This window comes from Argentina silus (genome assembly GCF_951799395.1).
Source record: "Argentina silus genome assembly, chromosome: 20".
In the NCBI taxonomy this organism is placed as follows: domain Eukaryota; kingdom Metazoa; phylum Chordata; class Actinopteri; order Argentiniformes; family Argentinidae; genus Argentina; species Argentina silus.
Window position 1 is genome coordinate 9,320,794 of NC_139674.1, and position 130,993 is coordinate 9,451,786.

Below are 130,993 nucleotides of genomic sequence, written 5' to 3' on the forward strand. Positions count from 1 at the left end.
CCTGTAATGATACTCATTGACCATAGACAGAGAAAATTAACATAGAGGGGAGCTGGGTAATAAGGGGTCAACTGTTTGTTCTGCTGCCGACAACAGCGGATCTGTTTCTGCTGTTAGCAGTGGAGAACGTTACCTTTGGGATGAGAGAGAGAGAGACAGAGTGTGTTTCCTGATGATAATGGCCCTGAAATGCATTAGTGCTTTACAGGGACGACAGTTCACATCCGGAGCGTCAGCTGAAGTGCGTGTGTGGAGTGAGATATCCAGTGTGTGTGTGTGTGTGTGTGTGTGTGTGTGTGTGTGTGAGAGAGAGAGAGAGAGAGAGAGAAGGAGGATAAAAGGAGGAGAGACAGAAGAATGCATCCAATACTTTAATTTGGCCATTCATCACTTCACTCACACTTCATCATCTCGCAGATGCTGTCAGGTTTGGGCTTCCCTCACCTGTGTAATGGAGCTTGTCCATTGCCACCAAGCCCCTGAGCTTTCCATGTATCTCCTTTTATCTTGTCCCCATTGATTCAGGTTAAAAGCTCATTTCAAACCTGAAGAGACATTTTCCTGAATATCCTATGAACGGGAAGAGCCATTATTGTACCATGAACTGTCAAGGGTACAAGCTGACCATAAAGCTTCATTTACAGATACCATCAACCCCACCTGGCAAAGCATCAAGACCTTCCGACCAAGGGCCCTTTGAGGTTTGAATACGGGTAAATAATTAACATGAGCTCTAAGTGTTTGCGTCTCTCTTTCCTTCTTGAATCCCGGTAAAATCATGCAATATTCAGTTGTGGTGTATCTGTATTTCACAGAATTCCTTACAGTATTTTGTCTTCATGATTATTGGAACTTATCAGGTTAGAACAGCCAGTGATTTTTTCTGTTATGTATTCCTTTGTCTGAGGTTCCTGAATTCTGATTTAATGGACCAGAATGGTCATGCTCACCATCCATTTGGGTCATAAAAAAAAAATATTACTATTTATATCACATGCCACCAATATGTTGGGGGCTCTTCCATTAGCTCTCCCACTTCCACCCTATCTCTCCCTTCACTCTTCACTCACCCTCTCCCCCTATCTCTTACCTCTCTCCTCACTCTCCCCCCTCTCTCCCCCACCAGCGGCGTGACAGCTCTGACCTTGAGAAGTATCAGTATTCATCTCTGGTCGAGACCCATCAAAATGCAAATGACAACAATGGGGAAAGACAAAAGACAGGAGAGAATGGGACTGGGCGACCAATGAGCCGTTTTGTAGGTGGAAGACATTAATATCCCTCAGAAAGCGATGGTTTCCCAGGGCGGGCAGGAGGGCAGGCGGTCTGGTCATGGCACGGCAGGCACACTTATTCCTCCAAGGGCTGGGTAGGCTGGTGAGGGGCAGCGGGCAGGGAGACAAAAGAGCTCTGTTGGTAAAGATGCCATCCTTATCCACCATTCCACCATTTAGATGTCGCCATCAAAAAAACGTTGATTGACTTCCACAATGCTTCTCATTCCGGTTTATTTTAGTCTCCCATATCTCCTGCACATTCTATTATCCCAAAGACCCAGATGGCACTTGCACCAAATTGCCCCTCAAAGTACTGCACCGACCCATTCCACTCCTCTAAGGGGCAGCCAATTCATGTTGAAAGAGCACAATTCCTCACATCCCCCATGACATATGCTCCAGTCATTACAGGCTGATGGCGGGGTAATGCTGGGCGGTAGGGGGCTTATAGGTAGTTTACTCACAGCGCCACACTTATCACTCCGGCTCTTTCCTGTGCCCTAACAATGTGCCTGCCTCTGTGGCTCAGCTCTTCTCCTACTCTGTCTTAACCGGTCTGGTCCACAGCCATCAGGACATGATTTGTCATGGCTGCAATTGAGCTAGCCGCTATTCCTCAAAGGGAAAGCCTGGCCTCACACAATCTCCCCACCCCACCATCATCTATCCTCCAAACACACCTATAAACAATCATAGGCATACACACACGCGCGCGCACACACACACACACACACACACACACACACACACACACACACACACACACACACCACCACCACCACCACAACCAAGTCTTAGTTTTATTATTCAATCTACTTTCATTATGACATGCCTTCCCTGTACAAGGAGTCATCTGAAGGTCTTCTTTAAATCTCCTTGCTTCATTACCCGGAGGCTCTGTGTGAGCGTACAGTATACACCGATAGATCATTATTACCCTTAATAGCTCGCCTCACAACATTTATTTGGCACTTTGTTCCGGTGGCTACGTTTCGTTATTCTCCTGCCCTACCACCATACATGGCAATGTAGTTCATTAAAATAATACATATATTACATTAAAAAACAGCATAGTTTTGAGACTTTCAATCAATGGCTCTGTTGTTCAGGATGACCAGGCAAAGACTGAGAGGGCAGGTTTTGAGGTGTACATTTTCATTCAAATGCTATATAGACATTGATTATTGAAGAATATAACTTATAAATGCCTAATGAGCACCAAAATATAAGCCTGTTTTATGCAAAAATGCAATTGTAAACAAACACTGTATAGCTTCAAAACATGGTTAAAACTATAATTTTGATCTCATGGATGGTCAGTCCATGCATCCATACCTCTGTCTATGAAATTGAGAGAGGTTATATTTCTAACATTTCCTTAGCTGTTTACCAAAAAAGCTTTGTTGTTGTTTGAATTCCAGATTGCACCTTTAATTGGATTTAAAAGCTTGTTAGAGGTGCACTGATTTTTTCATCATCTTTGCATGATGGCTCTCTTACAAATTGTGCTCTTGTGTTACAACCAATAGTGAATATACAGTACAGCACCTCATTCCAACATTCCAAAGGTGTGGGAGAATATTTCATACCTTGGAGTTATTTCATTTGCTTGTCTAGGACCCCACTCAATCCTAAGCAGGTGGCAGCATCCTGCCTCTCTGTTATCTCCAGTATCATGTAGGTAGTGGTTATATCGTGACGTATGGTTGTGTGAATTGATGAGGTACTACTGCAACGGAAAATAGTTTGGGAAGCAGTTCCTTATCTCGATCTCTTCTCCAGCCTTTACCTACAATAGGCATTAACGTTCATTTATATTTGGCAAAGCAGGCATATACCGTACCTCCTCATCAGCCCCTGTAGAGAGAGAGAGAGAGAGAGAGAGAGTGTGTGTGTGTGTGTGTGTGTGTGTGTGTCCTAATGTGAAATCATGGAATCATGTGTGTAAAATGATTTTTCCTTATCATATTGCCAACGCTGCAATGTAACCACTACCTACAGTCTCTCATAATGTAATCAAACAGTGTCTGCCATTCATCTAACACCTCTCCACATTTTCAGGAGGTGAAATATGAAACTGGACAAAAATGTTGTTTACCGTACCGAAGGCACGTTGCTATTGAATTAAGCTATTCCAAATGTTATTTATGTCATTCATTCTAATTCAAAAGGTAAATGATATTGATATTCTGCTCACATCTTCCACATGGCATTTCCTGATGACATGCTGCTTACACCTCCCACACCTTGAAAGTATATCGCGCCTATAAATTGTTATCAAGACAGACAGAATTGACATATTGCAGAAAACGTAGCTCGTTACACAAAATGCCTTTGGCTAATGTAATAATTAGCATTATGTTTTAGTCAGCAAGCTGATCATGAATATTCCAAGGAGGGTTTAGCAATATGCAAATGAGAGGATAACTTCCAGCGAAGTCAAAATACTGAAAAGGTTTGCAAGAGACAAAAGAGGCCTTTACCGGTAGAGGTCAGGATCACATGTTTATACCATTCCTCATTCCATTCCATGCATTACAATGAGCCCGTCCTCCAATTTCTACCTCCACCAGCCTCTCCTAAAGCACATAGAATCCACTGTGCGCTGCAGGGGAGGCATGTTTGATAGCATTCCTCATTCCATTCCATGCATTACATTGAGCCTGTCCTCCGACTTCCACCTCCACCAGCCTCCACTGGTATGCTGTTATACTGTGACCCCCCTGCGGAATCTGCGAATGCCTCACGTTTAATAACCATTATGGCTGGGGACCACTGAGCCACTACCAGAGGCAGAGTCAAAGCATCGTCTCAGAAAGGCCATAAACTACTAAACAAGCTTTATGAAAAAGAAAAACATAGTCTGAAGAAATCTGCCCAGGGAGGCAGACGCATCTCACAGTATGCTGATGAGTGTATAACTGGATTGAACATATAAAAACAACACTGAAGAGGTTTATATGTGCCTGAGGCTGTCGGACATAGATTACAGATTTAATTACACTGTCGGACATAGATTACAGATTAATACACAGAGGGGACACGGAGAGGCTTGTCAACAGTGTACAATACTGCTTTTGATGTCTCCCATATGAATACCAGCGAGCATGTTGACTGTGGCAGCCCTGTCTTCCCTAACCTCAAAATGACTTAAGCTATTCAGAGCACTACCAAACAAACGTCAACAACTGCTGCAATATGAATTTATTTAATCTCTCTGTTTCGGGACATTTGCTGTACAGTCATAATATATTCATCTTCGGAAGCATTGCTAACATTCATTACAAGTGCATGAAGTCGTCACAGTTCCACCACCATATGTAGAACCTGTGAACAAATATGATTTGGAGCTGGTAAACATGGGAGGGAAATCACTACGGTATAACAAGATATTTTGAGTCTTGTAAAAAATACCGACTTCACATCCATATACTGACACTTGCGTGGCCATGAGACACCACAGGATTACCACATGTATGAGAACAGAAAATCACCATGGGTTGGGATGGGTTTTAGAATTCTGTTATGTGACATAACTTTGATGTCATTTGTTATATGCTTCATGTTAACCAATCAAATCGTATAAAAATCCTCATGACTGTTCATTCAGTGTGTGGGTGAATCAGAAGGTCTCGTCTTTCCCTCATGTGTTTAATCCAGGTCAGAGCCGCCCTGTCCATGGTCCTGTGTGCCAGGGACATTTGATGGACCGAGGGCCTCGGCATGAGGATCAGTAACACGCTGTTCATGGGAGCGTCGAGAGTGTGTCGCCAGAGGGCAGGGGACCGCTGCCGCCGCCTGTCAGAGCGGCCTACTATTCAGGCATGGGAGGTTTTCACGCAGAGTAACAACTGTCACCCTCTGACTAGCAGGCCAAATGCTATGCCTTCACAATCCTACACGATATCACTCTCAGCAGCACAGTGCCATTGATATTGATATAGTGTCCTTGTAGGACGGGACAGACTGAGACGATCACAGCTTTGGTCAGGAGCATGCGTGCGTGCAATGCTGCGTGTAGCGGATAGCTATGGTTAGCATCGCACAGGTCTTAAGTAGTGTCGTCCTCAGTCAACAAAACGCCTAGGTTTTGGAAGGGAAATAGTTTGTACACTTGCCTCAATCAGTTTGTTGTGATCATGTGACGTGGTATTGAATCCAGCCTCAGGCAGACGGATTATAGAGTACATGTTCCATGTGCGTGTGAATTCCCCCTTCCCTCCTCCCCCCTACCCACTCCTTTACCACAACAAGAGACTGAATGTATGGACAGATGCCTTACTTTACATCATCAGAAGACAGGGCCAATTATGGAGGTTGGTTTCCATGCCGACTGGAGTCACTTGCTATAAAAAGCTTGCGGTGCGTTACTTTACATAATCCCAGTCACTTCGGATTTTCCACTCTGCTCCTTGGGATGAGGAACCTGCATTATTGAAGGCTTTTTAAGACTTTTCTAATGTTGGATACTCAAATAGTAAGGGACTGACGTCAACCATAGTTGGTTTCCAAATATAGGGTACATTACTAGTTCAGTAATCATATGTGACATATCCCATTCAATTTGCAATGTTTTATTGCAATAATTCAAGATGTGTTCCATGGTATGGCACATTATTTTACATCTTTACTATTATACGCCATTTAGCTGACACTTTCATCCAAAGCAACTTACATTGCAGTGAGTGCATACATTTTTCAGTATATATGGTTCCAGTGGGAATCAAACCCCTAACCTAAGCTTTGTTAGCACCATGCTCTACCAACTGAGCCACAGAGGACATCTAACGTGGGCTGCCAGGGCTGCCAACTCTCACATGTGAGTGTGAGACACGCAATTAAACCAACTCACACACCCTCATGCCACACCTCGTATTTCTAACCCTTAGAAACATTATTTGCAGGAATTGTGTCATTCAGTTCAGTCTAGGCGCTAACAGACAAGGGGCGGCAGCAATATTAGCTTGACCAATGAAGAGGTTAGTCTGTGTCTTTGCCACTTTATGCTGTGATAAGCACTGTTGTTGACTTTGAATGACACTCTCTTATTTGATCTTAGAGAATGTGCAATATTAGGACCATAATAACCAAACAGCTCTACACCACATACATACAGTATCCTATCATGATCAAACCCTAACCCAGAGATAAAGTGACATTGCTTTGGACCTCCATACAGGAAGTCTGTGTTCAACATTGATATTTGCACAAGATTGAATGTATTTTCCAAGGTTTGATAAGGTTTGGAAATTCACAAGAAGATATTGCCAAGATGACTGTGCATAATATTGAACATAATATTTTCATTATTTGGAGTCACAGTCCAATGTTTAACCGCTTGTCTTTGCACTTCACTTGGATCGAGGACAACTGAAGCCAATTTCCCTCCAGGGATAGCCCCGGTTCATTGGGTCAATGCAATGGCTGTGTAGCAGTCTAGTCTAATAGCATATTTAAAGTAACCCCAGAAGGCTTTTGTCATGTCCATGCATTTTGTTTTAATTTGTTACTATCCATTGAGGATTAAAACAATCTCTCAAGAGTTGCAAAAGCACAGGGAACAGTTACAGCCCTACTTCATGCAGATTTCATCTATTTTGTTTACCTCCTGTCTCAGACTGATGTAAAATCTATTGCATTAGCATTGCATTTTATTGAATATCTCATTATTACCTTGATAATTGTAACCCTAACCCTAACTTTAACCCTAACCCTAACCCTAACTTTAACCTTAACCCTAACCCTAACCCTAACCCTAACCCTAACCCTAACCTAACCTAACCTTAACCCTAACCCTAACCCTAACCCTAACCTAACCTTAACCCTAACCCTAACCTTAACCCTAACCCTAACCCTAACCCTAACCCTAACCCTAACCCAAGCAGCATAAGTATGGATGGATGGTTTTCTTTACTAACGTTAATTAACCACCACACTAGAGATAAGGCTGTAACACTTATGCACCACCAGTTTGTTTCCTTATAGAGCGAGTGTTATTGTCGTTCTTATTTACTCCTTCCCCTCACAACATAATGGCTTTCCATCTGTTTCTTAATACCCCATTTGCCCATTTGAGTTGTTTGATACAGCATCATGGGGGGGTGGTGGTGTTTACAAAGGCAGAGAGAGGGCTAGAAACAGGTCTTCTTTCTCTCCAGCAGGTGTTTTTCAGCCCCATAATTATGGAAATATGCTAATGTAATCACAGCTTGCTCGGTGCACTGAGAAGTTAGAAGCCGCTCTGCATGGTAATAATTATGTGATCATTCTGTCAATGTGATTCCATTAAAATTGTACAGTAACATTTAAAGTCTGGGTAAATTACATGATTTTTTTTGTTGGGGGGGCATATTGACACACAAACAACAAGATCCAAGGAAGCTAGGCATCATCAACTGTCTGGCTTGACAGTGTGGTATCTTATGCTGCCTAACTGAAAACTTAATTACAATAACCATATTTGTGGGTAGATTACTTGACTGATATCTGGTATCCCTTGCATCAATGACAAATTATATCATACACATTCTCAGAATTTGACTGAGAGCATTTTCCAATGCTGATGAGATCTCATTCAAAAGCATTCTCTATTGAAATGGCCCAACTGCGTGTTATTCCTCTTTTAGCTGCCCTGTGCCCTAAATCTTTATTGAGCTGTTCTGGAGAGGGCGATGTCACACTCATTTCCCCACTGTTAGTCTGAGCACAGTGAAGTGTCATGGCACCCTTAATTACAGGGACTGAGGCAGACAAAGGGCAGAGCATCTGCTTTCCTACAACAGGGAAAAGACACACTAAGACCATGACTGCTATCAGCTCTCCATCTCTGAAAGACCACAGTGTATCTAAAGCCCCAATTCAATCAATTACAGATAGCATGTTTCCAGGATAACTCAAGGTTCTGAATATTCTTGTGCAGCAAAAAAAGCATGTTAAAATGGAAATAATACAGTTCACATTGCTCGAGTTATACACTGTAAACATTGCTTTGTTGAGGATATCAGTCCACACGTTCATGATTGCCCCACAAGAAGAATCTTGTTTTTGCATTATGATTAAATTCTGAATTAGGGAGCACTGAATGTTCAACCTGAGGCAAAAGGACCATATCAACTCTGATGTCAGATGTCAAGCTGCAGTCATCTAACCCTTTGGAATACATAAAAATTAATTCTCTCCATTCATGATATTCCACTTCATTATTGTGTTGAGTAAATATGCCTGTCAAAGATAGCCAAGCAGCAATGATATTTCGCGAAAATAAAAACTAAAATGTATCTTGAGATGTATGGAAAAATGTTTAGTTAAAAACTAGGGTGAATTTAAGTAGGGTACAGTGTTGGCTTTGGCAGTCCATAGTCAAGTGAAGGTCAACAGCCAATTGTATATACCCAGGTCTTTAACTGAATTTCCTGTTCATAGTTTGGTTTGTCTAGGTTATTTAATCGTCAACATCCATTTATAGTAGGGGAAACCTGCTAGGCAATCAATGGTATTTTCCATAAACAGACAGTAGTAACGGCTATGACTAATGCAGTACTTAATCAGAGTTCCTCAGAGACCATGGCGTGCGTTTGCGTCTATTGTGACTATTTTTAGCACGGCCTCATGATTCACATTGAGGAAAACAATATTGACCTTGCGCAACACTTGAACTTTAGAATAATTTAATATGAGTAGGTGAGGAAAGTTTGTTTTATTCAGGGGTGTGTTCACATGTATTTATCATAGAAGTTATGATCTTTCTAACACTGGGGTAATGCATCCTAGAATGGAACAGTTTGCTCCAATAGATTAGAGGTTGAACAAATCATATGGATGGAGAATATTAATCATACATTGGTGTCAGCCCTGCTAGCAGTGATTTAATGAACCAATTACTGTTGAACAGAGGAGCCACACAGATTAGGAGCAATTCATATGAAAAATGAGTGGATAATTCTGTTAATACACACACATTGTGCGCGCACACACACACACACACACACACACACACACACACACACAGGAGAGGGGGATGATTTGCATTGCATGGGTAAAGGAGGACTGTGTCCTTTGTCTTTTGATTTCCTATTACAGCCCACTGTATGTATCCATGGCTTCTGAGTAGTATTAATGTTTGAGACCACCCCCAAACTGCCCCAGCATCCAAGTAAATGTAGCCCCCCAGCCCTGTGTCAGCCCCACACCACTCCTGTCTCATCTTAGAGCATTGATGGGGGTCAGGTAGACATGAGTGTGATGTCAGTCAACCTTTGACCTTGGCCTGTCATCACCTCAATTACAAGTAGTGGAGGTGCTCATCTCTGTCAAGTGAGTGTGTTTGATAGCAATAAAATGGAGTGCCCGCTAACCTCACATGATTGAGCTTCTCATAATTACATGACACATCTGGCCTAAGGAGTTTCAGAAAGACATCCATGGCATGGGGTGTCTTGGCTAATGGGCTTTATGGAACAGATGCCTCTTGTATTTTAAAGTGAAGTCTGTTTGTTATGTCTGATTGTCGTGTATTTCACAGAATCTTTGCATTTTGATTAAGATGTACTATACAGCTGTCATGTAAGCTTTGGTGCATTGAATTCTAAAGCATCTCACTATTTTCCTCTTGGTTGTTAATTAAGCTGTCACTCTCTCTCTTTTCCACTTAGTCCCTCTCCCTCACTCTCTCTCTCTCTCTCTCTCTCTCTCTCTCTCTCTCTCTCTCTCTCTCTCTCTCTCTCTCTCTCTCTCTCTCTCTCCCTCTCTCTCTCCATACCAAACATGTGTTGTCATTGAAGCATGGCTCACACGTCGTTTGCATACATGTTGCCATAGAAACCACATGTCCATTCTCAAGTTGTCCTATACATTCTGCAGCAGTGGCAGGGAGCTGTGACACATATGCCACCTCACGGACAAGGATACGTCACAATTAGTGTAATGAATTCTTCATCTTCTATCCATCACCCATCTATATCCTGTCCCCAACACATTACAACTGAAAACCAATAGTTGAGCGTGCTAAAGTAGATTTTCCTTCAATAATCATCTCTCCTTGCAGGAGACGGCTTTCTTCTACAATATCTCCCAGTCCACCCACTCAGTTTGTAAGGGACACATTGTCTACAGCCCCATTACAAAAAAACTCAGTGGCCATATGGGAAACTTCAGGCAATATTGGTGATTATAACTTGGGATAAGAACTCTAAAGAGAGTGCCTCGGAGCCATGGGAAGCTCTGTGATGTCAGCGTTGTGAGGATCCCATCGAGGCCAGAACTCATGTATGGCTGCTCAGGATTGATAAGCAAATCCTGGGAACCCCATGTAAGCTGAGCTCAGCCTTAAAATAGCACGCTATTTCAAGAGAGGAGGCAGCCAGGGGATTTTTTTTTCTTTTTCCAGAAACTAGCGAAACTAGCGAGGGACATTCAATGACAAGCCTCAAAAAGGCAATGCAATTCAAGTCAAGAAGAGTCAAGAGTTTTAGAGAAACGCAAGGCAAGGGAGACGCGCCATTTGGGGACCAAAAACAATCACAACATGCACTTGTTAAAACTCTAATGTTGCTAATGTGATTAAGTTGTCTCATTTCTATTGGCCATCTCCTCCTGACTTTGTTAGCATTTAATCGCGGCCCCAGAGGGATTCTGCCCATACTTTAGGCGTGACGAATCGTCTGAACAAATTGCTGTTTTTAGAACTGTCCAACTAGGTTACATCCTCATTATCTGTTCTCTGAAAGATAAGAGCAATTTAATCTCTGCAAATGAAAGCCTTGATCAATCTGGACTGTCTCAAGGGGATGAAATATCTTGAAACCATGCCTTACCTTGTTGTTATATGGCCATATCTTTTCTAAATGGAGATAGTGCTCTGGAACAAACCATTTAACCCTATGATTTATACCTGGTTCCCTTGAAACTACCTGACGTTCTTGTGCTCCATTACGAAACCAGAATGTATGTCCGTAATGGTCACAAAGACCTATTATGTGGTTGATACGTTCGACAAAACGCTTGGCAGTGCATACATATGACTAAATTGAGTTTACAGTACGTGCTCACTTGGGTATTCAAATTCAGTGTGGCTGTCTGTGTGTTGTTCATGTGTAATGGTGTAATCTCACGTCCAGTCAAGAGTGTTGGCTACAGCCACAGCAGTCAATTTCACATTCAATTAATCGGTATGGGTCGTCGTCTCGGTATCTCGTAAACCGCCCTGTCAGAGTTTGAGTTGGGGGCGGCCATTGGCCACCCATGGTTGAAGGGGCACATATTACTCCCACAGACTCCATCTGTACTTCAGTGATTAGTTAAAGCAGACACTCCACAAAAAACCTCAGCAAATCAATAGGCACTTCATTAAGTTCCCATCACACTTAAAGGTTAAATGAGATTTCATGTAATTTCAACAAGACTCCAATCCCCCCTGCTGTCTACGATTAAGCTCAACCTGGTATGGTATTATACAAAGCAATGATTATTCACAAATGAATTAATAAATAATTTAAATACAAGTGTCCAATGGTCATTACTGAAACTCATGAGAATTTGAAATAAGTGTGGTTCAAAAGCTGTTCTAAAGAGTTAGATTCCCAAATCATGTATCCCTTACAACTGCCAACACGCAGAGGAGATAAGATAGACAGCAAATAAGCAGTTTTAGCTTTTGTGTCACGAAAACGTCCAGTGGATGTTTCTATCAGACAATCCTAGCTGACAAGATGACAGAAACTACTCTGAACTGTTTTAAGGACAGTGACCCAATCTGAGCATTTGTGTTCCCTCTAGGGTCCAGTCAGCAACACATCTCTGTGTATCCCTGCCTCAGTTGAAAACCAAAGGGAGAACCCAGTTCAGTTTGGATCAACATCAATGAAGAAATGCTGATCAGCATTTTCGAAATGTTGAACATCCTGTTTTTACGAAAGCTATATATTGTCTGGAAAAATAATAGTAAGACTTATATTGCACCATTCACCTTAACACCTTATCTACCTTAAAATGACCTAATCAGTATGGTCCTCAGGTTAAAGGCACTTAAAGGTTACTGGAGATTGCAGACAGTACATTCTCTAATCTCTGATCTCTAGTGCTTTTTCCTACACTGGCCAACAACATCTCTTAACACTAGTCTCAAATACACTATGGAAAGCCTGAGAACATTGGAAAATGGAATGAATTAGAATTGAGAGTCATAAATTCAAGGCCTGGTGCACTGCGCTTTAAGGTTAGGGCGAAAGAGGAACGTTTTAATAAAATGTCTGTGGGGTGATTTTGCCAGATATCTTATACCAGAGGGTTTACCTACTTGTACTCAGCCGGGGTCGTTAGTTCACACCTGGTTGTGTTAGGCTGACAAATCCTGTCGACATGACGACCATACAAACGTTGTGGCCCTTTAAGTGCCCAACATGCACTATTTCTCTCACAGACACAATCCGTATTCGTATTTCAGAGAGTTACCACAGCACTGTGCCCGGATCAGCTCTCTCCCACTCATGCCACTACTGTACTGCAAATGCGTCACAGGATATCTGTGCCACAAGATCCAGAGCAAGCTGTGGATTTGAGTTATGTCATATGCTGTTATACCCTTGTGAGGAATAGTCGTAAATAACATTGACATGGTTGACTACATAGCTGTGACCAAAAAAGGCCACTTACATAACGCTTGAAGCATCAAGGAACATAACTGAAAAGAACAGGCTCAAAAGATGCGTGTAATAGTTTGTGAATGGTAAGTGCAAAATATAAAAAGAAACCGTTGGCAAACTGAGGCTTATCTGTGTTGAGCTATTCTACCCACTCACAGTTGAACTTTATTCTTAGGTCTAACCACAACAATAAATAGGGGTGTCGTCAGCTATATGTCGTCAGCGGTCCTATATGTTCTCTATTACCCTATTACCTTCTCTCATTCACATTACACACACTCTCATACACACAGTCACATAGATAGACAACAAACACACACACACACACACACATTTCTGTGATTGACGTCAAAGAAAATGTGTTCTATATTTCTTATTTGGGGAACACTTTACACAAAGTTGCCTTTAAATGTATGCAACTACATAGTAATAACTGTGGTATGAACATTGTACTTATATACTAACTACTATGTAACTGCTATGTATTTATAGTATTAGTTATTACACAAGAGGTTGTACGATTGGCTAGAGTTTGCTCGATCAATGTCAAAACTCTCTCTCCCTGGCAATAGATAACAGTGTATCTCCATTCAACATGTTTTAAATGGTCGAAGGTGACGCCAAATATCCCAGTGCATTCCACTTGTGTAATAACCAATACACAGAAAGGGGCAACGCTTGGGCAGCCATAGCACAGAGAAGTTCTCCAGGGAGGAGGAAACCTTGAGAGGAACCAGACCCTGGGGCCCATCCTCCTCTGCCATGTTCAGAGTTAGCCTGATGACCATCAAGAATCCAATTCTTCTCTATCAAGTTTGTCGTTGTCCTCTTTTTCTTCTCCATTGGGTCACCTCTGTTTCTGAGAAGGTGATGAGTCAGCGCCTCTTCTCAAGGGAGAGGGGGACGTCATTGGTGATGCTATCAGGAACACCCGTCTCCTCTATCTCTCCGCTCCTCACCTTTATTGTCTTCCTCCTGGCCGTCCGCTATAGCCAGGGACATACCAATGATAATCCTTTGGGGAGAAGCTTTCAAAATGCACAGTATGTCCTCTGTTCTACTCACACAGCCCTCCTCCCTCCCAATTTCACCGAGTTCTGTTCTGTCCTTCAACATCACCCAGATTAGCCCTACTCAGCTAATGATAGGGCCTGGGAGGCTTTACCGATAAACTTAGACTCCTGTTCACTTACACATGACCGAGCTGATAGAGCAAGGCTTTTTAGAAACGCCAGTGATAGATTACTCTATACTCATGACATGAAATTTAATGTCTAGTGATGATCTTGTGGTACTAGGGGTGGGACATTAAGGGGGGATGGAAGGCTGCTTGCCAGGGATGGCTCCTGAGCTACTGATTGATGCCAATAGCATGGGTTAATAGAGGCAGGTAGAGAAAATATGGGGAAATGGTTTCATTTAGGCTTTGGAGGCAAGCTAGAGCGTATAGCTCTCTTACAAACAAACATGGAACGGTAGCCATTTTGACGGTGACATTGTTCTCTGTGGGCTCTGTGAGGGCTGGGGACTGTTTGACAACCTCTAAACATTCACATCATATGCAGCTCAGCCTCCTGTATCAAAATATACAAGTCTTTCAACTCCAGCCTATTTGATCCCATGGAAATAAGGAACAGCATGTTGTATCCAAGCAACAAGATCGTTGCCAGGTGACAGACACCAAGGTCCTGAGACCAGAGAGTATGCATATGACAATTCCAACTGAATGAGACCAACACAAACAGACCTCCCATGTCCCTCTAAAGGTGACCTCCACATTACATATTATCATTGATACCAGGTGATGATTGATGACATAGTCAAGCATGCATCAGTGTTGATTTGAAAAACACTGAAATAACTCAAGGTTTCAACATGGTGTGCTGTACAATTAAAACCAAATAAGTCCAAGTCCAAGATTGCAGTTGATAACAATAGCATGGATGTATTGAGGTGGCGTTGTTGAGGACAGGCAGACTGATCATGTTCCTTTTTTAACCTAGATCTGTCTAATTGGTACAGCAAACATTTATGGAAGCAGAGGCAGCTCATCATAAGAGAAACATCCTACAGCAAATATGAAAACAGCCGTTAGTGCTGGGGATATCAAAAGTGTTGCCTGGCAGAATGCTGTCACTTTCATGTGGAAGACATGTATCGCGATAATGATCATTTCCAAGGCGATTCAATTGACAAATCCACCCAGTTTTTTGTTTTTTTAAAAGCTTTTTATTCTAGCCTGAAGCAGGCAAAGGCGACAACAGACTTTTACCTTAATTAGATGCAATCTTTGAGCTGGGTATGTTTGTTTACAAAGAATCTTTTCTTCAGTTTTGCATTACTAAAAACCCTCATTTGTAAGGCAAATTTGATGAAATTGTGGTTTCATATTTGATATCTGAACATAGCCTCCTCATAAGCTACACTATTATAATTTTTTTTCACTTTGATGCTGAGATCAGTATTTGCCCAACTTTCAAAACTACACAAAACTCACAATTGCTAACACTTGGAAACATAGCATGTTCAACACCCTCCACGGTGTACTCATTTTCATTGAAACCTCTGTCAAATTGGCATCATGAATCCAAAATAAATATTTATTGTGAAATGCCTTAAGAACATTTGCTTTAATCATTAACACAAAAGGTAATCATAGATTCACTGTTAATTGTTTTAACAAAAATACATTATACCTATTTTGCACTGGTCTGGTGCAGAGACTTTTTTTCTAGCTTGGTTCAGGAACAATGTAATAACATGTTTTGAGTCAAAATTAAAATGTTCAGTTTATAGATCAAATATTGAAATTATGTATAGACATTTTAGTGGTCTGAGTGAGATGTTGCTAATCAGATACTGACTTTCTAAATGAATGAACAAAATGGACAAAATTATAGTAACAAGACAAACAGACAACTGACAAAAGCAAATATTTTCTGATTGGAATATGGGCATAAGGGTTACCTTGTAATAATGTTAGTATTTCAATGTAATGCTTTGCTGCCCCAGCTCCCATAGGGAGTCAGTGAATATGCTCCCTGTGGTAGATAAGGCTCACTCTCCTATTCAGCAATGTCAATGTTTTTTAATGTAGCTGTGGTCAACAGTGTATGTTCCAGCATTACATTGGCATTGGTATGGTTGAGCATTTACATTACTCATCAAGTCTGGGTTGCAATGATTATAATTATTACTATAACAATAATAATATAATAACAATAACAATAATAATAATAATAATAATTATTATTATTATTATTATTATTATTAGAAATTGCTTCATTTAATTTCTCCCAAAGTGTGAACATTGGATCTCTACGTTTTTCACCGTCTGTACTAAAAAAAAAGATGAATTAAAAAAAGATGCATAGACCTAAGAGCCAATGGTTTTAACATGAAACATTTAGAGCAATGAACTCCTAAAATAAGGATAACCAGCTAACCTACTTCTCACATCTCTTCTCCTGCCAAGACACACAGCTGTAAGGCTACACGGTCTCTTTGCTGTGTCTTTGCTGTCCTCTTGTGGAACTGGGGAAAGTTTCAAGTTACGTGATCAACCCTCTTCCAAGTCGGCCTTCACACCACAACAAAGCATCAGCCACTATTACCGGCCTCAGGGAGAGAAAGTGCTCGTGTCGGATATTTGTTACATTTCAGTACAATATGTAACAAAAATGTAGCAAGATGTATTTTCTCCGGATGTATCAGGAAGGTAGGCGGGTTGCCTGTCCGTTACATCAGCATATTGCACTTGCGCAACAGACATGTGACATATAAACAACATGGCGACGTCCTTACAGCGTCTTACCTCCGTTGGGAGATATCTCGTAAAACGAAGTTTATTGACGACTAATGCCTTATCCAGGGTAAGACTCGATAACCAGAATTGTGTCAGAGTCAACCTAAGAACCTTGCTATAATGATCGAGAAGCACATTTTACAAATAAGATGTCAGCCGGGCTACGCAGCATGGCGTGTTTGCATGGACTGAAGGATGGCGATCAAAACTGCCTCTCTTGATGGATACTGCGAATTATGTGCACACTTCTTACCTTGACAACGATGTATTAGTTACGTAGTATAGGTTTAGGCTATTTGAGTCGATGAGATGTGACATAATTATGATGACAAGCCCCAGATAACAACATTTTGTTAACAATTGATTACATCACTATTGGGTCCCCAGCTGTCAGGCTGCATTATAACCTCTTGTTTTATTCATTGCAGCCCGTCGTTGGATCACACAGACTCCTGGCTACACAAGCCGCTCACCAAGTGGTTTTAAATGTCCCTGAAACCAAGGTTACCACCTTAGAAAATGGACTACGTGTTGCATCCGAGGATTCGGGGTTGTCAACCTGCACTGTAAGTAACACACACCATCCGTGTTCCTACTCAAGCTAAAAGCTGCATTCATTTTGATATGAAACACTGACCTTGATGACAACCAATGTGAACAAGTGCCGTCTTTGCAGGTTGGTCTTTGGATAGATGCAGGTAGTCGATACGAAAATGAGAGGAATAATGGCACTGCACACTTCTTGGAACACATGGCATTTAAAGTAAGACATTCAATTTTACATTTATGGCATTTAGCAGACGCCTTTGCAAGACATCATTGCAATTGCAATCATTGTTCCATCGCAATGTTTGATACTGGTCCAGTGTGTCAATCGTGCGTGCGTGTGTGTGACAGGGTACAAGGAAGCGCTCACAACTAGATTTGGAGCTGGAGATTGAGAATATGGGAGCCCATCTGAATGCCTACACCTCAAGGGAGCAGACGGTATACTATGCCAAGGCATTTACAAAGGACCTTCCCAGAGGTATGGCAACAGTGAATGTGTGATCAACTGTCATATGTTGACATGGTGAAACAGTTTATAATGCCCCCCCCCCCCCGCCTTTGTCTCCAGCTGTGGAGATCCTCGCTGACATCATCCAGAACAGCACATTGGGGGAAGCAGAGATTGAGCGAGAGCGAGGGGTCATCCTGAGAGAGATGCAGGAAGTGGAGACCAACCTGCAGGAAGTGGTCTTTGATTACCTCCACGCCACTGCTTACCAAACGACGGCGCTGGGCAGAACCATCCTGGGCCCCACTGAGAACATCAAGTATGTCTGAACTTTGTCTATCTCACACACCTAGACTAGAGTCAGTCTTGTCAGCTCTCTGAACTGTATGCTGTACTATACTACTGCTGTGTGTTGTTTTATAGTAAATATAGGGGCTATATTATAAGGTCTACTATAGTTTTCCGTGTGTTTGATGCAGAACCATCAACAGAGGAGACCTTGTTGAATACATCACCACCCACTACAAAGGACCGAGGATTGTGTTGGCTGCAGCTGGAGGTAAGATCCACCATGGTTGTGCTCACTTGGTGCTTGTCAGTTGATATGTGGAGCTCATGGAAGGTCATCATTTGGTAGAGCATGTTTTGTACTATTTGTTTCATCAGGGGTTTCACACAATGAGCTGATTGATTTGGCCAAGTACCACTTTGGGAAGCTGCCTGCCCGATACAAGGGAGAGGCCCCAGCATTTCCTCTTTGCGACTTTACAGGAAGTGAGGTAAGGTGGAAGTGCCCTATCTATTACTGCATTCAAGTGCTCCTCAGAAATAAGAAACTTTGATGTGCCCCACGCTTTGCTATTTCAGATTTAACTAATACAGAGCTCTATACTAAGTCTTGGTGGGTAGCTCCACGTTTCTGAGGAAACTTGCACCATATCAGCTACCTTAAAAAACACCATACTGTCATTCTCTGAGGTACATTGGCCATTTGAATTCATTGTTATTGGTCAGATCCGTGTCCGTGACGACAAGATGCCCCTAGCACATATTGCCATCGCTGTGGAGGCTGTGGGCTGGTCGCACCCTGACACCATTCCCCTCATGGTGGCAAACACACTCATCGGCAACTGGGACCGCTCCTTCGGTGGGGGTGTGGTGAGTTAATGTCTGTCATCCATCTTTCCCCTCTTTATCCAACTCTTTCCAGGTGTCTCCCTTCTTACAGTCTATTCCTTGTTTATCTCCTCTAGAATCTCTCCAGCAAGCTGGCACAGATGGCGTGCCAGGGCAACCTGTGCCACAGCTTCCAGTCCTTCAACACGTGTTACACAGACACAGGTCTCTGGGGACTCTACATGGTGTGTGAGCCTGGCACCATCGACGAGATGATGCACTTCACCCAGTTGGAATGGTGAGTTATAGGCAGTGGGCATGCACTTACACATATCACTCAAGAGCTCGCACTGACTTTAAACTTAAGTGGTTGATGGGTAGATTTTACTGTTTACTTTGTTGTTTACCTCAGGATGTCGCTCTGCACTAGCGTGACTGAGAGTGAAGTAGCGAGAGCCAAGAACCTCCTCAAGACTAACATGCTCCTCCATCTTGATGGTATGCTCATGTTACACCACGATGGTCAAAGAAAATGTTGAGTCTTTGTTATCCCTCAAGTAAAATGATAATGCACTTGCAATAGGTTCCACCCCAATCTGTGAGGATATTGGTAGACAGATGCTGTGTTACAGCCGCAGGATCCCTCTGCACGAACTGGAGGCCAGAATTGATGTGAGTACCATGCAATGATGTAGCATTGTTAGAAGGAGAGAAAACATAGCAAAAACACTTGTGGAAATGTATTTGGAAATTATTGGTGTCTTTATTTTAAATGTTTTTGTTTCCCCCCCCCCTCTCAAAAGGCCATAGATGCAAAGACCATCAAGGACGTGTGTACAAAATACATCTATGACAAATCTCCCGCCATTGCAGCAGTCGGTATGTTTTTGTTTCTCCTCTTATTGACATCCATTCAAATCAATTCTGTTTTACTGGCAAGTTTTCGGTCTTCAAATCATAAGGCCATTTAGGGTTGTCAAACAAAAAGTAATTCAATGTCAGCTATAAATACAGTATACACATTTTTTTTTTCAGTTTGACAGTTGCAGAAACAACAGTACATACAGTATTGCACTAACTTTAAGACCTGATGCTCAAAACAATTCAATTCACCTCTCAAGGTTTTGAGTACTTCAGAGACTGTACACACTGTGGTATGAAGAAAAGCAAATACTATTTCTCCCTTGTTTTGTTTCAGGGCCAATCGAACAGCTCCCAGACTACAACCGGATTCGCAGTGGGATGTACTGGATGAAACCCTGAGCGTTGACGTTCTCGGGAGAATTACCAACGTTCATCGAAAGCAACTGTACAGTATTATACAGCCAACTGTACAGTATTATAAAGAAACCAACTTTACAAACAGAGTGTATTTAAGTTTTCTGTAATTTTTTTTTCCTTTAATTTTTATTATAAAATAAAGACCAACACAGTAACTTTAAAATAACAAGGGGGATATTAGTTTGTTTTCATTGTCGTTTCCGCTTGAGGCATGTCATTTTTTACTTTTCCCAGCCACTTGATCCAGGGCGGCCTTCTTGGCTTTGACCATCTCCACCAGTTCCTATATTGGAGAGGAAACAGTAGATATTAATATCTAGTTGTATTTGACAATCTAAAAAATTGTCACATTTCCATGCTTTCAATATATGCTCCCTCTAGATCACTCAGGTCCTTTGGCACTGGCCTTTTAGTTGTTCCCTGGGTGAGGACAAAGAACTAGGGTTAGGCAGCATTTAGTGTCTATTGTCCTCGCCTCTGGAACAGCCTGCCAGAGGAGCTGAGGGCGTCACAATCTGTAAACACCTTTAAAAGAAATCTTAAGACATACCTTTTTATCTTAGCATTCTCTTAATCCATCTTATTTTAATCGACCCTCTTCTACTGTGCTGCACTGGTCTCTGTTCTACCATGTCTCGTATTTCCTATACTATCATTTCTTTATATTACTGTTTATATTCACTGTAAGTTAAGCACCTTGTAATGCAATTTTGCACGAAAGGTGCTATATAAATAAAGTCAGATTTGATATCCTGAGGTCTGTTTGGGTGGGTTCAACATTACTGAATGTTCAGGTAAAACATTGGCATCAGTCTCGTGAGACCATGGATTTCTTGTACCATGGTCAGGTTTTGGAGGTAAGGTCATGTTGAAAAGGGAATCATGTCAGCTCTACACATTACATTTCTTTCTGCAACAGTGAACATTTTTGCCCCATTGAGTACACACACTTTTTCAGTTTCACATACCAAATAGGGAGGACATTTCACTTAAAGGAAGGCACACACACGAGCATCAACTGTCAAGAATGGCCTCTGTCAGCTTACCTTATACCTCTTCATACAGTCTTTTTTGGTGCGTCCGGGGATGGCTGCGGCTATCTTCTCCCACCTCTCGGCGGTGCTGACTGGGTAGGTCTTCAGGGCCTGCTCCAAGAGCTTCTGCTCATCCGTGGTCCAGGATGCAGCGTTGGCATCAGCACCTGAGGCCGAGAAATAAGAAAAGGCCATTAGTCTCTTACACAAGAAAACAGTCAGATATACAGAATTGGGAGTGAAAATAAGCCAGTCAACTCTACTGTTCGCCCACTCACCGTCAAATCTCTCTGAGGGAACTGCATTGTCGACTGTAGGGGGCACAGCAGCATGCTCCTTCTTGAACTTCTCAAAGGCCTTCTTGTTAATCTCATCTTTCTGGTGGGGGTCTGAAAACAAAACAAGGGTTAAATAATCTCAGGAGCGTGTTGGATAAAGTTAGTCTCAACATCGGCTTAGAGGTGTAAGACCCCAGAACCTGGTTACGTGGTAGAGGTGCCCACCCAGCTTTTGTAAATTCTTGGCTTTGTTGATGACATCTTTGGCTGTCCTCTTGATGCCACTGGTGGAGTGCAGGTTCATGTAGTTGGCAATGACTTCCCATCTACAAGACAAGAAAAACTTTTCATGAAAACAACAATAATCTCTCATTTACTGTGAACTCAGACATTTCTTTTTTTGCCACTAAAACAAGACACCGTGCACATACACCTGAAGGCAGAACAGGGTCACCAGCAAAGCAGAGGTTTTGATTGCTCTAACCTCAACTTGACATAAAACAAAGATAAGAGGAAAACCTGAATACCAACAGACCAGTAGTCTGAGACAGACAGCATGTCATAATAAGCAGAGCAGTTGAGTACCTGGCATTGGTTCCCGCAGGGAACAGGTTGACTGCTTTGATGAGCAGCTGGAGCTCCTCCTCGTTCCAGCCCTTGCCTCCAGCCCCGGAGCCTCCACTGGCCTGTTCCGAGCTGCGGGTAGCTTGTCTGGCCTGGACCTCTGCCTCCTTCTCCTTTTGCAGCTGGGCGTTCACCTCCTGCACCTGCGTACACATGCACACTCACAGTCAGAAGGTGCAAGTTGGCCACAGCAATGCCAGATCTTTGTGCTGTGTCAGATGTCAATGTGAGGCGTGTGTTCCCTCTTTACCTGCTTCTCCACAGCTGCCTTGCCCTCTTCCTTCGAACTCGATGCCAGCACCTCATTCAGGGACTGCAGACTGGAGAAACAGAGTGCAATGTAAACTGTGTGTTGTTTGATTTATTTGATTTTTTTAAAGAACCATCTTTTTACATTGTTTTCTATTAATCATTTACCTCATTAGCTCCAGACGGTCACAAAGCTTCTCCACATCTTCCATCATTTTCACACTGTCGGTGTCAGCTTCATTGTCACCAAAGTAATTCCAGTTCTATGGGCAGAGAAAGAAATACAATAGATATGTAGACAGTGGCCAGGTAATGCAAAGATATCTATAAAAAAAAAACAATGAAGACGACATATCTAGCCACCACATCATACGGTCAACTTCAGTAACACCCTATGTTGGCACCTTGCAGGTTGTCCTGAGTTTCGACCTCTCTTTCTTGATGGCCTTCTTCTGGATCTCCTTCTCTTTCTTCGCCAGCTGGGCGGCCTGTTTGGCCTCCTCTTCCTCCTTCTCCTTGGCTAGCCGCGCCGCCTCCAGCTCTGCCTGCCGAGCCTAGGGAAACACAGACACGTTGCCGATCTAGAAGATACAACACTATGCAGATGCACAGGTCCGGCTCCAAGGAAACACACCTAAGGAAAGGAACTACAATGTGCTGTCAGGTAGATCAATCAATGTTAGCATGTGTCTGACTGACCCGCTCCTTGTCCTCCTGCTCTTTCCTCTTGGCGTCAGCTTTGGCCTTCTTCTCAGACTCCTTCCTGGCCTTCTCGTCGTCTTTGAACTTCTTTATCCTGGGGTCAAAGCTATAGGCAGTGTCTGTAACAGAGGCATTGAAACAAAGTCAATGCAGGGATCATTGCTAGCTCAGAATAAGATTTCAAATAAAGTGTAGAAGTGTGAGCAAATTGGCCTTACCAATAAGTGTCCTTATTCTATTCATCTCCTCTTTCTTCCTCTGACCTCTGGAAGCACGATTTTGCTTTTCAATCCATCTCCTCTCATCACGACTGAATTGAAGAGAAGAATTTACAAGTCAGACAACTGAAGAAAGGGAACTAGCGTTGCTCATTTCTATGCTAGCACTCAACGAGGAGTCTGAACACCAGGCTGTGATGTTGCTCACCATTCTGCCTTCTCCTTTTCCTCTTCATCAAGATATGAAAATTCCCTCCACGAATCCAAGTTGTACCTTCATTAAGAAAGAGTGAACCATCAATATCATTGAATGACATTGTAATCATCATAACAACTGAGAGGTTGATCATACTACTAGTATATCTATTTTAAGTTCCCAATTCTGAATATTTTGCTTGCATGACAGAGTTTGACTGTCCACACACACACCACATAATAAGGACACTCACCAAAAAGAGTAAAAATGATCGACTTCCTCAAAAGTGGAATCCATAGAGCCAAGTTTGGGCACATGTTTTTTGGTAGACCACCTGCCATTCCTTTCAAAAACTGGAGCAAACGCCTCAAAGAAGTTGTCTTTGCCCTCGCCCTTTGACGGCACAGTGTTGTCAAAGGTTGGGTCCACGCTGTCAAACGCTCTTCGCTTCACAGGGTCAGACAGTATTTCTATAGCTGATACAAGAGAACCACAAAAGAGAAGACAAATCATAAACAACAGCTTGGATTCATAAGACATCATTACTTAATTGGTTTAGTGTACTGTGAGCCACACAATGACCCCATGACCTTACCTTTAGTTATACAAGTGAAGTAGTCATTGTCTCCGTCAACAATCTTCTCTCCTGCAGCTTTCCTTTTGTCAGGGTGGTGCTTCAACACTATTGCTTTATCTGTTGTGAAATACAGCAAATTTGGTTGGAATACTGCATGAAATAGCTTCTTATGTACTCAGAAACTTGACCATCTACCAATACACTGTGTTTCAGAATAGGGTATAATGATACTCACGGGCAGCTTTGATTTGTTTCTGTGTTGCCTTATACCTCATATGAGCCAATCCAAGGACAGCATAGTGGTCTTGATTCTATAATAGGGAAAGACATCCATTATCAATTGTCATAATCAAGACAGTATATCGCAATATTCAAGATAGTTCTGATGTGCAGTCCTGTGACCACTGAGATCTGACTGGGGTACCTTCCAGTCTTTGGGGTCTAGTGTTCTAAGCATGGGGTACTCCTCCAACTGCAGCTCTTCATCCTCAGACTCCTCAGACAGCTCCTCCTCTTCCTCCAGCTCCTGGAAGGAGGCAGATACATTCCTGTTTCTCCTCTTCAGGAAGGCCTCAAACCACCTACCAACTGGCTCCACCTGGATCTGCACCGAGGCTGAAGGAGGAGGGGATGGAGGGGGATATCAGTTATCACTTAAATCTAGCTACAAATCTATTAACAGCCAGCAACCACCACACTGAACTGACAAGTTAATGAGAGCCCCTGCTGCAGTTACTTCAACCATAAGTATTCAAAAGTGTCAGTTTACGACATATAACTGCCCTAAAAAAACTAATGTTGTCTTAAACGTAGTTTGGATTAATAAAGTACAGCAAGTCGTCTGCATTAATAAATGTACAGCAAGTGCAGTCATTCAGAGATATAGCTGGTTAGCAAACGCAACAGCTACCCTATACACGGTTGGTTTCCCCAAGTTATTTCCAAAGTAGTATTTCCAAAGATGAATTACAATACCTGGGACATTGAATAACACTTCAGTATTAGCTGGCTAGCAATGTACCTAGCTGGCTGTAGTAGCAATGTTAAATGATTGCTAGCTATGCTAACGAATAGTGTCAGTATCAGCAGTATTTTACTGTCATTCAACGCTTACCAGTAATGGCATTACAGACGACAGTAACATCCCCATCCAATGCTTCTATTAGCATCTTGGAAATTTCAGCTACACAAACATTCAGCTATGAAATTTATTCAGGTAAATGTATTTCTAAAGTGCTATGTCGCCGGTTCTAAGTGCACCACATGGGCCCGCTGCTTTCACAAATGCAGTACTGAGTAGCACTGGCCTTTACATCATTATACGTCCGTAAGAACACATATGACGCCTCATCTTAGTTCCTAAAAATAATGTGCGATTCTGCGGTAATTTTACCATTTTAATAATATTGGATTGCTTTAATACTATTAACTGTGACTCTAAAGAAGGGTAAGGAATGTTAAGAAACCCCAGAAGAGAACATTATTTAAGACTTTGGGGAAGTTATGTAATTAGTGGTTCGTCTTAAAGAACATTCCGAACTCTATTTCCGGTCAACTGTGCACAGCGGAAGATACCAAACCTGCTGTGTAATCCTTGTTGTGCTGAAGCACAAAAATCTAACTATTAACTAGAAGTAATACCTTGATCCACAATGCCTGATTATTTAGGAGGCGATCAAAGGAAAATCAAAGAAGAGGAAAAGGAGGACAAACCTATCAGAGGTATTTGATGAGATCTCTTATAAGAAATCCACTTTGTTCACTTGCTAGCTACATTAGCTTGCTAGATTGTTAGCGTAGCTTTTAGCTAGGTAGACAAGCGTCATTGTCATTCTAAATCTGAAGACACATTTATAAATAATCTTTTGAGGTTTTGTTTCAAATATGAAGTTTAGTGTCTATCATTGATTAGGAAATATTTATTCAGGTAGCCAGGCTTAAACCTGCTAGCCAGCTGGCTATATAGCTAGCATGAAGGGGATGTTTGTATGCAAGTTGGTAACTAATGTTTATTTTATTGTTGTTCTCCTCAGCTTTGGATGAGGGGGACATTGCCTTATTGAAAACCTATGTAAGTATTATGTCTCTAGCCAATATTTGGCAATTTTCTGTTTAAATCTACCTGTATCATGGCCAACTAGTGTATACATTGTAATTGTCTGGATTGAGTTATTGATTATTACTTTAATTTAAGCAAACATAAATACCTAGACTATGGCTTTGTGAAGACCATGTGAATTGAACCTGCTGTCTTGTATTCCTGGGTGTGTTCAGGGCCAGAGCACCTACTCCAGACAGATTAAGCAAGTGGAAGATGACATTCAAAACCTGCTCAAGAAGATCAATGAGCTGACTGGTATGTATTGTAGTTTCAGCCTACCTGACAAGTGACAACGGTGCTGTGTCATTTAGGCAAACATTCAAATTGAATGAAGTACATTTGTGTAGCATTATAGCCACAGAAGAACTGATCGTAGCCACCATTAATGTCACTTTGATATCAAATACATCTTCCAGTATGATGTGTTTGGTAAGGGCACTAAAGTTAAGTGTTGTCTTACTGTACAGGCATCAAGGAATCTGACACTGGCCTGGCTCCCCCTGCACTATGGGATCTGGCTGCAGACAAACAGACTCTACAGAGCGAGCAGCCATTGCAGGTGGCAAGGTATGACAAGCTTATCCATGAACAACCAAGTAAACATTAGACATTAATTAAAATAACAATGGATTATCAATGGATTTCAGGGTGCTTGACAACAAAGGACTTAACTCTCAGATGAAAGAAATCGTGAACAACTAGCACTATAAACACTTGTCTGTTTTGACAGATGCACCAAGATCATCAACGCTGACTCTGAAGACCCAAAGTACATCATCAACGTGAAGCAGTTTGCCAAGTTTGTGGTGGACCTGAGTGATCAGGTGGCCCCAACTGACATAGAGGAGGGCATGAGAGTCGGGTAAGGAGGGGAGAGAAGAAATGTGATTGAAATAGCTTCATAATGTCAAATAAGAAAACTATCTCTTGGGTTTAGATGTCCCGCACTGTCACCGATACAGTGTTATTATAAGATATTAAACTACTTCTCCTCTGTGTGTGAATCCTCCAGTGTGGACAGAAACAAGTACCAGATCCACATTCCTCTGCCTCCTAAGATTGACCCCACAGTCACTATGATGCAGGTGAGCTGGGATACAACAACAGTGTTTTTGAGCCACATCGTACGTAGGAAGGCTGGACTGTATGTCAATGTAAAATGTGATGTAACTAAAAGTGAAAGGTGTGGTTTTCTGCCCTGTAGGTGGAGGAGAAGCCTGACGTGACCTACAGTGATGTGGGTGGATGTAAGGAGCAGATTGAGAAGCTGAGGGAAGTGGTGGAGACTCCTTTGCTCCATGTGAGTGTTTCAGGATTATCCATACTATTATTATATAAAACTAATTATATTATAGATACAATTCAAGGTTTTGATGACATTCAAATATAAATGTAGCAATAACTCCAGCGCAGTAATACCTGATGACAAAAAACTAGTGATTCCATTTATATTTCAAACAGACCTTCCAGTATTATGTAAACAAATAATTATTTGATATATTTATAATTATAATTATGAATTATTATCCCCTTCAGATCTTATACCCACAGCTAAGAGACAGAGACCTTGTGCCTCTGCTGATGACTCTTGTTGTTTCGCCCCTGTCCCCCTTTAGCCTGAGAGGTTTGTGAACCTGGGTATCGAGCCCCCAAAGGGGGTCCTGCTGTTCGGCCCCCCTGGTACAGGGAAGACCCTGTGTGCCCGAGCCGTCGCCAACCGAACCGACGCCTGCTTCATCAGAGTCATCGGCTCTGAGCTGGTCCAGAAATATGTGGGAGAGGTGAGTCTCTGCCTCTTTCTCACACACACACTTACCTACCTACCTGATGGAGAAGACCAAGTTGCAATGTGATTAACCAATGTAAATGAACCTGGCTGACCCTTCTCTCTCTCCCTGTCCAGGGTGCCAGAATGGTCCGTGAGCTTTTTGAGATGGCCAGGACTAAGAAGGCTTGCCTAATCTTCTTTGATGAAATTGATGCTATCGGAGGTTAGCATCTTTTTAGTATACCTATACTATACTTGTACTATACCAAACATGTACTGCTCAATGCAGTTGTGTAAGACAGTCCACTGTAGATATAATGGCGTCTGCCTGTTGTCTAATATATCACTCCGACTTGTAGGGGCCCGTTTTGACGACGGTGCCGGTGGGGACAACGAGGTCCAGAGGACCATGTTGGAGCTCATCAACCAGCTGGACGGCTTCGACCCCAGAGGCAACATCAAGGTCCTGATGGCCACCAACAGGCCCGACACCCTGGACCCTGCCTTAATGAGGCCCGGACGATTGGACAGGAAGATCGAGTTCAGCCTCCCTGACCTGGAGGTAGGTGCCGTAGTCTGTTTAGATTAGAATGGACTCTGAACTGGGAACCTTAAGGAGAGGTAATGGATGTCGTCATGAATTTGCTTAGCAAGGTACATCCGTTGGAAACACTCAGAACAGAACAGTGAAATGAACTTACAGAATAGCGTCACCGTTGATCCCAACATGCTCCTACATCGTTTTGTGTTCTTATTGTAATTCTGTCGGCGCTCTCTTTTCATAACTCATTACAAAGACAGTCTCAAGAATTAATTATTTGGGGCGCTTAGTGGCGTAGCACACTTATGCACTTATCACGTAATCGCAAGGTTCCTGGTTCCGATTCCGATTCGACATATCTTGCATGTCATCCCTCCTCTCTCTCTCTCCCATCCTTCCTCTCAATCTCTACTGTCTCTATCCCAATAAAGCAGAAATTCCCTAAAAACATATTTAATAAAGACAGTCTAAAGAATTAATTATTTTAACCCCATGATGGTGCAGTAGGATGGCGTGTGGTAATGGACTGTCTGTTTCAGGGTCGTACTCACATCTTCAAGATCCACGCACGCTCCATGAGTGTGGAAAGGGACATCCGCTTTGAGCTGCTGGCTCGTCTCTGCCCCAACAGCACAGGTAAGTGCTGACTGCAAAGAAATACTATGTTCTCGGACCTTGCTGTTGTAGTATTGGTGGTATTCTGGTGTGCCACAAGGGGGCACTGTTACAGCATATATTCTGTGGTTGACCTGTGATGAGATAATACCTTGATTATGGAATGTTGGAAACCAGCCCAATGATGGGCTTCCACTATAGTGTTTCCACTTGTCCAGTCTCATCAGCTCAGTGCAAATGAATGGAAAGGCAAAAGGAATTAAGTCATTTTGTGTGTGTGTGTGTGTGTCTGTTCTCTAAGGTGCTGAGATTCGCAGTGTGTGCACGGAGGCCGGCATGTTCGCCATCCGCGCCCGTAGGAAGATCGCCACAGAGAAGGACTTCCTGGAAGCCGTCAACAAGGTCATCAAGTCCTACGCCAAGTTCAGCGCCACCCCAAGATACATGACCTACAATTAAGCTGTGTTTGTGTCCCTGCTTGTGTGTGGTTCCTTTGTTTTTGTTTTCTCTTGGGGGAGGAAACCATCATTTTCTGTCGTGTCATTCTACAAGATTACCTAAAAATAAAAACTTTATTCAGATGTGAGTTTTCATTGTCTCCCACACATCAAATCTTACTATAAAGTGTCAATGTTTATTGATGTATAAAGTGTGTACACACTTTGATATTTACACCACATCTAAATAGAACATTTTATTGATGTACAAAAATATTTCAAATGCACAAATTCAACATCTTGTGCAAAGTAAAACATACAGCATTATGGATCTGACTTGAACTAGAGCAAATGCAGTACTGAATGGTTATGGAGACATTTGCTGTAATTCAAGGGCATTTATGCAACGACCACATCTGCATACAATGACTGAACGCTTGGACCTACAAATGATTGCAGGTTATTTGAATGTTGTCGTGACAACGGCTAAGTGACCATCCTGAGAGTATGGCTGATTAGTGTTTTTGTCGACTTCTTTTGTACACTGACTGATAGGCACTATAATATGATACATTTCATAAACATTCAGCAGGAAATTGACAGTATGATATGCTTTAGTAACACTGAACACAGCAACAATAGACACACACATGACAGTAAGAATAGCTGGTATTCAGGTTTGTGCTGCCTTACATCAGAGCCACAACATTCCACCTAGAATAGTCTCTTTTCACTTGGTTGCTCTGTTTCATCTCAGCAATGTAACCACTAATTGTGTTGCTCTTAAAAAGTCCTTTAGCACAAATAAAAGATGACCTGATAGAACTTTGTTTACTTTTCCACTGAGACCCAGTGTCGTGAAGTACTGTACAAACCAGAAAAGTGCAGAACAAATTTTAAAACACTAGTAAAGTAAATACCTAAAATGCTTTCTCTTGGCATGCGATGCCAAGTGTGCACAAAGCAATCGGCTTGTCGGAATGTTTGCAATAAAACCAAACTAAACCAATCTTTATTAACACATTTCTCTATTTTAAAAAAGCTAAATGGCACTTGGAAATGACCATTCAGATGGTCTCCATTGTGTCTGTCTATCTGTCTTTACTCTCCAGTATGCTGGTTGGAGGTCTAGGGGGTTGTAGACCAGCTCCTGCCCAAAAACCTCCCCCCTGTGCTGGGCCAGGTCCCTGACCTGCCACCCCTAGGCATCTCCCCTCCCCCTTGATGTCATCCTGTGTCCTGTGCTGTCATTGGATGGAGTGGTTGCCGGGAGAAGGCTTCGTCCGGCGTTGACAGTGCAGCACGGCATCATGGACAGTGGGGAAGACTAGCTCGGGGGTCGCGACCCCACTGAAGAATTGCAGGGTGCGGAGTTCAGCCAACAGCGTCCCTTTTCGGGCACAACACAGAATACATAGTGAATATATAATAATATAAGTTGTACAGTATCATACAACCATCAGTGCAGTGTTAAATGCTATTCAAAGCCTGCATCAGTGTGAAGGAATCTGAATCACAGGAATTGGTCTTATTGAACTTCCATTCATACTATTTCTTACACTTTGTTGTGACCAACTGTCTTAAAATGTATGTAACAGAAGGTTTAAACGCATATCACAGTTCTGTCCCTCATGCTCAGGAACAACTAATACTGGCTGTGTAATGTGTTATTAAGTAGAAGCACCTTGTGAGTTGGAAGCTATGTTTTGAGAATATGAGATAGGTGGGGAATTTAGACAACGATGGCCCCGGGGTGAGATACAGGTGTTACGGGACTAAGTTATCCGTCCTCTCCACGCACATGTTGTAGAAGGTCTTTTCGGTATATAACAAATGAATGTTCTAGTTTTGGTCAGAGGGAGCTGTGGCTTCCAGTAAACAGCTATTCTATTTCACCCGGGGTATGTTGTTGCTCTCTCCTTGCAAGTTTTTCTTTCTGTTGATTGTATTTTACTAGAGCTGAATTGAGTATCGAATGAACGATAATAAATTATTCATTTGATTTATCCCAATTTAAGGGGAAGACTCGTGTCAGTCTCACGTTCTTTATTTCGAGTGAAAAAGTGTTTTAAACCTCTGGCTCAGAGCTGCTCTCAAGTTCCTTCACATCAATAATGTAGCAAGGTATCTTGTATCAGACACAGGTAGCACAGATGAACAGGTACTCACTGCTGCACCCAGCGATGAACACACACACGTCCACAGCTGCATACTCCTTTATCACCTGCAGAGAGAAACCTTCATTAGGATATGACATGACAAAGTAGGACACTCAGACCGTGTGTGTTTGTGTGTACAACGTTGTAGAACGTTAAAACAGAATTACAGTGAGTAGAGCAGTAATGCTTCCCTGAGACTGAAAATAAGGAATCATGTCAGCTCTATACATGATATTTCTATCTGCAACATTGTGAGCGTTTCACCCTCCTGAATGCACCCCAGTGCTCTGGGCACTTAAGCTGAAGCTCTTACAAGTCTGATGGCCTTGGCTCCCACGGAGTCTATGAAGTTGACAGGGGTCCAGTCCAGTATGAGAGAGTGGATGGGACTGAGGGGCTCCAGGAACCTGGTCTCCTCTGAGTCTGACTCTGTGTGGGACTCAGCCACCTGCCCGTTCCCCTGCACGGCGAGATTGGTCTGGGAGCCGTCCCCAATCACCTCGTGGGTAACGCCCAACTCCACATCCTGAACCAATCACACAGGAGAATGATGGAGACTGATATGACAGTCAGCCAATCACAACTCTGCCTACACAAAGGCTACATTAAGGCCTCTCAGCAGATATATCACCTATGTCCAGAAGGACCTAGACACTAGTTTAGATTTGACTGGAGTGGATGGGTATAAGCAACATGGTAGTAGCTCCCCCGTGCGCTCTGACAGGCTGTTACACCTTTCCAGTCTTTTCAGATCTACAAGTGTCTAGAGGGCCATGGGATAAGGGTTATTTCTAGACAGGGCATCGATGCAATGATGTTCAATTCTGCCCAACCTTCAGGGGTTGTGATGACACTGTAAACATGTGGTGCGTTTCAACAAGAACCACGAGACAGAGTGAGATTGTGAGGGACAGGAGAAGCCAAATCACATCACACTTAAGTGATTATTTCTCAGCAATGGGCTCACCAGTTTGACCACGGCATTCATTTTCTGTGGAGACTTCTGATTTTGGCTTAGCCTCTCCGTGCTCTCCCTCTTCAGTTTTCTTCTGGCTTTCTGAACAGCCTGTAGCTGAGCGGGGTCCACTCCTGTCTGGAAACACAAATGCAAAGTTTGCTTGCTTGAATTGCCTTGCACATGTTTTATGTCACGTCATTGTGTCCACACTGGAAATGCATAAGAATGCTGAACTACTAAAATGTAAAAATGAATAAATAAATAAGGCTGAGAGACAATGGTTATATTTATTTGCTTTGCAGAGAAGAGATGTGCAGTTACCATGACAGAGGCATCACAGATAAAGACTCGTTCCCAGGTGCTTTACCCGGAACATAAGTTAGGCGAAAAAATTTGACTTGCACAACCCTGCATATTCCAAGTATGCGCGGGCACACACACACACACACACACACGAACAAGCACAAGCACACACAGATTACCTTCTCTTTGAGGGAATTCACATAGAGGTCACTGTTTGCAAAGTAGATTGAAGAGTTGGAGTGGAAAATCTTAATCCCTGCACACTCAGCCGCCTGAAACCAAGAAAGAATCACACATTCTCACTTGTTCACAGCCAACAGCATTTCATTGACTCTTCCCACTGGTATACAAGACAGACCACTACACTACACAGTAGAGTTCTTCTTAGTGGCATAGGCACATAATATTCATAAAAGACTGTAAAAAGACAACACATCTTACCTCTTCATATTCATCGACATCACAGTACATTCCTGTGTCTGGGACCTCGCCAAGGATAACGCTCTTTGGGCTGTGAAGCAGAAAGGGGACAGGAGAGATCACAAGTTACAGGAATTTAATTTCAAAAGTTAGGAGGCATCACATTTCAAATGATTTCTGTACCTACCCACATACTGTACTGTTTTACATTGTATAGTAAACTGATTATAAAAGAGCAATAAATGATTACTTGTGTGGCTTCTTTTTAAACTAAGAGAAAGGGCTCATCCCACTTAGATACTTGATAAGCAGGACAGTGAAGTACCTCTGTGTTCTGTAGATCACCGTCAGGATGGCGAATCCAATGGCCACCAGAAGCCCATAATCAAGACCCAACAGCACCGAGGCTACGAAGGCTACCAACCAGATAGCCTGGAGGAGACAGATCAACACAACAACGGTCACAGGTCCAAAAGATGACTTTTTCATGAAAATGAATCTGATCAGATCAGTGTGTGTCCTGTTCTCTGGGGCCATGCGGTCATGATGAGGTCAGGTGTTATCAGATGAGGTAGAGTTGCGGTCGAGACTCACCAGCTCGATCCTGCTGGTCCTCCACAGGGCAGGGATGTCCCTCAGCTGTTTGAACATTCCCAGCAGGTTCACCATAATTATGGCAGCTAATACAGTCTGAAAGGGACAGGAGGGGGAGGCGGGGGGGGGGGGGGGGGGGGGTCATAGTTAGGGTTTATTCCCTGTTAATGATTGGACATTCAATATTGAATTACAGTTGAGAATAGGATATGAGCACATGTTCGTTCAAATTCCATCTTTAAGTCAACCTCTGAATATTCTTAAAAATGTATCATTGTAACATATCTGTGAGAGATACAGCAAATGAAACTAACTGCTAACTTCACTTCCTCTTTATGCTCTACGCTGTCAGACAGATAACCAAAGAGGTTGGTGGGTTTACAGTTGAACCCACCTGTGGCAGAGGCCGGAAGACAAAACCAAAGGCTACCACCACCAGCAACACCACCAGTGAGGACAAGAGCCCCGCAATCTGTAAACACACACACACAAGATTAGATAAGTCAGCAATCATTAATCATTTGGCTTTCATTCACTGTAGATGAGAAGCGTTTTACGGCGCCAATTATGCTACTGTGATGAGGTCACACATTTGATGAAAGGGACAACTGTGTAATGTTAACAACAGTCTTGGAGACACACTAAGGACTGTGTAAACAGGAAGGGTGTGTGTGTGTGTGTTACCTGTGTCTTGCCCCCTGTGCTCTCCTGCACCAGGCTGCGGGACATGGAGCAGGTGATGGCGAAGGTGTGGAAGAAGGAGCTGATAAAGTTACACAGGCCCAGGGCAATCAACTCCTATGGAGAGCAGAGAGAGAGTTAGATAGACTGCAGGGTGGGCTGGCAGTCTAGGTGACCAGATCACCAGTAGATCACTGTAAGACCACTAGGAGATCTAACAGTGGGGAGCAGGGAGAGGGTTATAGTCTGGTTGATCACCAGTATATCACTAGTAGTGGGTCACTACATTTGACTTGAAGTTCCAGACTAACCTGATTCCCATCCACGCTATACCCGTGCTTCAGAGCAAAGATCTTGGCCAGAGAGATCCCCATGGAGAAGCCGACAACCGCTATAGCAATAGAGTCGGTTACCAAGTTAGGCAAAAGGGAGAAGTCTGGGATGGCAGGTGGGAGCAGCCTGGCAAAATAAACACCACACCATCAATGGAAAAAGGGAACACAGACACCTTGTAATAAAACGTTTATATATATTTATATGTTATGCAATCCCGCCAACAAGCACTCTTTGTTGGACTCGTAATGGGGAACTTGACGTACCCTGTTGGGATTTTCCCAACCACTTCCACTTGGTAGTTGTCAAACAGACTGAGACCGTAGGAGATCCCGGTCGAGACGATGACCACGATGATCTCTCCAGGGATGGGCCCGGGGAGTTTCTTCTTGAAGCGCTCGTTGATGTCTTTAACTCCGTAGAGGAACACGATACACACCAGGCCCACAATGAGCGTAGTGATGTTAGTGCTGGAAATTGTACTGAACACGGCTCTTACACTCTGAGAGGGGAGGGGAAGAGACAAAGGGGTGTGTGAGAGAAGTGGGAATGTGGGTGTGTGTGTGTGTGTGTGTATCTGTGTTTGTTCACAGATCAGAGCTCTGTAAACTCAATAAGCAAACAAGTGTGTGTGTGTGTGTGTGTGTTTGAGAGAATGAGAGATCATCACATCATCACAACTGTGTGGGATTATGTAAAAAGAATGTTGTCAGGGTTGAATCCAAGGTCAGTGGTTGACATTATTTCGCAATTTGTGGATGAGCACCCATAACAAACCATGTGTTTTCCACACAATAAACCACCAGACTCAACCCAGAGAAGGCACACAGAGGAGTTAGTGCAGACCAATGGAGAAACCCTAGGGGTGAGGGGCACCTGTTTCTTTTTAAAAAAAAAATACTTTAGTATTGTCTCACTTTGTTTCTTGAATTCATATAATTTTCTATCCATATTGTGAGATCAAATAGAGATGCCTATTCCAGGGCCTGAAGACCCCCTCTAGGTCCTTATCACTCACATAGAGGGCGGACAGCGGCCCGCTGAAGCGGGCGGTCTTGATGCCCAGAAGGTATTTGAGCTGAGAAACACAGACGTGGACTGCGGCTGCCGTGGTGAAGCCACGCACCAGGGGCTCCGTGAGGTAGATGGCCACGAAACCAAACCTGAGAAGACCGAGCACCAGCTGGGAGGAGAGAGAGAGAGAAGAAAGACAACAAACAATGTTGGAAACCCGTGTAACATTAGTACAGAATGTGTTTTGTTGTACCGTATTATGTGACAGGAAGTTTAACGTGGGAAAAGAACTTGAACAAATAGAACATGGAGAGAGAAGATGACACATCAACATGCTGCTCGCATGTCAATGTAAACACAGGTCTACGTTACTGCACTAAGGGTCCCACTGTGTTGAGTAAACTATGGCCAAATCTCAAAAGCCTATCCTTGTGTCCTCTTTCTCCGCCTTCCTTTCAAAACTCATCGGAGGATAAGGTGTGGGGTTCAAGGAAAGGACCTTCCAAATACCGTTGCTATAATGGGATTCATATCTGCATCTCTGACAACATCATAGAAATGTGCTCTGTAGTTTAATGTTGGTGTGTATGGGTGGTCCTCTCTCTGGAGAGTAGAAGAAAGTCTATTCCACCTGGATGAGTCCCACCAAGGTGGTGAGCACCACGGCCAGCTGGACCCTCCTGGCGTCGCGGGCCTCCGTGTCCAACATGGACGTGTTGGTGCCGTTCTGGTTCAGGGCCATGGTGTCGAACATGGAGTCAGGAGCCTCTCTCACCACCACGCCTCCGATCATCAGACTGATCACTGCAAAGGTTCCTGCGAGGGACAGTATAGGAGCATTTCAGATCATATATTCCATACCACTGTACCTAGAGTAGTAAGCATAGTAGGAATGTGTGGCCACCCAGTACGATTAAAAGACCAGGATGTCATACTGCATTCGATGAAAAATACAATGAGGGTACATTGGTTTAGGCTTTATGAGGTTGGGGTACGGGTATAACTAATGTCTGTTAGAGACAAAGCCAAAGGTCAAACCTGGGAACTTATATCACATTGAATCAGTATCATGAATCATCATCAATAAAATGACATGTACGGAAGACTCTCTCTCTCTCCCCATCCCTACTGCCTATTCAATACCAATCAATCAGTCTCCTACTGTAGCCAAGGCGTCAGGTCCCTTTATCAGTGTTGCCACAGCAAACACCTGTAGACACAGAGGCCAACTGCCAAAGCAAGTCTATGTGTCTGGCGTAAGAGGAATGAAGCACTCTAAAAAATACTTATCAGACCTTTCTATGTACTGATATATGACTTACAGAAGGATAGGGCTGTGTGTGTGTGTGTGTGTGTGTGTGTGTGTGTGTGTGCGTGCATGCGCGTGTGCATGTGCGTGTGCATGTGCGTGCGCGCTGTGTGCGTCTGGAATGTGCAAGCCATCTGACTGTGGATACCTCCGTGCAGTAGGCCCTCTTGCCCAACACTTGAACGGGCACCCAGATATTGCTCCATAGCGAGAGAGAGAGCTGGTTATAAGTTGCTAGAGTGACCGCCCCCGTTTAAGACATTGTTTTGGGCAGCGGCCATTTTTATTATGGCATTAACTATATCCGAGGTCATTTCAGATCTGCTTTTCCACAAGTGTCTCGTGACTCAGCAAACGGTCAAGAGGAGAGTAACGTGACTGCTGAAACATGAGACTGCACTGCGTCTCTTGCTCTTTCTCCCTCTTAGAACCACCCTGCCACTCAAGTTGAGGACACGCCGATTAGTTCCCAGTGAAAACAGTGTCAGATTATATTTACCTTAAATTTGAACTTGTGAAATAAGCAATTACTTTTGTCATGTAATCTGTAGTGGTGACACCCAGAATTGCACCCGAGGAAAGTTGGCGTGATTTGTCAGTGTGTACTTGGCACAGTAAAAAGGGCACAGGTTAAAAGGGTACAGCTGTCTAGGGGAAAGACAGTGGCGAGAATAACACAGACAAAACAAGGGGTTCCTCAGGAGGGCGTTTATTGAGGCAGGGGATATGGCAGAGGCCCATGGTTGGAATAGCTCACCTATTGATATGTGTCTGGAGGTCCCAAAGAAGGTGTAGAGCAGCACAGGGTAGAAGGAGGAGTAGAGGCCATACACAGGAGGCACAGCAGCCAGCATGGCATAGGCAAGACCTGGGGAAGGGGGTAAGGGAAGGAGAGAGAGAAATAAACAAATAGACAGCATAACACCCATTCAAACAACCTTATCTCCAAACAGGTGTTGGCCTTGTTGGCTCAGCCCATGGCTACTGACCTTGAGGTAGCTGCATGACCCCTGTACTGAGGCCAGAGATCAGGTCCCCTAACAGGTACTCCTTGACCGGATAGGCTGGTAGCCATGTTAGGATGGGCAGGAAGCTCAGAGCAACAGCTTTGGCCCTCTCAGACGAGCACCTGGAGAAGGTGGGGGAAGGGAGAGAGGGAGTGTTGTCTATCAGAGAAGCTTCCTGCCAACCAGATAATAGTGGTATATGACTGCCAAACATTGTGAGTGTATTAATGCAGGAAATATCATTGAATGCATTCCAGCTCCAGTGTCATCACGTTTTATGTCAGAAGTGATAACATGGCTCTTAATGACAGCTCTTGTTTGACAGGTGACTAAATGTCTACAGAGAAATGTAGAGCTGGGGTTAGAACACACCTATCTTCATGTAATATTCCAGACACAGAAATAGAACAGTAGTGTAGTAAGGAGTGCCACCTCATTCATACTTTACAATCAGTGATGTAGCAACTAGTGTTACTAACCAACCTCTGCAACAGAAGGTATTATACCATTCTCAGTCCAGTCACACGCCTGTGAGGACTAGATTGCCAGCGGCTTTCATTCCAATCAAGCAGTAGCCTAATATACCTGATTCAACTAATCAACTTAATATAGTCATCAATCAAGATTGTTGAATCAGGTGGCACTGCTTGGCTGGAATTAAACCCTGTACCTGCCCTCTGTGGAGAAGATTGGCCACCCTCTGGTGTTGATCTAGACTTACTGGAACTGCTGGGCCAGCTTCTGTTTGATGGTCCTGGGGCTCCTCTCTCTCCGGTGCAGCAGCTGGGTGTGGAGGTAGGCCTCGTCGTATACGGGCCGCTCCACGTGGTACATCAGCGGTGCGGGCGCATCCTCCGTGGTGGGCGTTACATGTTCCATAACACAGAGAGGATGCTGGGCATGTCCAAGAGGGGGCGTGGGGGTGGTTCAGGGCTGTGGCCTGGTGGAAAGATGTCTTCAATTCACTCTCTCTGTCTCTTTCCTTCGATCCTCTCTTCTCTACTCCTGTCTCTCTCTTTTCTTGTCCCGTCTCTCTCGGCTGCCTGTCTTTGGTTCACCTATCCTTTCTACCCTTTTCCTAGTAGAGTGGAGTAGTCACAAGTAACCAAGTAACAAGGTTCCTACACATTTTCCATTACAAAGAAAATAAACAAAACTGTGTCAATTGTTTTCTTTTAGCTTTTTCAATGCGTAGTAGGTCAATAGGTCTGGAAATAGTCAATATTGTATTCCATATCGTTCCAGACTTTCCAGACCTGCATAGGAACCCAGAGAGTTATAATATTAAAACAACTATTTATGGGGATTAATGTAAATATTTATGGAGATTACTGTAGGTTAAAAAAAGAACATTTTTATGAAAACAAGAGGGAGTTTGAGTCGAATTCAGAGTACATCCACCAATTTCACACAGGTCGCAAAACAGTGATCAAATATCTGCTTTTTGTAAAAACAAACTAAATCAGTGTTAGACTTACTTACTCTTATCAGTACAGAGATTGAGGTCCATCTTTGGTCAACGGGACTATCCAAACTACATACGAGGCAGATCGTGTTTGCCTTTAAAGCTTGCCAAACCCAGAGAATTTTGACCTTTCTCTACGGCCACTTAGCTGCAAGGAATCAAGTAGCCCAACTAAGAATAGATATCCAATATTATACCTTATTTTTTATTGGCTTCAGCTTCAGCTTCAATCGCCAAATGGCGAAAGGTGAAACATTACCATATTAGACTACTCTTTATTATGTCTAGAGTGTGGCTGGCTAAAAACAACTCAAAATGTAGAACTGTAAGATATCTACCTATTTTCATTAAAAGCCTACAAACTTGAGCTACATTTAGTGGGTACCAGGCTATTGCATGGTGGTTAAGGCGGTATAGGCTTCCAGCATCACAGGTGCAGAGATTTCCGAGAACTTGCCTGTGACCCGTAAACATAATTCCTGTCATTCTAATAATCTAACATTACTGAAAGAGCAAATTATTAAACATGGGATAAGGCGGTACTTAACCGGAATTTCTTGATTTAGTGACAACCACCAAGACATGATGGAGTAGCATCATCTTATCCAACAGTGACACAATCACTAACGCACCTTCCTGTTTAATTTCCCTTTATCCAGCTAGATAGTTCCTGATCCTACACTAACCAAACACGACCACTTTCTTAGAATAAAAGGGTTTTTGAATTATAAATACCGTGATAAATACGGTAAGAAAATGTTTTTGAACCAGAATTACAGTTTAGAGGGGAATGCAAGAATGTGGCACTCGGCAATTCAGTATCATAAACACGTGAAAGATGCATCGTAATGGACAGTTTCTTACCTCTTTTAACCTCTGCTAGGATGTCACACACTGCCGCGAATTCAATTTTAAACACCGACCGCGCATCAAAGCTCTGGTTACAGTTTAACGTCGGGAATGCCCTTTAACCACCGTCGACAGCTGCTCACTCCACCAGGGAAGTTCACTTGATGAGTGTGGAGCCTCCGTAAATGTGCTACGTCACACACCCTGCGATCATGGGACTTGTATTTCTTCTCCTCACAAGGAAGTGGAAAATTCCTCTATATTTCTTAATTCGCCTTCCCTCTCAAATGATTTTTGTCCCCCAATAAAATGTTCACTGGAATTATGATCAAGGGAAACTCTCATAAACCCTACAAATGTGTCATAGCATTACAAAACCTAAAACATTCTCAAGCCTAATGTAAAGTATTGCATTGTAATTTCTACATTATGTGTAGATGGAATTTACATTGTATTTAAAGACAACTTTCAATGACAGATTGTGCTCTCTTGTGGCCTATTCGACATGTAGAAACATCTGACCACATTTACCACCATTTAATATGGGTCGACTTATTTAAAAGACGAACCCTAAAACAAATGTTACTGTGTAAATATATAAACATCATTCATCATTCAAGTACACAATAAACATGAAATATTATAGTTACAATAAAAGTCCACCAGATGGCAGAGTTGTCTGCTTTTTGACATTACCATGTCTAGCCAACATTAGATAGGCGGCCCAATATATCATTATAATAACATTTACATTTACATTTATGGCATTTAGCAGACGCCTTTATCCAAAGCGACGTACTACAAATACATTTGTTTAAGTAAGTGAATCATCTATCCAACAGTCATCATAAGACAAAGTAATCAATGCTCACACCAGGGGCCATTGGCAGTCATAATGCCAGTAGGCTATGTTTCAAACACTTATGGATATGAGATAGATTATTTTCCATTAAGAGATTCTTTTTGGCCACTTGGTTATAGACCAATTTTGTAGAGTGACTGAGATGATGTTGTCCCATCGACTGTGCTTTTTCCTCTCCACCATTCAACTTTGTAGATTTTTGTAAGTCTTCCCTAGGCCTCAGGGTCGCATTCCTGAGCAGTTTTGTTCCTCTCCATTTGCTCAGTTTGTAATGACAACCTGATCCACACAGTGTGTAATTGATTCCTTTGCAAATCAGAGACCCTATCAAAACAAAGATATTAATTCCAAAATTACATGAACATCCCTTCAGGGCCACAATTTACCCATCTTCTAATGGCTACTTCTAGCATGATAATGCACCATGTCACAAAGCAAAAGTCGTCTCAAACTGGTTTCATGAACATGACAATGAGTTCAGTGTTCTTCAGTGGCCTTCCCAGTCACCGGATCCAATAGACCACCTTTGGGATGTGGTAGAACAGGAGATTCACAGCTTGAAAGTGCACCCGAAAAATGCGTGATGCAATCATGTCATCATGGACCAGAATCTCAAAGGAATGTTGTCAACATCTTGTGGGATCAATGCCACGAAGAATTGAAGCTGTTTTAGTATAGCTGCATTAGTATAGTGTTCCTAATAAAGTGTTAAATATACCGCGTATCTTTCGCATTATAGTATATATAGTATATATTATATATAGTATATTTAGTATTTAATTATAATTATAATACATTGATTTCACTGTGATTCATTTTTTTTTCTAATTGTATTGTGAGATTATTTGAAGGTATACACTCCACAATAAGAAAGTGAGTATGTTGATTGTTACTGCTATAATACAATTGGTTATAAGAGATAAGTAGTATAAATGCATACATGGGTATAACTGTGTGTGTGTGTGTGTGTGTGTGTGTGTGTGTGTGTGTGTGTGTGTGTGTGTGTGTGCGTGCGTGCGTGCGAGCGTGCGAGCGTGCGTGTTTGGCGAGCGTGCGTGCGTGCGTGGGTATTGCGGCCCAATCATACAGAGTACAGTACATACTTTATTCGGCCCCACCAGCATCAAAGTTGCACATCCATAGACATATGTCTAGACTAGACCAAAATGCGTTCTTGCACTCTATCTAGAGCGTATACATAGAGTGCAATAACGCATTTTTTAACACAGCCAATATAAAGTTAAAATAGAGTAGCATGTTAGTAAGAAATTACATAAAGGCTGGCAAAAGCTTGTGGATGTAAAATCATGTGATAACTCACTTGTCACTGTCAACCCCACTCAGATTAGGAGGATCAAAAATGTTACAGCCTTGCATGGGGCCACCTTTACAGCAGCTATATGAACAGAGGACCCTTTCATAGTCTTATTTTCACCAATAAGGCTGCCAGACCTGACCGAGCTGATACCAGTTCTCCAGCCAGCTGGCACTAACGGGCGACTCCAGAGGCTGGAGTTGGGGCTGCCAGTTATTAAGAGTGCCCTATAGGCCTCATAAGCCCCATTTGCAGGACCTGTGTGATGCCATCCCAAATATATCTCCATTCTCTCAGTTGGTGCATCTATATCTATCAAATATATCTATATAAATAAATCTCTGCCTGACCTGTTAGGGGCTCCGTAGTATTCAACTCAGAAAATCAATCTCATAATAAAAAATTAAAAAATCGATTCTGCACTTTTGGAGTCGATCTTCGCTGACTGACTGAGACGGATATTGCACCATCTGACAGACTGACTCAAATAAGAGCGACTCAACACTTTTTTGAAAATAGGTAATGATAAAACGTGTGTAGTGGGGCTCATGTGGCTATTGGAGCAAATACATAATTAATTTTGTTATTTGTATTCTACCCGGTTTTCTACCAGCCTAATTAAATGAATGAATTAACCAAACCTCAAGCACTTCATTGTTCAAAGTGTTAGATTACAGTGATTCATTCCAGTTAGTCAAGTGTTTATTTGTGCTTTGCAATTGGATATGTGTTTAGGATTTCACCCTGTGAGCTAAATGACTCAGTTGTAACTGAATTTGGATAATCAATTAGTCTAGATAAAACAGGGGTCTGACATGTCAGGAAATGTCTTTGAACAAAAGTGAATTGTTGTCTTTGCAGCTTTAGTTTGTGAAGTAGTTTGCGACTACACTTCTGTACAGTGCTGTCACTGGACACCACTTTACTGTAATGTAATGTGTGTACACCCTTCAATCAATGTGCAATGTATTACTTTATAACAACATTACAGTTAATATAAAACATCACATAGGACAAATGCATACATTCTGTATCAAATTTCAGGACATAATGTAAGTGTTGCCTTATTCTGTAATTCTGAAAAACAATATAGTCCGCCACTAAACTGACAGTCATAGCCAACAAGTAAATCATGAATCACCTGCAATTGAGACAGGTGACCCACTCGTACAATGACGAATCACGCCCACTTCTTGACAAACCAAGGGCAGTGCTAATGCTGCATTTGTATCCCTTGTGTTCGTTCGTGGTCTTGACTGAATAAGGAAATGCGTTAGGAACGCTGCGCTGCGAGGGTGCTTTTTAAACCAGAAACCCTGTATGGACATACAGCCAACATTAAAACCGCGCAGAATGCGTTGATAAAGACCACAAGCATACATTTACGCACGGATTTACAGTATTGGCTGTTCCGATTTTTTTTTTACCATGGGGAGAAGAAGACCACATGGATATGACGAAGATTTCAGCTTTGTCAGTCCAGTTGTCAAATATTTGCTTTTCATTTTTAACTTAATATTTTGGGTAAGTAGGCTATGTTTTGTTTTTTATCGAGCAGTTATTTGGGCTTTTCTCTCTGCTATAACATCTGTCAAATAATAATGTGTTTGTAGTCAGTGCGAATTACTTTTTGATGACAATTTAGTGATATGCGTTAGAGAGCAACGTCCAATAGCCAAGTAACGCAACTCCAGTGTGTTGCTGTTGGTTAAACATTTATTTCTGGTGTTTCTTATGTGGAGTGTAGGAGAAAGTGCCTAATTCTATTTCCAAGGTATAATAAATCATATCATACACACAGTATTTATGCTGAATATACCATATGACCACCAACAACAGGGGGGTTCAGTGACATTTCAGTCACTTGAACTTTGTCTACACGTTCAACAGGATTAAAGTGTCATTTAATGTCTATGAAAACTGAAAAAACGTTATTTTCATCAACCCACCTTATCTATGGAACCTGATATTAAGGTCGATATTTATTGCCTGTTTTATATTTACAAAGGTGGAGATTGTGCAAGAATGAATTGTTAGACTACACTCCTTTCAATGTTTGATGCCAAAGGGATTCTCCTGCTTATTTGCTTATGAACATGTTTAAACAATGTTTTACCAGTGAGGAATGGAGCTTGCTAAGGAATGCCTACACATACCTGCACACCAGATGTGTTCAGCTGTCCTATTGGACAATATTCACCTTGTTTCGAAACTATAAGGTTTTTTCAATCACTAATACATTTCACAAATGTACTGTTGATGGACCTATCTATACTGAGAATCTGTCTAGATACAATAAGATTTGTAGATCAGACTCTCTCATTACAATAACAATGTGTAAACCTACAGGCTTAGTAAAAAGAAACCTCCATTGTTGTTTTTCAGGCTTTAGACACTGTACTTTATATGCCAATCCACTTTCACAACTTTTTTTTTTTAACCACCCTGTTGCTAAGCAGCACAAAGTTTCATTTATTCATATGCTGATGGTGCGACACAGGGTTCTTTGAGAAGAGGGCCCCATGCTTTCTCCTCTCTCCAAATCTGTTTAGTAGTCAAAATGAGTGCATAAATTATGCCTCTTGGATACTTCAATCAAATTCTACCAAGGTATTGAAAATGTTCTATGTGAGAAGGCTATTTGCTCTTTTTCCCCCTCAACCTTGAGAGAGGGCTTGATACATTTACAGGTTTCACTATCATGAAGTAACATTCTCTCTTTTTTCCCTGAATGAGCTTTTACTCAAAGCTTGTATCAAAGTTATGTGAGGGTCCCATCCTTTTTTCCTTGTGCCACCATCAAAGGTACTTGGTGACACTGTCAACACTGTTCTGAAGGACCTGTAATGCAGTGGGAGAGATGTGGGAAATATGTCATCTTTCAAAGTGCCATCTCATCAAATCTTCCCCACCGAACCTCCACTCACCGTTGTACCTCCCTCACATGACAATGGGTGCTTCTCTTGCACACCGTCAGAAGTGCAGAATATCTCATTTTTTAAGGCAACAAGCCGTTAAACAGTAACAATGTAGGAAGCAGAAGGTTGCCAACTATGCAAAGTTAACACTATACAGCGTGTGTCAGCCAACTGTCAGGTGCTTGGGGAGCCGTAGCCTCTACTGTAAGGGGATTTCTGACTAAAACAAACAAAGAACAAATGCAGACTGAGATTTCCAATGTGGGGTTTTAGTCTGTACTGCTGTTTAGTATTAATGGGCTTTGACGTGGATTAAAGTCCAGTTTTGCGAGCTTGTAACAACTGTTCTTTCTATAAAATGTGCAGCAGAAACATAGCATTCCATAGAGAGGCATGAACAGAGAAGTGGTTAGGTTAGAACACCTGCCAATAACAGGAAATGCCTAAAACACTTTCATTTTGGAGTTGGTTGTTGGTTTTACAGTGTTGATGTTTTTTTGTTTATCTGCACAGAGGCTGCCAGAACAGCACACTCCAGTAACACACTTGTAACAGGGTTAGTGTTAGGTTCTATCGCAATGAACTGTACTACAAGCTATGAGTGAGCAGCACATGTCAAAGTGGCCTTGTACAAACTGGATAAGATCTTGTAAAAACTTGCATCTCGGCTGTGAGGAATGCATTGTTGATGTTATTTTTCCACCCCCTCTGGCTAGCTGGAGAATATGTCAGAAGGACACACCATTTCATAAACTGTTAGAAGTATTGTTGTCATAAATATCAGATATGGAGTCATTACAAATGTGAACAATGGTGTGAGAGAGGTTTTTTATTATTATTAAGAAACCACCATGAAAGGTATTGTGTTACTGTGACAGAGAAATTCAATTTTCAGAAAATACACCTGAAAACTCAACTCAAACAAGTTGCTTTATGCTGAATCTGTATACTTAGGTTGCATGTACCCAGAGCTAACTTTTTGTACATAAACAGGGTTTGTGTAAGGTATCCTCCCCTCACTCTGTGAACAGACACTGCTTTTCCCTCCTTCAAAGTGCAAGGTACAGTCTGGTAACTGGATACAAGGGTGGGAGAGAGGGATCGCTGTGGGCTCCCTATTATGTTGGTGGAGCTGTGCTTGAGTCTCCCTGGGTGGAGTAGGAGTGAATGGGCCCTTGTAAGAAAAGGTCCTAATCGCTGCCATATTGTTTATTTAGCCAAAGGAGAACTGAGGGGGACACGTTATTCTGCAGATCGTAGTCTCTGACACATTCACGCCTACCTCCCGGAGAGTGTTCCTGATCTGTGGGACAGTTGTTGTTTTTTTCTTAATTATGGTGAGCCTTCTGCGGTCATCGACTGTAGAAGTCTTTCTTGGCCTACCAGCCTGTTTGTGATTGATAATCACACAAATGAAGGGACGAAACCCACCTGTGTGAGGAAAAAGTTTGACAATCATTTCTGTTGAATGTATTTGTTCTATTCACGTGTTCTGCACATGTTTCGATGTATTACGAGCATCCTCATTTCCAAGAGTGCAAGAGTGCTGTAGCTTCTTACTTGCAGAACAGAAACTAAACAACTTATTCTGTTTCTAGTTTTGCTGTATGGGGAAGTACCCCAGAATTGAGAATTGTATTGCTGTGCATGCTTCATGAACTGGGGAAACTTTGCTTCATCACATTGTGTACCCTTGGTGGTTAATTCTTGTGAGCGTAGCAACTCACATTATCTTTAGATAATAGTTAGTGGAATTTCCACGACACCTGACTAACCAGAAACACCTGTCAAGACAATTTTCCAATACTTTTGGTGCCCTGAAATAGGGGGACTATATACAAAAATGGTTGCACATTTTTAAATGGTGACACAATCTGAAAAAAGAAAACGTTGAATTAAATCTTGGAATCTCTACTTTAACAGTATTAATTATTGGATTGTTAAATCCAAACTGTTGGATTATAGAGCTAAAAGAAGACAAAATGCTTCCTCTTTCCAATACTTATGGAGGGCACTGTAGTTTCTCCATAAAAAATATCTAAAAGTTTATTCACATTTTTACTTATTAACTGTAAATTAGCTGTTGCCTATAGTTACTTTAGCCGGTGCGGTGAGTCGGCTAATGATGTGCTGAAGCTGAGGCTGACACTTCCTCAACGAAACAGGCAACATGTTTTACAAAATAAAAGCAGCAAAATAATCCTATTATTGAGGGGGACAATGTTTCCTACTTCTTACATTCCCCCCTCCCCCCGATTCCTACGCCCTTGCTACCTACTGGTATCTAACCTGGTAAGGTTGGAGTCTTGCAAGGGATTCTAGATTGTCTGTGTATTTTAGACTTTGTATAATTTCAATGGTAAAATTCCTCACTCTGACTCAAAATTGCCACTCCCAGGACAAGTATGAACATACTGTGGCAAGAAACACTCATATTATTTTATTGTGCAATGCAGGCCCGACACCATGGAAGGGCCATTGATTTTGTTTGGGGGGGCGGGGAAGGGGGGCAAAGGGTAGCAAGGCCGGAGGTGTCTATCGGCAGCGCTAAATAGATAGACATAGTATATGGACCTATAGTAAATACAAATATGAGATTAAACATTCAAACACGCCCCCGGAATATCAACAATTCAGAAGGGAAAAAAAAAATTCTTACCTTTGGATTGGGTGGGCAAGACACACGTTTGCCCATAGCCCATAGCCACTGCCGGCCTTGGTGCAATGCCTAAATCAGCAAAACAATAAAGTATGACAATATATATGACATTTCTCGTTTTGTTCACCCCATTTCTTCAGATGATTGCAATGGTGATGATGTCAATTGGCGTTTATGCAAGGATGACGAAACATGCAGGTAAGCGATCTTCCATTGAGGGAATCAATGCTTCCATTCAGTGTGAGATGGCCTCAGTGGGCCCAAACTGTATAGAGTTTCCACCGATGCTAGTATGTCTTTGTGGTGCTCTCCAGCTGAGTTCAATAGGCATGGTCGCAACAAAGGTAGCAATGCCCAAGGTAACAGAGGAAGTTTTTGGTCTGTGTCTTTTATTTGATTCCTTTTGTTATGAAGAATGTCAGAAATGCACCTCACAAATCCTACTCCTGAAGTTGGAGGAATCTCCCAGAATGTTTGTAATTCCTTCTCAGATTATGTATAACCAGCTCAAATGGATTTGGCAAACCGATAAAGGTCACTTGTTGGTCTTTGAAGACCAACTGGTTAAAGATTTCGCACTCTGTGTGTTTTGAAAATGATGCATTGCACAAGGGATTTGATGTACTGGTACAATCTGTTACTAAAATGTTCTCACTTTCTGTAACCTCTCCACCATGTCTGCTCCCTTTCTCTTTTGCATTCGTCTATCTCTTGCTCTCTGTCCTTTTGCTACTCTTTCTGCTTTCTCTCTCTCTCCCAAACATTATTCTGTCATTCTCTTACATCTCCCTCTCTTTCCACCTCCCTCCCTCATGCCCAGAGGCGGCCATGGCCTGTCTGGCAGTGGACCCTGCCATCCTGCTGATGGTCGTGGGGGTCCTAATGTTCCTCATCACCTTCTGTGGCTGCGTGGGCTCCCTCAGGGAGAACATCTGTCTCCTGCAGACGGTATGGTGGTCTGGCCCAGGCCTAGTTCAAACTCTTTACACAGTGCATCCTTCCTTACTTCCTTGAAGTAATCACTGATCTGCCTAGGTGTGATGGGTGAAAGCAAGGGGGTGAAGACATTGCCCTCACCTAGCCAATTGCATGCAAATCAGTGATAAGTTATGAAGGATGTATTTGAAAAATATTGCAATGCAGCCACCATCAACCACAGCCAACTTCCTGGTGTTACAGTGTCTGTGGGGTTAATGTTTATCTCTGAGAGACTACTACAACACACATGCTCTCCTAACCTCACACTGAGTGACCGACCATTACACTGATAATAAATCAATGACTAACTTCCTTTTTCTCACAGTCTCTCACTCTCTCTTCCTCTCACTTCTAGTTCTGCATCTGCCTGACTATAGTCTTCCTGCTACAGCTAGCTGCAGGCGTCCTGGGCTTTGTCTTCTCAGATAAGGTACAGTATTGGGTCACACACACCTTGACCATGTCAGTTCCCCACCAGTTGTTTGAATTCTTCGCCTTGGTTCTTATCATAAAGATTAACTGCCAACCTGGTCTCAGACCATCTCTCCTCTAAGTCTTATTTTTGGACTATAAGACATATCATCCATTATCACCGTTTGATATGGACCTGCACAAAATTAAAGTAATTAATGTAAGGTACAGTCAAAGACTTGCTAAAGCACTCTCTCTTTCTGGTGGTACTGTACTGTCTTGTGACCATTGACTTGTCTTACACAATTTACCTCAAAGGCAGTTGAATCACACTGTCCTCTTTTGTAGTAGACCTGTTTCCACATAATGAGACTTGTTAATGTTCGTTTTCAGACATCTGTGACTCTGTTTAATGCTTCATTTATTTTGGGAGGCCTTAGAAGATAGAACCCAGTCCGTGAAGTTTGTTAACAAAAAACAAAACAGGCAGCTTTATTTTTGTAATTATTAGATTAGCAAGATGAGCGTACATATTATTGAATGATTTTATGGTAATCAGTACAAGTGGCAACAGAGTGTCTTCTTCTGTATCTTCTCAAGGCCAGGAATAAAGTGAGCGAGGTCATCAACAACTCCATCGTTCATTATAGGGATGATCTTGACCTGCAAAACCTCATCGACTTTGGTCAGAAAGAGGTGAGGACCACCTGGAAATATGAAACATATATCCTCACACTGTTGTGCCAATAAACCACAGTTTTTTCAGTATTGAGGCTTTTCCCTGATTTTCTCTACCTTTTTATAAATGTGTTTGGTCCATAACACCTATCATTCTTCTTAAAACATCCCTACCTTATTCTCATGGTCTCCTCAGTTCAGCTGCTGTGGAGGAATCACCTACACAGACTGGTCTCAGAACATGTACTTCAACTGCACCCCAGACAACCCCAGCAGAGAGCGCTGCTCTGTCCCCTATTCCTGCTGTCTGATATCCAAAGACGAGGTCAGGGCCGTGCCAGTGTCTGCTATTATTTAATATTCATTAATTTGTATGATCTGACTTACCACAGTTTGGGAATCATCCACTGACTACATTTCAATGTGTGCTTGCACAGTCAAATTCAAACTTTCCTCAGGGTCAAGTTTAATCATTTAACCAACTCATATTTCAGTTACCTGTGCTTGTTTGCGTACGCGTCTGTCTTTGTGTCTGCAGGCGGTCATCAACACCATGTGTGGCCAGGGCATGCAGGAGCTGGACTACCTACAGGCTGGGGCTTTCATCCACACCAACGGCTGCATAGACAAGCTGGTCAACTGGATCCACAGCAACCTGTTCCTACTGGGAGGCATCGCCCTGGGCTTGGCCATACCACAGGTGGGTATCAGTCAGTCAGACACAGTTTATTTTATACATTTAGATTATATTGATGTATGGACTAGTTGATATAGCAATACTCTGATAATATACTGATATAACTCAAACGCAAGTTATGGCGTTACGGTGTGGTGTGAAGTCTTACCAACAACTTACGGGAAATAAGGAACCATAGAAAGCCAACCAAGGAAATAAGGAACCATAGAAAGCATCATCAGCATTATGATGGCGCTCTGTTCACCCGGTCTCTTTGGGTTCCCTGGGTTCTCTCTGGTAGCTGGTAGGGATCCTCCTGTCTCAGATCCTGATCAACCAGATCAAAGACCAGATCGAGCTTCAGAACTACAACCATCAGCACCGCTCAGACCCATGGCAGTGACCGAGACTGATCTACCCAGAACAGATCAGACTGGACCAAAGCTCTGGGTGACCAGCTCGGGAGAGAAGAGCCAGACTGCAAGCTGGTGTTTCATGAGATGTTTTGTGGGATTCTACCGCCCTCTGCTGGACGTGGACCAGGCTGGCATGTGTCAAGACAGAGTCCTCTACATTGTTTTTAAAGCCAATTGTACGCCTGTTTAAAGACTTTAAAGGTGCCTGCATGTTTCTTTTTGGATCCACCAGGTAACAGGCATCAGGACAGTTGGTCAGCTGAGCAGTCAGGTGGGGCATTTGATCCTTGCAATTGGAGAACTCCTACTGTACATTTAAACTTATTCGTCATTTGAATTCAGAACATCTCAATATATATCGTAAACTGTAAGTTAATGAAAAGGGAAAAATGGTGTATGTAACGGCAATCAGAGTCCAAACACTGTGCAAAGTAAATTAAACTTGATGTAGTTAGGGTTTTGTAAAATGTACTGTATGTTTACAACATTGATCTGGTGTTGATGATCATTCAGTTATCCCCTTCAACTCTGTTAAAAACCAAGACTATTAAACATTGCTCTTTTCATACATGGCCACCATATAATGTAAGAAGGCTTGAATTCAATTATTTCAGGGATATTTTGAGTAATATTTTTAAGTTAATGTAATATTTTGAGTAAAGTGTGACTGTTTGCTTTTGCCATCAAGCGTAATATAGCTAATATTTCAATTCACACAGCATCCTTAAATGTGTAAATTATTGTTGTTAACTATAATTATTAGTGTTAAAATGTATATTTTGAGAACATGTACAGTTACATTCCTTTAAATAAAAGGCTTTTGGATATTGAATCCTTGTGGGTATACAAACAATACAATTGTCTGTAATTGCAGTTTATTCGTGGGATGGATATTTCCTAAGATCTCGTCGAACATGGGATTTCCTAAAAATAAAGCACAACAGAAAGGGCTTATTTATAATAAACATGCCTTATTTTCCGTAACGCCTTCATGCAAGGGTTGGTGTTTAGATTGGTAAGGGCTTCAACTACAATGTTTACACTCATGTTCTCACTCTCCATAACATAACCATGTTGGGCTGTTCACACACTGTATATGATGTCACTTCCCTTTAACAAAATTTTGGTCCATTGACAACAATACCAGTCACCGTCTTTTCCTCTGTGTTTGGGCCAAGACACTGACTCCAAACAACAGCTTTGTCAAGCATTACAGTTGTATATGTCTTAAGTTGACTACTGTATTTAACAGTATCTCAAGACATTCTTTCCCAGTGCTGTGCTCTTAGCATGCATGCTGTGACCTGTCAGGGGTGGGTAAGGATATAGGGGCTGAGGTTGTGGGAAAACGAAGAGAATAACTATAATGGAACAAAACTAGGATGACGATATCTCCCGAACATCTCCAACCGGGTTTGACTCTACACCGACTCAAAGTGATTCATTCTGATTACAGGCTGCCAATGCTGAATTAGTGCATTGAACAGCAGCATGTCCTGTCTCTGTCATTACCAGAACAAATGTCTTTACTGGAGTCAACCAGCTCAACAAAGATTGTTGTTTATTTGTCACATCACTAACCAACTGCTTTCAGCGAACAACTTACTCAGTACCACTGCTTTCAACACCAATGGCTCAACACCATATCTAACACATAGTATTGTGTCCTATTCTGGCCTTTTGTCCTACAGTATGTCACTTTAGTAAAAAAAAAAAAAAAAAATGAAACAAATAGAAACAAAATCATGGGTATTAGAGTGTTTGATTCCTGTGCAATCTGTTTTCATGATCTGAATCTATAGCATTTCAGCATGCCCTGGTTCACGCAAAGGTTGTTGAAAGAATAATGTAGTATCTGTGAATAGACTTAAAACAATCAAACCTCTCATCCCCACCCCATTTGTCCCACTGGCAAATGAAAACCTGAGCCCAGACACATTCCAACCTTGAAATCTGATGCACATGGGCTTTGGAATAGTAACAGTCTTACATGTGAGACACTTCTTGAGGCAACCCCTCTGTTTGTGCACAATGCACATAGCCCTGGAGTTGTTTAACTAATTACCTCAACTACTGCATCATTATCTGTAGCCTAATACTGAACATGCCAGGTGTCCACACTTAGTGTTACAATGAATAACTAAGCTATTCACGGCTGAGAGTCCTAACGACTTTCAGACGGAAATCTTGGGTTTATTTCAAGCAATGAATTGCACAGTTGTCATGCACAGTTGTCATGTCTACGGATAAACAGGTTTTTTTCAGAGGGATTCTATTATATTGAGCATCATGAAGTGAGGAGTCATCATAATGACACCCCTCTCAGTAATTAGTGTCCTGTAGATCGGTCTTTCGCTCTCTCTCATCTGTTGTGGACGTGTGTGTGTGTGTGTGTGTGTGTGTGTGTGTGTGTGTGTGTGTGTGTGTGTGTGTGTGTGTGTGTGAGAGAGAGAGAGAGAGAGAGAGAAAGAGAGAGATTTGGCCAGGCACTCCAGTGAGGGGCCCGTGTGCTCTGTGTGTGGTCCCTGGTCTGCTTCTCTCTGCCTCATTCTCAGGCAGCCATGTTGCAGTGGATTTTAAGGAGGCCCAGTCCAGCGCTCCACACAGAGAGGGGAGGGAACATGGTGCACCCCTCATTCATACAGCACAGGGGTAAAATCCAAAAATCACACTGCCATTCAAACCAGCCATACAAATAGGCACATTATGGGTGCACTATTTGACTATTGACTATCAATTCAAGTAAAGATTGCCTTAATGTGATTTGTATCACTATAAGACACATGAAGTAAGACGCATGAAGTTAGGTATGGTATTTTATTAAAGTGAATGATGAATCATCAAATTCATAAAGCCGAGTGTGGCTATCCCAGTGACCTTCTTCACACGTCAACATTAGTGTCTCATTGAATACTGTTAGAAATTTTTGGGGTTTTAATTTGAGGTTTCATTGGAGGTGAAGTGCAAAGCCACCTTAACTGAGAGAGAGGAAGCACATTTCCATTATGAGGCTCCCTAAGGAAACTGATTTAATGTTGACTGGAGGAAAATAAACAAGACAAACATTTTTTTCCCCCAACCAAAATGCCATGAAGTTATTAATTGTTTCTTGTTCCACAAGGCCACAATTCCATTCCCCACCCCTGCGTCCACATCGACCTCACAAACTGTAGTCTATACTTTGAGCACAGAAAATAACAAAATAACAGCCATAGATTTTTATAATCAAAGTGGCCAAGGGTGGATCATTTACTTGTTTATGTCCAAAACAACATACTCTTCCTGAGTGGCCACTGTCAGATCAACTCTCTACTATGTTTGTTGTGGTAAACTGTCTTTGAAGGGGATCAACAAAGACATACTGCCTACTGTACTTGCATAATCACTATGATTTTTTTTAAATCCATGAAAACCAGGTCTGACTGAGCTTTGCCTGGCTGGTAAATACAGATATACTGTACATTTTAGTCATTTAGCAGATGCTCTTATCCAGAGCGACTTACAATAAGTACATTTGTTTCAAGTGAATCACTGACTTTCCTGTATATTGTACAGCTATGCAATAATAGACCAATGAAGCAGTGTGTCTACCCAGCTACATTCTAAATGGCTATACAGATTAACAAATCTATATGGAAATGTATCTTCAGTCTAAAAAATATATAATTTAGGATCAGTCAGTTTACAATGAATGGGTGGCTAATCGTTTTTGTGGATGTTGATGTCAGATATAGGTAGTGGAGGCTGTAGTTATAATTTACGCTGGCAGGGTAGGTAGAGATTGTTTTGGTATGCCTATAAGGCACATTCTTACCCTTGGAGAGAGGGGGGATGGGAGGAGAGGTTTTTGTTACTTTGGCTGTCCCCCACCATGTGCATACCAGAGAGAGGCTGAAAAAAATAGCACACACGGCTGCAAGACAGAAAAACAAAGGGTAAAACCCCAACAGACACTTAACTGGAATCTATGGGGATCCCTAAAATTCTCTCTTGTTGCGAAACATACTAACGTAATTTGCGTTTTGCTGCAGAAAGGCAGAAAGGGGGAGCGCCGAAGGGGGATGGAGTGAGTACACTAGAGATCATATTACAGGGTTTCAGACTTTTCATGGCAAGTTTTTTGGAAGTGGGGGAGGGTGAATCTGTTACTTTCTCGATTTGATTTCTTTTTAATATCCAACAGAAACAGCCGAAAGGAATATATTCTCTGGATTTGTATGCAATATAAAGCATACGTTTTCCCAGGATTGTTGATGTGGAGTTTGAGAAGATGATGGGAATTACAAGGACACATCAAGGATTGTACGAGAAATGCAAAATAAAAAAGTTCGGGACTGTGTGAAAACTAGGAAAAACGTTTGATTTCCTCAATTCATAATGTTACACTGGGCAACAAACCAACAGCATTACTTCAAGAGATTTGTATTAGTTATGTTTTAGGTCACTGGGATACAAATTATCCGTTTTTCGGGGATACAAAGTTGTACCGTTGAGTCTCCCAAGATGTCTTCCTACGGCTGGGGTTCCATTGTTGGATGGTTTGGGATGCTTTGCGTTTGGGCTGCCTCCTTTTTGGTTACTCATGCGGTAACGGCTCAAAGAAATGAAACTATTTTATTCAATGATTTCTGCAAGAAATCGTCAACTTGCGAGGTGCTGAAATACAACACTTGTCTTGGATCCCCCTTACCGTACACACACACATCTCTCATTCTGGCTGAGGACTCAAGCACCCAAGAAGAAGCTTTTGAGAAGTTGGCCATGTGGTCTGGTAAGCTTTTATTTGTAAACGAGTAATTGGTTGAATTAAGGTAAATGAGAGGGTCTAATTGACTGTAATTGAGATGAGAGAACATTTGTATTAATATAGGAGAAGGTATGTTTTTTTTAATTGCAGAACTCTCCCCATAGCAACAACATCAGGTGTAATTTTTTAAGAATGTTTTTGTATATTCATGTACCTAATTTATCTCTAAATTATTAATTATGTACCCAATTATTACTCTCTCAAGACTTAGAATGCATAATTAATTATCATTTAATAGGGTGATAAAGTGCTGTATTGACTATTCACATGCAAGGCTTAACGAAGTTAATTGATATAACAAGGACCTGACAGTAATTTCCATGGACATGGTAGAAGGACCTAAACAGGAAATTGTGGTTAAGAGCAAATGAAGGGGAGAAAAGAACAGACTCTTTTGAAGGTGTTAGATGTTCAGTGAAATTTCCTGCACTTACATAAGAACCCATTAACAAGCCATCAACCTGCATTTCCTTTCACTAACACTAATACTCTTCCTCTGTGGTGTCTTTGCATAGCCCCCCCCCCCCCCCCCAACCCCATCACCATTGAGGCAAAGTCTAAAATCATACAATTCATATGTGGGGCTAATAAAGGAGGTACTATTTAGCCATGGCTAGCGATCTTGCTGAGGTAACAGAGATCTGCCAAGTCAACTCCTAACCTCTATGCTACAGGCACTCCCATAGATCTGAAAGGGTAAGATAGGATAGGTTCAAGCAGTACGGTAATTGCCCACTGATGGGCTGAGTGGAACGTTAGGGTTACTCAACATGAGATGGGATATGTTAGTGGTTTTCAAGACTCCCGTTTCACCCTGTGACATGAAGGTCTGCGGAACGCCCCTCGGTGCTGGGCAGTCATCCAGCCTCTGCTGTGTGCTGTCTACATGCCCAAGTGTGACAGCGGTCGGGTTGAGCTGCCCAGCCAGCTCCTGTGCCAGGCCACCCGTGGCCCCTGCAGCATCGTGGACCAGGAGAGAGGCTGGCCCAATTTCCTCAAGTGTGAGAACAAGGACAAGTTCCCCAAGGGATGCCAGGTAGAATCCCTCACCATGCCTGTTGAAAATAGGATTCATGTTTGTGATGTTTTAATTGGTGCAGTTGAAGGAGTATAATGTCATAAGACCGGTTGAAGAGGAGTCGAGTCCAACTCATATGGAGGCTTAGTATATGCCTCAAATGGAGAAAAAAAAATGGAAAGACCTTTGCCATTTAACTTGTATAACTTAATTAGCTCACCATCCCCTACCCTCACTGTGTGACAGAACGAGGTACAGAAGCTGAAGTTCAACACATCAGGCCACTGTGAAGCCCCCCTGGTGAAGACAGACATCCAGACCAGCTGGTATAAGGATGTGGAGGGCTGTGGCATCCAGTGTGACAACCCTCTGTTCACTGACGAGGAGCACTCAGACATGCATGCCTACATTGCTGTGTTTGGCTCCATCACCCTCCTCTGCACCTTCTTCACTCTGGTGAGCCTCATACTGTAATGTGGTGAACTACAGTACCCATAATTCTATGTGTGAGATATGGTTGTTAGAGTGATCTGAACACACCAACCACAACCGCATTAATATCACACGTACCTACAGATACTGTAGTTAGTGTATTGTGTATCACAAACACCTGTTGAGATACACCATTTCTATGTTCATACCAGTTGTCACACACTTTAGTGTTTAAAGCAAAATCCTTAGTAGATAGTGAAGGCTTACTAGGGTTTGTGTTTTGGCTTTTCAGGTGTTCTACAAAACACCAAGGATGTTCAGTAATGTTTACCTTCTTGTCTTGACTGTTACCCTCACTCCTTTCTTAGGCCACATTTATTGCGGACTGGAAGAACTCCAACCGCTACCCTGCTGTCATCCTCTTCTACGTCAACACCTGTTTCTTCGTTGGCAGCATTGGCTGGCTGGCTCAGTTCATGGACGGAGCTCGCAAAGAGATTGTGTGCAAAAGTGACAACACCATGCGACTCGGAGAGCCCTCGTAAGTAGAGGGTCGAAGGGACGGGTGGGTTATGACATGGGACCACTGTCTGTACATACATTTGCTTGGCGTCTAACAGCAATGGTCTCTCCATCACCACTGTACAGATACATAGTGCCTAGTACATTTATGCATATTCAAATTGCAGCACCAGTTTCCAACAACACAGACAGTAGCAATGATGACCATTGATGGGTTTAATTTATGCTTGACCCTCAATGGATCATTTGCTTTATCTATTCTCTCTCTCTCTCTTTCTCTTTCTCCCCCTCCTTCCCTCCCTCCCTCCCTTCCTCTCCCCCTCCCTTCTCCCTCCCTCCAGGTCTACAGAGACTCTGTCGTGCGTCATCATCTTCATCATCGTCTACTACTCCCTGATGTCGGGAGTCATCTGGTTCGTCATGCTGACCTACGCCTGGCACGCGTCCTTCAAGGCCCTGGGCACCACCCACCAGCCCCTGTCAGGGAAGACTTCCTACTTCCATATGGTCACCTGGTCCATCCCCTTCATACTCACCGTGTCCATTTTAGCCATCGCTGAGGTACGGAAAGCTTACCGTTGTTCCTTGGCTATTCCAAAAAAATTCACTTCCACCGTAAAATAGTATTATTTTTGGTGCTATATAAACAATCAATATCAATATTATTTGAATGGGAAAGTGCATTCAGACCACTACAAATGCATTATATGAATTTACTCCCTTTTCATAAAGAAAATGGTAAATTAATATTCAAGCATACTATATATATATATATATATATATATATATATACATACCATACTGCATACAGCTATTCAAACCCATTGACACATTGACAAACCTGTTTCTGTTGTGTGACATGTTGTGCCCCTCAACAGGTGGACGGAGACTCAGTCAGTGGAATCTGTTTTGTCGGGTATAAGAACTACCTCTACCGTGCTGGGTTTGTGTTGGCACCCATTGGAGTAGTGCTTGTCGTCGGTGGCTACTTCCTCATACGAGGTAACCTGGGGCACATAGAATAGACACTTTAGATATTCAAGAATGGTCAGTTTACCAAGGAAAATTATACATTTCCTGAGTGTTTGCTTATGTTCGTCTTTGCAGGAGTCATGACGTTGTTCTCTATCAAGAGTAACCACCCGGGACTTCTGAGTGAAAAGGCAGCAAGCAAAATCAACGAGACCATGCTAAGACTTGGTATGACCGTTAGCTATGAGTCACGCAAAAAGTAGTTGGCATAGCTTTGTGCGCTAGGCTAGCATAAAGCTTTGATAAAGCCACTGATATTGTTCAGTTCCAGTCTCATGAAATTGTATATTACACAACCGCTTAGATATTATGTTTTCCCTATATGGTGTTTTGTGTGTGCTGGAAGTTTCTGGAATTTCCTGTGTCCCTTGTCATATTTCCTCCTTTATCAGGTATATTTGGATTCCTGGCTTTCGGCTTTGTCCTCATCACTTTTGGCTGTCACTTCTACGACTTCTTCAACCAGGCAGAGTGGGAGAGGAGCTTCAGAGAATATGTGTTGTAAGTTCCTTTTCTCCTCACAGAATGTATCAACCCTCCAAGCAATTCCACAAGATATACAAGACGTGCAGGTTCAACCCTGCATTTACACACCTGGTTCAGTTAATAAACATCCTAAATGATGAGCAGCAATGATTACCAGAATCAATGTGTTAATGCTGAGCAGGAACAAAAGCCTGCACTACATTCAGTAGCTCTCCAGTAGCCGGGTTGGCCACCCCTGGGGTAGGAGATCCCCTGCAGATGATGCTGTTGAGACTAACTGGAAACCACAGCTCTACCTGTTTGCGGTGCTGTGAATGCCGCCCTATTTCCCCACTCTGTTTACATTGGGTGGAGTGGAATTAATTTCACCTCAGAAATGTAAATGTATCATTCCTCCCTAAAAGACTGGCTTGTGTGAAACGCCAAGCCCCAGAATGTGAATACGCCTCATTTACTGTTTATTGCTTTAAAGTGGGTGTGAATATGCATGAGTTATTTTTCCTATGTAAATGAGAGAAGGCCATGGATTGATTGATGGTGTCTGCGTTGTTGTAGGTGCGAGGCCAACGTGACAATCGCTCATCAGACCAACAAACCAATCCCAGAGTGCACCATCAAAAACCGTCCCAGTCTGCTGGTGGAGAAGATCAATCTGTTCTCTATGTTTGGGACTGGCATCGCCATGAGCACCTGGGTGTGGACCAAGGCCACCATCCTCATCTGGAAACGCACCTGGTGCAAGTAAGCAGCCAAGAAATATCTGAAGCGCCACAGATATAATACATTTGCTGTACCTTAGCTAACCAAAAATATACTGTAGTCACTCAAACAACAATATTTGTATATTCATAGAAATCCGAGGCTGACGTTTTTCAAAACACATTTTGGTGTTTAATTTTTCTATAATGAATTCATGTAGCTGGTAGGTAGGTCACCATTGTCCTTTCCCAACCTCCATGTTATCCTGTCACAGGATTATCGGCCGTAGTGACGACGAGCCGAAGAGGATAAAGAAGAGCAAGATGATAGCCAAGGCCTTCTCCAAGCGTAAGGAGCTCCACAAAGACCCAGAGAAGGAGCTGTCCTTCAGTATGCACACCGTGTCTCATGACGGGCCTGTGGGTAAGTCAGCACAGCGCCTCCCTGTGGAACCAAACCCATACTACAAACACAGCCCTAGTGGCTCTGGCACATTATCGTGTAGGCTGAAAAATAAGAAATTCTCAATGAATTGTCTGTGTTGAAAATACATATTTTGTGCTACATTTTTAACCATTCGGTGATATGAAATACTGTTTCACCATTCAGTGTGTTTCAACTCAATATTGCGGCTAAATGGTAGTGTCAGTGAGAGGTTATGTAAGCAGTGAGGCTGCTGTGGTGAGGATGCTTGCTTTTGTTGGAGGGACTCTACAAACTGTCAATGGAACACTGCGGGGGAACCATATATAAATAAGCTATTCTTAGCTTTTTGTGAATGGATAGTCACATGACTGAGCTCTCTTCATTTTCATTCATAGCTGGCATAAACTTTGAGCTGAACGAGCCATCCAATGAGATGTCCTCGGCCTGGGCCCAGCACGTAACCAAGATGGTGGCCAGGAGAGGTGCCATCCTGCCCCAGGACATCTCTGTCACCCCTACAGGGACACCTGGTGAGAGTTGGAACCACAAAGGTTTTACATAAGATGCTTTCCTTCCTTCTCTCCTTCTAACCGTCTGTCTTTCCCCTTTCCTTTAATTAATTACAGATCTGACAGAGGTGGATTTGTTTAAGCAATGGGTTCTGAATCTTCCTTTCACATATCCAATCAAGTACAGATTAGCATCAAGGAAGACAGAACGGAAGGATGCATGATTTAAATATTTATATATATATTATTTTCTTTCTCTACACAGTTCCGCCCCCAGAAGAGAGGAACAAGCTGTGGATGGTGGAGGCCGAGATCTCCCCGGAGATGATGAAGAGGAAGAAGAAGAAAAAGAAGAGGAAGAAGGAGGTGCGGCCCATGGAGGATGGGGTGGACCACCAGGGCTACCGGCGGCGGGAGTTCGGCCCCAGCTCTGTGCCCCGTCTGCCTAAACTGCCCGGGCACAGGAGCCTAGTGGCCAACCTGTGGCAGCAGCAGGAGGCAGAGGATGTCCTACCAGGATCTTACCCCGAGTTTAGGCCCTCACACCCGCTGCCTTACCAGGAGAGGTACGGGGGTCTGGCCCCCTACCCCTCCAGTCAGAGAAGCAGGAACCACCCCGAACTCATCTCCAACCCCCTGACCCTCAGTGACCTGCCTGAGGACCTGGGCCTGGGGCCCCGCTGCCGCCCAGCCCCACCACAACACCCCTCCTGGCAGCCCAACGGTTCGTTCCGCTACTCTAGGGAGGTGGAGCCTATGGCTGGGGGCTCTGGGAGGATGGTTAATGTGAGGTCACAGGGTAGGAGGGCAGGGCCAATCCATTCCAGGACCAACCTGATGGAGGCGGAGCTTATGGATGCTGACTCAGACTTCTGAGAGCGAACTTGTGGTCGTGGGTTTGTTGACTGTAAGCTAGAAGTGCTGGATACTTTTAACACTTACTTGCTCCCTTTCCAATGACCAGTGCTAGTTGAGGTGAATCAGGGAAAGTTTCTGGTCAGATCTGGTCAGTCAGCTTGTCAGGTCTCTCATATGAAAAAGGGAAGGGCTAAATGAGAACTGATCAGGCAATTTAGTGCCGGAAATGAATGACTGTACATGAGTTGATGAAAGAGAATTCCAATTGTGGCATTTGTCGGAGAGCAGACGTATCCATCTGCCATGCAGCAACCAATTTCTGTTGCCAGAAACATTTCAATTTGAAAGACTCCTTGATGACGGTACAGAAGATCGGCAGCTCAAGTCTGACTTGGATTATCATACTTTGTCACTTTTACCACCATGTTTAAATAACCTTAGATTAGATATCGCCAGTTGAATCCAGACTCTTTTCTAAACGGCACCAGAAGATTCACAGGACTCTACCAGGGATTGTGTCCTTTCTTGAGGTATTGAGATCAGCATCATGAGGTGCGTCCCGATACTCTAAAGAGGCTCCCTCTCCTCGTCACTTCTCCTCCATGTTCACTGACCTTAAAGTGCATCATAGGTGAAATGCAATTCCAGATAGACGTCCTCCATATTACCTCAGACTACCCTTTGTTTTTACATCAGGTGACGAACGAGAGGAAGTAATTTTAGTCGATCGAGATGCACTCCATAGCCTTATCTGATGCAGAAACCGTCAGGCATGCCAAGTTTCACGACTTCTAACACAGTTTTGTGAACTAGTAGTTGGTACTTTTGTAGCAAAGAATATATTACCGTACTTGTTGTTTTCATGTTAAATTGCCTGGTGCAATCACACAAAAGTGAGCCTTTTTTCACCCGAGGAAAAAAGCAAATGAATAGGCTTTTATATCAGTTGGAATGAAATACACAACTGCATGGGAAGCAACCATGTCTTAAAGGTATTCTTGCAAATGTAACATCAGTTCAAGTGCAAGGTTTTCTCTGTACAATTGTATTAAAAAGGGTTATTTTTTTACAGTAGTATGTAGTATTTCCACTCTTATTTTTTACTATATTGTACATACATATAGACAACCTTGGCTTTCAATGATTTTTTTTGCGTTTAAGATAATAACAAATACTGTTGAGTGCATCACTTTTTCAATACCTAGACAGGGGTAAGATACTTTAATTTCCTTTGCTTGTAATTATTTGCTTCAATTTAAAACTACTCTTGTGCGTCTCTCTCACACAGCATTGTAGAATTCACTACTCTTCTTTGTTTTGTTGATATTACCTCTGTAACCAAAACTCATCTGGTATTAGCTTCTGTGCGTATATCACGACAGAAAGAAGATGGTGCAGAACTAGTGTCAGCAAGCTAAGGCTTATCATTTTTTTCCTTTCAAAAGCCTACTATATAATATGCTATGTGTAAGTATCACATATGTTTATTTATACATTAACTCAGTCTGCAAGCTAATTCATGCTAGCTGTACAGCAATGCAATGAAGAGAAACACTGTAGCTTGATAGCATTACCAATAGCATTATATCACAAATAGCATTACATTACAGTGCACTGTTAGTGTGCACAATTATGTAACTCCAATTGAAATATAAGATGGTTGAGATGTATAAGACAGATGACAGGAGAGATATCTACTATCTTGTATACTGATCTCCAGTCGGAACTACCCTGAGTTTCATGGTATTAATGTAAACCAATTGAAATATCACTACTCTAAAAATCAAAGCGTGTTTTACTGATGGACAACTAACCCTTCTCTACTTTTTGATGTATTGTGAACATACATCCAGAAGTGGTGATTCTGTCCTTTCGCTATCGTCCCCATGTACTGATGTTTCTCTCTTTACTCTTTTGGACACTTTTCTTGTGCAGCTGTATTTTTGTATATGTAAATAAAAGAAAACTTAAAATGTTGGTGTTTTTTGTGTGTTGAATAGAGATCAGCTGTATGTGTGTGTGTATGAAGTTTACGTAAGTTCAGGCGGGACACTTTATGGGGAAAAAACAACGTTTGATCATGTGTCCTGGCTGAAATTAATCAAATATAAGCCCCAGAGGGTCAATTTGCCATCAACAGTTGCCTCTAATTATTAGTTCTGGAGACTTGTTGGAATAATGTTTAGACTGTGGACGGAATTTTTTACAACAACCACATTTAATTTGATATGGTTATGTTTTTAAATTAGATTTGGTAAGGCCAAATAGTATGATCTTTGATAGACAACCAGTGTGCTCTCGAACTGAATTACTACACATCCCAGCATGCAGTCAATGGGGAGCTCGGGCATATGAGGATGATCCCAGAATGCTCATTGACGTGCGATGCGAATCGCCACAACATTTTTCAAGACGTGCAGGACTGGTGAGAGACGGAGATGAATTGATTAAACTGAAGTCGTACATAGACTTCACAAAAAAACAAGAATGTCCCACATCAAAGTTGCCATATCTACTGATCCAGAGAACCGTCGGCGGAGGTCTACAGCTGATAGTCCAGGTGAGACTTTGAAATCTTACAGTTTCTCTCAATTCAAGTCTCGTCAATCAACTCTGCGCTCGTGCTTACCTTCCAGCACGCGACCCACTCCGCGGCGTTTGCAACACGGTTACTTTCCCGTCGGTTTTTTGTCGTGATGAACAAACAGTTTACAAAATGTACCTACTATTGTTACTAATTCTGTTTCCTACAGTTCAGTTTTGTACTAATAAATAAGTTTATGAGCATAAAAGGAGTCTTATAACTCATTGTTTAGGTCTTATTGTTCGACAATGCCTTTAATTAAAATCACCTGTTTGTATATTAATCTACGTGTCAATTCCCGCAGTTGTGAATGTGTGCTGAGGAGAAACAGACTTTCATAAGTCATTTTGCTGCCATACATTTTTGAATTGCAGAGGCCTAATGTTTTTGCTTGTGTGTCTGCCCTGGCCCTATTTTTCAAATGAATGGACACATTTTGTGTGTACTATTGCAAAGGTTTCCATGTGCACTGGTTCAATATTTTGTTCAGTTCACAGATGTTATCGGACAATGGATAAGAATAAATAGTTAGTTTATTACACAAACAAGAAGCTACAATATTCTGTCAAGATTTACATCCGTAGCTTCAGGCCATTAGTGTTGCGCATCAACCCACTCATAATTCAAGCTGCATGATGTCACATGCTGTGGAAGCATATCATCCAAACAGACACAAGACAATTTGGCAAGGAGTTGTTGGGTCATCATGGGACAGTTATTGACCCTGCCTAAGCCATCAATATTGTCTCCAAATCCTGTGGACATATCAAGGCTTAGGAAATGTCATGTGGGCTTATCAAATTAACATCTCTTCCTCTGCTCTAGTGCTGCTCTTGTGTTTTTTTAGTGTGTGACCATTCCAAATTCTCTGTATTGAACTTCTAAATCACCTCTATCACTCTTACAATGCATGAAGGTTAATGATTGGTGTCACTGGGTCCTAACTATTACTTCTGTGTTGTCTTGTGCATCACAAGCTGTTGGTGGGTCCACTGTAAAACCAGAGAGAATGTCATCAGACACACCAGTTCTCCTGCAGTGTTGCAGCGTGGATGAATTGGATTGTGACCATCAGGAGTTTTTCGTTAGTCACACATTATACCCCATAGGGTGTATTTTTGCACCACGGGGCAGTTGCTTCCCTGTACGATGTGTGATGTGTGATTGCTTCCCTGTACGAACGCGTTATCCTCTTGATACGTTGTTTTGAACCAGCTCTCTGAACCAGTTGGAGGTTATTTTCAATATCAAATACTTTGGTTGTCTCTCTTTCATCCCCTTAGATACCCAATGGGACCATGATCCCAGGCTTCACCGTCGTACGTCCCAGTGTGACAGACTGTGTGTGGGCAACCATCACCCAGACCTGGCCGAGACCACCTCCCCCACCTCCTCCCATCGCTACTGCTACCACACGCCCAAATGCCTGTCTACACACAGAGGTGAGGCTGCAGCCTGTGCAGAATTGCCAATACGCATGGTTTTATACCATGGATGGCGAGTGTGTTAGGGTGGCTAAAGTCGAAGCCCTCGAGAAACAAGATTTATCTTTTTACGACTCATGAAATGTGTATTTAAAGCTATGTTCAATCATGTCAGATCCTCCCTTTGCGAGGACCAAAATGTCGCCTGTGTTAAGTGTGTGATACTTGGGGCGCTTAGTGGCGTAGCACACATGCGCATGCCACATTATCGCAATTCCTGGTTCGATTCCGACCCTCGACATATCTTGCATGTCATCCCTCCTCTCTCTCACCCATCCTTCCTGTCAATCTCGACTGTCTCTATCCCAATAAAGCAGAAATGTCAGCAAAAAAAATACAGATTTAAAAAAGTGTGAGATACTTGATTGAATCCTCTCTCATCCACTGGTTGTGCTCCCTGGTGTGTGTTCCATCAGGACGAGTCACACCTTCACATTATGGGGATGAGGTGTGGCAGGACGGCACGGGCCGCACCACTATCAGAGCAGAGAACGAGGTGGAGGCAAACAAACTGGCCAACAACTACAGGGTAGGTGGAGTTCAGGATGTACTCATGAACACAGTGGCTGAGACTTGAAGGACTGTAGTCCCAGCTAGATTTAACCCCAAAGAACACAGATCATCTTCCTTGTCTTCCATGTGTTTAAGTTGAAAGGTGTACGTAGGGGTATAGGTGTCAATTTGGTGCGTGTGTGTTTTCAGTTTGGCTTCAGAAAGTGGAAGAGTCATGTGACTGAGAGGCCCATCGAGGACAGGTCAGACGTTGTGAAGGAGCTGTACTCTGACCTGAACTTCATCAGACCCCAAGCAGGTCAGTGTCTCGTCCTTCAACAGTGCTTCTCCTCATAACTCACTTTCTGCCTGCCGAACCGGTAATCAGACGCTCATTAGGAAAGGTCAACCTTGTGTAACGCTGGGAAAGAAACAAGAGCCTAATTGTATAATAGACAATAAAACATTTTCTCCCTCCCTTATTTTCAGGTTCCTTCATCACTTGTGGAAACGTTGTTTATGTGTGTTTATTTGGATGGTGGATCTCTTTAGCATACCTCCTGGTATGCACCCTGATGTTTCTTACCGTCATTGGATTCCCTTATGGTAGGCGCTCTCATGTCCTACAGTCAAACAAAATCCTATTTTCTCCCTTCTGAAGAACAACACCTGAAAGTATGGCGTCTTGACATTTTCTTTCAGGGAAGCTGTGTTGGAAGTTAGCATGCTACTTTCTGTGGCCATTTGGGAAATCAATCCAAAAGGTAACATTCATTAAGCTATTTTCTATGTATTTATCAGGATGAGCTAAATTGCTTCCATCTTCATGTCTTAGTAAATTTACTCCAGATAAGAATCTCTCCTCACTCTTGGCTCAGTCATTGTTGCTTAATGTTTTTGTAATTTGTAATGCTGCTTTTCATATATAGTTGCAAGTAGGCTACCACTCGTCAACATATCTACGATGGATGAAAATAATGATTGCATTTTAACAATAGTGCTGTTTTGTCATTATTTAATCTTATGCTCTTTCTTTTTACTCCTCTCCTGCTCTCTCTTCCTCCTCCTCTCCTCTGGCTGTACAGACCAGTAACCCGGTCAAGAGGTGCTGTTTGAAGTTCCCCAACTGTGAGGCAATTCCAGAGGAGGCAGAAGAAAAGGTGAAAAAAGAGGTGAAGGAGACCACACCCCTGCTCATGTCTCCCTCTGTCCCCATCGAGGTCCCGTCCCAGGGAGCCCAGCCCGTACGGTCACGCTACTGGGTGAGCAGACATGGGGTAGAGTAGGTCTTTATTGTCCATCTGGGGTTGGAATTGTGCCTTGAATTACAGCACATTACCTCATGAATTGTGAGGCTGCCTGTGTCTTGTCTATCCCTGTCGTGCACTTGAGAAAAGCACAACAGAGATTAAAACCCAAAGAATTATTTTTCTCCTCTGATTCTAAAGGAAGGTCATCGATTTGGTTGTTGCGAAATTCCAAAAAGACCAGACGACAGAAAAGCTGTTTGGATACATTGACACACTTATTCATTTCCATGTCATAAAGTATGGTTTATCACATCTCTCTTCTTGGCTTGTCTGTGTACCTATTCACCTGGTTTCCTATACTTTATACCGGTACAGTGTGTTGTCAGCACCTACGTATGGCTGCTCCTGGGGTACCCTCTCCTGGCCCTCACCCACGGCCTGGCCTGCTTGCTCTCCTGGCTCCTGCTTTTCACCATCCCCGTGGCAAAGATGAACGCCCGTACCCTGGGCACCATCCTCCTCATGCCCCCAGAGGAAGTCCAAATCCGCCCACCCAGAAAGGTGTGTGCCAGTCAAATCTTTCCCCCACCGTAACATGTTCGTCTTACACCTGAATCTCAGACAGTTACTCAGAGAGCGAATGATTGTAGTCTGTTTGACACACAGACACTTAACAAGGATTCCTGACTGAAACAGTAAAAAATGTGGTGCTGTGGAAAGGCCTGTCTGTTAGAATGTGATGCTCTTCTGTGGGGTTTTTCCTCAAGTGTTGTGAAAATGTATAATTTAACATCTTTGTGTCTGCGTCCTTTTTGCAGACTCACGGTTGTGAGACAAGGGTCGTCCTGTGTTGCTATAACGCCTTCAACTGGTACTACTACAAATACACTGTGGACGGAATCAACGTCTTGGCTGTCAGTATCCTTTTACTCAATGTTTTGGTCTGAAGGACCAAAAAGTCCTGCCAACCGCACCTTCCACCATTGACCAGCAGATGTCAGTTTCCCCTAATAGTTATTTACAGTGCCAAAAAAATACCACTTCATGTGATCTCTCCTTATTTCTCAACCCATAGATTTGAATCAGACTTGACCTAACATGGGTAAGGTTCCCCAAAGCTTTATAGCACTAAGATCATCTGCCTTCTGTCATACTTCTATTTTATTTTTCAAATACCAGTAGTGTTATTTTTGAAAAAGAGAATAGAATAATACAATTAAAAATAGTATATCTATATGAACGCCTCTTATGTTCCCATTGAAGCGGTTCCTTGTTGTCCTTAAAGCTGTGTGCTAGATCTGCTGCCTGTGGTCATAGTCACTCTGTTGATCGGCTACTTGGATAGAGAGAACCAGCTGGCCAGCCCAGAGACCAAGTTTGCCACAGCAGTCATCTCCATCATACCTCTCTCCTACTACATAGGCATGGGCATCGCCAGGTAAAGAACCCCGTCTGCCACGGCGCCAGGCCACTAGCACAACTGACCAGGGCTGTGTTGAGTCGGGTACAACCATTGTGGAACGCTTAGATAGAAATGTCATGTAGAACGGACATGACACTCTGATAGAGTAAGGGATCGTGTCATACCGTAGAAATCTATTGTGTAGAACAGATAATCTAGAATGACAGGAGCCTGGCTGTGAATAGATTCTGGGTCCCATTGTTTTTGTACGTACGTCAGCCCTGCTAAATGTCTGCTGTCAATGTGGAGGCTGTTTTGATTTAGATTATAAGCATATTGTGATTTATGATCTGGGGTGTATACTGTATGAAGTGATGGCCGTAAGGTGATATGATTATGTACTAGATGTATTGGAACAGGCCAGGTGACATGCCATTGCTTTTATATCTGACCATTTGACGGTGTCCACGCGGTCTCTCCAGTATCTCGGCACAGAGTAACTTTGCCGTGGGGGCAGTGGTGAACGCCACGTTTGGCTCCATCACGGAGATGACCTTCTACATCACAGCGTTGCTGAGGGGTCATGAGGCCGGCACCAAGTGCTACGAGGAGATTGTCAAGGCTGCGCTCACAGGCACCTTGCTGGGCTGCATCCTTTTTATCCCTGTGAGTGTCACTCTCACACACACACACACACACAGGGGCAGGCAGGCTCTTATACTGTACACACAGTCATACACACTCTGAGAGATACTCAAAGGAAATCTCTCCTCTCTCCACAGGGCATCTGTATGATCATCGGGGGCTTCAAGCACAGGGAGCAGTGGTTCAACAGCCGATCTGCAGGGGTCAGCTCAGCCCTGCTCTTCATATCAGTGGGGGGTAGGTATACACACACACACACACACACACACACAAGCGCACACTAGCAGTTCAAACCTGCTCACTCAAACACACTTTTTTTCAACAGGCGTGTTTGCTCCGACCCTGTTCTCCAAGGCGTACGGCAGCCTGGTTTGTGAGGGCTGCACCAACTCTCCAGGCAACGCCAGCGGTCCCTTCGTCTGCAACGACTGCCACTACGACATGGTGGGTACCTCCTTATCCTCTAGTTACTGTTTAGATACTGCACCTGTTACTGTATAGGTGCAAGTGAGGGTCGTTCAGTTGGCCCTTTTGTAGTCTAGTTTGTAATAAACAACAGTGCTACAATTTGTTAACTCTCCTTTTCTCAACAGAGTGACAGTAACCAGTCCTTGTTTCTCAGTCACATTGAGTAAGTACTGCTAACAGACATTTAGACCATTTTCACACTACAGGGCCGGCCTTGTTACGCACCCACCGTTGTTCCTGAAATCGTGCTGGAAAGAACAGTTCAGGTCGGCCCTGTGTGTTACGCCCCTTAGTCCACTTTAGTTGCATTACGCTGTGCTACCATTTGGTCAATGTAATCTGTCATGTTCTCAGGCCTCTGGTCTACACCATCTCTGTGTTGCTGCCTGCTGCCTACCTGATCGGCCTCATCTTCACCCTGAAGACACACTCTCACATCTACGACATCCACATCAGTGATGGGCATGGCCATGGTCAGGATCCAGAGGGGGGCGCCGGTGTGCTTTTTCTTTTTTTATGTTGTGCATGTTGTATTTAGGAGTTAATGTCTATTTTATTTTTTTGTACGTGAGGGGAGGGGGGGGGCATATTTTTGGGTTGTCTGCCTATTTACGTGTGTGTGTGTGTGTGTGCATCTCACAAGGTGGTCACCATGGTGTCGTAGCGCACTGGTCCAGATGGAGGGCTCTGGGGGTGCTGGTAATAGCCACGCTGCTAATGGCTGCCTGTGCCGACCTCATCACAGAGAACATCGAACCCATCCTCTCCCACTCCACCGTCTCCCAGGTACACACTCTAACTCTAACCCTGTCAAGCCCAGGGGGAACATTGTGACATTCAAACGCCTCATAATACACTTCTTGTTTCTACATCTCTTGAAAAAGAAGGCAAATCTCAAATGATATCCTGTTCCCTACATAGTGCACTTTTGGGTAAGAAGGCAACATTTTAGACAAAGCCAGAGGCTACACTTTACTTGAGCTTTCTTTCATAAGGTCATCATAATAATACCAGATGTCATGAGCAGCCTTGACAACCTCAACATCAGTGTCCTCTGACGACCGCTAAATTAACTGAATTTGATGTTGTCATCCTACGAAAACTGTTGTTGTTCAGCCGATTGCACAGTGTCATTGTCACCTTGTGTTTGCAGTATTTCATCGGTGTCACTGTGTTGGCGATGGTGCCTGAACTTCCAGAGCTTGTCAACGGAATCCAGTTTGCCCTGCAGAATAACATCAGTCTGAGGTAGGACACTGTTGTGCTAACAGTGTCTGTGTGGTGCTTTCAGTGTCAAAGAATCATCCTGTCGGCCTTCTGACTAAGTGTGTCTCTACAGCTTGGAGGTGGGAAGCTGTATAGCAGTGCAAGTCTGTATGATTCAGATTCCTCTACTCATCTTATTCAATGCTTTCTACGTAAGTGGATTTAAGAGATGGTTGATGAGATTTTGTTACATAGCCTATTATGTATCTAACTTGCAATACATTTAGCATGTTATTCTCAGATTTTCATTCAGAAGTGAGTGGGCCATTCAATCGTTTTTTTTGTTTGTTTTTTCAGGATGTCAGATTCGTGCTGATATTCAGTGATTTACATCTTTGGGCCAGCATCTTCAGTGTGATTCTGGTCAACTATATCTTCATGGATGGGAAGTCGGACTACTTTCAGGGTAAGCAGTTCAACCTCAGCCCAAGCAGTGCTCGTTTGTCCCTGAATTGTATCAGTGTTACACACAACTGCACAAGCGCCATCAGCATTCTAAGTCCCTGTCTCCTCTGCAGGTACTGCTCTCGTTGTGGTCTACCTCATCCTCCTGGCTTTGTACTACTTTGCCCCATCGCCTGCCGTCTGTTGAGCTGTAAAGTCAAGAAGAAATTAATGTATTTTTACAGGGACTGCTTTATTTGTGTATGTGATTAACTTAGCTTTGGAAGTATGTTGAGCTATTTCTGGTTAATGAATACAGCTGGTGCTAATGACAGGCAGTGGGTGCACAACAGCAAGCATTAAGTCACTTTTACCTTTAGAATGATCAACACTGCACACCCTGGGTTATGCTGTATCAAAACTATATGAAAGACAAGCCATAAATCACACACTCTTTATAAATGGCACCTTTGTTAAGTGTTCCAGGATATCAACTATTGTTTTTAAACAGGGTTTATATGGAGTTCATGTTCTAATAAATTGATATGTTTAAGTGGTTGTGACGCTGTACATTTCTGCTTCAAATCCATTGGGTTTTGGGATCACATGGATATAAACACAGTGTATAATGTAATGATTTGTGGGAAGATCGAGAAATATTTACTGTTTGTCATTTGTTGTTCTTACTTCTGTTACAAGACCTTGCATTGAATGTGGCGTAGCAAACAGTGCAAGCTGCTGCATTTGAGCAGACTGACGCTTTGTGCATGTATCATCCTGCACTCACAGCCTCCTTTTGATATGAAGTAGTGCCAGTTGCAAGCAATGTAATGAGAATAGCAATATGATCCTAGCTTCATCCTGCTGGTTAAACACGTAGGAGGGTTCTTTGATGGGTTAGTGAGCAAAAGATCTGACTAAACGAGGCCAAAAATACATGACTCAGTCGTACTATAGTCCATGCAATGAAGCCAACACTTTCCAAGCTGCCATGGATAGTGGCTCAGTCCATGCCCGTTACCATGCTCACACAGCCAAAACAAAAACAAACTTTATACAGTACACGTTTATTGACTCGTCAACAATCAAAAACACATTCACAATAACAGGTTCAGTTGAGTGGTCACCTTAAAACCACTTGCTGCACAGCAAGGATATTCAAGTCCATGAAAACTCCTCCCCAACATAAAGGTGTGAGTCATGACATCATGCATGCTGGTAGCCAATGTTGCTGTCATGCAAAAGAAAAGAAAGAGGGGGAACGAATACAATGAGGGCAGGCACAGATTTAGGCATTCCCTTATTGGTCGTCCAGACAACAGAGGTATTCTAATTTTAATTTAGATCATTCCCATGGCAACAATCAACCCTGACCCTAAACATAAGGTCTGGTACTTTCCTAAAGGCAAATTATAGTCGCATTGAAATCAAGGTGAAATCATATTTGGCTGAAGTTCAACTCCAACTGAACTGTGTCTATTATCTTACCATGGCACTCTGCATAATAATGTAACAGAATCCTAACTACTTCAAGATTCATGCTTCCAAGTAAACAACAAAGTTCATCCAAAAACAATACTGCAGCATAATTCAATAACAACCTTTCTCTTTACATTATTGCTGCTTAATTTGACAATTTGTTCAGTGGTTCTTTGAAAATAGAACAGTTAAAAGATAATTTGGAAAGGGCAAATTGTTAAAAGATTGATCTGACACAAGTGTGTGTGTTCCTCATGTGAGGAGGAGGAGGAGGATGAGAGAAAAGGGAAGAAGGCTTGACAAGAAAAAGGCTAAATCATAGAGTCATTTAAATGTCACAATGTTTGAATCACAAAACAAATGAAGATAAAATTACTTTACAAAACTCTTGCATTACTTCTCAATTAACCCTCTTAGTCGAAGTGGCTTAAACAAACAGAGGCCGGTTTCATAGACCAGGTTTAGATTAAGCCAGGAGTAGGCCTTAATGTGTACTAGTTAAACTAGCGTCAATTTAGTCCTGGAGTAGCTCTAATCCTCCCTCTTGCAACCGGCTTTGTTTAATCCAGAACAGGAAAATCTACGACTATTTTAAGATAAGTCTGTGCAAGTCGCTTTGAGTTAAGACAGCTCAAACAGGCATTTTAGTCTGGGACTAGTCTTAAGCCTTGTCTGTGAAACCGGCCCCAAATCTCTCCAGATTTGTGGTACATCAACATTATTAAAACTTTGGGAAAGGCACTGAATGACTGAAATAAGTGTTAGTATTCTACTTAAAACAGATCCTGCAAACTCAGTGTTGTTCATTTTCTTACATCAGCAGAAAGGGAGTAAAGGTTTGAACAGAATCAGTATAGATTTTATTTGAATAAAAGCCTTTTAAAGTAATTTAAGGAGCACCATATTCACAGTGATGGATGATTTGGTTTTACAAATAACTACTGCAAGCACACGGAGAAGAAATAAAGTGACTCAAACTGTTCCGAATGAATCGTGACATGGTGCTTACCTGTCTTTGATATTTGTTTTACAGGATAGAGACACCAGCGTATACGTCTTACAAAGTGTAATGAGGACATGAGAAGTGTGATGCAGAATAAGATTCAACTGAAGTGCTTTTAGAGATCAAACTAGCATTTGTCTGCTCTTCACACCAATAACTAACATACAATTAAAACCTGGCATTTTATCCCTAAAGTCTTGAATGGTAAAAATAACTGCTAATGACCTGAATCAAGTCTTGCATGAGGGTGATCCAACTGCCCCCCTTTGAACAATCATAAAACATGCCAGTTGTCTGGTAACATTTGACTTGATTCCTGTCGACCTTGTCTGTATCTACTGAAAAAATAATGTCTATGAGAAATGCAAACACAATGTCTCATGAAAACACATACAAATGTAGCTTTAGTACTTCAAATAAATAAACATGCACCTTTCTTCTGAAATGTCATTCTTAATAAAGTCATGAAGGCCAATAAAACGAATGAGAGCGTCGTCGTAGAAACAAATGATTTTTTCAGGGTCCGCAGGCAGACTGGGGGGGGGGGCTAGGGATGGGCCACACTTTGTTTAAGGGGGGTGGGGGCATGAAACATTCCACTTGTTTTTTTTCTTTAAATCATCATCAGAAGTGTGCAAACACAACACAAAAGGGGGGGGAAAAATAAAGGCATCCCATTGTTTTTGGTTTTAAGGCGGGCTAAGTAGGCAGAAGATCAGTTCTTCAAAAGAAATCCTGTGCTCTCCCTCCAACCTCTCCTCTCCTCTCCTCTCCTCCCGTCCGTCCCTCCGTCCCTCCCTCCCTCCCTCTCCTATTTCAAACGCTCAATGAGTTCCTGTGTGAGGCCAAGGTTGAGCAGCTGCATGGTGGGGAGTTGGGCCAGGTGGGGGTAGGCCTTGAGCAGGCGCTCCCAGCACAGCTCCAGTAGGCTGGGCACCGCCAGCCAGATCTTAAACAGGGAGCCAGTCCTCTTGTTCTCGTGGATGTTCACCACACCACCGTGGATGTACATGCAGCCAGCCTGGGAGGAGGGAGTAAAATATGAACAAGATATTGAATTGTGGTTATTGATCCAATAAGATTGTGTTTCTGTTCTTGGAAATGTGGAATACTGAAATGTCATGACAATAAAGCTCATTAAGTTTGAGAGAGAGAAAGAGGGGAGGGGAGGTGGGGTGGGGGGGGGGGGGGGGGGAGGAGAGAGAGAGGGGTTGGTGGGGAGAGAGAGACACAAGGCAATCCCAGTCTGCTGTGCTAGATCTTGAAAACATTCTTCGTGTCATCCTCTCCTGGTATGTCAGTATCTATCACCGCCACATCAGTGTCCCAACGCTGGCCTCCTAGAGTGTGCTGTAGTACACTAACCGGGGTGACGGCAGCACAGTGGAAGTAAGCAGGCTCTGGCATCATTGCTGGTAGTTTCGTCCACTGGAACGTTTGTAGGTTCATCTTCCACAGATCAGCCAATATCAACTCCCCATTGTAACCTCCACATAGAAACACGTCTGAGACAAAAAAAACAAAAAAAAACAGCATTAGTAAGAAGAAACAGTTGACTATTAATTGACAGAATGTATAAGTGAAGAGATGATGGTTTTCTAATAATTGCCTGATATCATCCCCCCCCCCAATATCATCCTTGTAAAAAGCCTGGAGGAGGACAATATCTGGTAACGCCCTTTTACGGCTGGCTATACATTACCTCATATTTAGGCATCGAAGCACTGGAGTGTTAATAGTCTCCAATTTGTAGATGTATTGACTGACTGAACACACAGTATGGAACACTGAACACTGAACACTGAACACTGAACACTGAATGGAAATGAGGAGAACCTCACCGTTTCTTATCTGCACACAGCTGTGACATCTCCTAGGAGCAGGGTACCCTGTTCAAAATCAAGATGAACCTAATGAGTCGTACTTTACGTACAAAGGTTGGTTTACTATCAAACGTTACATACTGCATATACCTATTTTATCATGAGGCTTGGTGGCAATCTCTTCCCAGGAGTTGGTCTCCAGGTTGTACGCGTGAACCTGATCATGGGGAAAATGGATTTACGTGCGTGAACATTGTCGAAAGGGACAACCCCCCCCATACCAAATAAAATCCATAGTCAGTAATCATAGGCACTAATAATAGTCTTTATGGTCTAACTACATTACTACCAAAGGGCCAACTTAGCAACTGTTGTTTGTTAAGCGATTTAGCAGTTGTGTGCTACCTTGTCCAGAGGGTAGGACGTCCAGGAGGTTCCCCCACCCAGGATGTATATCCTCTGTCCGTCGTGTGCTATTTCATGCCTGTACCTGTGACCCACATAGGATGACTGATCACTTAAAGCTACCTGGTCACATTTGTTATCTCTTCTGTTAAAAACGTGCTGTACAACATACTCTGTGGTTCTACTCAATGTTCTACTGGGTGTGTTCATTATTGAATCATTCACGCAATTCCTGTTGTGCCTGCAGAGTTAAGTGTGATCTGTAAGTGGAGACATCTGGGGTCTATTTCCGGAGCGCCGTTACAGAACATTCAAATCGAAAATGTATTTAGCAGACTCAGAACAGACAAGATTTTGTGTCACGTACAATGATTGCATGAACAGCTTTTTTCAACATTCAAATCCACATTACATCTGCGCTGTTCTAAACGTCGTGTCCCACTGGGTTTGTTCCCGGTGGAGCGTGAAACCTCACCGTTCCTCAGGCAGGTCGTCCGGGGGGTTGTTGGGTTTGAGGTGAATCCACTCTCTGGTGGTCAGGTCCAGCCTGTGTAGGTCTGTGCTGTAAATGTAGCCTGTGGTTCCTCCAAACACGTACAGGAAGCCATTAATTATGGCCATCGCCTAGTGGGAAGACAGAAAAAAATGGCAGCCGAATCCCAAAATAAAAATGGCTACAATACATCGAGCGGATTCAATCATTGCAATTTCATTGGAATTGTGCTTTTTAGAAATGCATTTTTCCTATGCTCAACAGTAACCCTGGCCTTATTGTCTTCCAGTGTCACAGCCTAGGTAAAAGTCTGATATGGAAGATAACACAGGCCTCAACCCCTGGAGGGCTTGCCATTGTGGCAGTGCCAGTAAAAGATGTGGGATGTGGGATTTGAGTCATCTGGCTACCTGTCCGTATATTCTGTTTGGCTTCTTCCCTCGGCAGTTGAGCAGCGACCACCGCTTGTACTTGACGTTGCAGACGTGGACGTCATTCCCGTTGTTTTCCCCAAACGGGATCCCGGTGCCACCGAATACTAACAAGTTGTTGCCGTGCAGAACGGCTAAGAGACAAGGGGACACATGGACACAGAGTCACAACATTGTTAAGCTCTTCTCTGACAGCAGGTGGGAATGAATGCAGGCCTAAATGTAGAGGCTTTCACAGAATTTGATAATCCACTCTCGATAACAAATGTGTCTGACACATTTACTGAAATAGTGAGTTAAATAACCGTCTCTGGCCAGATTGTTTATCAAACATTCTGACAAATCTAGTGGACAGATACCACTGGGATGTAGACCTAAACATTGCACCAACTCACAACTGTCTGGATATCTCTAGAGCTGGATATCTACTAGCTGGTAAACACTGGCACAGGCAGCCGTAGGCACCCTAGTATCTTTACCTGACATGGAGGCCAGCTCCGTGGGCATGTAGCCCTCTGTGCGGATCTGTTGCCAGGTGCTTGTGGCAAAGTGGTACCTCCACAGCTCCCTGAACAGTGGGTAGTCCTCGTTCTCCGAGCCGCCCGACTCATCGTAGTCTGGGTTGTACCCTCCAAACACGTACAGGTTGGTGTTGTCTGCCACGCAGCGGTGGCCACTCCGGGCGGGGGGGGTGCGATGACCTGTGGAGGAAGGTGGGGAAGGGAGACAGGGTGGTAGATTGGTGAGGATATGGGACAACATGGATAGGAGCAGATCAAATTGCATATACTGTGGCTGGCCATCCTTCATCAGCCTTGCATTGATTTCTTTATGGGTCGGCATCATGACGTAGGCCGACACCCAAAACTAAAAAGGTTTAAGCCAGTCCCTCCCAACTGTATCACATGTGAATAGAACAGTCTGACTAGTTGAATAGAACTAATGTAGTATGTTCTCAGAGCTATAACCTTTCACAATCATCTGCTTGGGCAATGTTGGACATGAAAGTGTTGACTGGACTGGGTCGAATGGCCCATATACTGTTTAAAAACATGGAATGGAACATCTTACTAATCACAGCAGTCTAAATGCCTGATCAAACCAATAAAGCAAGCTTGGTGCACTTTGCTGCTATAGATTAGGCCTAATAGGTTTCATTGGATCAGTGACTGTGCCTGCAGAGCAACGTGAGAAGTTCTGCATCTTGCTAAACAACACATAAACTTTCAGAGAAACAAAATCAAGTTATGGCATGTATGTGTATGTATACTGAACGTGAAGGACACTGTAACACAAGCGAGCAGGGGCTCACAAGTCAGTGAAGATGACCCAGCATAGCTTTTAAAAAGGTCACACTGAAGCGAGGACTATTTTTCACCAGAGTGTCACATCACAAGAGCCTCTCCGTCTCTGCAGTCCATCTGCAGAGCTGTAAAAACACCGAGCTCCCTGCCAAGTGCAAATACCTTGACTGGACTGGGCATTTGGTCCACAAGCCACAACACCACAACTAGACAACAGATCCTGGCAGAGAGAACCAACAACGTGATTGCCTGACCAGGCAAAAACAGAACAGTGGATGTGGTGAGTGACTCCAATCCAAATAAATAGAAAATAGATTTATTAAAAAAGAAAACTTTTACCAAAGAGACGTTAAGGAAGCAGAGAAGCAGGAATAATATCCGAGTTAGGGATTCCTGTGGTGTCAGTCTGTTTTTGGATTGTTTGTTTGCTTTAGCGGTTTGATGGCTGACTGGCATGTTACCCACCTGCTCTCAATAACCTGTTAGGGATCCAGACGCTTGGGCAAGGTGGGGCATTGGCGTGTCGAACCTGACGTTGGCAAACTCTCCTTTTAGGGCTTGTCACCACAATCGCTGCAGTCAATGGGTTAGTCACACACACACACACACACACACACAGACACACACACAGACACACACACAGACACACACACAGACAGACACACAGACAGACACACACACACACACACACACACACACCTCTAACATCTGTTTAGCTACTATACCATACTAGATGAACACATAAATAACACGTTAAAAATGGCATGTTCTCAATTCTTGTCAGCTAAGGAAAGTTCTGGATGAACAGAACTCAATGTCCTCGGCTCCTAAAATATACATGAATGAAGCACTTTCACATACAGTAACACAAGCCATCAAACACTGGCCTGTCTTGCCCATGTCTAATAGCATCTAACAAGAGAGCAAAGCTTTGAAGCTAAATGATCCTGTCTCTATGCTGTGTTGCCCATCCTCTGCAGAAAAACACTAATTCCGGAGAGCCAGCATGTTGCTGGCATGTTGCTATATTCCTTCATGCCATATGTGAACCCCAGATACCTTGTATGCAGTGCAGGCTTAAGACCAAGATAACGGTTTACCCTACCAAACCCGCACAAAAATAACAAGCAGACTGATGCGATAAAACATGGGCTGAACTCAACAACAGGGATCATTCATTATCCTAGCCTAATGTTCCAATTCCCGGGAACAAAAAGCCTATAGGCCTATTCTGGCCTTGAAATTCCACCCTGTCAGGCAATGCCTTGCCCATACCACTTTAGGGATTTCGAGGGTGGTGATGCCCTTGGACAAAATGAAGTAAGAAGAGACTAGGTAATGAAGTAAGAAGGGACTAGACCCACGTTTTGTAGCTAGGCCTACACCAAAAGCCACTGCCAGCTCAAGAGTCTTGGCCTGAATCCCAGTTATGCTCCCAAATCCCTCTGTCACTGTCCACTGGCCGAGTTCCTGCAACACTTATTGTTCTAAACGTCCCCGTGCATTCAGCTTTTTGAGCCTGACTGACAGCCAGGCTTTGTATAACCCAGTGGCTCTCTCTATATAACAGCTTTTTTCAGGGCTTTTTTCAAGGTTCAGGCATGGCAGGCTGGTGATAAGTGTTGCAAAATGTTGTAAAAAAATAAATAAAAAATAAAAAAATAAAAAAGAAGTTTATGAGCTTGTTATGCGTCTTAACAAGTATCATGAGGTAGCCCATTTCAGCCCCTTATGAAGACTGGGGTCAAATCATCATGCTGTTCAATGGGTAATAGACTTACAGTGCAGAATGAGCCCTCATGAAACATGCGCTCACACAGTCACACAAACAATTAAGCTAACTGGAGATAGAGCGTGTACTGTGGTTGTCAGCAGCACTGCTGTGGCTTGCATGGGATGCTTTGTCTATGCTGTCTCACATCACTGAAGACAAAGCATCATCATGTCAACTGTCATCAGGTTCTAAGGTTCTATCTAGGAGATGGCTGTGAGCAAGCTCACTTCACTAGCAGGTCAACTTATCGTAGCCTACAGTGGGACAATGCACATCCCTTAATATGATAAGCGTTTCTTCAACTCTTCCTTCCCTCCACATTGGGTAGTGGAAAGTCAGATACAATTTGATGAAGAGAGTTAGGCCAAAAACATTGCCTCTCGCAGCTAAATATTACGCAGGGAAATCTACTTTGCACAACTATGCGGTTTTACTGCTGGTTTAGTGACTACTATGGACCATACTGCACCTGGGGTTGAAGTCATTGATGCAACACACTTTGGAACATTAACAAACACAAGAGGACTATGTTTATAATTGTGGAAGATCATGTGAACAAAAATACTTTTACTGAATTCTAACAACATTTGTATCACCTTACAACTCTCATTCAGCTTACCCCGGTGACAGGTCAGTGTCAAGGTCATTGATATCAGCTAGTCAATAAGCCTATTAATAACTTTGAATATCACATTTCACAGCCAGCCCATATGTATAGTTTAGAAGTATATCATGTGTAGAGTCCTGCGGTCGTGAGCGGTGCAGCTGCCGTACCAGGCAGTGATGCAGCCGGACAGGATGCTCTCGATGGTGCACCTATAGAATTTGGTGAGGATCTGAGGGGACATGCCACATTCCCTCAGCTGCCTGAGGAAGAACAGGCACTGGCGCACCATTTTGATCACTTTGCCAGTGTGATGGGACCACGTCAAGGCCTAAGTGAAGTGAGGAAGTGATGTGTACACCAAGGAAGTTAGAACAGTTTACCTTCTCTACTTCTACCCCATCGATATGGTTGTGAGATCAAGCAGTGTGCAGTCAATGGTAATTGCATCATCTGTGGATCTGTTTGGGTGTTATGCAAATTGTTATAGGTCAAGTGTGTCAGGTAATGTGTAGTTGATGTGGGCCTTGACCAGCCTCTCAAAGCACGGAAGTTCATGATGACAGATGCAATTGGTAATCTGTATCTGTAATTGGTTCTGTAGAATTGTATCTGCATTGCTTTCTACCACTGCAGATGTGTGCAAGGATGAGGAAAAATGTTGCTAAATCACCTGGAATGGACATAATTCATAATTTCAGCATAATGCACAGTGCTCTTCTTGGGTACATGATGTAGCTATGGGACTATGCAAATGCAGATTAGCTAGAATTCTCTGCAAATTTACAGGAGCAAAAAACTGATCTTATTAGGAATAACGAATCTGTAAGTACGGTTTGATTATCAAGCTAGCCAACAATTTGCTTTGGGATAAGTTTGTTCACATGTCTGAATCAAAAAGGTGTTTCCATGGTTTCGTAAAAAAGCCATATACAAAACAAAATAAACTTAGCAAGCTAGCTATAGCTAGCTACTTTGACAGGCAAGCTAATTTATTTTGTAAAGGAGATTAATGTCACCGAGGGTCCGTTGATTGTTGCTAGCTAACCACTGTAATCAATAAATGTGATCAGATAGATATGTCCTTCATATTGCTTGTACTAACTCAAAGTAAAACATGATGGCAAGCTGACAGCTGTATAGCTAGCCTAGCAGGGTATGCTAGCTAGCTCGTATTCCACCGTTGTTTTTGACTGACCTGCTACTCTGAGTGGAGGCCTCCCTGACAGCTTCTCGAATTTATTCAGCTGGTCCGAGCTGCGAGCCCCTTCTGCGGCCGACATCGTTTCCCCGATCCAAGTCAACCGAAAAATTGTTTACATAAAATCTAGACAAAATCCTGATAATACATTACAAATCATAACACATCCCATTCTTGGTCAAGGAAGGCCATTCACAAATGCACACCGGCTGTGTATTACGGACCAATCAGAGAGCGCATTACTGAATATGCGTCGTATCTGTAAAGTTTTGGGGAGGGGCTCAACTAAAGCGCTCGCCCCATTTCACACATATTCATCCCACTACATTCAGTCAATCACACTTTCTCTATTGTTGAGCATGTCACACTGGGCCGCTTTCACAGACAAGGCTTAAGCCTAGTCCTAGACTAAAAAGCATCCTCAGTGGCAATGTGTCATTGAAAGTGTGAATTAGTCCAGGACTAGGCTTAAGCCCTGTCTGTGAAACTGGCCCATTATGTTTTACAACTCTAGGAAACGATTAGCAAAGTAAAACCACAGAAGAGGTTTCTCTTGCAGCATGATTGATGCTTTTACCCAAAAGGGTGAATTACCTACTGATTTGTCAAAAAATATATCAGTAATAAACTATTACTACTAATAATAAAAATAATAATAATAAACAACTAATATAAATATATATTGTAAAATAGGCTATGAGCAATAGAAATGTTTTATTTATCATTTAATTACATTTACACTTGTTGAGGAGGTTGAAAAGCAGACTGATGTATAACATACAGTGCCCTCCATACGTTTTGGAAAGAGGAAGCATTTTTTCTTCTTTTAGCTTTATACTCTAACAGTTTGGACTTCTCAGCTTTTAGTTGATGGTATTTGTGTACACATTGGTTTCACCATTCAGAAATTACAACACTTTTTATCCATAGTCCCCCTATTTCAGGGAACCAGTAGTATTGGGAAAATGGCTTGACAGGTGTTTCTGGTTAGTCATGTGTGTTCCGTCACATCATTTGTGTAGGCCAAGGAAGACCTTTACAGTGGATGACCGAAGAATGCTCACCATAATGAAGAAAAATCCCACAGATCAGGAACACTCTCCAGGAGATAGACATGAAGTGACAAAGACTTCACCAGCAGAGCTACAGAGGCTACACTGCAAGGTGTAAACCACTAGTTAGCAACAGAAACCAGATGGCCAGATTACAGTTTGCTAAAAAGTACCTAAAAGAGCCTGCAGTGTTCTGGAAAAAGGTCATGTGGACAGATGAGACAAAGATTAACATGTACTTGAGTGATAGCATGTGTAAATTGTGGAGGAAAATCCCTGGCATACCGCCTTATCTGTGAAATTTGGTGGTGGGGGTGTTATGGCTTGGGCGTGTATGGCTACTACTGGAACTAGCTCACTTGTCTTTATTGATGATGTAACTGCTGATGGCAGCAACAGCAGAATGAATTCTGAAGTATACAGAAACATCTTGTTTGTTGAAGTACGAGCAAATGCTTCCAATCTCATTGGACGGCACTTCATCATACAGGAAGACAATGACCCCAAACATACTGCCAAAGCAACCAGGGAGTTTTTCAGGGCATGTGGAAAGTAGAGTGGCCAAGTAAATCTCCAGATTTGAATCCAATTGAACATGCATTTAATTTGCTGAAGAGAGAGCCTCAAAACAAACAACAACTAAAGATGGCTGCAGTACAGGCCTGGCAGAGCATCACCAGAGAATATACCCAGCATCTGGTGGGGTCAGGGGTCTCAGACTTCAGGCAGTTATTGCATGAAAAAGATTGTTGACCAAATACTAAGCATGAGTGCTTTTGGAGCCACACAATAGGATGAGTATGTTTACAAAATCTTGTACTTTCTAAATTGTGAAACAGAATAGAGCTAAAAGAAGACAAAATGCTTTCCAATACTTATGGAGGGCACTGTAAATGAAGAAGAGCATTCACACCATCACTTCATCACTGGAGCAACATCATCTCATTGGCATTAGTCCTTTGGAAAAAGCATGTCCCTTCTTAGATTTCTGGACATCATACTGTAACGACCCTGTGTAAGGCCGGTTAGCAGCTCTGCCGAGGGAGTTAACTCTCTTGGTGTTGTAGCTAGCATGGCTGGTTTGGAAGCAGAAGATTGTGAGTTTGATACCCGCTTAGGGCAAGCTGCTCTACCCCGCCGTTTGCTACAATACTCTGAAAATGACAGGGGGGCAGTCAATGTATGGACACATGAGCATTACAAACATCTGCAGTTGATAGCGTAAATGTCATAATATAAAATAATATAAAAATGACGAAAAAGGCATATAGTATGCAAAAAAGACATACAATATACAGTATTTTTATCACATGATGCTGGGGACCTTTCTCTCCTCCTCCTCAATGTTATCTGTGGTTATAACCAGGGTTACATCCGTAACAGACTGAAAACAGAGAGGACAAGTATACTGTTATCACACATCTCCAAAATGTTCACCACAAAAAAGACTGAATGAGAAGAATTTATTTGAGTGCAGAGAGTACATCTTACCCTGTTGCTCCTTTGAGCTGGTATCATCCCAATTGGTGTCATAGTCTCCCTCTCCTTCTGTCTCCTTGCCTCACCAACCTTCTCCAGCACAGCAGACTGCATGGCATACAGTGTGTCAGCTGAGTGTGTGTGTGTGTGTGTCTTCAGGCAGTAGGGTAGAGGTTGATAAAGACACTATGTTTGGGATAACATGTCTAGGGTAGGCTTTAGGCCCTCAGTGGGTGTTCGGGGAGCATTGAACTTTGAAGCATTGAATAGCTTGAAAAGCTATGAGTGGTGTTTGAAGTTTACTACAGTTCTGGTTGAAATGGATTGCTCTTCTCCATTCTAGTCATACAACTTGGCACAACCTCCTGTGGCTCAAGGGTTAGGGTTGGCATTCACCTGATTTTTGGTAGCTCAAACCTGCCCCAGAAAGCCTGTTTGAGCAGTGACCAAGCATGCAGAGCAGATGACATCCCCTCATAGTATTTTGTTACTTAGGTTGTTACTTAAATGATAGAAAACTAGCTGTAGTTATATATCAAGTGTATAGCTAAATATATCCATATTATGTACAAGTTGCTAAGTACAGATCGATTCCTGTGGATTGTAAACAGCAGGCTGAAATGTATACCATGTCGAGCGGAACTCAACTGAAATGTTGACATCGTTCTTCTTTCTGGGGGAGAGTTTTGGACTCAGGACCGGTGATCATGGCGACTCTTGGCAGTCATGGAAATCGTCTCGACAATTCAAATAGGCAAATAAAGTCTGTTTTCGCGTCTCCAGAGAAAGTCCGTGAACTTCTCAACGATGTGATATCGGAGGATAGCAGACCAATTGGGTGAGTTTTCAGAGAACAATCACATGGATTTTTTTTTACTTGAAGAGAGCTAATGATAGCTTTCCACTTGGCTAGCTAGCTGGCTAGCCACGGACTAGTTTCCACAGCTTTGGTAAGTTAGCTAACACGTTAACTAGTTGTCTAGTCAATTATGCATTGCATCTTTGTAACTTCACATCGAATTTGTTGTGTGTATGTTTAGGGAAAATGTGGGTCATGCCCATCGCACATGTAATATGTTACGTAACCAACCCTGCACATTATGTGCAACGTCAATAAATCCCCAAATGTTTTTGAACGATCCATCTGACGATCCAGCTTCATGCACCATAGTTACATTTTCTAACGCATAACAAGCATTTGTCTTTGTTTGGTTAACTCGATTTCATATGTGTCTATGTTTGGTGGGCTCACATGGATCCACATGTGTGCATAAATTATGGTACATCAGAAGTAGGGCACCGAGTAGGGCACACACTGTTCTTTCTTGAGAACGTTCTATGTATAGGTTAAGTAGGCCTATATTTTATGTTAAGAATGTAGTTTTTTGAATGTTAGAACCCTTGCTCCTAACACATGATTTCTTCCTTCTAAATTTCAGATCACCAAATGGCATTACTCAAGCTCCATGTGAAGCAGCCAACAAAGACGCCTTTTTCACAAGAGTGGAGTCCTATTCAATATCCTTCCTAGGGTCGTTCTCATGTATTTTGTGTGAAGTTTAGTGTCAAGTGCTTCTTATGCTTGCACACTTTCCGATAGCTGTCCAGATTCCCCTTACACATGTTCGTCTCTTTAATATAATGAGATCCTTTTTACTGTGCAGCTTCCTTTTGTAAAAACCTTTCCTTAGCATGAGCACTGTCTGAAATGGGCAGGAAAGCCTAGGAGTCTGTCACCGCTGAGGTGTGCCAGCTATGGCTGGATCAATGTGAGCTGTGACATGCTAAAGTGTTTCAGTTGCCACGCCTTTCTCTGCGCATCTCTCCAACCAACTCTGGACTACCAGAAATGTGAGCAACACTTTTGTTTGACAGCACTTCAGCACCGTTGTATACATTGTTACATAAGCCTCTAAGATCTTAGTTTTGGGAAATTCTCTCTATATCCCAGTAGTCAAGCTAAGATTATCATTTTAATTTTGGGCCAATTGTTTTCTTGGACGGTCTTGTTCAACCACATCTCTCCTCATAGATGGGTCCCGCGTAGAAGAGATAACAACGCAACTCCAGACACAGCATGAAAAGTTTTGTCCTTGGCCAGACTTTCCATGCCCAGGTAAAATCCTCTTTTATTGAATGAGATTAGTGTTTTGTATGGTTGTGTTGCTACAAATGTGGTTGTGTGTGTTGTCATTTCAGACCGGTTCTGGCTGGTCCCTGCCAATGAGCCCTCAGTGCTGCTCAGTGCCTTCCTCGAGCGCTTCCAGAGCGCCTATCTCCTGGAGCAGCAGCTGCCAGCCATGAAGCCGGAGCAGCTCAAAACCATGGTGAGGGCAGCCATGTTGTTCCTACTTGTCTGTGGATGCAATTACATATAGGAGGACTGTATGATAGATTTCTCTTGACTGGAAGGTATTTTTTTAGTGAATTCAGGAGTTCTATGAACCCTAGGTGGAGCCATGTGGTTTTGCCTTTTAACCCTTCTGACTCACTACATTTCCATGTGCATAACTTTGCCAATTAACTCTTACTTTGTTTTTTTTGTAGTCTTTGACCGAGGACGTCATCAGCATTCTACTGCAGCTGATTGAGGATGAGCATAAGAAGCAGGGCAGGTCCCCTCTTAAGTCCACATCTGAGGCATTGGCTGCCCAAGTGGCTGCCTGCGTCGTGGCCCTCTGTGGCTGGGCCGGAAGGTTAGAGATAAACAACAATGTCCTTTTATTTATTTTTATTAATTAATTTATTTTAAATTGTTGTATTCATGGCAACATTTTTGGCTCACTTTCTTCCATTGTTTTCATAGCCCAGCTCTCCACACCATGAACCTGCCCATCCTCACCTGCACTTTGTGCATGCGCAAAGTTGGGTTGTGGAACTTCCATCAGATGGAGGGGACAACGGGGGAGGGAGACAGCTTTTTAAACACCCCCACCACTTCTACTCCACCACCCACACCGCTGCCTGCCCAGGAGGGCCGGGGGGACAGACTGACTCCCACCTCACCTTCCCCGTCCACCACCCCCTGCCGCATGAAGCTGCGGAGCCAGGACACTACCCGCTCCCAAGGCTCTGATCAGGTAGGCCTCAAGCAGGGCTCAACTGGACAGATGGCTTTAGGTGGATAAAGCAGATGCTCTAACAAACCTGTTTCTATCCTTCCCCTACTCTGGGGAGCTTCTGAATGTGGCAATGCTAGCCTCCTGTGCCTACTGGTACAATGTATCCAACTGTTTCTCTCTTTGTTGTGTGTCCTTGCAGGCTGAAGGGAGTCCGTCCCCCCTGGTGGTCCGCAAGCGCAGCAGAGACTCTCCCAGCCCCAGCGAGGAGCCACCCAGCCCCCTGGCCAAGGGGAAAAGGCTGGCCATACGCAGCCGAGGACAGGGAGATGGTGTGGGGGGAGACTGTACCTCCAGCCCACAGCATAACCCCAAACGTCTGTGCCTCTCATCAGCCAATAGCCCTGTAAGACCCTATAGGAGTAGCTCCTTGTGTGTGTGTGTGTGTGTGTGTGTGTGTGTGTGTGTGTGTGTGTGTGTGTGTGTGTGTGTGAGAGAGAGAGTGAGAGGGTAGACGAGACATAATTCAGTCTGACTCCTGTTGACCAGGCAATGTTTGACAATGTTCCCTATAATCTTTACAACATCAATCAGATTGATAAGAAGTGCTAATGCCCCTTTGATCTCATTTATCTAGGGTGTGGGGTGGGGTTCTGTGCTTTGATCACCTGTTGAACAAGTGCTCTGTTTTGTTGTTTCAGGAGGGCCCCCTCCATAGGAATGTATTTGACCCCCTGGTCCAGCACAGAGACTGGTGCCCCTGGGTGAACGTTGGGAAGGAGAACACCAGACCCACCGAGATCCCCTTCCAAGATGGAGACTCAGATCTACATCAGCAGGGCTGGAAGGCCGCGCTCAAACTCCTCGTCCCCATGAAGAAGACTTCAAGCCCAGTTGGATCCAGTCCCACACAGGTGATAGTCCAAAATCAAGTTTTTTTTTTATCACATTGATTGAGACAGTAGGAAGGTACAGGTGAGGGCTGACAGGACAGAATAGGCCAAGCAGGGCTGGAACCCACAACCTCTCAGGAGAGGGTGTATTTATGTGCTATTGCCAGGAGCATTACTGCTAAGCCACCAAAGTCAAGCCTTGTCTACTGTAGGGCAATGTAGTTTGCATTTCACCCTTTCAGGATTTCTTTCATGCCTTTTAATATGAACGTACAATTTCTAAGGTTTTGTGTATTCTCTCTGTCCTCCAGGGTCTGCATGACAAGTCAAAGAGGGTGTTTGCTATATTCCGTCAGTGGCAGGTGTCCCCAGCTCAGTAAATGTCGTCTCTCCAGTCTCCCGCTCCAGAGATCAAGACACTCTCCATTGATTTTTCTTCCTTGTGGTACGCCATACTAGTAGCACTGACGGTAATGTCTTAGTGTATTTCTACCATCCGTTAAGTCTTGTTTACAATTGAGGGAGGGTTGGGGCTGGAATGAAGGGAAGAGGTGAGATGTTTGAATCAAGGTCCCACAGAGGACCGTCTCGCCCACGAACAGTGGAATGTTGACTGTGTGGTTTGAGAAGCAAGTGTGGGTGGACATTCTAACCAGCCGCTCCCAGGAGAGGTTCTCAGACCGTGTGGATTGATTGACACTACACTTAGAATTCGAGGGACACAGATCTAGGCTGGTCTCAGGCCAGCTCTCCATTTACCTCACATGAAGACCGCGTGGCTATCCCATGCATTTGTCCTGTGTCGATGGAATATGAGGGACAAGTACTCAAAACATACTTGTGAGGAAAAGCCAGATGGCTTAACACTGGAAGAAAATGTCAAGTGTATTACCTTCAAAAGGGTATCTCCGTATGTAGAGGGGTGACAGGGAAGTGTAAAATGTTGACTTCAATTTTACCCTAAGCTGTGAGGAAGTTGTTTTTTCTGTGATGTGTTTTTCAGAGTGTAAAGAAAAACGTAGATATAGGGTTTTGAAACCTTATGCGTACTAAATTGTGTTGCAAAGCAATTTTGTTATACAAGTCCTTTTTAAAAACTTTGGTTTAGCTTTTTTTTTGTTTCGCTGTTTTCAAGTCTGAAGTGTTTCTGGGATCAGGGGAGTTTTTTATTGTAGATTTCAAGCCAGTTAGATGAAATTATGTGCCATAGAAATTAAAGAATGTTGGGGAGATGAAATCAATTTGTCTGTCATTCCATTCTCCTTCCTGTGATTTTTCTTAGCCAATACAGTCCCTTCTACTGTGCATGCGCTTTTACTCTCAACTTGTTGAGTCTCCCAAGGGTATTTTAATAAATTGTTCTTTCTGCAATTGTTTTTCTTTTTACTCTGCATTTTATGTTTGTTCGTTCCCTCATGGTGTCTCAAAGGCTACACATGGAAACAGGTTTAATGCAGCTTCAGAACAGATTAGATTGCACTGGCACTGCTCCAATTATCATTACGGATTTCTGGGAACGAGGTTGGATCGAGTGGTTGAGTGGTCCTTGTCCTCTGGTCCCAGTGACATACCGGTCCTGCACAATGGCCCTGACTCTTCAGGGCTGTACTGTGATTTCACATTGGAAGGCACTCAAGCCTTTCATTAGTGAAGCCATGGTGTGTTGTGTTGCCTGTAAAGGTTCCTGTTGTCAGCCATTTTCCAGGGTCTCATTTAAAACCTGCAGTTCAGTCCAGCAACTCTCAAAGTCAGTCTAGCTGCGAAATGTCTCTGAGTTGCGCTTGCACATCTGTTTGCCTTGCAGAACCAAAACTAAAGATATGCTAGTATTTTTAGCATTTGAAGAGAGTAATGGTTAGTAGTGATGTAAAATAGCTTTTATGAGAGAAGCTATCCATTAGCCTGTCCTTGTATTTGGATGTTTAGCCACGGTTGTGCTCAGAAAGCTTTCAGTTGATTAGGTCCCATCTGAATGCTTTATTACTGCTTTATTACTGGTTTCAAGTTGCGCTGTATGATCTGGCTGTTTCTATGAGGCAATAAACTCAAGAAACAGGTGCTGTGTTCTTTGACCTCACATCTGCCTACACCTTCTTCTGCTCTGATGCACTGACTTGTTCCTGAGGCAAACTGCACCAAACCACGGAGGAGTGTCTAATCCACAAACTCAGCCAATAGAGGCCTATTTGCACTTATCCCTGCAGGACTGTGAGCAACTGCTTGGCTTTGGGACTAGGCACTAGGATATTAGGCACTTCAACCATGAGAAAGAAGTTAGGAATCCTCAGCAGCATCTCCTTTTTGAAGAATAAAGGAATTCTAGAATTGGGCAGAGTGCTTAAGTCATACCTGCACATTGATGCCATTGTGTGACCTTCCCCTCTGCTATGGAGAAGAGGGAAACTGTCCTGTGGTGGACTTTCAGCGATAGCCATATTGGGGTCTGCTTTGCCATGCAACATCTGTGCATCTGCCTGGAGGGGGGGGGGGGAGTCAAGTAAGAGTCCACTACATTCTGCCACATGTCCTGGGTCAATCTGTTGGATCTGGAAGCAATCCTGTGGTGAAGAACACGTCGATGAAAACCCTCAAAGAAAAACATTCACTTTTTTTTTCCAAGTCGGCTTGAGATCTCACAAAAGCCTGCAGTACATTGTTAGTGAATTTGTGATCATTCCCAAACTTTTATAAACCCCTGTTCTAACAAGGATTTTGCAGGATGAGGTAATGCATTGAACTTAGGTGGTATTGTACTGACAACCTGGGGGGAATTAGAAATGAGATGGTCAGAGATCCTGCTGGCCGGGCCGTGCCAACAATACGTAATGGAACACTCCGCCTCGGGCTGTGAGGCAAAGCGTAGATGCTTGAGCCAAGGGGAGTTTGCCTATATCTCATTACCTCTTTTAGGTATTTTCTCAGTAAAAATCTGATTGTCTGACTGTCATTCGAAAATACTATGGAATCTTCTATGTATGTTTTATTTCACTCTTACATTTGTCAGTGATGTGTAGTATAAATAAATATAGCCAGCAGTATTCTACTCATGATTACTTGTTCTTCAACCAATAAGAAGTACCTCAATTTGACTATGGGTCTTGAAAAAGTCTGTTTATTGGCAGTTTTATTTTAATAAGGTAAGCCTATCAGGTATGTTTTTAGGAACCTGTCTGTCAATCAAGTTCTATCTAGCTCTATCTGAAAAGACTACAAAAACAAGTGTGCCATTTATGTTTACGTTTTGTCCCACATATATGACGCCATCCGCGGAGGGATAGAAGGTTTACAGGACAGTCAGTGAGGAAGGGGAGCGAGAGAGACAGGGCTAGACATTGCTGCAGAGAGAAAGTGGGGGGGACGTGGAAAGATTTCGCTGTAAGCATTTGCGAAAGCAAATGTTAACTTTCGGATAATACAGCTAGACGTCTAGCGTTCGAGCTGCTATCGGTTTACTGCATTGGGATTCTACAGTGGAATATAAAAATGTCGTCTCCAAGTCCGGGTAAAAGGCGAATGGATACCGACGTGGTGAAACTGTATCCTTTCAGAACATAAACAATATAAACAAGGAATGTACATTTACATTTCTACTGTTATTATTCAAGCTAAACTAGTAATGACAGTAATAACAGTTGCTTTTTCAATTAGCTGATGCCAATGTTGCCAATGTTATTGACTCAACTACCAAATGATTATTTTTTGTGACAAAGTATTTCTGAATGCTATTGCTAGCTTGGTAAATTGCTTATATTAGCTAGATAGGAGGATTGCATAGCCAAAGAATATGGTAGATAGCTGGAGTGTTATCAGGAAGCCCACCATTCAGGCTGAGCTGCAGCAAATAATCATTTGAGGTTGTTGTTGTCAGAGCTAACTAGCTAAGTTGCTAGTTAGCTTGTTTTGCAAAACCTTAAGCTGACGTTAGCTGTAAATGTTTTATTTAGTTAGCTAACGTTAGCCACAAGGGGATGACTATTGTGTCAGATGGATGGCGAGGATGGCTGACTTTTGTCCATTCCGTGTTTTGTTCCTATACATTGCTGTGTGTTGTTGACGTGGTTAGCCAGCATATTATTAGTCAAAATAATTGTTGGCCTGCTAGCTAGCTAGCTATGCTAGGCTGTTCTGATATTTATGCTGGAGTGTCATTCGTCTCAAAAGCTACATAGCTAGCTGATTAACCACCCACTTATAGTACTTGCATATTGATTAACCTTTCTTGAGTTAGATTAACATTTATTATTCTTAGTCCAACCTGTTTTGATGAAGGCAATTTACATGGACCTCTTTTATGTTGACTAGCTATCACATTTGTTTACATAACGTATACTCAATGAAAATGCTTTATGTCGCTGGCTGACACTGTCTAATATAATTGGCATTATCTTGTCTGATTTTATTGTCCTAACTCTGTCTCTACCGTGACAGTAGGCTAGGTAGTTGTTTTCTATTTCAAAATAATCATAGGTTGGTTGTCACTATCGAAAAGTGAATCTCTTTGTTCTTTCGATTTATTATCTTATGCTTTCCTGTTGTTATCAGTGGAATGTTTGATTTACTCCCAGTTAAGGCTAGCTGTTTTTTTTAAGTGACAAAAAGCTGTGAGTTGTCGTATTATAATTAACTTACTGCAGATATATTTCTGAGATAGAGACTGATGAACTGTTTGTTTGGGTTTCAGGAACCCTCATTGGGCTTTTCACTGTTGAATTCTGTACTTTCACATGTGCAACACCTCGTGTGTTCCCTTTTGTCATTGTAGATCTTTCTGCCTTTGTCATATTCCAGATGTTATTGTCTTTGTCCTAACAGCACTGGCAGTATTCCTGTTATTTCAACTTTGTTTAAAAGTTACATCTCTGGGGTGCTGATGCAATAAAAACGCTTATGAAAAAAGGGTACCACACCTTAGCCAGAACAGTGGAACTACATTTTCAGTGTTCAATAGAGGAGTGAGACCAAGGTGTTGTGTTTTTGTCCTCTTGCAGTGGAAACTAGCTTAATGATTGGGTAATCTGTTACTACCCGGAAACCAGCAGAGGGTGGGACTAAGAACAGCTGATGGAGTGACAACAGTTCTTCAGTTCTTGGTCAAATATGGGGTTGAGGGGGGGGGGTGAGCTTGGCTGTGTGGGGGGGAGCTCTTACTTTAAACAGCAACTCAAAAGCAAGTGCCACAAGGAAAGAAGTTGTTTAACAAAGACAAGGCCTTGGATTTTTTTTCTTCTTTTTTTTTCTTTTATGAACACACTTTGTGTTTTTGAAACTAGGCTAATTTGTTCTTTGAGACATGACGACTAGTTTTCAAGCATGCTACCCTCCGGCTTAGTTATTTTGGCTTCCTCCCCATAGGCATTTGTATAAATGCTGCTAGCTAGTTTCAGTGCTTGTTTGAGCAAGTTTCAGCTCCCTGTGGCCTGTGTGGAGGACATGGCAACCATGTCACAGTACTGAGCACACAAACCTGTGTACCATCACTGGGGGTTGCAGCACGGGGAGAATCAGCTGTGACTGTGAGCCCTCGTTACTCCCACTGTTTGTGACGGGGGCTACAAGGATGTGTGTGTGTGTGTGTGTGGTGGGGGATGGGGGGGGGGGTACATATCATGCATAGGTAGCCAGCCAGCGTGTATATCTAGACAATGCATGGGCCTATGTGTTTGAGTAGTCCATACTGGTGGGGGTGGGGGTGGGGGTGGAGGCTAGGCATGTGTCTTCAGCAGAGGTAGCAACACAATCCTCTCTCTGTGCTCCAGATCCACACTTCTTCCCTATGTAACCGAAACCCCACCGTCACACCAGCTTTAGAGAGCACTTCTCCTATGGGCTGACACCGAGAACCACATGCGTAATTTGCTGCGGCTAAAGAGAGCTGAAAATCTGGAGCAGGCTCAAAAGGGAATTCATGAAATGAATGTCAGAATGACCTCCGCATGTAGCTCTGGCGTAAGCTCCTCCTAAGCCAGCGAGCGAAATGGTGACCTACCTTTGACATCGGCACAGATACCTCCATAACCTGTAATAGGGCAGGTTTGTCTGGACAATGTAATAAAATGGCCCCAGTAAGAGGTATTAATAGTGTTGTGTTACACTTCACTGTAACTTTTTCTCCCTCTCTCACCCCACATCAAACGCTTGCAGTCTGAGTGGCAAGGGAGAAGTTATTCATCATTAATCCATCCCAGCCATATGGGGGGGAAAAACTACTGTGACCAGTAGGCTCGTCACGTTGACTCCATACTATGGACACGTTGTCTTCTTATCTAGAGTAGGGTAAGTGGTATGTGAGAGTACGACTCAATCAATGAGAGAGTAAAAACCTCACCAGTAACATTGTTTCAATCACCAGTCTTACATAGGTACTCAGGTATTTACTCTTGAGCTATTGTATGAGGTGGATATTTCTTACTCTGCTTGCAGTCTTGTGAAGGGGCAACAGTTTTTTTTATTATACTCTCTTTCCCCTTGCTATTGAACAGTAAGCTCTCTGGACTTCAGAGCAGATTGAGCACAAAAGGCTATTGTAAATCCATACTGTCGCCACGTTGCTATATGGGATATGGTACACCATATGCCTGTATGATGGTTTGAAAGACAGAGAATAGAAATGAGGTTCCCCTAGCTGTTAAACACATGTGAGTCATTCTTGGCTACCCCAGGTGTTTTGAACACCTTTTGAAGATTGAACGCATTTAAGCAATACGCACTAAGAAATGGTACAGGATTATTAATTCTCAATAAGGGACTGAGCTCAAAGATACAACGTTTCTTAATTTGAAGCTGCACTTTGAGAGAACTTTGTCAATACTGTCTGTTGCGCATTGCTTATTGCAAAACCTTTTGAATGACATGTTGAGACTCATGTTGTTCGTCCAATGAAAAGCCGTCTGTTCAAAGATCAATACTCATTACGTGAGAGGTCATATCTCAAACGTTATGTTTCATTATGGAAAAGTCTACTAAGGTACCGGTATGCTTGATAGACCTGAATGCCCACCTGAAAGCCCCTAAGTGATTGGATAGCGGTTCTCTGAAGCATGTCAGCCAGTGAATCTTAAGGCAGGCTAGGCTGCGGGAGACTTTGACTGCGGTTTCACATGCTCCGTTGGGCCGAGCATCCAATCATAATTTCCCGGAGTCGCCTGCTTCAAGGTTTGTCACTCACTGTTGTGTGTGAGGAAGGGGGATGTAGAGGTTGTGCGTGTACGTACGTAAACACATAGAGAGTGTGTGTGTGTGTGTGTGAGAGTGTTTTGTAAGGCAGTTTCCATTGTGTACGGGTCTAAAGGGCAGGGGGGGGCGCTTAGAGGGTCCAGGAACGCCTCCTCCTCGTTTATTAGACTATTCAACCCCTCCCAGACCCCCTCCTTACCCTATCCAGTCAGTCAGTCACTGAGGGGAATACCAATCCTGGGATTTATCTGTCCCGGGTTTGGCCCCATTGTGTCCCCAGTCTTGACATCCGGCCCGCATCAGCGTGCCTTTGTCCACCGTTACAGGAACCGTGTGACCTCCACCTCCCACTGCTGTGTCAGTCCATGTCACACAGAACAGGAGTTGAACTGCATTTGGGTCTTTTGTTGTAGCTATGGCTGAACTAACTAGATTGCCAACGCACCGTAGGGAAGGAGCCAGTGGTTCAGTTTTATGTGTTCTCACTGAGAGACAGTCGGGGAAAAAGGCTCATGTTTAATCAATGCTATATAGACCTATAGGAAAGTTCTGGTTAGTTGATTGATACCAGTAACAGTGGAATGTGTTGTATATTTGACTGTAGTTGTACTGTTAAAAACCTGAAACCTGTTTAGCTTTACTGTTGATAAATGTTTTGTAATTCTTGTCTTTGTAAATCATGTTTATGAAAAATCTTCTTGTTTACAGTTCTAAAGGAAGGGGCCCCAGACTTGAGTGACTTGTTCAGTGTGTTGGTTGCAGGGCGCCGATGACAGTAGGAGGTTTGAGGCCCTGGGTAATCCCATAGTACCAACAGACTACCTGCACGCATGGCTGACTTCTCTCTGAAAAACAGATGGACTCCAAGTTCCTCTCTTTGTCTGATGATGTTGGGGCTGCTGCTGTCACCGCTGCCTGTGTGCATCGCTGGGGCTGTTCCAACCATCTAAAATGCCAGCCTGGCATATTACAGGCATATGAGTTGACATGGACTTCACTGTTAGAAAATGGTCAACCTTATTCCAACACCAATTTTCTCAGAGAGTATCAGCTGTTTTGGAAATAAGGCGAAATATGAGAAGCTGTATTGTGTGTGTGTGGTGTGTGTCTGTGTTAATCAGTCCTATCCATACCCCATACTTGACTATCTGTTTTATACGTCTCTCCGTGGCACTCTCTATATCATCCTGATAAAAAGCAGCCCTGTGTGCTGTGTGTGTGTATGAGATGATTAATTTGTCTCAGCTGCCGCTCCAGCCATTGCCTTTCCACATGATCTGAAAAGCTGAAACCCAGCCCCTTACAACAGGCAGCCAAACACGTCTTGCCTGTTTTGAAATGTCCCTTTATTCTTACAGTAAGCGCTCATTAAGCAATTGCCCAGTCTTTATTGTTTCCCCCTGCCCCCATTCACTGTAACTGCAAGCGTTACTGGTCAGCGATGCCTGGTTTAGTTGGGATCCAGTGCACAATGTGCTGTAAATAGACTGTTGATCTAGTGAAGGGGAGAGAGGTGTAGCTCAGGGAGTCATTATTATTGCAGTGGGTGGGATTTCACACCAGAGAGGAGACAAAGAGCTGGCCCTGGAAGCGCCTGTACCGTGCTGTCGTCGCTGTAGCACTCTCACAAATCTAGCTAGCTCTCTGGGAGCAGGCTACAGGTCCCCCTGTACATATCCCATGTTTTATGTAGCCTAAATATAGGCTTAGGCTAGGCTAGGCTAACACGACATGCCAGTGTGTGGATGGAGGAAACGGCATATGATTTGTGCATTAGCACGCTAGCTGGGATAATCCGTCTTTCATGTCTTTGTACCGGTCTCTATTTAGCACCCAGACCCACAGTGACACACCCAGCCTGGGGGCACACACAGTAGACTTAACCTCCTGCCTGCCTGGTGCCCTCCTGAAAAGGTTTTGAACCTTGCTGCCGCCTATACACACCAGCACTGGGGGTAAATTACAAGGAGGGCTATAGGCTACTTATGGGACACCATAGATCTTCCCCCCAAAAACATCTTATATGCTGCTCGGGTGTAGTCCTAGTCTATTTATAGTTAGTAACTCTGATTATAACCTGTATCTCTTCCCCACACATGACCAAAAGATATCAAGCCTAACGTTTGATGTTATGTAACGATTTCATGCAGATATTTCTTTGTGCAAAACAGAACGAAATGTCAGCTGACTCGCTCTACATGCCTCTGCACGGTGCAGTTGTTGTCAACAGGAAAGGCATTTCCATTTGGATTTCAATGCCTCAGGCTCGGAGGGGGGGGGGGAGGAGGGGAGGGGGGGGGGGTGTCACAGGTCCATTGATATGTAAAGTGTGTTGAGGTTCTCTCTTGCACTTGCCACTCGTTCCATCAGTATTCAGAACGCAGGCTGAGAACCGGCCAGAAGCCAGAGACTGTTGGAAGAACGGGCCCGCAGAACAATGGAGAGAAAGTCTCACTCTTCGCTCACTAGATAACAACCGTCCTCGGAAGTTTCGCCTCACAAAACACCAGTCTTGTGATGTTGGGAGAGTCAGAGAGACTCCCATGTGGAGTAGCCCTACATCAAACAGATCTGGCCTCGGAGGAGGGTTGGCGGGGCTTTTCCCTCCGTTGTTCTTTTGAGACAGATCCAAATGTGTGACCCGTCCAAAGAACAATCTGTGACCATTAAATCTCCTGCGTTCGTTTGAAGCATTCCACTGCTAGTATCCTACGTCTCGCGCATCAGCTGGGAAAAGCAGTTGAATGGTAGATTAGATTAGCATCGGAGTGCCTTATGCTTTGTAGCAAGTAGGCCTAAATTGTCATTCTCATTTATAGGTAATGTGTTGACTTGTACTGGTTCTGTTGTCTGGAGAAGCTGAAGAGGACTACTTTCGAGTGGAATGGAATAAGGAATAATGGAATAACTGAATAATTTCTCTGAACTTCCAGAGACCTGAGCAGACTTGACAGGGTGCCTTGACAGGGTGCCTTGACAGGGTGCCTATAGCCTAGGTGTGGGAGTGTTCCTGTTTTAGTTTGCAATTAAGAGTAGATGTCACTAGAGGTGTGTGTGTGTGTCTGTGTGTGTCTGTGTGTGTCTATGTGTGTGTCTGTGTGTGTCTGTGTGTGTGTGTGTGTCTCTGTGTGTTTGATGCAACTGAGACAGGCCCTCCGCTCAGAACAGCAATGGAGCAGTGGTGGGACAGGGAGTGTGTGTCCACACATGTCCCTCCCTCGAGGCGTGGGGCAGGAAGGGGAAGTGAGAACAGCTGGCGTGGGGCTGCAGCCGTCCTACCGCTCCACCTGCATTCATTTATCAGAGCAGGCCAGGGCCCCAGCCTTGGAACAGGACGAGGAGGGAGGGAGGGAGGGAGGGAGGGAGGGAGGAGCCCTTCAATGACACGTTCAGGCTTAGGGGGGTGGGTTGGGGTTGGCCAGGTGGCGTTGGGTGTGCTATTGTGTGAGAACACATTTGTTATTTACCAGTAATCCTGTTGTAATGTTGTTTGTGACAGTGCCACTGTGGGGGCAGCATACAGGGGTGGACTGCTACGTGTAAACAGGGCGAAGTAGAGTACAGTAGAGTGAACTGTAGCTCTTAATCCTGCATGCTAACAAAGGCTAAACACATAGCGGCTCTGTAAGTAAGGCACTGACAGGTGTGGGCTGCACCCCTCCCTTTACCAGCACTCACTGGGAGACCTATGGAGCGCTCGCCAGCAATGAGGGAACCTCTGTGATAGGCTACTTCTCAAAGCAGGATCAATGAGGAAAATAAACCTAACTTGTACTCAAAACATCTCCAGATTTTCACCTTTGTTGAAGATATCGAAACAGACTTAGTTTGCATCTTTGCTTTGTTACTCTCACGGTAACATCATCAACCTTTGCTGTCTTTGTATGTCAATAGATGAGGTAAATTGCCTCTAAATGCTGATGAAAGTAGGCTTGGATCCTGCTGGTTGAAGTAGCCCCAAGGCTACCACCCTTGGCTAATGGGGCCTATGTACTGTATGTGACATTCATTTGACAATATATACACTCATCTCTCAGCCAGTACAGGCTAGGCTAGGCTAACTCCCTGCTAACCGCCACTGTCGTGCTGATTCAATAAGAGCAGGAGTGAACGAGCAGTAAGGGGGGAATAAAGCGTAGCCTCACAGCTGTGTAAGGAGAGAGGGAGCGAGAGAGAGGTGCGGGTCAGTTGAGTTTGTGCAGGGGTGGGGGGGTGGGGGGTGGGGGGGTGTATTTGTCTGGCAGTTGCCGTGGCCGTGGCCGTTGCCGTGGCCTCTTCTGTCGGTGACGGTTGCCACGCTACACTGGCAGCCTGTGTTCCCAGACTCTTGTTTAGTGTAGTGGAGGTCACAGTAATCCTGCTTGGCACAGTGCTACTCTCACTCTCACTCTCACTCTCACTCTCTCTCTCTCTCTCTCTCTTACTCTCACTCCCTACCCATCTCTCTTTCTCTCTCCCCCCCCCCCCCTCTCTTTCTCTCCCTCCCCCCCCCCCTCCCCTCTCTCTCCCTCCCCCCCCCCCCCCTCTCTTTCTCTCCCCCCCCCCTCCCCTCTCTTTCTCTCTCTCTCTTCATAAGGCCCTATATCAGAGAGTGGGCATGGGGCCCGTCATGTGAGAGACAGAGTGAGAAAGGACAGCATTGTTGCTGTGCTGTTTTTTAAGAGCTCTGCACCTCTTCTATTCGTGAGACAATGTTCAACGTCCTTCAGATGCGAGCTTCAGATGTTCCTTTCTGTTCTGTCTTATGCTCTTTTGCCCTCTATTTCTGTCTATCCTCTCTCTCTCTCTCTCTCTCTCTCTCTCTTGTTCTCTCTCAGTGAGTTCCTCCTTAGGACTGCTTTGTTTCCTGCCTTTCATCTACAGGGCCTTTGATTGCACATGGGGCCCTGAGTGTGATAAGTGTGTGTTTTTGTGTCAGTCTAAATCTTGCCAGTACTCTCGAGGGGCATGGCTGACACACTGCGAAAAAACAATGAATGCACCTCAGTATTCCCCGAAAGTCATTATGCACTTTCAATACATGTGCCAATACATACACCTACCTGTGGCAGACGTGGGCAACTTGGGACACCACCCGAGGCAGTGCACCAACCGGTAAGGTGAGAGCCGTGCCATGTGCCGTATATAATTCCCCCATTGGCAATGGCAGGTGTTTTGTGGGTAACGAGATGCCCAGGCAGAGTTGTTTGTTTCCCCCGTTCGCAGTGCCAGTAGGTAAACATTAGCCCTGCCCCCCATGGCTGGTCTTAAATCCCCATCGAGAGTGGACTAGTAGTTCTGCTGGCCGCGCCCTGGCCTCTGTGCCTCTGCTCTCACCACCGCCTACACACACACACACACGACTTGTCATCATCGCTAACACAGATTCTTCTCACTCACACACACACTCACACACACACACACACACACACACAGTCTCATCGTCATTATCAGCCCCGGCCCCGCGGTCTGCTGTGGTGATGTCATTCAGATCTAATAGATCTGCCGTGAGGCTAGGTCAGCATTCACTCTCTCTCTCTCTCCCTCCCTCTCTCTCTCCCCCTCTCTCTCTCTCTCCCTCCCTCCCTCTCTCCCTCTCTCCCTCTCTCTCTCTCTCTCTCTCTCTCTCTCTCTCTCTCTCTCTCTCTCTCTCTCTCTCTCTCTCTCTCTCTCTCTCTCTCTCTCTCTCTCTCTGCATGCCTTCATGTCTTTTTCCCATCCCTCTTTGTCTCTCTCCGTCCTCTCTCTCCGTCCTCTCCCTTCATCTCATAGGGTTGCTCTGCTCTACACCCCTCTGTGATCGGCAACAGATGTTTTTCTTTCAAGGGGCAATCTGGGATTCAAACAATAACAAAGCAGCTGGATAAATGTCACTCCTCTCAAACTCAAAGACGGAGCTATAGACTGACCATCCATGAGATCAAAATGATAGTTTTAACCAGGTTTTGAAGCTATACAGTGTTACAATCGCATTGTTTACAAACAATGGAGTAAAATGTATTTATTTTGGGTTCTGATGGGGTAAGACCGTTGAATTTAGCTCATGAGACATTTATAAGTTATATACTTTACAAATAAATGGCTATATATAATTTGATTTAAAGTTACAACAACAAAAAAAAGACTTTTAAAGACTTGCAAGTTTTGAGCCCAGGACTTGGAAGTCCCTATACTCTAGAGAAAATGACATATCGGCCAGTCTGTTCTTTTGTCTGGTCCTTCATGTTATGGGAGTTTGATGAGGAGATGTTTTTGAGTCTCTTCTCTCGTCTCGCTTCGTCTCATCTCGTCTCAGAGACAGCTGGCTTCACTGCACCCTGTCAGGCCATGTCAGGCCTCCACTTTCCCACAGCGTTGCTTCTAAAGCAGGAAACATTTACACACCACATTTTTTTTTTTTAACATACACCCATTTTTGATAATTGTCATGTTTGCTTCCTTTTTCTGCTTGGGGATATTTTTGTCCCCGGTCAGAGAAGGACAGTTGAATTTGGCCTAAATTGGGAGACTGGGCACGTCCAGAATAAACCAGACCAGACATACTGTCCGACCGCATAATATGGCCACCGTAGATAAACACAGGATAGGTGTTTACTGGGCCCCAGGGTATTAGATTATATCTGTGCGTAAAGGAATATTGACCTAATGGCCTTCCACAGATTATGACTTAATCCATACTAATCCCAGGTGTGTGTGTGTGTGTGTGTGTGTGTGTGTGTGTGTGTGTGTGTGTGTGTGTGTGTGTGTGTGTGTGTGTGTGTGTGTGTGTGTGTGTGTGTGTGTGTGTGTGTGTGTGTGTGTGTGTGTGTGTGTGGAGGGGGGGGGGCATTGTTTGGTGATCTTGGTGAGCTAATTTGACACTTAGGAACGACAGTTGGAATATGTCAATGTTTTATACAGCATTGTCACCCCTTTTATGGAGTGTCATTAGGTTGCCATTGCAGTAGGCTTATGTCATGTGGTATTAAATGCTAATGAGACCGAACAGAGAGGTGTTATCAGAGGGTAAATTAACCTGTGTGTCTCATCTCCCTCCTCTTGTTTGAATAGCTGTTAGCAGTCGGGCTGTTGACTGGCTGTAAGGGCTTCTGCTGTAGGCTAGCTCTTGCGTCGTCCATCACCATTACTCAGTGAAACGGTTGGAGTTTTATGAGGCTGACATGAGAGTCTTTTAACAGGAGAGCTGCCCTGCCTTCACACTGCTGGAGAGGAAGGGGGAGAAGGGGGAAGTTGACAATGACATGTAGTTATTTTCTGGGCAGGAAGAATAAATACACGGCTTCCTGGGCCGTCTCAATAAAAACCAGTGGGTCTGACCATTAAACTGTCACTACGTCATGATGAACGGCGAGACCCCCTCTAACCCAGTGGTGGAGGGTTCGCTTCACAGTTCACACAGGGGATTGTGTGTGTGTGTGTGTGTGTGTGTGTGTTGATGGGTGGGTGAGTGTGTGTTGGTGAGTGTGTGTGTATTGATTTGTGTGTGTGTGTGTGTATTGGTGTGGCTATGTCGTGTGGTCTTTTTATTTAGGTGCGCACAGATGTCTTGATGTGTGTCTTTTTTCAAAATATGTGTGGGCATGTGACGTTATGTGAAAAATCAGCAGGTTCCTCAGCCAAAAGTGCTCCCACGTCTCATTGGGCGCAGGGCTAGCATTGGCAGCCCAGCTCTGCTCTGCTGGAGGTACGAGCTGTTTGGTAGCTGCGCACAATATGGCGAGTGTCAGTTAGCCTGTGGCGCAACTCCTGGGGTCTGCAGCTGGTTCCATCCCATTAATAACACTAACCCCCCCCCTCCCCCTTCCTCCTCCTCCTCCTCCTCCTCGTCCTCCGCCATATCACTGGGACAATCTCTTTCTGTGGTGAGTCGAACTCTCATGTACCAGACTGGGATGGAGCATAATAACGCAGGATGTAGCAGTGAGATAAGAGAGTGCAGGATTTAGGATATGGGCCTATTAGTGTAGTAGGGAGTGTTGATATAGGATATGTTTCTATGTGATATAGGCCTATTAGTGTAGTAGGGAGTGTTGATATAGGATATGTTTCTATGTGATATAGGCCTATTAGTGTAGTAGGGAGTGTTGATATAGGATATGTTTCTATGTGATATGGGCCTATTAGTGTAGTAGGGAGTGTTGATATAGGATATGTTTCTATGTGATATAGGCCTATTAGTGTAGTAGGGAGTGTTGATATAGGATATGTTTCTATGTGATATGGGCCTATTAGTGTAGTAGGGAGTGTTGATATAGGATATGTTTCTATGTGATATGGGCCTAGCAAGTGTAGTAGGGAGTGTTGATATAGGATATGTTTCTATGTGATATAGGCCTATTAGTGTAGTAGGGAATGTTGATATAGGATATGTTTCTATGTGATATAGGCCTATTAGTGTAGTAGGGAATGTTGGATATAAGAGCACAGGTCTTACCCAGCCATGTCTAGTGGGGAGGGGGTGCTCTTGATTACTGTAATTAACTGTGTAACTTGAGTCGCAGGCATTTAAGTGGCTGGGAGCAGAGGGACCTCACTACAGACAGTAGACTATCCACCCTCCCTGGATGCCAGATGTTCCAGGCGTGTACATGAGAAACACAAACGTCCTAAAGGCAACATCCTATTGGTTTTCAGGTAGATGCCATCCACGAAGCCAAAGATGGTAGAATTAAGCTAATTGAGTTGGGATTGGATAATTTCCCTAAAACAACACTTGGTGCAAGCTGTTCCTCTCACAGGGTTTGGACACACCCCAAATGAAAGGTGTCAGAAATAAGCAGCCTGCAGCACATGCTTGACTCATGTGCTGCAGGCCTCCCTTACTCACACAGGCGTCAGATGGCAGATGAGTTCACAGTGTTGGTGGGAATAATAGGACTCATTTCATCTCTGGGAATGTGCTGAAAAGCCCAGAGGCTTTAGAACGGAGCAGAGCAGCTCTGGCTGTGCTCTGAAGGCCCTGATTGAGAACAGTAGGTATTGTTAGCTGGCTGGGTCTTTTCCAGTGATGGAAAAAAAAAGAGCTGATGTTAACATAATTAACGTCATTTTCTCTGGTTTCCAGCGTTTACCTACTTTTTTTTAGTTTTGTTCTTTTATTCACTTGTGTCAGTGATTGTGCGCATATGCTGTCAATCTGTCTGGGTACTGTGTACAGTAAAGCAGTGGAAGTTTGGAAGGCAGTTGCTCCTGGAATCTAATCTGCTGATGGCCCTGGAGATTGTTTCCTAGAGAGAGGGAGAGAGAGGGAGGGAGGGAGGGAGATCGCTCATCTGCCAGCATTTGAGGAGAGGTGGGTGAGGTGGAGGGTTCAGATGTAGGGCTGAACTTTGGTATCGAGGTATGGATAATGGCAGACAAATCTGAATCTTACGGGGGGGGGGGGGGAGAGAGCGTGTGTGCCTTCAGCAAATACAGCTAATAATTGACATTGACTTATAGGCAAACTGACTGATCAGAGGAGAGTCTCAGGTGCGCGCGCGCGTGCGTGCGTGCGTGTATGAGTGACAAACAGATAGGCCTAGAAAGAGGGAGAGGTACAGTCAGATTCAATTTTCCTCCACAACTCCCTTGTGAGGATGCTTGTGAGGATGACATTGCGCTCAGGAAGCATTCTCACACGTCAGCAGATGAATTATCATTTTAGTGAGGTCAAACGCTGCTGTGACCCAAAACAAAGTGGGATGAATAAAGCTGCATTATTTATCAGACTGCTAGCTCCGTTAGCGCTATGGGCCATGGTGTTAACATCTCCTTCATATCCAGTGTGTGAATGTCAAACAGCGTTTATTCTCCTGAACGGCCACACAGCATCGAGAGCAAGCATGAAGTCACAATCCTCAGCGGACTGAATGAATTTGTAGTGAAGTTTTTCGGACCACAAGGAAGTAAGTGTTTTTCTGATTACATGTGTATGTTTGTTTGTTGTTTGTTTATAGAAAATGTCTGTCTATCTCTCTACTGCCTATCTTGTTTGTCTTTCTGTCTGTCTTTACCTGTTGATTGCTTTTTTCATTAAAATAGACCCCCTTCTGAGTCCCTGTCCCTATCTGATCTAACCTTTTTTGCGATAAATGTTTTCATTATGTTGTTGACATTTGTTTGAACAAGATTAGGAGGTAAACAGATAGATAAGAATAAATTGAAGAAGGATTTACTCCAAAGTTTAGTAACCACACTGAACGTCTATTCCAGATTTATCTTGATAGCCTTTGAGCATTTTGTTTTCTCGATGATTACCCCCTCCCACTCCGAACCTAACCCAATCCCTAATCTAATGAAGACATTGAGTCAGCTAACAGGATTCAAGTTTCTGGTCATTTTTGTCTTAATAATGTCCCAGGTTTATTCAAACTCGTAACAGGACAGTGAAAGAGATTCAGATGATCCCATTGGATTGAATCCAGGCCCTCAGGTCAGTTACCACAGGAATTTCAGCCTAAGCCTCCTGTTTGGAACGTGAAGTGAGTTCACGAGAGCAGGAGTGTTGAGTGTAAAATGGATTGGAACGTGGCCTGTTCCCCTCAGGATTGGGGGAGAAGGAGATCCTTAAAAATACTTAATACCCTGTTTTTCACAACATCTGTCGAACCCAACCCTCCCCTAACAACACAGCAATAAAAAGTGTGTGTGTGTGTGTGTGTGATGCAGAAAGTACAGTATTCTGTGAAACACAAGTGGCCGTATTCTGTGTGTCTGTCATTCCGTTCCAGTCCGACACATGAGGCTCTACTTACGCACAGTTATTCTGGGAGTACCACACACACACACACACACACACACACACACACACACACACACACTGCTTGATGTCTCTATATCACACAGATTGATTTAGTGGCAAAGAGGTCTAAAGCGCCTCTGGCTAAAATACATTACTGTACTGCATAGAATCAAAAGAAAATGAAGGACTGCTCCTTCTATGTAGTAGTAGTGCTTGGACCATTGTGAAGTACTATAGCCCTGCAGTGTTGGGTCCATAGAAATGATAAAGCATGGTTATGGTCTATGGTTATGGCTTTGTTACCAATTGTCCCTGCTGACTAGCCTCTCTCTCTCTCTCTCTCTCTCTCCCTCTCTCTCTCTCTATTCTCCTCTCTCTTTCTCCCCCCTCCTCTCTGTCTCCCATCCAGCACCATATGAGGGCGGTGTGTGGAAGGTGCGAGTAGACCTACCGGACAAATACCCTTTCAAATCACCATCTATAGGTACGGGGGCGGGGGGCGGGGGGCGGGGGGCGGGGGGCGGGCGGCGGCCGGTGGGGTTCAACTCACTCCCTCAGGTGTTGAATAACATCCACGTTTGACTCGCATCCCTGAACTTCTTTGTGTTCTCTGTGTGTTTGCAGGATTCATGAATAAGATTTTTCATCCCAACATCGATGAAGCGTAAGTCTATCAAAATGACCCTTTCAAGAAACACTGATCACCAATAATGTAGTCACAGGACGTGTTGCCTCTCTTGTGGGTCATCACCGCCCTAAATGGACAGAGCTTTTTAACCATGCGTCATTCAGAATGAAGTCCAAATATTGTAGCTTGTGCTTATGTTTCTCTCTCATGATATTCAAGTGATGACCCTTGAAGGAGGACTATTGTATTCAAAGCTCGTTCCATTGTTCCATTTGCGTGTAAAGCTCAACTGACCTCCAGTGGCTCCATTTCATTTAGTTTCTGCCAGGGGGGGGGGGGAAATGAAAGCAATTTTCTCTTCAAGGACCCAAATAGATGTTTTTGTTTATTTCCCAGATTAAATGGTGAGAGGCATTACAGGATTTAAACCACTGAACAGGAATCTGATCGTAATAATCTCTTGTAGCACATTGCACAGCAGCACTTCGATGGAAGCACTGCCGGGGGTCTCGCAATAGGCTTTTTTTCTTAACCTCAGTTGTTATTAAATTATCTTCCTACAGTTCTCAAAGAAAAGAAATCAAGTGCCGTAGAGAGGGAGCGGGTTATGTGTGTTTGAAAGAACCTTTCTGTCCTAACCCCCCCCCTCGTCTCATTTTCCCAGGTCAGGAACAGTGTGTTTAGATGTCATCAACCAGACGTGGACAGCCCTTTACGGTGAGTGGGTTTTGGTGCGTCCTTGCGTGCGTCCTTGCGTGCGTCCTTGCGTGTGTGCGCGACATGGCGCAGGCATCACGTGTGAGGAGCAGAAACCGTGGTGGCCCCTGGGTAGCCGGCGCACAGCAATGTCTGTCTGTCTGTCTTGGTCTTTCTGTCTGTCTTTACCTGTATTTAAATAGACCCCCTTTTGTGTCCTAATCTGATCCAACCTTTTTGGGGATAAATGTTTTCAGTGTTTTTATTGACATTTGTTTGAACAAGATTAGGAGGCATGCAGATCGATGTGAATAAATTAAAGAAGGATTTACTCTGAAGTTTAGTAACCACACTGAACATCTATTCCAGATTTATCTTGATAGCCTTAGATCATTTTTGCACAGGCGTCACGTGAGGAGCAGAAACAGTGGTGGCCCCTGGGTATTCAGCCGCAGTGATGCCCCTAATCCTCTTAGTGTTTGTGAATGCTAGTTAACGAGGTAATACCCTGAGCCAGCAAGGTCAGAAAACATACTGGTCTGTACAGGCCTGTGAGTCTCCTGACAGCAATGATTAACTACCTGTCAGCTGAGATGGCTACACTGGAGGACCACGCCGTCATCACTCACCTTCCCCCTAACACACACACACACACACACACACACACACACACACACACACACACACCTCTATCTGTGTGTCTCTTTCTCTTTCTCTCTGTCACTGTCTCTGTTTCCATAGCCACAGTTCTTTCCTGCTAACCCTCTCTCTCCCCCCTCATATCTACACGATTCCCTCTTACAGGCCCTCCACAAGGTTAAGAGAGCAGCGCTTGTGTAAATGACTTTGAACAGATGTTTCGTTAGCCCCCCCCCCATATGAGGGCTTCCCATATGTGACCCATGGGCCCACATAGGCTATTAACATTACTGTAAATGACTTCCGCACTTACTAAACTGATGTTTATCGAGAGAAGGCAGTGGAATACTAATCAGAAGATTAGTGAAGTTATGAAATGCCTTGTTAGTGCAGGGTTCATTGTGGATGTTTTTTCCCTCTGCTGTTTTGCTGCTAAGTCTGTCAATTTGATTAGGTAATATGTTTGATTTGGCCTATTGTTGTCTTGGTCCGTAGCCAGTAGTTTCATGAGCTTTAACCAGTATAAAGGACTGTGAGAGAGCACAAACAAATTGGTCGTCAGAAAATCTAGTGGTTGTCATGGGGGGGAAAAACAACCCAATCAATGACTCATTGTCTAGGTCCTAATTCCCCGGAGAGAGAACAAATACAGTTGATTAGATGTTGGAACACTGGGGAACACAGTCTGCTGTTTTGAATACAGCCAAGTCTGTTTCTTATCAAATTTGTACATACCAACAAAATGCTTGAGTTGGACCGCTACAGAGTATATCGGGACCTCCAATATTTGACTGCTCTCACTTTAAAGCTTGAATGCCAGTACTGTATAACATTATAATGAGTACTGGCACCTAAAATGACTACCAGCAAGACCTTTTTTCAGTCCATTTCAAGACTGGTATACGGACTCAACAGTGACACCTAGTAGACATCTGTGACACTGCACCTATTACAGAAGAAAACAAGGCCTGTTACCGTAGACCCAGTGAAAGGGATTACACTGTAATCGTTCCTCTTCATGCTGTATAATCTGCTGTTTATACACAAAGGCCCCGTTCCAATACTAACACGTATACCTCCCTCATTCCTCACATCAAACAACTACAGTATGTGGTTTGTGTCAGCAAAGGTGGCTCCATTCCATATTCCATACAGTAGCCTTCTCTCACGTCCATGACAAAGCTTTCCCCCTATCCAGTCAAGTCAGATTGGTGATGACTTCAAGGAAAGAAGACAGGGAGGGAAGGGTGCGTTCTGAAAGAAGACAGGGAGGGAAGGGTGCGTTCTGAAAGGAAGGGTGCGTTCTGAAAGCGTTCAAACAGGGCCAGTTTTGACCAGTCGGTTGATGACATGGCCATGTTTCACTCTCTCCCCATCCGCCCCCCCATCCTCCCAGATCTCACCAACATCTTTGAGTCGTTCCTGCCCCAGCTGCTGGCGTACCCCAACCCCATCGACCCCCTGAACGGAGATGCCGCCGCCATGTACCTCCACCGGCCAGAGGAGTACAAACAGAAAATCAAAGGTATGCCTACGCCACGCTCCCTCCCTCTCTCCCTTTCTCCCTCCCTCTCTCCCTCCCTGTAGGTTGCATTAATTGAAGTATTGTAGATTTCCATATCAAACCAGGCCCTTGAAGTGAGGCTGTGTGTTCTAGTTCCAAGTAGAATCAAGACTCCAGTGGAGTGAGGAGGCACATGCCTGGGTTGAAGAGGAGAAATGTGGAAAATGAGATTGTTTTGTTTGTTGTGATGAAATCTTTGATCATCTATAATGGATATAACCACCTTAAGCCGTGAGGCTACCCTTTTTTTCATGTAATTGATGTCTCCTGTGTGTTTGTGTGTATGCGTGCCTGCCGGTCTCTTGGCTGTTGCTGGGCTTCTTTTGTCTGCTCTCTGATCTCATACAGCCAATGAGGTTGTTGTCTGACCCTGCTGCCCCTCTCCACAGAGTACATCAACAAATATGCAACAGAGGAAGCTCTGAAAGAGCAGGAGGAGGGAGCCGGAGACTCCTCATCGGAAAGCTCCATGTCGGATTTCTCAGAAGACGAGGCCCAGGATATGGAATTGTAGTGAAACGAGGGCTCCCCTTGTTACCACAGAGACTATATGATTTCCTAACCATGAAAAGCAGACTATAATATTCATATTTAAACAAGTTGATTTTTTATTATTATTATTATTATTATTATTATTATTATTATTATTATTATTATTATTACTACTAAACAAGGACTTTTATGGATATCTAGCCTCGGTGTTTATTGCACCCCCTCTGTAGGTGTTTCACCATGTTGCGGTCGCTTTCTCTCCACCCACCCCCCAAAGGTGCACGGTCGTACAGTAGTTGTCCCTACATTCCACCTGTAGCTGCAGTAGAGCCCTCACTCTGGCCCGACGACCTCTGACCCCTAACCCTCACCACACCGACCGGACAAAATGGAGACCTCTATCTACCAGGCTGAATCATGGGAGGGGAGGGGAGGGCAGGGCAGGGCAGGGCAGGGCAGGGCAGGGCATCAACTCTCTCTTTATACGACCAATGTGGGAAGAAGAAGAGGAACTAGAGAGTCGTGTACCTGTAGTCACATCTGTGGTCATGGCCATTCTGGCCCAGGTTTTTTTTCCTAACTCATACCTGTCTGAAAGCAGTGGAATGGTTGAATGGATTCACGTTTTTGGCAGATTCTCCCATCTTGCACTCGGTAAAACACTCTGCCGTCATTGGCAGTTGACTCGACCTGACAGGTTATGGGGCTTTTTTAAAGTCATACACAGCAAAGACATGGGTATCACAGCTTCGGTATCTTATTACCTATCACAAGTGTGTGTTTTTTTTTTAATTTTAATTTTTTGTTAATTTCATCTGTATTTCTGCTTTCCTTTGGATGGGCCATGTTGTTTTGTGTGTGTACAGCACCTGTCTTGTACAGTACAGTGAGCACTCACCTTTTTCATTCGAGCCTTATGAACCCAGCGCCGTAATCAAAAGCGCCAAGGAAGCGTCACGTGACAACCTGTCTCTTTAGCCTTTCAAGGCCAATACGGCAGTCCAATACTACCTGTGTACCTAGAAATACGCATCACGTCCTCCTGTAACACCATGGATATTTAGCATTCGCTGGGGGTCGTGTGGTGAACTATGCCCCCGTGTGAGGGACTGAAGACTGCCAGGTTTGAGAGTGGAGGTACAACTGGCCAGCCATACCTCAAATGTCATGCCAGTGACACCACAAAGACCCAACATACTCACTCTAACTCATCGCGTCTCTCCATTGAACTTTGGAGTCTTAGCCTCGCCATAGAAAGGAAAGGAGAGTAGAAAGAATTGCATTTTAATCTAAAAAGCACAAAGTCAGTGTTTTTTATGATATTCACTCAACCCTCCCCTACCAGCTTCTAGATTTATTTGACCCCCGTTGACTTTGGAAAAGGCTTCTTTTTTTTCTTTTTTTACCGCCATTTTGTACAGTTTTGGGCATGATCCAGGATTGACGTGGTGTTGGGCTTTGTTGAGCTAGCGTAGGCTTAAATAGAAGGAGTACTGCTTGTGTGGCTTCTGTTTGAAGGCTTGAGTTGTGTCGTGTAAGGCTTGGTGATTTACCTGGGTTACTCTTCACTCTGAGGTAGGAATTGCAGGGGGGGCGGGCGGGGGCGGGGGTGGGGGTGGGAATCTTCAGGTTTTTTCGCTAACATTGTTAAACTTACCAACTTGCCTATCGCTTGTGCTAAGCTATAATAAGTGTTTGACTTGATGTAGGGATAGTTAGTTTGCTGGGTGACTTCAACTAAAAGGCTATGGGTATACTACATATATAGTTAGCTTGTTTGAGGTAATTGTCTGATAAGTAAAACAATAATAGTACATTTAATTTTGAGTCAAGTGTCCATTCTGTGGTTTATATAAGATATTCCATAGATATATACCAGATTGGCCCCTTCTTGCAAATTCAGAGTTGTACAAATCAACGTGGGAGTGATTTCAGACCATGGCGGTTGACAAACTGACCAATCTAGACAGAATGTTTGGGTCTGCTACATCAGACTAGTCTGGTTAGATGCAGGGTTTTTTTTGTGTGCAAAAGCCAGAAGAAAGAACCTGATCCTTCAAAGAGTGATCAACACCACATTGGGATTGGGGTGTGATTGTTTTTCTTTTTTTTGTTTAATTTCAATATTTCCCCCCTGAAAAAAAAGCTAGACTGTTCAAGGCTGCTGGATAATCATTTCTCTTCTCTGGTCGAACAGAGATTTGGGTCAAACCCATTAGCTGGCATGGGGACAGGTGTGTAGGTTTGGGGTTCCTACGTTCCTCCTCACAGGCCAAATGGAGCCTGCAAAGCTGAATGATGTCATAACAATATGCAGAGTCCTTGGTGATTGGCTTGTGCTGTCTCCGAGCTGCCTATATTTATTCACTGAGAAACCGTCGTTTATTTTTCTGTTTTTAATCTAATCATTTACGGGCACCACTGTTAATCGAAGGTGCAAGTTATGATTCAGCCAAATTGTGTCCATGCTGAAGAGAATTTAAACTTGAATTTTCTTTTTTCTGTTTTAAGTATTCAGATTGGATTTTATGTTATTATTATTTTTTTATTTCTTCACATTTATGCAGTATTGTACTAAAGTAAAAAGAAAATAATAAAAAAAAAATAACACAAGAATAAGTGGAGAAATGTGACATAAAGCACATTTATTTTCGATACATTGGTGCAAAGGGGAGCAAACATGATATTTTGGTCTTAAAAAAAAGAGTGCTCTTGTGTTGTCCTCGTTAACCATGGGTTTGGTTTTTAAGCAGCAGAGCCAAAGTCCCCACAAACTGGAGAACACAAAGATGATGTGTCTCACTCCACTGTGGTCTGTTGCTAGTTGGAATATTTTGGTCAACTGCTTTTTCAGTTCCCCCCCCCCCCCCTTTCTTTTTATTCCCAAAACTAACTCAACGATGAGAGGAATGTTGATAGCCTTTGTGTTTGTTTTTAACTCAAGTAGAGGACTCAAAATTACTTAGAATTCCAAACAACCTCCAATAAACAGATGAATGAGTGTGTTTCCTTTGATTTATAAATTATTTTTTTGAAAAATTGTGACATGTTCTCCTGCTTGACTTTATTTTCTCTTCCCCCTCCTGTATACACATAAGACCATAGGCTTACAGGTGTGTCTAGCTTACCCACATTCTAAACACTGACCTAACTCAACCTGGATTCAAGTATTACCAAGGGGGTTAGTGGGGGCCAAACCTATTACTGTAGTAGAGGTTTGATTGTTACTAAGACATAGTACATAGCCATTGCCCCACCCCACATCCTTCTCCATACACTCAAACACACCCATAGTACAGTAGGTATCAAGGGCCTTGGTGGATTGACCCCATCACATCCAGAGAGGGGAGAGTAGAGGCCAGTCTTCAATCAGCACAACCGCAGTGTCAGCACCCTGGTGCCCTAACCCCCCCCACCCCTCTTCTAGTGTGGTCTCTTGGCCTGTGGCGTGATCCCTTCACCCCGTGTGTTGGCTGTTACCTCTCCCAGGCACTTGCATGCATCCGGTGTGGAGTGGACGCTCGATCCATGTGCACCTCCCGTTCTGTCTTAGTGCTTCTCCAGAGTGGAACCACGCCCAGCACTGGCCTACTGTTCACGGCGGGGGACAGTGGGCACACAGCATGAAAAATGGCTGTTGTTTTTTTTCATAGTAACTCTGTATTTAGTACCTATTGTGTGATACTTGAAAAAGTCAAAGGGTGTTTTTTCTTCCTTTTTTATTTTTATTTTTTTTTACTTTTTTAATTTTTTTTATCCGTCCTTGGTCTTATGCTAATTCACTCCTCTCCCTCCCTCTTCCCTTCTCTCCTCTAAGTTTTCTCTTTTACTTTGCATTGTGAAGTGGGCATGCTTGTCACAAAAGACAAATGCTCTCTATCTATAGGATTATAACCTCTTGAATAGTTGTGTATAAATAAACTGTTATAACTTCTTTTTTTAATAAAACATTAAATGTGTACAAACTGTGTTTTTGTTTGATATTAGGGAATTGGTGATATTGCCCTTAGTGGTGTCAAACATGTTGACCGGGTCCATTTGTGGCCCGATAGCTGATTGGATGTGGCCCTCAGTGGTACTACTAGCACCAGTGTCTCGTGATTATTAGATAATCTTTTGTTTCGGGGAAATATTACTCCACACAGTGGCAGTGAATTCACATTAATGATAACATTATAAAAATAGACAGTTCCTATAATTTTTGAGAATTAACAATAACTGCCTTTATTGTAAACTTTGCCCACTGGTGTGGCCACCTTTTTACAGAAATGGTCACCCCTACATCCTTATTGTTTGTCATACTTCTTAGTACCACTAGATGGCAGCTTCTGACTAATATCCAGTCTCCCACCAGCTATATTTATTTCAAACCATCCTAACAATGTGGGCCACTGTTCCGCATAGACACCCAGTGGGTAGTGAAACCTGAGATAGAGATGAGATTCTGGCTCCCAAGATTGAGAGGTTAGTATCCTGGGCCTAGGAGGCTGACATTTGGTAATCATGGCAGTCATAAAGCTGTGTGTCTTCCCGGAGCTGGTACTTGAATACTGCTGATGTTGGGAGAGCTGGACTCGTGATAATCAATCATCCAAAAAATATGTATCAGCTTGGAGAGTGCTGTGCCCAGTCTCATACTATCCTTTTATAACTTGGTGGCACATAGATCTGAAAGAAGTAGATTGGCTTAACAAACACTATGACCGAAACTTAATCTTGGCTACCAGAGTGTTATAATAATAAGTGTCTTGGGGGGGAAAAGGCTAGTGGTTGATGCAGGACTGGGCATGGGAGCTGGCTGAATTAACCTTACTTTGAGGTTACCACTGCCCTCAAGCAAGGGAGCAACAGCATGTGCAGTTCCAGATTCGCCCAGGGGAGGGCGCTGCTCCACTGTCTTCTTGCCCTGCCCAATAGGCACTCTGCATTATCACTGCTGTAGAAAACAAACTGTGACATAAGGCAATTTAATCTCCTACGACCAAAAAAATGTGTTCTCACGCAACAATCTGTTCTCTTTCTCAGCTTTCTCTGTCCGGCTTCCATGTGAACACACAAAATTAAAACCTGGAATTTGTTATTCTCATTTTCCTTTTTACATTAAAAGAGGTTTTTATTGATTATCTGCACAGAGGCCAGAGACATGACCTGACTGTGAGAGGAGGATCTAGAGCTGATATCTCCTTCTCCTTCTGCCTCTGTCACTCCCTGTCTATCTCTGCCCCCCCCCCCCCTTTCTCTGCATGTGTCTCTGAACGTAGGCTAGGGCCCACAAGCCCCAGCGTGTCCTGAACCCCTAAAGAGACTTCACCATAGGGGGAGGAATGTCAGTGATCGACATGTGTTTGACTCTGCCAATGGGTTCACTACACAGAGAAATCCCTGTACCACAACAGCAGCAGCATTCACAGTAGTTGGTAGGTTTATAGACAGGGGTGCCATGCACCAAGTATGTTTGGAAAGGTAGTCATATCTTAGTTTTTTTCCTGTGAAATGTAATGGAATTGCAATTGAAAATGATTTTGTTTTGTCACAAGCACGTTGTGTTTCAGGTCCCACCTCTGAAGACAGGATCATTGTCCCAGGCCACAGTAGAACCTTTTAGCTAGAGTCTCTCTCTCTCACACACACACACACACACACACACACACACACACACACACACACACACACACACACACACACACACACACAAACAGACAGTAGCCTGGAGCTATGGAGGAGGGGCGGAGGAGGCCGTCTTTCCACAGCCCTGACCTCCAGGAGTCCAGCAACCTGAGCTCCTCAATGAAATATTTAGAGCTGCTTTATCCGCAGTGCGTTCGTCAAGAGGGCTGCAGGCCTCCATGACGTAATGCCAAAGCCCTACACAGACACTTTGATTGGTTGAGACCGAGCCGACTGGTCACATGACCTGTGTAGCTAGTGCTTTTAAACCATTACAATGCCTGGGGGGTCCACTACGAGCTATTGGCTGGTCTCCTGAATTCAGCAAATGTTGCCAGTTCAGGGAAGCATTACGTTTACTGTAAATCATTAAAAGCAATAGTCATAGGCTACAGGAATGCAGATTTGTCAGCTATGATGTCTCTCTTTATGAAGATTTTTGTTTTAGCCCAGTGGCTACAAACACATAGGCCTAAGTTTTTATGCCTGGCTGAATATGCTTATTTTATACTTGTCTTATAATGTAAACTATCCACAAATCCACATTGTTTTATTAACCCACATTGAATAATACCAGCAGAACAGCAGTAGGACAGCACACCACAGGCAGTGAGCTCCCAGCCATGCGGGTGCGGAAGATCATCAAAGACCGCAGCCACCCCAGTCACACCCTGTTCTCTCTGCTACCGTCTGGCAAAAGGTACCAGAGCATCCGGTCTCAAAAGAATAGGTTCCAAGACAACTTCTACCACCAAACTATAAGGCTACTTGCTGCTCACCCCTACACACCACTCACACACACATACACATACACACACTCACACCCACTTCCATCATTGCTGCTACATTATATTTATACTATTTATATATATATATTTCACCCAATGCTACACTTATTGTTTGATTGTTTGACTGTTGATTGTATATTTTACTATTATTAATCTATTTTATTTCATTCCTATCCTTGTATTTTACTGCACTGTTGAGAGGTAGCTCGTATTAAGCATTTCATTGTGCGTTTACAGCTGTGTCCTATGTATCTGACAAATAAACATGAACAAATATCCTGCAGAACTGCTCGGGGTGTGGCTGGTAGGCTACAGTATGTCTCTGGGCTTTGATGCAGAATTCTGGTGCAAGAGTGTGGATCCCAAATCATGACAGAATGCCTCAGAACACTTCCCAGATGCCCTCTTTCTGCTGATTATGATTAATCATCACAGGAAGTTAGAAAGCCTGTGAGAGTGAGAGTGTGGGTGTCAAGGACACGGTATTCAAACTGCATCTGCGTCTCACTGTGTCAGCTGAGAAAAAGCTAAACCGGAAAAACATGGCCTTTGTCAGCACAGTAGTATCTCTAGGGGTGATTTGTCACTGTGACACTACATTGAGCATATCTCTTTCTGAACCCCACTGCTGATGAAACTAAGATGGATTTTTCCTCTCCCTCTGAACCTGCCAGTCAGGATTGAGCTGGTCCCTCCTGGCTGAAATGCCACCCCCCTGGGTGAATGTAATACCCGGCAGTAGGATGGCAGCTCCTGGGTTGTTGTTTTTTTGGATGGGTGGCAGGTAGCAGGCAGCAGACTCTCTCAGGTTTCAGGCTCTGTTACAGGGGCACAGTGGGAGCCTGCTGCATAATGACTCCACCTCTTTATTAATGGATGGCCTACTGATTAACATGTGGCCTCCCAGGCAACAGGGTTATAGGCTATGCTAGCCAATAGACTGTGATGGCCACCTTGTATAGTAATAGCCGCAGCCATCAGATACACACACACACACACACACACACACACACACACACACACACACACACACACAAACTCACATGCACACGAAAATTATTGCTGCTACATAACACTTGACATTGTATTACTATTGTTATTATTGCATCCATTACTGCTAATTACACTGCTTCTTACACTACACCCTATATGCACTATTATTGTCACAGTTTTATTATTACTATATTATTATATTGTATTGTTGATTCGTTGATTGTTGTTGACTGTTGTTGATCGAGGAGCAAGATCCCAAAACATTTCACTATATCAATTACGGCTCTATGCGAGGTATGTGACAAATAAAATTGTATTTGATTTGATTTGACGCACAAGCACAAGCAAACTAATCGGCCTGAATATGTGTGCTTGCCTATCAGGTTCACTCCCTATTGGAGTCTGCGCTCCAGCCCAGCTGATATCAAGGTTGCTCAACCCTCTGCAGCAATCATCATATTCATCACCTTCATCCGATCCTGACAAAAAAAAGGAAAGGAAAAGGAATTGAGAACACTTGCATTACATCGGACTGTCTGTGCGTTATGTGCAGCAATTCATATTTTTCATTAAAAAAGAAAATGCCAATTAATCCTAAATAGTATCATAAATCACTTTATGAATAAAAAATACATTATACATTGACACATGAATCATGATCACAGTTCGAAAACATTTTAACAGTTATAGTTTACTGTGGCCTGAAATGTCTTTTTTTAATATCAATGTGGGAACTTTCATACGAAAACATTTAGAATTTCATGCCATGTTCATATAGGGCTGCTTTTTATTTTGGTCTAAAAACTATTAAATAGCCTCAATGAGATATTTGAACCACATAGGCCTATACCTCAACGCAAACAATGAATAGACCATTTCTTCCTCTGCCTTTCTTCGGGTTGTATTTTCCAGAGTGATGATGTTGGTGTCCCACTCCTTCCCAGAAGGTTTAACACGCCCCAATCTAATCCGCTACACAAGTGTGGATTATCAGTACGGGTTGCTTGCGAAATCATGCGGAAATATCCAGCAACACATTATTATGTACGTCAAAAAAACATATTTAATCCCACTAGCATAGGTCCTATTCTTGCCGGAAAGAATATTGTCTCAGACTGAGGTTGTGTGTGGTTTATTCGACTGGTTAAAAGTCTCGCTAAAATAAAATGAATATCTGCTGCTATTGCAGTCATTCAATAGTCTATAGGCACATTTTTGTGAACGCATTGGGCCATTTGTACCAAATATTTGAGCACTCTATCACATGTTATAATACAGAATTACGAAATAATGCATAAGCCTATGGTGATGAAAAATGTATGCGATAAATATGTTCAATTTAATTTTAACTGAATTTGTTGAATGTCGAAATGAATAAATGAAATTAAAATGAATGAATACACTAAATAAAACAGTAGCCCCAAAACTATTATTTTCCTTTTAATTGTATGTGGATAGACCTACTTCTGTCTTTTCTGTATTTCCTCACTGATATAGCCTATGTACATTATGATATGAACTGGGGATGGTCGGCCTGGATGACGCATTTATGCTGCAATCAGTTTAAATCGCATTGCCTCAGATGAAGCTCTCCAATTTTAAATCAGCCCTCGAAGTTAGATCTTCGCCTTGCCTTGACCTTGCATTCTATTGGGCCTATAATTAAAATCTGATTCCATTTCTTCATGGAAAGATCTGTCAAAATTAGGCCTACCAAAATGTCTAATTTTACATCACACTTGACATTCTGAAGAGATGGGTGACAATGACAATGGTTGGCATTCCCACAAGAGTTCGGTGATATGAGGTGACGACGGGCCGAACAATTTGATAGATTTTTACATTCCCACTGATCGCCAATAAACTAAAATGTTGCATGTTGGGGCTGCAAATATCTCTGCATTATAATGTCAGTGTGTGCCCCTATCACGTAGCCTAACCCCTGAACAAGAGACGCCATGCCACGCGAGCTCCGTTACATCTGATACCTGTCCTGGCAGGTGGTATAGTGGGCTGAACCCAAAACGTCATCTGGGGCCAAACGAAATGAGTATTTTAAATATTCATTGGGCCTACTCATCTTCTATAGGCCTACTGTCTGCCTCTCACACAGATGATCCGCGGCTAGAATTTCAACTTTTCCAGGTGGAAACCAAATAGACCTCTGCGGAGAGGCTTAGGTCGTTCTCGGGTTCACCACTGATTACGACGATGTGTCACTAAGGATAGATTTCACTGTCGCTATTCGATTTGAAAGGGTGTAACCATAGCCGCTTTATAGGCAACTAACACCAGCCGGACCACTTGAAATTATTAGGCCGTTTTTTTTCCACCGCTATCTTCTCATTATCAACAGCCGGTAAATGGACTCTGGTTAGCCATCGGAGAGGAGTATGGGTAGAACTCACCTGCATATATTAGACATCCCGAAGCCCAAGTAAGCCATACCTTGCTAGTAGGCCTAATGGAGCATGGAGCATGGTACAGCTGGGTAAAAGTGTGGGCCTGGCCGTCGATTTGCTGGTGTAGCTATGAGTGCATTATGGACGATATGCGTGACATCTTCACCCGGGAAGATGGCTGTCAACTGCGTGGAATTTCTGCCTCTGGCCCTCAGGTTGTATGAGAGCGTGATTTTGTAACGTGGTAGGCCTAAACAGTGTAGCCAAAAAGGGAATATTGTCAACTGGGGAGCTCGTAAATCACGGGAAAATGTTGACAATTATCTATTCGGCAAAATGTACATTTTGGTCGACTGAATTGTTAGCCTAGAGGACACACGAAAGGATGCGCAATGGGCAGAGCTGTGTGGGCCTAGCCTTTTCCACTGCATTTTGGCACGGACTGTTCATATGAAATGCAGTAGCCTATGTTAGTTCTTGATAATCATTGGCCATCTGGACGTGGTCATTTGATCCTGCAGCAATTCAACCCAAGAACTGCAGGCTCAACAGTATGGCAGCCGACTAAACCTAATCCGTGAGTGGGGGCTGGGAAGATGCAGCAATTGTCTATCTGCAGGCTTAATTCCGGAAAATGCAGCACTAGCCTACATTTACTCTGATTACCATTATCAAAGCCTGCCGCGTGATTAAATGTAGCCTAGGCCTATATGCTGTAGGCTAGCCCGTGCGTAAAAGGACATTGTCTGATTCAAATAACTGAGCTTCTGAGGAAATATCAAAGATAGGCTACATCTTATTTGATTCGAAAACTACATTATGTGTAATCATTTTCGTATTAGCCTACTCTTGAATGATAAATCATGGGCCTATATATAGGTAGTAAAACAAATCAAATAGGCTATGCCTAGGTAAAATGCGCAATGGTTTTGGAATTGGATAGCGTACAGGTCAAGTGTTCGGATGCAAGTCTACTAGCAAAAATAATTCAAGTAACAACGTTGATTCGTTGTTTAGGCAGCTGCCCTGTTCTCCATGCGGTTGTACATCTCTCCTCCCTCTCATTCTCTGCATCTATATTCAGACAGAGCCTCCTTTGTCTGTTGGCAGCGCAGGTAAACACCTGTCTAACTCCAAACTCCTCCAGACACAACAGTAATAAGGGCTGCCTTGCGTGTAGCCAAAAAGGCTAAATTGAGCATTTGAGTTACTATGTTTTTTTTATTATTATTTTATTTTATATTTATCATATTGTAGACTATCATTGTCCACTGGGGAACATGGGGAAATTATGCTGCTTGATTGGGTTAGGGTTAGATTTCTACAAAAAAAAAGACAAATTCGTTAATAGAATGTGTGGTGCCCATACTATATAGCCTTTAAGTAAAAAAACAGCAACAACAATAAAATGTAGGCCTATAGTAAAATTAATTAAAATCGAATAGCCTATTATAGGCTTATCTACTGATAAAACACAAGTCTAGGCTATGTCTGGATTGTAATTCCAACAATTGATATAGTAAATGGAAATGAATAGGCAGTAAAATGTAGGCTATTCAAACTGAAAAGTATTATTTATAGAGGTAACCAGTGTGGATCTCCAATTTAGTCCCCAAAACAGTGATCGTAGATCTGCCTCTGTTTTGTTAAATCGAGCAAAGAGGGGCTGGACCAAATAATTCGCCATGAAATCATTAATCCGCAGAGCAACCAATCCTCATCGCCTCAGAGTGCACTAGTCCTCGAGCCAAAATCGAAGCACTTTTAAGGTTGCCTTGCTTCCCGCGAGCTCCACCTTAAAAGAAAAAAAGAGCACCTGAGCCAGTGACATCGCAAAATACGAGAGACAGAGGAGGGTTGGATTATTCCTTTGGTAGGGTAAGATGCTTACATACTAATTATCTTTTCCATTGGCAAATCCTTGCTCTCGCAGCCCAAACAAGGACAGCGGCTTGTGGGCAGAAGTACAGCCGTTTGCAGCGCGCAGCATTGGCGGCGGAAAACGGAGGCAACAGGAGGCTCGGCTCGCACACCTGGAGTCGACAAAGCGCCGAGTGTTGAGGCTCTGAGGCAGGTAAAAGTAGAGGCGGGTGGGAGAGAGAGGGAATCCGCATACAGGGGGAACAGGGCTGAAATGGTCATTTGATACTCAGGAAGTAAACGACGCCGCTTGGATTTCTTTGTTTCATTGTAATTCAAAAGTTTTGCTGAGGGCAAGGCATTTAGAACGTCGTGTATTTGTCGAATGGAGCGGAGCAAATAGCCTCACGTTATTAAAAATATGATAGTGTTTATTAGAACTAGGCCTTTATGTCCAGCTCAGACTTAATTACATTTTTGTTTGCTCTGACAAGAAGGCTAACAAGAAGGGTTCAGCTAAGCTTTTGGAATTGCGTTATTCAGGCTTTGAGTATAAGACATTTTGGTTTATTAGACTATTCGAAAATTGCGCCGTCGAGAACAGGTAGGCTTTAATTAAAAAACCCCCATCAAAATCCTATTAATTCGATGTGGTAGTACATGGATCTTAGACAACCTGCATTCAAATTACTATGACTATGTTATGTTTTAATTCATGCTAAGCCAAAACGTAAATTATCTCATTTTGTTTAAGAAATTTACGCAACATTACACTTCAATTAATATACACCGAAATGTGGATAAAGCAAATTATAAATAGCCTATGTACTATTGGTATTGAATTATTAAGATTTTGAACTATCTATATTTAATCTTGCATCCTATTGATATTGAAAATGTACGCAATTAAGGCGATGCTTTTCATCGTTCCATAGATTAAAATCGTGTATCAGGTCAAGTGCAGTATCCCACTGTAAACCAGAACAGGTGTAATGGTGTCTCTTTAAATATTGTACTTGTTTATCCCGCATACTTTTGCACTTACGGATTTAAACATCACCATGTTTGTGGTAGACCTGTGTCTTTATTTCATTAAATTGTAGAATAGCCTATTTCTAGGATTTAAGGTAGGTTTACCAATTTGTCTTTTCAAAATCGAAACAATCACCCAGATCGGTAGCTCAGATTCTCTAGATTTCGGGTGCAACTCAAAGAGTCATGTGAAATGTTTTACATTTGATAATTTCTCAAATTCATAATTACCCAAACAACCTACAATCATTTCGGGGGCAACTAATCACTCCATTTGTCAACTCAACTATATCGTGCCCTCTGAGAGAGAGACATGGCGTTCGCCAAAGCTCTCCTTAAAATTAGGCGCAGCTTGCCAAATCTCTCCTAAAATAACCAAAGTTGGAGGACTTGTAGACTCAGTAATCAGACAAATGCGATTAACTGAAGTGGCTTTGCAACTGTCATTGGGGTTAAATTAACGATGGGTGACCAGAATATCCCCGTGGTAGAGGCACGCAAAACACACCAATACCTTTAGCATTCAATGGATGTATTGTTCAGCTCTTGACTCAAAATGGTTCAGAAAGAAATACACCATTTATTAAATTCACCGTTGAATAGTTGCCCCTGGTGGAGCCAAAGATTCCTAATTTGTTCAATGTAATTGTTCAATGTAATAAAAAACAAATATATATATATAACGATCAAGGATCTAAATGAATTAAAAGCATCGAAATGTGACAAATATTTAGGCTTACATTTTCTGTGTTTACATTTTTATTTGTTTACAATGTCAGATTGAGACCTTGATTTTAATGACTTAATGCAAACTTTGTGCAAATATACACCATTCGTCCCTTTCTTTGAGACACAAATTAAAATCTGTGTGTTTTCATTTAGTTTACTTAATCGGATTTGTATTCAAAGTAAAATACAGGCTATGTAAGCCAGTCCTTCCAATTAGCCTACATAATGGTTCAATGGCCTCCAGATGTAAAGCAATTAGGCCAACTTGATAGTTGGAGGAGGAGGATATGTTGGTTTTACATGACATTTAGATATTAATAATTTACAAGATGTCCCTCCTGTAGACATTATAGTTTTATGTGTAGCCCACTAATCTAGTCAGAGATCCTTCTCATTACTGCCATTCATACTGAGTGCTTGGAGTCAGCATTGGAGAAGCCAGTTTGCAGTACAGATCAGCAATAGTCAAAACAATACCAAATATTTGTGACTGTAAATCTCAGAATGAATGGCCAATATAAACAGAACATTTTCACACAGAAATGGTAGGTCTGCATTGGCTAAACAATAACGGATTAGCCAATGTCTTTGAATTTTCACCCTTTAATCATAGGTGGGGAAAAAAGACCAGACACAGACCAATCTGGACTGGATGCCAGCTTTTTTCAACTTGGCTTTTTAGTGGTATTGATTTCTCCAGGAAATGGCAATAGGAGTCTTGCTCTGGGATCCATTTGGGTGTCTGAGGAATCACTTAGAACATGGTTTGAGAGCTGGGATCAATGTGGGCTCCCTCCTCTCCAGGGCCCAGGGTGAGGGAGCTAATGGCTGAGCTCCAGGCTCATCAGGGTGGGGCTGGCCAGGCCCAACACAACACAACACAACACAACACAACACAACACAACACAACACAACACAGTAGAGGAGAGCAGGCTAGAAAGCGAGGAAGGCATTGGGATTCCATAGACAGACTGGATGGAAATATTAAGCTGTGTGAGAGAGAGAAAACCTGTATGATTTTGAGAAGGAACCCTTTTTTGTATAGGAATCGATTTGTTTGATGAGTCAGTCTATGAGGCAGGCATGATGTTAACCTGCTGCACTATCCCTGCCATGCCGCTAAAGGCGTTGTGAGGTGGGCAGCCATTTTCTGTTTCGAAGAGGGAGTGGGTCGCATAGCAGAGAAACTCATTGATGGGATTCAGTGAGACCCATTTGCTGTCAACACACACAGACCATTGTCTTGGGTATATATAGAGGGCACTGTAGCATCCACTGGACTTGGCCAATGATACATTAAGGACTATACTCAATGGCTTCAATCTGAAGAGGAATCCATGCATGCAACCCTGTTAAAGGTTTTAATTTCAAAGATACAGTATTCAGTGAGGTTCTGGCTCACTCATTATAGCATGTGTCTCGGGTGTAAGAGCAGATGTTAACGACACCGTGGGTAATATCAGTTGGAATTGGGTAGGAGAAAAAAAAAAATCCTCTTGTGCTTGCCCACAATATTTTTTCTTCTTCTATTTTTGTAATCTGTGAAGATTAAATGAACCAAATCTTGGCTGCTAGGCAGAACAGTCAGTTCCGAAGGAGGCCCTAACTAAGCCTCTATGGATGGCACGTCCGGCCTCTGTCCCGCCTGCGCAAAAGAACATTGATGTGTCAATGTGAACAATGGGTAATCTGCTCTGTGTAGCCAATTAAGATGTCAAGTTGAGGGCGTCATACCGGACCATGTCAGCATTTCTCTGAGAAGAGGTAGGGGGACACAGGCAAAGCTAAAGAGATTAGCAACAGGGAGGTGGGGGGGGGGGAGGGAGGGAGGGGGTCCCAGACTACCAGTCTCACTCCCAGCATCACACCTGCAGTCCGGCCTGTGACTCTCCTGTACCTCAGGAGAAGGACTTTATGGGTAAATGTTGGCAGCTTGAATAAGGGCTCCCTCCCTCCCTCTCTCTCTCAATAAGTCTCCATGCAGATGCTAGCCGTGTCAGGAGCTGCCATGCTCTCTAGAACACCTGTTGTTTATTCAGTCACACAGAGCACACCCCTTAGATGGTTCGTATTAATGTGGGGGTGACATATTTTGCCCCCTTATTTTTCATAAATGATTGTTCTGTTCCTTCCTCTCTTTTGGGAAAGATGGCACATGATGCAATTTTGAAGGTCAATTTGTGTTGTGTACATAAAAGTAACCTCCAGCTAAATTGAAAGTATTCCAAAGTAAGACCGTTTGATAACAGTTGACACAAGAAATGCCCTGTTCTCTGTGGTCATGATTTGAGTTGCAAGTGGAATTTAGGAATGAAACAGGAGCGTCATGGAAACCGTGAGGATCTGTTATAAACGCCTTATTACACGATCCATTCCCTGTAATGACTAATTTAGTAACCGCGTGGTTGTCTGCTCTATATGTCCTCACAGTTGGCTGTATTATGCTGCATTTTTCCTTGAAATAAAAAAATGGCAGCTCAGGCAATTAGTGGTAAGGAATTAGATGCGGCTGTTCGCTCCTAGGAAGTGGACTTACATGTAGTCTCACATCTCTTTAGCATGCTAGCCCATTGATCTACTCCTCAACACCCAACCACCCACTGCAGTGCTTCTTTGGCGAAGCTGCGACACTATCAAAAGCATTGGACGCGCCCTTTCCTCCTCTCTGTTTGTATCTGTCTCTCTCCACTCACACCTGTCTCCCTCCTTTCCTGTTTTCTCTCTATCTTTCTCTCCAGGCAGTGTTCTCCATCTATCTCCTTTCCCCTGGTTTCTGGTATCCTACGGAGTTTGGCTTAGCCTTCTATGTGTTGGGGTGATGTTGACTCCTGTTCTGTGTATGGCACTGGTAGAATTCACTGTGAAAGCACACTATCAGTGAATTACCATAGGGCCATAAACAGAGCAGAGAAAGAACCACTGGATGACGCCCGTCCAATGCGGCTAACTAAGGCTTTCCTCTCCTCTGCTCTGCTCGTGGGTGGGGTGACTGTGATGTAATGGCCTTGCCTTGGTTGCGTGAGTAGTGCTGTGTACAGATTTTGGTCCTGTGATTCTGTCTTTGGGATTTGTCTGCTTCAAATAAGCTTCAGTGTGTCCTCATTAACGAGCAACAAAACAACTACCACTTGCGTTGGGGACTTCTCGGCCGCTTTTCTTCTTTGCCCATTTTGGCACTAGCACATTTTTGCTTCTGTATATATGCTTTGAGCAATTATGTGTAGTGCCAATATAGGACAAGATAGACTTACTTCTTGGTCACCAATCAACATTCATCATCTACTAATACTGCATTACTACCTTGACTTTTTGGGCGAGCAGACCGTTGGAGGGTTTGTGTGACTTGATTGATCCCCTGTCTTCCCCTTGCTCTCATCTGTAGGTCATTTGCTATTTTCAGTCGTCCTGCACAATGTAATCCGAACCTCATTATCTGATTGGATGAACAGAAAATTCAATAGATGTGGACCACTTTTTAAAGATATTCTGCTGACTGCTATTGGGTTGGAGTGTCGTATACCATTCCATCTGAGACCATTGCCCCGGAGGACACCTTTTAGCATTGACAATGATGAAGATGATCGAATCAAGGGTGTTTATGCACTTTAAAGTCTTATGTATGATAACCTTCATATACTGAGAGAAATTTTGCCTCCCAGCAAAAATGAGTGGATTGCTTTATTGTCTGTCTATGTTTTTCCCTGAGTACATCGCTGGTCCTCAGTGAAATGGACTGCCGCTTCTAAACAGCCTCTTATCTGATGTCTCCTGCTATTTGGCAGTGGGTCGGCTAAGATTGTTTTTCTAAAAGTGTGTTTGGAAGCAGCCTCGTTGTCATACTGTCCATGTCCACCTCTGAGATGCCTCCTGCTTGCTTTTCGGACGGGCCTGGATCAACCAGGCAGCTCTCTGGCGGTGTTTGGCAATGGTAGAACTCACACTGGTGAGGTAGCTGGATCCGGTGGTTCTAGACTTGCCAACTACTGCTCGAGAGCTTCAACCAGCTCGGCCCAAGCCATGGACACACCAGCCAGAACGTCAAGTCTTTCTCTCCTCTGTCTATTTCTTAGTTTTTGTCTAAGAGCTCCCTCGGAATGAAGACGCCCACGGGACATCTAGGGTTAGGGGTGAGATTCCCCAATGAGTTAGTGACTGTTGGTGGTGAAGGGTGGGGTGAGACTCTGTATTCCTCCCCTGCACACCCCGGTCTCAGAGCTCCAATAACCCAAGGAAACCGTAGAGGAACATGACAAGACCCGGGTTCTATGACCATTGGACTGGGGCAGAAGACCTGATAGGATCCTGATATCTGATATTGTTGGAGCATATACATACTCTCATATACTGTATTTTAGCATTCACGCTTGCAATAATAACAAATAGTAACAAAAAATTGCTGGTGAGCAAATCATGTTATTTTTCATGCTAGCTGATATGTGTGAATTCTTTGCGTTGTTGATATTGAAGTCTGTTGTTTGTAGTATTGTTTCTCCAATCAGCAGGTCTCAATCATTTGCTCCAATCTACACTAGCTAGCTTCTCCAAGCGACTAGATTGTAGAATGTGACCTCACCCCTGGTATAAAGAGTCCCTGTACTGTTCTGCCAGAATCAGCCTACAGGGGGTGCCTCTCCTGAGTCCCAGGCATAATTAGCCAACTGCATGGTGTCATCTTACCCTCCTCTTTCAATGCAGCTTTTCCCCCTCCCTTTCCAAACCTGCTTTGGGGAAAAGGTGGAGAGAGGGTTTATTTTTCTTTATTTTTTTTCAGAGGGTGATTTGGTTCATCGCAGCAGTCTGTGTGGCCAGAGAGCTCCTGCTGAGCTCAGTAGAACTGGGTCAGGGGCTGTTAATGTAGGTGACGGGGGGAGGGGGGGGGATCTGAGGATTAAAACCCACTCTATCTGCATGTGCATAAACCCCATGCTATACACTTCAGTATTGGCTAATATGATTTGTATTGTCACTAGTTTTGCCCGGGGGCTGCGCACGCTGACATTAGACCTGCACAGAGGGTGGTTTTGCTTTTGTGTGGGTAGCCATTAATGTAAAAAAAGACAACGGAAGTGCTCAGATTGTAGGCGATAGACTGCCTTACTGTCAGACTGCCTTACTGCATTAAAACCTCAATGTGTAACCTGTTCTTTTGCTTGACAAACAGTCTGATTCGGGTTCACTCAACTATATTCTTTTGTCTCATATTGCAGAGCATAACACGCATGGATGACATGTACACTATCTACCTCACAATACTTGTACAGTGCATTCAACTCTTGATAATGTGGTGAATGTCTAGTGTGTGAAACCCAGGTCTCTCTTTGTAAGTGCACCTGTCAGTAAAAGTTTCCAAACCTGCAAATCAGGGTCTCTCAGATGCAAATAAACGTATTCAAAAGACTGACCCATTGTCTCCGACTCCTGTAACGATCTTCTCTGCAGTTAAAGTGCATTGTGGGACAACTCTTGTCAATGCAGGGCCTTTTCCAGATGGGCCACACATCTCGGGTTACATTGCATTTTTCAGCCCCCCCCCCCCTCTCTCTCTCTCCCCCCCCCTCCCTAGCCCTCTCGGCTCCCCTCTCTCATTCTCTCTGACACACACACACACACACACACACACACACACACACACACACACACACAGCCTGGTGGTGAGTGGTTCTCCGGGTTGGTAGAGCCGGGCTGAGACAGAGCCGTGCCTGTGCTCTAATGCAGGCAGGGGCATTAGTGAAATGAGATTAAGGACCCATCGTTCTTACGCAGTGTCTGGGCTGGAGGGGGTCAGAGGTGTGAGTTATGTCCCGGGGAAGGTGATGATGGTATTATTAGGTTGTATATGGAGAGGATGCCTCATCAGCAACATGCTGAATGGACGGCGATGTATTGAGGTGATAACGCAACTCTTAGGAAAGAGAGGCGTTATGTTTTGATTCACAAGCCCAATTTAAAGTTCCTTCTGACTTTTTTTTTTTTTACATGGATTAATGTTTTTGCATGTAAAATATCAAGGACATCTCCCATGTTATGGTTCACTCACCTACAGTACATACAGCAATGCTTCACTAGGAGTAAAACACTCAGTATATTGATAGTAATTGCCTGAATATATTCTATACTCTTCCATGTCAGTCATAATGTACATTATCTGTATAGTCTAGTGTCATGGTACTGCGCCCTTCCCTGGTTGTCTAGAAGTGCGGGGGCCTTGATCAGCTCCCAGCCCCCACTCATAGGCCTGGTGCTGGGACAGGGTAGTGGAGATTATCCCCTGTGTTGGAGTGAGTGGGGGCGAGGGCTGCAGCACAGGCAGTGTGTGAGTGAGTGTGTGAGTGTGTGAGTGTGTGAGTGAGTGAGTGTGTGAGTGAGTGAGTGAGTGAGTGCGCGCGCCGTGTGGGGGTGTGGGG

General features: G+C 43.3%; 10 protein-coding genes across 13 annotated transcripts; 7 read left to right on the top strand and 3 right to left on the bottom strand.

Annotated features, from left to right (window-relative positions):
• The first annotated feature begins 16,681 nt into the window (after positions 1 to 16,681).
• Positions 16,682 to 20,871, top strand: pmpcb (peptidase, mitochondrial processing subunit beta). Of its 2 annotated transcripts, XM_083692055.1 has the most exons (13): positions 16,682 to 16,788; positions 17,150 to 17,287; positions 17,398 to 17,484; positions 17,619 to 17,748; positions 17,839 to 18,037; positions 18,198 to 18,277; positions 18,385 to 18,497; positions 18,733 to 18,876; positions 18,972 to 19,132; positions 19,247 to 19,332; positions 19,418 to 19,506; positions 19,638 to 19,713; positions 20,033 to 20,871. In XM_083692055.1, exons 1-13 carry the CDS (start codon positions 16,705 to 16,707, stop codon positions 20,095 to 20,097), a joined length of 1,452 nt encoding a protein of 483 aa, XP_083548181.1. In that variant the 5' UTR covers positions 16,682 to 16,704; the 3' UTR covers positions 20,098 to 20,871. The 2 variants fall into 2 exon arrangements, with proteins under 2 accessions (XP_083548181.1, XP_083548180.1); XM_083692054.1 differs by having other exon boundaries at positions 19,638 to 20,871.
• On the bottom strand, positions 20,223 to 25,291 carry dnajc2 (DnaJ (Hsp40) homolog, subfamily C, member 2). The gene is made up of 16 exons (XM_083692053.1): positions 25,108 to 25,291; positions 24,418 to 24,608; positions 24,229 to 24,304; positions 24,012 to 24,110; positions 23,670 to 23,892; positions 23,429 to 23,494; positions 23,221 to 23,312; positions 23,000 to 23,121; positions 22,705 to 22,854; positions 22,469 to 22,563; positions 22,302 to 22,371; positions 22,013 to 22,194; positions 21,653 to 21,753; positions 21,428 to 21,538; positions 21,162 to 21,316; positions 20,223 to 20,398 (listed from the first exon to the last, which is right to left on the bottom strand). The coding sequence occupies exons 1-16, from the start codon at positions 25,160 to 25,162 to the stop codon at positions 20,330 to 20,332; spliced, it is 1,857 nt and encodes a 618-aa protein (XP_083548179.1). The 5' UTR covers positions 25,163 to 25,291; the 3' UTR covers positions 20,223 to 20,329.
• Positions 25,292 to 25,561: 270 nt separating this feature from the next.
• On the top strand, positions 25,562 to 29,599 carry psmc2 (proteasome 26S subunit, ATPase 2). Its single transcript, XM_083692463.1, has 12 exons — positions 25,562 to 25,715; positions 26,027 to 26,064; positions 26,268 to 26,349; positions 26,562 to 26,661; positions 26,825 to 26,956; positions 27,107 to 27,179; positions 27,299 to 27,394; positions 27,711 to 27,875; positions 27,998 to 28,085; positions 28,222 to 28,424; positions 28,943 to 29,039; positions 29,320 to 29,599. The coding sequence occupies exons 1-12, from the start codon at positions 25,646 to 25,648 to the stop codon at positions 29,475 to 29,477; spliced, it is 1,302 nt and encodes a 433-aa protein (XP_083548589.1). The 5' UTR covers positions 25,562 to 25,645; the 3' UTR covers positions 29,478 to 29,599.
• Positions 29,600 to 29,632: 33 nt separating this feature from the next.
• slc26a5 (solute carrier family 26 member 5) lies at positions 29,633 to 40,703 on the bottom strand. 3 transcript variants are annotated; one of them, XM_083691978.1, is made up of 18 exons: positions 40,563 to 40,703; positions 38,955 to 39,173; positions 38,216 to 38,355; positions 37,984 to 38,094; positions 36,549 to 36,733; positions 35,922 to 36,086; positions 35,170 to 35,405; positions 34,882 to 35,029; positions 34,574 to 34,687; positions 34,284 to 34,361; positions 33,890 to 33,985; positions 33,621 to 33,727; positions 33,317 to 33,386; positions 33,055 to 33,147; positions 32,582 to 32,707; positions 31,928 to 32,140; positions 31,625 to 31,679; positions 29,633 to 30,845 (listed from the first exon to the last, which is right to left on the bottom strand). In XM_083691978.1, the coding sequence occupies exons 2-18, from the start codon at positions 39,110 to 39,112 to the stop codon at positions 30,703 to 30,705; spliced, it is 2,238 nt and encodes a 745-aa protein (XP_083548104.1). In that variant the 5' UTR covers positions 39,113 to 39,173; positions 40,563 to 40,703; the 3' UTR covers positions 29,633 to 30,702. The 3 variants fall into 3 exon arrangements, with proteins under 3 accessions (XP_083548104.1, XP_083548105.1, XP_083548103.1); XM_083691979.1 differs by having other exon boundaries at positions 38,955 to 39,354; XM_083691977.1 differs by having other exon boundaries at positions 38,955 to 39,311; positions 40,563 to 40,694.
• A 3,277-nt stretch (positions 40,704 to 43,980) lies between these two features.
• tspan33a (tetraspanin 33a) lies at positions 43,981 to 52,292 on the top strand. The gene is made up of 8 exons (XM_083691746.1): positions 43,981 to 44,248; positions 48,442 to 48,499; positions 49,122 to 49,249; positions 49,635 to 49,709; positions 50,291 to 50,386; positions 50,565 to 50,693; positions 50,907 to 51,068; positions 51,346 to 52,292. The coding sequence occupies exons 1-8, from the start codon at positions 44,153 to 44,155 to the stop codon at positions 51,445 to 51,447; spliced, it is 846 nt and encodes a 281-aa protein (XP_083547872.1). The 5' UTR covers positions 43,981 to 44,152; the 3' UTR covers positions 51,448 to 52,292.
• Positions 52,293 to 55,963: 3,671 nt separating this feature from the next.
• On the top strand, positions 55,964 to 64,205 carry smo (smoothened, frizzled class receptor; the record flags this gene model as incomplete). The annotated part of the gene is made up of 12 exons (XM_083692483.1): positions 55,964 to 56,231; positions 57,095 to 57,303; positions 57,532 to 57,741; positions 58,086 to 58,258; positions 58,581 to 58,800; positions 59,118 to 59,241; positions 59,347 to 59,439; positions 59,664 to 59,772; positions 60,313 to 60,498; positions 60,731 to 60,879; positions 61,278 to 61,412; positions 61,657 to 64,205. 12 exons carry the CDS (start codon positions 55,964 to 55,966, stop codon positions 62,265 to 62,267), a joined length of 2,487 nt encoding a protein of 828 aa, XP_083548609.1. The 3' UTR covers positions 62,268 to 64,205.
• A 531-nt stretch (positions 64,206 to 64,736) lies between these two features.
• On the top strand, positions 64,737 to 72,432 carry cax1 (cation/H+ exchanger protein 1; the record flags this gene model as incomplete). The annotated part of the gene is made up of 20 exons (XM_083692352.1): positions 64,737 to 64,809; positions 66,117 to 66,275; positions 66,734 to 66,846; positions 67,020 to 67,128; positions 67,299 to 67,415; positions 67,512 to 67,573; positions 67,895 to 68,071; positions 68,435 to 68,620; positions 68,878 to 68,977; positions 69,356 to 69,497; positions 69,944 to 70,127; positions 70,244 to 70,343; positions 70,432 to 70,550; positions 70,700 to 70,737; positions 70,929 to 71,071; positions 71,218 to 71,360; positions 71,728 to 71,822; positions 71,914 to 71,992; positions 72,138 to 72,246; positions 72,359 to 72,432. 20 exons carry the CDS (start codon positions 64,737 to 64,739, stop codon positions 72,430 to 72,432), a joined length of 2,322 nt encoding a protein of 773 aa, XP_083548478.1.
• Positions 72,433 to 73,281: 849 nt separating this feature from the next.
• Positions 73,282 to 82,937, bottom strand: klhdc10 (kelch domain containing 10). Its single transcript, XM_083692345.1, has 9 exons — positions 82,739 to 82,937; positions 78,338 to 78,559; positions 77,838 to 77,992; positions 77,410 to 77,558; positions 76,935 to 77,019; positions 76,680 to 76,746; positions 76,548 to 76,595; positions 76,072 to 76,211; positions 73,282 to 75,727 (listed from the first exon to the last, which is right to left on the bottom strand). The coding sequence occupies exons 1-9, from the start codon at positions 82,821 to 82,823 to the stop codon at positions 75,518 to 75,520; spliced, it is 1,161 nt and encodes a 386-aa protein (XP_083548471.1). The 5' UTR covers positions 82,824 to 82,937; the 3' UTR covers positions 73,282 to 75,517.
• A 3,035-nt stretch (positions 82,938 to 85,972) lies between these two features.
• zc3hc1 (zinc finger, C3HC-type containing 1) lies at positions 85,973 to 90,595 on the top strand. The gene is made up of 10 exons (XM_083692065.1): positions 85,973 to 86,110; positions 86,712 to 86,790; positions 86,973 to 87,123; positions 87,305 to 87,388; positions 87,472 to 87,599; positions 87,820 to 87,968; positions 88,079 to 88,352; positions 88,534 to 88,737; positions 89,033 to 89,245; positions 89,536 to 90,595. The coding sequence occupies exons 1-10, from the start codon at positions 85,980 to 85,982 to the stop codon at positions 89,602 to 89,604; spliced, it is 1,482 nt and encodes a 493-aa protein (XP_083548191.1). The 5' UTR covers positions 85,973 to 85,979; the 3' UTR covers positions 89,605 to 90,595.
• A 1,945-nt stretch (positions 90,596 to 92,540) lies between these two features.
• ube2h (ubiquitin-conjugating enzyme E2H) lies at positions 92,541 to 111,525 on the top strand. Its single transcript, XM_083692032.1, has 7 exons — positions 92,541 to 92,760; positions 106,187 to 106,263; positions 107,509 to 107,583; positions 107,724 to 107,763; positions 108,392 to 108,444; positions 110,459 to 110,587; positions 111,016 to 111,525. Exons 1-7 carry the CDS (start codon positions 92,708 to 92,710, stop codon positions 111,138 to 111,140), a joined length of 552 nt encoding a protein of 183 aa, XP_083548158.1. The 5' UTR covers positions 92,541 to 92,707; the 3' UTR covers positions 111,141 to 111,525.
• Positions 111,526 to 130,993: the final 19,468 nt, after the last annotated feature.

What these genes read in the sequence shown, in the direction of transcription:
- pmpcb (XM_083692054.1), top strand. Translation starts at nt 16,705, where the DNA reads ATGGCGACGTCCTTACAGCGTCTTACCTCCGTTGGGAGATATCTCGTA. An exon ending in TACAAAGGACCTTCCCAGAG is followed by an intron (nt 17,749 to 17,838) that starts GTATGGCAACAG and finishes CTTTGTCTCCAG; the next exon opens with CTGTGGAGATCCTCGCTGAC. An exon ending in CACTTCACCCAGTTGGAATG is followed by an intron (nt 19,133 to 19,246) that starts GTGAGTTATAGG and finishes TGTTTACCTCAG; the next exon opens with GATGTCGCTCTGCACTAGCG.
- klhdc10 (XM_083692345.1), bottom strand. Translation starts at nt 82,823, where the DNA reads ATGTCGGCCGCAGAAGGGGCTCGCAGCTCGGACCAGCTGAATAAATTC. An exon ending in CTGTGTGCAGATAAGAAACG is followed by an intron (nt 76,212 to 76,547) that starts GTGAGGTTCTCC and finishes TTTTTGTCTCAG; the next exon opens with ACGTGTTTCTATGTGGAGGT. An exon ending in ACTGTGCTGCCGTCACCCCG is followed by an intron (nt 75,728 to 76,071) that starts GTTAGTGTACTA and finishes CCCTCCTCCCAG; the next exon opens with GCTGGCTGCATGTACATCCA.
- psmc2 (XM_083692463.1), top strand. Translation starts at nt 25,646, where the DNA reads ATGCCTGATTATTTAGGAGGCGATCAAAGGAAAATCAAAGAAGAGGAA. An exon ending in TGGAGACTCCTTTGCTCCAT is followed by an intron (nt 27,395 to 27,710) that starts GTGAGTGTTTCA and finishes GTCCCCCTTTAG; the next exon opens with CCTGAGAGGTTTGTGAACCT. An exon ending in TCCAGAAATATGTGGGAGAG is followed by an intron (nt 27,876 to 27,997) that starts GTGAGTCTCTGC and finishes CTCCCTGTCCAG; the next exon opens with GGTGCCAGAATGGTCCGTGA.
- slc26a5 (XM_083691978.1), bottom strand. Translation starts at nt 39,112, where the DNA reads ATGGAACATGTAACGCCCACCACGGAGGATGCGCCCGCACCGCTGATG. An exon ending in GTGATCTACAGAACACAGAG is followed by an intron (nt 33,387 to 33,620) that starts GTACTTCACTGT and finishes TCTGCTTCACAG; the next exon opens with CCCAAAGAGCGTTATCCTTG. An exon ending in TGAATGCCGTGGTCAAACTG is followed by an intron (nt 32,141 to 32,581) that starts GTGAGCCCATTG and finishes TGATTGGTTCAG; the next exon opens with GATGTGGAGTTGGGCGTTAC.
- tspan33a (XM_083691746.1), top strand. Translation starts at nt 44,153, where the DNA reads ATGGGGAGAAGAAGACCACATGGATATGACGAAGATTTCAGCTTTGTC. An exon ending in TTTTTAACTTAATATTTTGG is followed by an intron (nt 44,249 to 48,441) that starts GTAAGTAGGCTA and finishes CCATTTCTTCAG; the next exon opens with ATGATTGCAATGGTGATGAT. An exon ending in GCTTTGTCTTCTCAGATAAG is followed by an intron (nt 49,710 to 50,290) that starts GTACAGTATTGG and finishes TATCTTCTCAAG; the next exon opens with GCCAGGAATAAAGTGAGCGA.
- ube2h (XM_083692032.1), top strand. Translation starts at nt 92,708, where the DNA reads ATGTCGTCTCCAAGTCCGGGTAAAAGGCGAATGGATACCGACGTGGTG. An exon ending in GATACCGACGTGGTGAAACT is followed by an intron (nt 92,761 to 106,186) that starts GTATCCTTTCAG and finishes ACGGCCACACAG; the next exon opens with CATCGAGAGCAAGCATGAAG. An exon ending in TTTCAAATCACCATCTATAG is followed by an intron (nt 107,584 to 107,723) that starts GTACGGGGGCGG and finishes GTGTGTTTGCAG; the next exon opens with GATTCATGAATAAGATTTTT.
- dnajc2 (XM_083692053.1), bottom strand. Translation starts at nt 25,162, where the DNA reads ATGCTAATAGAAGCATTGGATGGGGATGTTACTGTCGTCTGTAATGCC. An exon ending in CTTCACTTGTATAACTAAAG is followed by an intron (nt 23,893 to 24,011) that starts GTAAGGTCATGG and finishes CTCTTGTATCAG; the next exon opens with CTATAGAAATACTGTCTGAC. An exon ending in GAAAAGGAGAAGGCAGAATG is followed by an intron (nt 23,313 to 23,428) that starts GTGAGCAACATC and finishes TCTTCAATTCAG; the next exon opens with TCGTGATGAGAGGAGATGGA.
- zc3hc1 (XM_083692065.1), top strand. Translation starts at nt 85,980, where the DNA reads ATGGCGACTCTTGGCAGTCATGGAAATCGTCTCGACAATTCAAATAGG. An exon ending in CAAGAGTGGAGTCCTATTCA is followed by an intron (nt 86,791 to 86,972) that starts ATATCCTTCCTA and finishes TAGCATGAGCAC; the next exon opens with TGTCTGAAATGGGCAGGAAA. An exon ending in AACTCTGGACTACCAGAAAT is followed by an intron (nt 87,124 to 87,304) that starts GTGAGCAACACT and finishes CTCTCCTCATAG; the next exon opens with ATGGGTCCCGCGTAGAAGAG.